The sequence below is a fragment of the Nycticebus coucang genome, chromosome 6 (genome assembly GCF_027406575.1).
Source record: "Nycticebus coucang isolate mNycCou1 chromosome 6, mNycCou1.pri, whole genome shotgun sequence".
In the NCBI taxonomy this organism is placed as follows: domain Eukaryota; kingdom Metazoa; phylum Chordata; class Mammalia; order Primates; family Lorisidae; genus Nycticebus; species Nycticebus coucang.
In genome coordinates this window covers 129343546-129448001 of record NC_069785.1, presented here as the reverse complement: position 1 = coordinate 129448001, position 104456 = coordinate 129343546, and the positions used below count along the sequence as shown (strand labels likewise).

Below are 104456 nucleotides of genomic sequence, written 5' to 3'. Positions count from 1 at the left end.
GGCTGAGAAAAGAGGATCCCTTGAGCCCAAAAGTTTGATGTTGCTGTGAGCTATGATGCCACAGCACTCTACCTAGAGCAATAAAGTGAGACTCTGTCTAAAAAAAAAAAAAAAAGAATGAAAAGGAGAAATGTAGATATGAAGAAAAAGGAAAAGAGAGGGAAATACATGAGATAGCAGCTAAAAGGAGCAGCAGCTGGGGCGGCGCCTGTGGCTCAAAGGAGTAGTGCACTGGCCCCATATACTGGAGGTGGCAGGTTCAAACCCAGCCCCGGCCAAAAACTGCAAAAAAAAAAAAAAAGGAGCCGCAGCTGGACCTGGATATGCAGAGAAAAACAAGAAACTACTTCCCACCAGTTAGGACTTTTTGACCTACCAGCCAGGTGTCACTAAAATCAACATTGCAGAGGGTGAAAAAAGCATAAAATCACCGTCTGTTCCTCCAGGAAACATGGGCATCCACCCTGGAGATGAGACATACATTCATGAAAAGTGTGCAGAAAAGTTATACCGTGAAAAGCACAAACAATAAAAGAAGCATCTGATAAATACGATCAGATTAAAATTTAAAACTTTCGTATATCAAAAAATACCATAAGCAAAGTAAAAAACACAGCACAGAATGTGAGGAGATATTTGCAATTCAAAATGCATAAAATTAACAAAGGATTAGTATCCAGAATATAAACTCCTACTCAGTATAAAATCTTTGCAGGGTAATGGTAAACACTAAATTCATGATGGTGATTACTGCAGGGGAGGAACAGAAGAGATTGGGATTGAGGATGGAAGCCAGAAGGATTGCAAGTGTATATACAATGTTTCATTTCTTTAAAAAAATAAAACAATGTTAAGATTTAGTGAGGCTGGGTGATGGGAACATGAATATTTCTTATATTATTCTCTATTCTTATATCTATGTTTCAAATATATTTTATCAAATTCTTTTGAAGAATTTCTACAAATCGGGCAGTGCCTGTGGCTCAGTGAGTAGGGCACCAGCCCCATATACCGAGGGTAGCGGGTTCAAACCCAGCCCAAGCCAAACTGCAAGAAAAAAAATAGCTAGGTGTTGTGGTGGGCACCTGTGGTTCCAGCTACTGGGGAGGCTGAGGCAGGAAAATCGCCTAAGCCCAAGAGCTGGAGGTTCCTGTGAGCTGTGATGTCACAGCACTCTACCGAGGGCGACAAAATAAGACTCTGTCTCTAAAAAAAAAAAAAGAACTTCTACAAATCAGCAAGAAGAAAAAGTTATGAAATTAAGCAAAAAAAGAAAGAAAGAAAGAAAGTTATAAGCAGAAGAGAAAACCCAAGTCCAATAAACATGTAGAAAAACGATCTTCAGCCTCCTTGAAAAAGCAATCGAGATTCCCAAATATCACCAAAGATTCTGACACACTGCTTTCAGAGGGATATCGGACCCCAGGTCGCCTCAACTCTAACCGAGCTTCTCCAAGACACATTGTGATGAACCTGTCCAAAGTCAAGACAAAAGAAAAGATTCTGCAAGCCGCCAGGAGTAAGCGCCAATTGACCTACAGGGGCAAATCCATCAGAGTGACCGCAGACTTCTCTAATGAAACTTTCCAAGCAAGAAGACAATGGTCATCTACCTTTAATCTACTTAAACAGAACAATTTCCAGCCCAGAATTCTGTACCCTGCTAAGCTAAGCTTCAAAATTGACGGAGAAATCAAATCATTTACGGATATACAAACATTGAGGAAATTCGCCACAAGACCAGCTCTAAAGGAAATACTTCAACCTGTTCTGCACACTGACCACCACAATGGATCAGCAGCAAAGTAAGAACTCAGAAATTAAAGGACAGAACTTAACCTCCACACTGATGCAAAAGATAAAACTAAGCAATGGGCTCTCACCAAATAAGACGAATAGAATACTACCACACTTATCAATTATCTCAATAAATGTTAATGGCTTGAATTCTCCACTGAAGAGACATTGATTGGCTGACTGGATTAAAAAACACAAGCCATCCATTTGCTATATGCAAGAAACACACCTGGCTTCAAAAGACAAATTCAAGCTCCGAGTCAAGGGTTGGAAGACAATTTTTCAGGCAAATGGAATTCAGAAGAAAAGAGGAGTTGCAATCTTATTTCCAGATACATGTGGATTTAAAGCAACTAAAGTCAAAAAAGACAAAGATGGTCACTTTATATTGGTCAAGGGAAAAATACAACAAGACATTTCAATTCTAAATATTTATGCACCCAATTTAAATGCTCCCAGATTCTTGAAACAGACCTAACTTAGTCTGAGCAATATGATATCTGATAATACCATCATAACAGGGGACTTTAACACTCCTTTTACAGAGCTGGACAGATCCTCTAAACAGAAATTAAACAAAGATATAAGAGATTTAAATGAGACCCTAGAACAACTGTGCTTGATAGACCCATATAGAACACTCCACCCCAAAGATAAAGAATATACATTCTTCTCATCACCCCATGGAACATTCTCTAAAATTGATCATATCCTGGGACACAAAACAAATATCAACAGAATCAAAAAAACTGAAATTTTACCTTGTATCTTCTCAGACCATAAGGCACTAAAGGTGGAACTCAACTCTAACAAAAACGCTCAACCCCACCCAAAGGCACGGAAATTAAACAATCTTCTGTTGAATAAGAGATGGGTGCAGGAAGAAATAAAACAGGAAATCATTAACTTCCTTGAGCATAACAACAATGAAGACACAAGCTACCAAAACCTGTGGGATATTGCAAAAGCAGTTTTGAAAGGAAAATTCATCGCTTTAGATGCCTACCTTCAAAAAACAGAAAGAGAGCGCATCAACAATCTCACAAGGAATCTTATGGAATTGGAAAAAGAAGAACAATCTAAGCCTAAACTCAGTAGAAGAAAAGAAATATCCAAAATCAAATCAGAGATCAATGAAATTGAAAACAAAAGAATCATTCAGAAAATTAATGAAACAAGGAGTTGGTTTTTGAAAAAATAAATAAAATAGATAAACCATTGGCCAGACTAACAAGGAACAGAAAAGTAAAATCTCTAGTAACCTCAATCAGAAATGATAAAGGGGAAATAACAACTGATCCCACAGAGATACAAGAGATTATCTCTGAATACTACCAGAAACTCTATGCCCAGAAATTTGACAATGTGAAGGAAATGGATAAATATTTGGAATCACACCCTCTCCCTAGACTCAGCCAGGAAGAAATAGAGCTCCTGAACAGACCAATTTCAAGCACTGAGATCAAAGAAACAATAAAAAATCTTCCAACCAAAAAATGCCCTGGTCCAGATGGCTTCACTCCAGAATTCTATCAAACCTTCAAGGAAGAGCTTATTCCTGTACTGCAGAAATTATTCCAAAAAATTGAGGAAGAAGGAATCTTCCCCAACACATTCTATGAAGCAAACATCACCCTGATACCAAAACCAGGAAAAGACCCAAACAAAAAGGAGAATTTCAGACCAATCTCACTCATGAATATAGATGCAAAAATCCTCAACAAAATCCTAGCCAATAGATTACAGCTTATCATCAAAAAAGTCATTCATCATGATCAAGTAGGCTTCATCCCAGGGATGCAAGGCTGGTTTAACATACGCAAGTCCATAAATGTTATCCACCATATTAACAGAGGCAAAAATAAAGATCACATGATCCTCTCAATAGATGCAGAAAAAGCATTTGATAAAATCCAGCATCCTTTTCTAATTAGAACACTGAAGAGTATAGGCATAGGTGGCACATTTCTAAAACTGACTGAAGCTATCTATGACAAACCCACAGCCAATATTTTACTGAATGGAGTAAAACTGAAAGCTTTTCCTCTTAGAACTGGAACCAGACAAGGTTGTCCTCTGTCACCTTTACTATTCAACATAGTGCTGGAAGTTCTAGCCAATACAATTAGGCAAGACAAGGAAATAAAGGGAATCCAAATGGGAGCAGAGGAGGTCAAACTCTCCCTCTTTGCTGACGACATGATCTTATACTTAGAGAACCCCAAAGACTCAACCACAAGACTCCTACAAGTCATCAAAAAATACAGTAATGTTTCAGGATATAAAATCAATGTCCACAAGTCAGTAGCCTTTGTATACACCAATAACAGTCAAGATGAGAAGCCAATTAAGGACACAACTCCCTTCACCATAGTTTCAAAGAAAATGAAATACCTAGGAATATACCTAATGAAGGAGGTGAAGGACCTCTATAAAGAAAACTATGAAATCCTCAGAAAGGAAATAGCAGAGGATATTAACAAATGGAAGAACACACCATGTTCATGGATGGGAAGAATCAACATTATTAAAATGTCTATACTTCCCAAAGCAATCTACCTATTCAATGCCATTCCTATCAAAATACCAACATCGTACTTTCAAGATTTGGAAAAAATGATTCTGCGTTTTGTATGGAACCGGAAAAAAACCCGGATAGCTACGGCAGTTCTTAGTAATAAAAATAAAGCTGGGGGCATCAGCATACCAAATCTTAGTCCGTACTACAAAGCCATAGTGGTCAAGACAGCATGGTACTGGCACAAAAACAGAGACATAGACACTTGGAATCAAATTGAAAACCAAGAAATGAAACTAACATCTTACAACCACCTAATCTTCGATAAACCAAACAAGAACGTATCTTGGGGGAAAGACTCCCTATTCAATAAATGGTGTTGGGAGAACTGGATGTCTACATGTAAAAGACTGAAACTGGACCCACACCTTTTCCCACTCACAAAAATTGACTCAAGATGGATAAAGGACTTAAATTTAAGGCATGAAACAATAAAAATCCTCCAAGAAAGCATAGGAAAAACACTATGAAAAAGACTGCCATGGCAATTGCAACAACAACAAAAATAAACAAATGGGACTTCATTAAACTGAAAAGCTTCTGTACAGCTAAGGACACAATAACCAAAGCAAAGAGACAACCTACACAATGGGAAAGGATATTTGCATATTTTCAATCAGACAAAAGCTTGATAACTAGGATCTATAGAGAACTCAAATTAATCCACAGGAAAAAAGCCAACAATCCCATATATCAATGGGCAAGAGACATGAATAGAACTTTCTCTAAAGATGACAGACGAATGGCTAACACATGAAAAAATGTTCATCATCTCTATATATTAGAGAAATGCAAATCAGAACAACCCTGAGATATCATCTAACCCCAGTGAGAATGGCCCACATCACAAAATCTCAAAACTACAGATACTGGCGTGGATGTGGAGAGAAGGGAACACTTTTACACTGCTGGTGGGACTGCAAACTAGTACAACCTTTCTGGAAGGATGTATGGAGAAACCTCAAAGCACTCAAGCTAGACCTCCCATTTGATCCTGCAATCCCATTCTGGGCATCTACCCAGAAGGAAAAAAAATCCTTTTATCATAAGGACACTTGTACTAGACTGTTTTTGCAGCTCAATTTTACAATCGCCAAAATGTGGAAACAGCCTAAATGCCCACCAACCCAGGAATGGATTAACAAGCTGTGGTATATGTATACCATGGAATACTATTCAGCCATTAAAAAAAATGGAGACTTTACATCCTTCGTATTAACCTGGATGGAAGTGGAAGATATTATTCTTAGTAAAGCATCACAAGAATGGAGAAGCATGAATCCTATGTACTCAATTTTGATATGAGGACAATTAATGACAATTATGGTTATGGGGGGGGAAACAGAAAGAGGGAAGGAGGGAGCAGGGTGGAGCCTTGGTGTGTGTCACACTTTATGGGAGCAAGACATGATTGCAAGAGGGACTTTACCTAACAATTGCAATCAGTGTAACCTGGCTTATTGTACCCTCAATGAATCCCCAACAATAAAAAAAGAAAAAGCAATCGTGAGATGCAATTTCTCATTCATAAATTGGCAAAATTAAAGTCTGACAAAACTAAGTGGGTATGTGAAACAATGGGAACCCACTTGCTCTTCTCTGAGGAGTGTGAATTGGCACAATGGCTAATAATGAAGCTAGGCATGCTTGTTGGGGTTTAAGAGGCTCGATATATATAACACTCCTTTCTTCCCATCCCAAATTCTGAATCAATTGAAGGAAATTAAGGAGGAAAATGGGATCGAATGGTTGCGCTTAGAAATAGAATACCCAGATAGGACTACAACTAAATTTGACTAGTAATTAATATAACCTAGAAATAGGTAGTGAATCTGTCTCCCCCATATGGATACAGTTGCTATTTGGATTTTTGCTTCTCATCTTCTCATTTTAGACAGAGAGTAAAAATGACTTTGGGTTTTGTTTTGTTTTGTTTTGTTTCTTGAGACAGAGGCTCACTCGGTCCCACTGGGTAGAGAGCGTTGTGGCGTCACAGCTCACAACAACCTCAAACTCTTGGGCTCAGGCAATCCTCTTGCCTCAACCTAGCAAGTAGCTGGGATTACTAGGGCCCACCCCAGTGCCTAGCTGAGTTGTTTTCTATTTTTATTTATTTATTTTTTTGAGACAGAGTCTCACTGTATCGCCCTCGGTGGAATGCTGTGGCGTCACAGCTCACAGCAACCTCTAACTCCTGGGCTTAAGCGATTCTCTTGCCTCAGCCTCCCAAGTAGCTGGGACTACAGGGTCCCGCCACAATGCCCTACTATTTTTTTTTTTTTTTTTTTTTTTTTGTGGCAGTTGTTTAGCTGGCCCAGGCTGGGTTCGAACCTGCCACCCTTGGTGTATGTGGCTGGCGCTGTATCCACTGTGCTACGGGCGCCGCTCCTGTTTTTTATTTTTAGTCGAGATGGGACCTTGGTCTTGCTCAGACTGCTGTCAAACTCCTGAGCTCAATGGGGGCGGCGCCTGTGGCTCAACGGGTAGGGCACCGGTCCCATATGCCGGAGGTGGCGGGTTCAAGCCCAGCCCCGGCCAAAAAAAAAAAAAAAAAAAAAAAACAAACTCCTGAGCTCAAGCAATCCACCCACCTCGGCCTCCCACAGTGCTGGGATTACAGGTGTGACACACCATGCCCAGTTGAAAATGACTTTGCAAGACGGTGGAAACAGTCAAACTTGTGGTTGTATGGAAGTTCAGATGTGTTTAGTACTGTGTCTATGGATCCTGAGTAGACGAAAAGGTACACTAGACCAATTCTTGACCTATCGCTTCTCAGCTTCAAGCCCACCTTCTAGCTGTCTCTGTGATGCTGGGGCTGGTTCTGCAAACCGCAGTTCTCCTTTTTCAGCCAAATCCCCCTTAGGCTCTGACAACAGGAGCCCTTAGAGGAAACTTCAGGCTGCAGGAGAAATGTGGCCATGCTCCTTCCTGTCTCCTTCCCATCAGCCTCCCAGGCCTTCCCGTCAGTGTCAGCCAACATTGCTTCTTCCTCATGCCAGAGCAACAATTCAGCCCAGAAGCAGCTGAATTGTGAAATTAAATAATTCAAACTTCAAGCTGTAAGAACTTAAACTTGTTATGAGCCTTGATAGCCAAGTGGCTATGTGGCCTGACTCACGAGGCATGAAGCTGTATCTTCTGCCTTTTTTTTCCCAAAAAATAATTAACATTAAACAATATCAGAGATAAAACCCCCTCAGATCACTACCCCTCCTTGTGGAGTAATAATCTTCCTTGGAACGTAGCAACCTGTAACCAATCAAATCACCATGGCGTGTGCCAGCATTCCCATTATACGCATATGTATGAAGAATGTCAGAATGGAGCTAAAATTTTTAAGAAAATGAAACCTTAACTTCTCCACTTTGGAACACTGACCCCATTCATTGGAGTTAGTATTTCTGGACAGCTATCCTCAAGCTTGGTGGTCCAATAAACTGTATGCTGAATCATGTTTTCTGAAATTTCTTATTTAAGGTTGACAGAATCCCCTTTCCCAACATTCATAGTTCGCCTCATCATACTTCCTTGGCAATACCAGCCCCAGCTGATCAGCATTCCTCCTCAGGGGACTGGACTTCAGCTCCCTACTGCTGAGTTTTAGTAATTCTAACTCCTATTTATTTATTTATTTTGAGACAGAGCCTCACCCTGTTGGTCCGGGTTAGAGAGTACCATGGCATCAGCCTAGCTCAGCAACCTCAAACTCGTGGGCTCAAACCATCCTTCTGCCTTAGCCTCCTTAGTAGCTGGGACTACAGGCGCCTATCACAACACCTGGCTAATTTTCTATTTTTAGTAGAGATGAGGTCTCACTCTTGCTTGGGCTAGTTTCGAAACCCTGAGTTCAGGTTCAGTTCAGACGGAGTTCATGCTTCTGTCTCCCAGAGTTCTAGGATTATAGACATGAGCCACCGCACCCAACCCCACTTCTTTCCCTGTTTTCCTTCAGACCTAGGGTTGGTGGCTGTTTCCCTACAGTTCCTATCTCCACAATTCTTTTTTTTTTTTTGAGACAGACTCTCAGTTTGTCACCCTCGGTATAGAGCCGTGGCGTCATAGCTCACAGCAACCTCAGACTCTTGGGCTCAAGCTATTCTCTTGCCTCAGCCTCCTGAGTAGCTAGGATTACAGGCACCTGCAACAACACCCAGCTAGTTTTAGAGGCGAGGTCTTGCTGTAGCTCAGGCTGGTCCACCTAGGAAATTATGAGGTATTCATCTTTACGTGCCTGGCTTACTTCACTCTACATTATGTCCTCAGGGAAGAAAGCAAAGAAGGGAGAAAGAAAGAGAAAAAGAAAGAGAGTGAGGGAGGGAGAGAGGGAAGAAGGAAGGAGGGAAGGAAGGGAGGGGAAGGGAGGGAGGGGAACGGAGGGAGGAGGGGATAGTATTCCATTATCTGTACACATTCCGTATAGGCCCTTATCTCTACTACATCCTCTTTATCCTTTCACCAATGATGGACACTTAGGTTTACCACATAGCTTGGCTATTGCGAATGATGCTGCAATACACATGGGAGTGCAGATATCCCTTTGACATACTGATTTCATTTCTTTTGGATTTTTACCTAAGCAGTGGGATTGTCTTCAAACTTCTGAAGGGAATCATTTCAAACCTAGAGTCCTATGCTCCACCAGACTCTTATACAAGTATGAGGGTAAAACAAAGATATCTCCAGACATGCAGTGTGTTGAGTGTTTTCTATTTTCCCTTCCAGACCTATTCCTCATGCTGTTGTATGCACTGGGAAGGTTTTTAAAATAATCTGCATCAAGGCGTTCTTACCTTCTGGTTTTGATAATGGGAGCCTCCAGGAGGAGACTACGAAGGTGGAAGGAGAGCAAGGTGATGTATTTATTCCCCTGACCTCCCTCCCTTGTTTCCAGGATTGTCTGATTCCCTCCAACAAAGGCCACAGCTCTTGTCAAACAATCCGTTCCTGTATCCACTCTCTCCAACCACATTAATAACTTCTCCCCCTCCCCTGACCCTTTGGGCTTACTATCAACATCTCTGAGATCTGTCCCATCTCTTACTGGTTTTTGTTTACTCCAGTTTATCAGTTTACTATTGCAGAACAGTGCTGCATAAGCACTGTTCTAAAGTCCAACATTTTAAAACAATTTTTTGCTTGTAGATCTGCAGATCAGCTAGAGCTTGGCTGACTTAGGCCGAGCTCAACTGAACATCTTTACTTCACACTTTGGCAGCTGGAACAGCTATGCTTCTCCCTGTGTGGGGGTCTCTGGGGTTGTTGGAGCAACTCTGTTCCCTGTGTCTCTCATCCTCATTAGACCAGCAGGCGTGTTTCTTGTGGTGGAGTAGAGGCACATAAGAGCAAGCAAAAATATGTGGTGCTTCTTACAAGCCTAAGCTTAGAATGAAAATGTTCTCACTCCCACCCACTTTCCATTGGCCAAAATGAGTCAAATAGCCAAGCCCAAAGGTGAGAGGCAGGAGTCTGTTCCATCTGAAACAAGGCCGTGAATGGGTGTGGATACAGACAGGAATGAGGAATTGAAGTCAATTATTTAACATGCCACCCTGCCTTCATCTTTATAAATATTACCATTATTAAATCCACCTCAATTACCTCCATTTGAGTGTGCTACACATTGCCTCCCAGGCTTTAGGTAAGTGTAGGAACAGAGGCTGGGTGCCATGGCTCACACCTATAATCCTAGTACTCTGGGAGATTGAGACAGGTGGATTACTTGAACTGAAGTGTTCCAGACCAGCCTGAGAAAGAACGAGACCCTATCTCTAAAAATAGCCGGGTGTTGTGACAGTTACCATTAGTCCCAGCTACTTGGGAGGCTGAGGCAAGAGAATCACTTGACCCCAAGAGTTTAAGGTGGTTGCCAGCTGTGACACCACCGCACTCTACCGAGGGTGACAAAGTGAGATTCTGTCTCAAAAAAAAGGTAGGAATAGGTAGCAGGAAAAGCCCAAGAAAACAGATCCCCCAAAATAGAATTCTGATATTCAATTGCTATTGTATTTAAGAAGCACACAACTAACCTCCCTACCAGAAAAAATGGGGTGCTGGTAATTCACAGCATTCAGTGGCTAACAGTGACTCAAATTATCATTGATAGCGGCAAGAAATGAATTCAGGTAGATGGCAAAAAAAATTAAGTGGCTGTGGCACTTAGTCACCATGGTGACAATACTGATTATAATATAAAGATTGTGGAGTCAGCTGACTGCCTCTGCTGGCTCTAAAGAGAGTAAACAGGAAAAAGCGTACTGAAAGCCTTGGATACCCCAGCTGGAATCTGTTGGGAAGTCAGAAAGTCTCTATGGTAGTCCTGACGGAGTATTTCTCCTGTAGTCACTGGACTGATAGAAATGAAACTCAAGTCTAGAAAATTAACTTTACAATTATAGAGTTGCAAACCCAATTAAATACCCAAATTCTTCAGTTTCAGTCTCTTACAATAAACAAAGAGTACCGATGAGCAATAAATGGGAGCCTGAGATATCAGATACAGACATTCCTGCAGATGTGGACGAGACTAAGAATGTGGATTTAAAGCCCTACTAAACCTCCCTGAGGGGGTTTATATCCTGCAACCCCATTTCCATTTAATAAAAACCTTGCAAAGGCTGTACCTTGAGCAGTTGCCTTCCAAGGAAACGTGACTTTCCTCAGGACCCACCTCAACTGCACTTCATTGCTTCTGGACCCACAAGGAGAGTTAGATGCCGTCGTGGTCCAGATCACAGAGTCCAAGACCTAGTCCTAGAGAAGATAGACTTTATGCCTAAAAAGTTGCACAGAACTTTATTAATTTGTATCAGCAGGAGTCTGTGGAGCATGTATTTAAGTGAATTCTAAGGTTGTTAGACCAAGAAGAATATAACTTAAGACTTGATTGACATGGTGGCTCAAGCCTGTAATCCTAGCACTCTGGGAAGCCGAGGTGGGTAGATCACCCGAGCTCAGGAGTTCAGAGCAAGAGCAAGACCCCATCTCTAAAAATAGCTGGGTATTGTGGCAGGTGCCGATAGTCCCAGCTACTCAGGAGGCTGAGGAAAGAGGATCACTTGAGCACAAGAGTTTGAGGTTGCTGTGAGTTCCACGGTAGATGACAAAGTAAGACTCCGTCTTCAAAAAAAAGGCAGATGACAAAGTAAGACTCTGTCTTCAAAAAAAAAAGACTTGACTAAGCCGAATTTATTGAAATGGTCATGTAGCTGGGAATTAGGATTTAATGCCATGGTATGTGAATGTGGGAAAGAGCATTCATAGTCAGCTAGGTTGGTCAGTTTCAACAGTAAGCTACACTTAGTAAAGGTGAAATACCAGAACTTGCCTAGCCCACTCCAGACTGAGGAAGAAGCCCAAATGCTAAAGAGCAGGAGAAAGCTAAAATGGACCTATTATATACAACCTTATCAATCACCCCCCTGGCCATGTACCCCAGTAGGGTCTAGAGGATAATCCCTTCTTAAGGCAATAAAAAAATAAATTGAACTGACTCTAATTGTAAAACTTGACATTTCACCTTAATTCACTAATCAGAATATGCTTGTGGAAGTCAGGTACAAAACACAGTTTTAGTCTAAGTCCCTTAGGATCATGGATCTATTCGGTGATTCCCAGTCTCAAAGGTACATTTCTAATAGGTATATTCAGTAACTGGAAGACTCTTAATATTAGTTCCCTGAGCCACAGAATGAGGGCTACTATACCCTGAAGGGAGTACCAAGTGGAAGCCCCTACAAGTGCCCTAATGCAACCCACTCCTTATCAAGCTAGTAACCCAAAAGCAAACCTCCACCCCAGAGGAATTGCAGAGTTAGTGCCACCATTAAAAACTCGATGGAGGCATGGGCGGCGCCTGTGGCTCAGTCGGTAAGGCACTGGCCCCATATACCGAGGGTGGCTGGTTCAAACCCAGCCCCGGCCAAACTGCAACCAAAAAATAGCCAGGCGTTGTGGCGGGCACCTGTAGTCCCAGCTACTTGGGAGGCTGAGGCAAGAGAATCGCTTAAGCCCAGGAGTTGGAGGTTGCTGTGAGCTGTGTGAGGCCACGGCTCTCTACCAAGGGCCATAAAGTGAGACTCTGTCTCTACAAAAAAAAAAAAAAAAACTCGATGGAGGCAGAGGTGAGATTCTAACCGCATCCTCATTTAGCTTCCTTCCTGGCTCTTGCAAAAGCCAGATGGTCTTGGAGAATGAGTACAGATTATCACACACTTAATCAGAGGTGCCATTCACAGCAGATTCTAGATGTGGTAACTTTGTGGAACCAAACAGTGCAGCCCTTGGACGCTGATATGCAGATAGGAGCCTAACAAATCCCTACCCCCCAAATCCAATCACCAAAGAGAATCAGAAGCAGCTGACTTCCTACAGCAGGGACTACAGTATATTTTTCATCTCTAACTTCATGCTGCCTCTGTGCTCCTGCTGTTTGTCATCATAGGGGCTGGAGAGACCTTGATGGGCTTTGAAATCCTAGAGAACACATATTAATCCATCTAAGGCTTGCCACATTGAGTGGAGTTCTTGAGGGTCTACTAGTGTTCTAACTCACATCAAGATTTTCTTTCTTTCTTTCTTTCTTTTTTTTTTTTTTTTTTTTTTTTTTTGTAGAGACAGAGTCTCACTTTATGGCCCTCGGTAGAGTGCCGTGGCATCACACAGCTCACAGCAACCTCCAACTCCTGGGCTTAGGCGATTCTCCTGCCTCAGCCTCCCGAGCAGCTGGGACCACAGGCGCCCGCCACAACGCCCGGCTATTTTTTGGTTGCAGTTTGGCCGGGGCCGGGTTTGAACCCGCCACCCTCGGCACATGGGGCCGGCGCCCTACCGACTGAGCCACAGGCGCCGCCCTCTTTCTTTCTTTCTTTCTTTCTTTCTTTCTTTCTTTCTTTCTTTCTTTCTTTCTTTCTTTCTTTCTTTCTTTCTTTCTTTCTTTCTTTCTTTTTGAGACAGAGTCTCACTATGTCACCTTCGGTAGAGTGCTGTGGCATCACAGCTCACAGCAACCTCAAACTCTTGTGCTTAAGCTATTCTCTTGCCTCGGTCTCCCAAGCAGCTGGGACGACAGCCACCATCACCATGCCCAGCTATTTTTTTGTTGTTTGGCAGGCCCAGGCTGGATTTGGATCTGCCAGCCCCGGTGTTTGTGGCTGGTGCCCTAGAAACTGAGCTACAGACACCAAACCAAGATATACTTTCTAAAGTTTAAAAAAAAAAAAAAAGGCACACTGCTTGGTAAGCCTCTTTGCATTTTAGAAGCAACAAACACCACCTAAGAATGTGTTGCTCCTACCCATTTATCAGGAAACTCATAATAAGGCTATCTGTTTTGAGTGGGGTCTAAATAAAAAATGACAGCAAAACATCTGGTCAAGCTTTCAATTGCACAGCACAACACCGACCAAGTGGTAAGTGAATAGGGCAGGAAGTACACTCTCCACAGGGATTATTTCCACAGCTACATCCAAGGAAAAGTTCTCAGGGCAAGAAGAGGTGTTGGATTATATGCAGGCAAGGAAGGGTGAATCCATTCCAATCAGGGAAAACAGCAAAAAATCTCACATGTTTTCATATATCTTTGTTGCAAAAACCCTAGTCTCAGGAAGAAGTATTATTCCTAAATTAAAGAGTGCATATTAAGCTCAGAGTTTCCTATCCTCTAGTGAAATACCCAGGATTAGGAACCGTGGCCTTGCTTCTACTCAAGTTCTTCCTAACTCCAATGTAACAGGCTGAATGTTTTAAAGCAAGTCTTTGCCAACAATGCCATCAGTGGCTGCCATGATATCAGCAGGTGACACGCAGTGGAAAAAGAATGTGATGTCCTCAGTAAAGTGTCCGCACCGTGTAGTGGCAATGAGCACTGTTAATTGATATATGCAAGGATGATTTTAAACACTGTTTTTCATTCTATAACAACCACATTCCCAGGAGCAGGCTGTGGCTGTCCTAGAGGTGATTTCTCTCTGGGACTCTTCCCTAACAGTCCCCAAATCAGCTAGAGAAAGGAGCAGGAAAGAATGCCCTGTCTGGCTCGGAGTCTGAGACTCAAGTAGCTAAAGCGCCAGCCACATACACCTGAGCTGGCAGGTTTGAATCCAGCCAGGGCGCCAAACAACAATGACGGCTACAAAAATGGTAAAATGCCTCCTAAGTAGCTGGCCTGTAGTCCCAGCTACTTAGGAGGCAGAGGCAGGAGAACCGCTTGAGTCCAGGAGTTGGAAGTTGCTGTGAGCTGTGACACCACAGCACTCTACCCAGGGCAACAGCTTGAGGCTCTGTCTCAAAATAAATAAATAAATAAATAATAATAAAGAGTGTCCTGTCTGGTTTTGTCTTACTTCTGGCTTTGGCAAGGTTGGAAATAAGTAGCCCCATTCACCTACTTCCCTGACAGCTGAGAAAAGATGGGAGCTGCTATGGACTATAAATCTGTGCCCCTTCCCCCATTCACATGTTGAAACACTAATCCTCGATGAGATGATATTAGAGATGAGGCCTTTGGGCAGGAGCTAGGTCATCAGGATAGCATGCTAGTGATGGGATTACAAGGAGAGCGCTCGTGTCTACGCTCTTTTTTTCTCTCTCTCTTCCCCCTGCCATGCCAGGATAGAGTGAGAAGCCTGTTGTCTGCAAACTAGACGCTAGATCTGACGGCACCTTTACCTGGGACCTCCCATCCTCCCAAACCGTGAGAAACAAATGTTGGTTTTAAGCCACCCAATCCATGGTCTACTTGTTACAGCAGCCCAAGCTGGCCAAGACAGGAGCCAGGGAGTCCCAGAAACTAACCAGGAAACCGTGGGCATCTCCCTGTCAGACCGGCAGAAAGGAACCTTGAGACGCAGGTTGCTCTGGACCGACGGGACGGTCCCCCGCACGGCTTCTGCCATTGCCTCCATCTCTCCAAGACAGAAATTCTAACAGAAGTGAGCGTCTGCCAGTCACAGTCCTGAGATGACTGAGGAGCCTGGGCGAAGAGGATAGTACACATTTGGCAAAGTTATCAGCCCTCGGAAGCTGAATGGAGCAAGGAGCTGTTCCGAGAGCAACATGGAGGCCCGGGCAGCCAGGGCAGGATTTTTGCTCTCCTTCTCCAGGTGGAAGGGAAGGCAGCTATTCCCCTTGCCTGTGGGGGCTTCCAGCCCTTCCCAGCAGATCCACGGCGCTTGTGAAGACAAGACAGGAGGGTGGGGACAGCCGGGGGCGGGAGTGGCTGCGGCCGCGTGTCAGCAGTCGGGCTGCGCGGTAGGAAGGTGGCAGCCGCGCCCACTCGTGCGCGGCGCCCTTTGTGCGCGGAGCTGTTCCCGGACCGAGATGTCGCTGCGGGAGCTTCAGGCGGCTTGATGGTTTGCTGCTCCCTAACCACACAGTTGCCAGCGCGGTGTTATTGTTGTGGCTTAGCGCTTGGCAGCGCTGCGCCTCCCCCTGCGCCTGGCTCCCCCGCGACGTCCCCGGTTCCCCGCAGCTCTCCCGCCGGCCCTCCCCGCGGCCTCCTCAGCACCGAGACCTCCGCAGGCCCCCTCTTCCGTCTGCCCTCCCTCCTCCCCGTCCCGGGGAGTGTGCAGCCAGGGAGGGGGCAGGCGAGATGCTAAGGTACTAATTGTATTAACGAAAATGGCAAACACACATCCTTTCCATCTGGCGGCACAAACCGGGAGGCTGTTGGAGATGCAATTACCCACTCCAGGAGCGAGTGAAATATTTGTCGCCTTTAGCAATAAAATTAATATCTGCAATTACTAGTGTCTTGCTAATGAGATAAATACAAATTGCCTTTCCTAGTTACAAGAGGAAGAACCTGTCACGTTAAACCCGAAGTGCCGCTTTTGGCTGAGCCCAGGAATCAGTGTCACGGAGACTGACATCTTTCGGGTCTGAGGATTCGGGGCAGTGAAGAGAACGGCGATGCTCCAGTGTTGGTAGCTGCGCACCCTGAGTTATACAGTGGGGCTGTTGGTGTGGGACTGTCCATCTGGAGCCTGTGCCCTCCCTCCCCACACCCCTTGACTCCAGAGAGTGCTGGATGGTCCTGAACACTCATGACAAGATGTCCAAGGACCCCACGCACAGGGCCCACCCGTCACACTTTTTCAACTCCATCTGTACAGCCCTCCAGGTCTCCTGCAGCAAGTGGTAGTAGCCCGCTTATGGTCAGATACTTCCACAATTTCCTACATTTTTTTTTTCCTTCATGAAATTTGTATATAGCAAAAGCTGAGTTAGCTTTAGGCAGAGCATATGCTTCATATTTATTGGAATAAGTTTTCTAGTTCCTTAGCATTCTGTTCACTGATATTCCGTATGTTAAAAATATCTCTGCTTTTCCCCCTGATACTCAGTAGTAGGCAGCCACAGTTTTCCTCTGTGGTTTTTCTGGGTAGAAACCAGAACATGCTCTCCATAGCCTGGGGAGTTTTCTATACCTTTGCAAAGGATGACCTGATTTCCCACCCATGAGGTGAAATATGATTTTCTTACTCTCCACCAGTTTCACAGGTAATGCTACCAGGCAGCCTGATTCCAAGAAGGACCCTTATTTTAGAAAGGAAAAAAACTAAGGCCAAGCAATTTGTCTCTGGCTGAGGGCATCTGGAATTCTGATGCCTGTTACAGGTCTATAATGCATTCAGTGGAGAAAGCAAAAAGAAAAAGATCTGAACCCTTTGGTGAGTCTAGGGCTCTGGGAGGTTACAAATAAGCCCTCCAGAATGACCATTCCCAGGAAGAGTGGCTTTAAGCCCCTGGGGAATTGGCATGCTTCCCCCACAGTTAAGACACCTCTGGGATTTCCCAGAGGTCCACAGTAGAGGTCATTGTCTCTGCTGAGCCACCCAGAGACACAGGAAACTTCTGTTTCAGCAACTTGGGACATTGATTTTTACAACTCCAGCAGCAAGCGAATAGTGAGTAAGCCAGCACTACCCACATCTGAGAAACAGAATTTGCAGTTAAAATGGCAGAATCAATATTCAAACTCATAGCTGTGGGGGGTGGTGAGAGAGAGACAGGAGGGAGAGGGGATGTTTACAACTAAGAAGGGGAAAAAAAAAAAACCCACTCCTTGGAGGAGACTTCAGTTGACTATGCCCTCCCTCCCTGCTGCAGAAGAGTAGAATTGAGGATAGAGTTGCCAAGGCCAGGGCTGACTGCCCACTTTACTGGCCCCAGCAGCCCCCAGATATCTTCTGAGAAGACTCCCTCTCCGCAAAACCCATTTGTAGGAATTCCTACAGCCTGTTGTCCTGTCCAAGCCAGGGAGCTGCTCAGCAGCTGGCCTATAGTAAGTTATGGTGTGAGAGACTCACTAGCATAGCAGGTAGCTTGTGTCTTCCTAGGCCTGTCCTCAAAGAGATTCCAGGAGCAGACCAAAGTTATGAATTCATTCTGTTTCAAATATTCTTTCCTCTTCTTTTTTTTAACACGGTCTCTCACTCAGTGCCATAGCGTCATGGCTCACAGCAACCTCAAACTCCTGGGCTCAAGCAATCCTCTTGCCTCAGCCTCCTGAGGAACTACTGGTGCCACCACAATGTCCAGCTATTTTTAGAGGCGGGGTCTCCCTCTAGCTCGGGCGATCAACCCACCTTGGCCTCCCAGAGTGCTGGAATCACAGGTGGGAGCTCTGAGCCTGGCCTTAGTTTTTCTATTTTTAGTAGCGAGAAGGTGTCACTCTTGCTCAAGCCAGTCTCAAATTCCTGAGCTTCAGCAATCCACCGCCTCAGCCTCTCAGAGTGCTAGGATTACAGGCATGAGCCACTGCACCCAACCTCAACTATTCTTTTGTAAATTGATTAACTATAATTTAAAATGCTTTTTCTCATATACATAACACTCAACGAATGTTTATTGAGTGTTTACTGTACCAAGAACTGGAGATACTGAAATATTGAAAAACAGATACACTCTCAGATCAACCCTTAACGAATCTATCCGATCAACAATAAGGCAAACTAATTTTTGTATGTGGAAGAATCGCGTTCTAAGCTCCATCTCGGGATACCTGGAAAATAGCATTCCCTGCCTTGGCAATAACAGTTGAAACTCCCACCTGGTCCCTGAGCAACTGCAACCACAAGAAGTGAAGAAACCAATATTCGTTGAGTGCCTACTGTATGTCTGGCTGTGCCAGCACTCTACATACACCTATGAGATAGACACAATTGCTCTCATTTTACAGCTAAAGAATCCATTACTCATGGGTGGCACCTGTGGCTCAAAGGAGTAGGGCGCTGGCCCCATATGCCGGAGGTGGCAGGTTCAAAACCCAGCCCCGGCCAAAAACAGCAAAAAAAAAAACAGAATCCATTAATCAGGAGCTGGGTAAGTTCCCCAAGGTCACATAGTTACTGGGCTAGAATTTAAGCCCAGGCTACAGATACCAAAGCCCTCATTCTTTCTTCTCTTCACCAACCGCCTCAGTTGGGGCTTTGGCCAGGAAGGATGGGGCGGCATAAGGAAGGTTGGGACTGAGGGCGCTCTCACAGTGCTCTGCCCGTGGAGGACCACAGGGTCATGGGGAAGTGAAGCATGCAGAGGATGGATAGACCATTTGCAGGCCAGTAGTTTCTGAATCCAGCTCTGAGCGTATCAGCTTCCACAGTGTGGCTCATAGCTGTCATCCACCCTACTAGCTACTCTGGAATCCTTAGGAATGACCAAGACTCAGCTGGAGCTAAAGGACCTGTTTCTTCTTCTGTGTTTTCTAGAGGAGATGATGTAGGAGTCTTGCAGGAGGAAGCCAGAGTGTGAGTAATAAAAGAGTTGCTTATGTAATAGGAAACCACACTGTCTAGGGCACGCAGGCTTTTCTGGGACCCAAGAAGCCAGGATTCCAATGGACTTTTCCAAGTTCAACCACACTTGGGTCTGTCCTCTTGAGCAGGTCACCTCACCTTCTCCAGTTTCCTGCCACGTAACCTTGACACCATGATGTCCTCCCCTCACCTTCCCTCAGAGAGACCCCAGGATATGCCCGTGCATAGCAACCACCAGGAGGTGTGTGGAGCCCCCACTTATCTCTCACTTGTCTGCAGCTTTCTTTGATGTGCCTAAGATGACTGCTTTTTTTCTTCCTCCAGGGGCCCAGTGAGGTTATCACGGCTTCTATATGTCTAACTGTGAGCAGAGGAGGGACCCCAGCAGCTTTTATTTCAAATGACGTATCTCAGCCTAGATGCCTGTTTCTAGCTCCACCTTGGCCACTAATTAAGTCTGCGCCCTGGGAATGTCACCAACCTCTCTGGACCTCAGTTTCTTCATAAGACTTAGAATTTCCTGACTTTGATCCCCGTAGGAATCTGAGCCACCTTATAGCACCTTTCTTTTCATCACTCTAGGATGGCAAGGCTCCATGGATTTACTGAAATGGGCACACAGAAAAATGCACACAAATCCAGACCTTGCCAATGATGTGTCTAGTTAGACCCCTAGTTAAATTCCAGACATTGCAGTCTGCGGGGGGCAGGGGGGTGTCATAAACCAGGGCTCCGCTCTCTCCTCCGCCGTTGTACCTTCTCCCTGGCACAGGTCCTCTGCCTCAGTCCAGCTGGTGGAAGGTTTCTTTTGCACAGCAGGTGGCTGTCCCCTGGCCGGGCCCTCTCAGAAGCTCAAGGGGTCAAGCTGCAAGAGGAGACTTGTTCCTTACCCCAACCATCCGCATCTCAGCCTCAGGACAGTTTTGCTCTGCTCCACACGCCCTGTGTGGGCTGGCTCCTGTTGCTAGGAGAACCTGACCATTTGCATTTCCTGCTGTTTTTATTTTAGATTAGCAGCCGCACTGCTGCAGGAACACAGGGTATTTTGAGAAAGACAGAAAAAAAAAAAAAAAAGAAGGGTGAGGGAGGACCTAGCATGGGCCCTCCTTCCTACAGGCCTCCAAAATACTCAGACCAAGGTGACAACCATCCCAGACCCTGTCTCCACCAAGGCCTCTTGCCTGCTTTGTATTCCCTGAGTGGTACCGTCACCTGGTCCTGACACCTTCACAGATACCTTCAAGCCATACAGAAAAAAACTGCACAGTCTTCTTCCAGGAAAAGCAGACAAAGGTCAAGACTTGAACTGAACCTGACACACAGTGCCAGATTCCATGTGTTAATACAAAAAAAAATAACAAACAGAAACACTCCAAGATTCCCCCTGTGGATTGTCAACCCCAAAACACCTGATCTCCAAAGACAGTGCTGCTTTCTCCTTTTTCCTTGCCCCCTCTCTACCCTAAAGATAGGGCTGTGACTTTTCCTTCGAGTTCTACCACAAATCAGTGTAGGCTTCTTAGGTCCCCCTCAGTTCTACCTTGTTCCAAAGATCCCTGAACCTTCTCAACATTATCTTTTTCTCAGATCCATAGTCCAGCCTGTGTCTTCCCTACTAGACTGTGAACTCCCCTAGAAGCCAGTGTCTGTGTCATTGTCAATGTTAATCTAGTGCACTTTGCTCACAGTGGATGCCCATTAACACTTTTTAAAATTTGTTCACCCCAGGCCCCGCACAGTAGCTCATGCCTGTAATCCTAGCACTCTGGGGAGGCCAAGGCGGGTAGATTGCCTGAGCTCACAGGTTTGAGAACAGCCTGAGCCAGAGCAAGACCTAATCTCTAAAAAATATCCAGGCATTCTGTGGGCACCTGTAGTCCCAGGTACTTGGGAGGCTGAGGCAAGAGGATCACTTGAACCCAAGAGTTTGAGTGGCTGGGAGCTAAGACGCCATGGCGTCTTGGTAGAGTGACCAAGTGAGACGGAGGAGGAAGCCAGAGTGTGGCAAGACTTGGTCACTCTACCAAGTGCAAAAAAAAAATATGTTTATCCCTGTCAAACACTGATTGAGCCCTACTAAGAGTTGTATGCCGCAGGTGGGCACAAAACATTCTCTACCCTTAAGGAGCTCTTAGCCCTATGGGCGAAGACAAGTAGGTAGTTTTTTGTTTTTTGTTTTTTGTAGAGACAGAGTCTCACTCTATCACCCTCAGTAGAGTGCCGTAGCGTCACACAGCTCACAGCAACCTCTAACTCCTGGGCTTAGGCAATTCTTTTGCCTCAGCCTCCCAAGAAGCTGGGACTACAGAGGCCTGCTTCTGTAGTTGGCCACAATACCCAACTTTTTTTTGTTGCAGTTTGGCCAGGGCCGGGTTTGAACCCACCACCCTCGGTAAATGGGGCCGGGGCCCCTACTCACTGAGCCACAGGCACTGCCCGAGAAGTAGATAGTTTTAAACCTTGTAAACACCGTGGTCAATGGTGTAATGAATATCAAAGAACATGTACAGAGGATTATAGAATCACAAGAAGATTCCTGCATAGTGGTGGGAGATAGAGAGGATGGGCAGGAGATATCAGTAACTGTTTCATGGAGCCGACTCTTGGAGACGGGTTAAGAGTTCACCAAGTGTCGACTATGTCAGTCAGAGGGAACAGTTTGCACAAAGGCACAAAGACCTAAGAGACGTGGGTTGAATTGAATGTACCACCCAGGTCCCAAACAAGTGGAAACTCAGATTGGCTCAGATTGACCCAGTTTGCCCCTCCCCAGCCCACGCCCAGACCCTTGCCCAGTGCAAATTTCCTCAAGATGTGAAAATCCCTTTCCTCAGCCACCTATGCCAGGTGTGGTGAGCACAGCGCTGCCAAGATGAAGGTAAGAATCAGGGACCAAGCAAAGCTGTCTCTAGACATACACTGCAAAGCCCCATGCAGGGAGCAAGGATCTCTGTTTCTGGCCTTTCTAATAACCAAGCCCTGGCCCAGAGGCTTACCCTGCCAACCTCACCCAGGAGAACCAGCTTCTGAAGACCTTGCGAGCCTAGGAGTGGCTGATTGGATCCAAACCAAAGTAAGCATTTCATTGGGAGCCTTTTTCCTTCAGTCAACTTTGGGGAGTGGGCATAAAGGTGATAACATCTCCCTCCTCCAAATCAGAAATTCTTGATCTTCTTCTGAGACAGAGACTGAAGCCAAAATTTCTAGTCATTTACCATTCTCTCCTTTTTATTCACTAACAGAAACACTGGTTTTGTATGGTGCTGCTAAAAGAGTGTATTCCCGGGCGGCACCTGTGGCTCAGTGAGTAGGGTGCCGGCCCCATATGCCGAGGGTGGCGGGTTCAAACCCAGCCCCGGCCAAACTGCAACAAAAAAATAGCCGGGCGTTGTGGCGGGCGCCTGTAGTCCCAGCTGCTGGGGAGGCTGAGGCAAGAGAATCGCATAAGCCCAAGAGTTAAGAGGTTGCTGTGAGCCGTGTGACACCACGGCACTCTACCCGAGGGCAGTACAGTGAGACTCTGTCTCTACAAAAAAAAAAAAAAAAAAAAATTCAAAAGAGTGTATTCCCCAGCCTGTCCTCCAGATAGTACGGAAAGTACAATGGAAATGGATTTCTTAGAAAGCTCATTGATATGGGAACAGAGATACTAAAGAACTTTTTTTGGCCACCCCTCTACCCCAATTTTTTCCTGCTTCCTGTCTGGATTACACATATTCAGGTAAATTTCTAGCAGTTATCTTAAACCATTAGCTGACCTCAAAGATGGGTAGCATATGCTAAGGATGATACCATGGTGACCCTGAGATCACACAAGCCCTGCTGGGCATCCATCTTGCTCTCAAAAAAACTGGCATGTGCACACAAATGGTTTTGCAAACAATTGCTGGGGTTTACCGGCCCTGGATCCAATGCACGGACCAGAAGTGAAAAACCCTGCCTTAGGGAAGTCGGGAGGGCTGACTCTACTGCAACTTCTTAGATTGCTGTTGTTAAAGTAGATAGAGCCTAGGATTGTGCTATGACCTCTTCCTCTGTAACCAGATGAGCCCTGTCTTCCCTCCAGGATCTTAGCTCTCAGTACTTTCCCTGCCTCGCCCCTCTTAGTAGTTCTGCCGCTGGGCCACCACCACCCATCTCTCCTGGATGCCTCTTCTTTCTCCTCCCCAGCTATTCTCCCGAGCTGCCAATCCAACTCCAAAGTCACTTTCTACAGGGAAGAAAATTAGCATTTGTGTTGGGACAGAAAGTGACACTGCTCAGCTCTCACTGTCATTCTGCTCTTAATTAATATTTAACCTCAGAGAGATTGTGTAGCAGACGGAAGTGGCTGATGGGAGAACAAAGCCCTGGCTGGCTCTCCTTTTCAACAGTGCCTCCCCCACTTGCAGCTCCTCCCCCATACCTGCAGGCCCTGGAGCGCCCTGAGGCTTGAGGGAAATGGGGAGGCCTGGCAGGGCCACCCCTGAAGACCCTCAACTGTACTGGATGGGTTTACTCCCTGGAACTTCTGGTTTGGACAACCCTCTTATAAGAAAATGACAGCAGCCAGTGTGGGAACCTGATTCTCAGTGCCCAGAGTGAGACCCAAGCCTGGCCTGCCCTGCCGGGAAGGGTGAAGAGACAGGAGAGGGGAAAAGAAAAGCAATGCAAATGTGCCCCTCAACAGATTATATTTAATGCACTATTTTTAGTTGCCTTCAATCCCTCGGGGCTGTCAGGGCGGTTGCAGCCCCACTCCCCCGGGAGAGGAAATGACAGGCATTATTACCCAGCCCAGGAACACTGGTGCAGTGCGTGGTGGGTGGGGGAGGTGCTGCCTTGCCAGCTCCAAAATTTGGGAACTTAACTTGCAACGGGAAATCGGGGACAGGGAGAAAGATGCAGCCTCAAGACCTCCTCCTCCCTTCCCAGCCAGCCAGCCAGATCAGCCCCACGTCCACGTCCACTGGGCCTAGACCAGGAGTGTGGGAGTCTCCTCAGTCCCCAAGTTGTCTCAAAAAGTAGGTTATACAACATCCTTCACTGCCAAGTTCTTCCTTCTCTCTAATCTTAGCCCTGCCTTCGGTCTCAGCCCATTTCCCCTTGCTCTGCATGCGGGGGCACAGGAGGACAGCTGGCCATCAGCCCCCAGCAAGACAGCCCTTCTTTGTCTTGAAAATGATTCAGTTTCCTCTTGACTTTCTCTTCTTCAACCTGAGTCATTCTCATTCCTTGAACCTTTCCACACAGTGTCTTTTTTTTTTTTTTAAGCTCATCTCCTTGTTGCTCTTCTAACCCTGCTCTCAATATATCCTTAAGTTTCTCCTTAGAACCCCCAACAAACACAAGACTTTCTCCAAGGAGCACCTGTGCATCTGTTTGGATGGGAAAACTTACTACATATTATCTTAGAGAGGTTCCTGAGTGTCCAGGCGATCTTGCCTCTGTCTCTGCAAGACCAGACACTCTTAGAGGCTGTACCCTCTGCTTGGCCAACTTCCTTCACCTCTACCTAGCCAAGTACAAGGCTTATAAGAAGTGGCACATAAAAGTTCATTGTGTTTAGGTTTAAATACATGCATACATGCAATTTTTTTGCAAAATACTTATAACTTACCTTGTACGTTATACAATGGCATCTAAGTGACTGATTTTGTCATTGTGGTGCATGCCAGACCTTTGGAGACTGCTTATATTCTTAGCTACAGTATTATATGATAATCGTTCATTCACTAAATACTTACTGAGTTCCTACCATATGTCAGGCACTATATACTAGATGCTGGGGTGGCAAAATGAAAGACCTGCTTCTACAGATCCTACAGGAATTGGCAGCCCAGTGGGAAGATAAGGCCTAAATGAGGACTAGGCCATGTGATAACTGCTAATAAGGGGATATGGCAGGGGCAAGAGAAGAACTGACCACAACTTTCTAGTCTCCAGTGATTCTGCCTTGTTGGCATCAATATGGACATTTCTGACTGCCAGTGTCCCTGCCTAGGGTTGGCCTCCCCCTCCCCCAGCCCATATGGTCCTGAAGTGTTTGTCAGTAACTTGAGTAAACACCCAAGGAGGGCTCTTCAGAGGCCTTCCATGAAATTCCATCTGTGGCTACATATATAGAGAGATGGTCTCTTGATCTTTTGAGGATTTGGGGCTGTCAGCAACCTTTCTTCCTCCAGCTTGCAGCAGGCCAATCTAGGGTGAATCTAGCACAGAGACTCTGCAGGAGGCACTGCTGAAAGATGGGGAGGGAGACAGAGACCCCATGGCATCATTCTAAGCCCTGGTTATAGCCATGCCAGCCCAGTTAAGGGGCTGATACATCCCCATTTTTGTTTAAGCTAATTACAGGAAGCAGGAAGCAGAAGCCTGAAAAAGACATCAATGCCAAGATCATCTATCCTGGAGAGAGAGAAGGTGGTTGCTTAAGGTACAGACTTAGTTTTCTTCTTCTTTTTTTCTTTTTTTGAGACTGAGTCTCACTATATCACTGTTGGTAGAGTGCCATGGCATCACAGCAACCTCCAACTCTTGGGCTTAAGTGACTCTCTTGCCTCAGCATCCCAAGTAGCACCCACCACAACACCTGGCTATTTTTTGTTGCAGTTGTCATTATTGTTGTTTAGCTGGCCCAGGCCTGGTTCAAACCCATCAGCCTCAGTGTCTGTGGCTGGTGCTGTAACCACTGTGCTATAGGCACTGAGCCATTAATCTTCTGTCTTAAAGGCTTCATGACTAAGACACGTAGAGTGGGGAGAAATTCATCATGGCAGGAGAGATGGCCAAATAGTAGGGTAACTTTAGAGTTAAATAGACTTGAGTGGAATCCAGCTTTGGTGCCTACCAGCTGTGTGATCTTCTTTGAGTAACTCAACCTTTCTTTTCCCTCACATTTTTCCTTCCCTATAAAATATCGGGAATAGTATTTGCTTCATCGGATTCCTGTGAGCTTGGCGTGCATAATGTAGGGATGAATAGGCATTTTTTAGTCATTTTGGTTCAAGATACCCCCTTTCTTCCTATCCCCCTGCTCTTCCCCACTCTATCTGAATGTGTCTGCAGGGCACCATTAGTCATATAATCTAGTTGGCCATGTGGCTGTGCCACAGGTTGGATTAATTATAATACTCATCCACCTAGTCAAGAGGATTGGTGCAAGGATGGGCACGTGGCTCAAATCTGGTTTATCAGAGAGAGACCTCCCCTAGGAATTTTTAAATTATTATCAATAAAGCTGGTATTGAATAATTATATTTCTTCTTTGGTCCCTTAAGTTCAGAGCCACTGCAGCATAGTTCCAGCATTATGGAAATAGCAGCATAATGCAGAAGGAAGCAGAGACAAGAGATAAAACAGGAAGGAGAGAATCTTAATAAGATTTTACATTCCTGGAGCTGGTTGCTTTAAAGCTCCACCTCTGCCCTGCTTATGCTAATGTAAGTTGGGTTTCTGTCCCTTTTCAGCCACAAGAGTCTTAACACAGTATGTAATGCACTTAGTATAAAGCAGATGGCATATAATAAATGCTCATAATAAATATTTGGCACGGAAAGTGTTTCCACGAAAATGGTTTGAGACCTTCCAAACTTATGGAATCTTTGCTTTAATTTAACACAAATTCTTTTTTTATTTTTATTTTATTTTATCTTTTTAGAGACAGAGTTTCACCTTGCTGCCCTCGGTAGAGTGCTGTGGCATCACAGCTCACAGCAATCTCCAGCTCTTGGGCTTAGGTGATTCTCTTGCCTCAGCCTTCCAAGTAGCTGGGACTACAGGTGCCCACCACAATGCCTGGCTATTTTTTGCTGCAGTTTGTCCAGTGCCGGGTTTGAACCCGCCACCCTTGGTATATGGGGCCGGCGCCCTAATCACTGAGCCACAGGCACTGCCCCAATTTAACATAAATTCTTATGCCTGTGTGTGTGTGTGTGTGTGCGTGTTGTACACATGCACACATACATACACAATGGTTTATCGTAATAATAAACAATGTACAATAAAAAGAAATGCTCTCCCAGCAGTATCCTAGACGTTTCTGCTTGTTGGTACAAGCTACTTCAATCCCATAGTCATGTGCATAAAAGTAATGACCATTTCAAAGGCGACGAGACCACATTAACTTAACCACAGGCCAAAAACCTGATAGAGAGTCTTTGTCCTGAGGGTATCTAATTAATCTTTCAGAATATCCAAATAACTAGATTGGCAACCGCAGGTGGCGTATCACATACTGGCTGCAGGAATGGTCAGGACAGGAGCCATCCTCTGACAGAGCTCCAAAGGTTATACACAAAAGGGATTCTGGGTGAACATCCACTCTGCCTTTAATTGATCTCCTCCAAGTTCAACCTTGGAGGGTTCTATTTTTATTAAAAGAAGTATGATGTTGGGCGGCGCCTGTGGCTCAGTCGGTAAGGCGCCGGCCCCATATACCAAGGGTGGCGGGTTCAAACCTGGCCCTGGCTGAACTGCAAACCAAAAAAAAAATAGCTGGGCATTGTGGCGGGCGCCTGTAGTCCCAGCTACTCGGGAGGCTGAGGCAAGAGAATCGCTTCAGCCCAGGAGTTGGAGGTTGTTGTGAACTGTGTGATGCCATGGCACTCTACTGAGGGCCATAAAGTGAGACTCTGTCTCTACAAAAAAAAAAAAAAAGAAGTATGATGTTTTGGGGGGGTTCTATTTTTTAATTGTTTGGGATTCATTGACGGTACAAAGAATTAGGTTACACTGATTGCATTTGTTAGACAAAGTCCCTCTTATAATTGTGCCTTGCCCCCAAGAGGTGTACAATACACTGTGACCCCCATCCCCTCCCTCTTCCCCTCTCTCCACTTGCTCATTCCCCTCCCCCCTTGTATTAGCTTATCTCCTGCCTTCATATCAGAATACAATACATTGGATTCTTGCTTCTCCATTCTTGTGATGCTTGTGTTCCACCTCCATCCAGGTTAACACAAAAGACGTAAAGTCCACATCTTTCTTTGTGGTTGAAGAGTATTCCATGGTATACATATATCACAGCTTGTTAATCCATTCCTGGGTTGGTGGGCATTTATGTTGTTTCCACATTTTGGCAACTGTAAATTGAGCTGTGATAAACAGTCCATTGCAAATGTCCTTATGATAAAAAGATTTTTTTCTTCTGGGTAGCTACCTAGTAATGGGATTGCAGGATCAAATGGGAGGTCTAATTTGAGTTCTTTGAGGAGTCTCCATAGTTCCTTCCAAAAAGGCTGTATTAGTTTGCAATCCCACCAGCAGTGAAAAAGTGTTCCCTTCTCTTCACATCCAAGTATGATGTTTTTTCATTGGTTGTCTGACATAATTGACCTCCATACCTTGAATAAGTCCATATGATGATGATTTCTGCTTACTAGGCAGAAAACCAGTGACCAGCCAGTGAAGGAAGAACAGCCTACCACTACCATTTATAAGGAAATAAGGATCTAACACCTATCACTTTTTGAAGACCAATACAGAGTGGCTCTGGTGGCTCACGCCCATAATCTCAACACTATGGGAGGTGGATGCAGGAGGATTGCTTGAGCTCTGGAGTTCAAGACCAACCTGACCAAGAGTGAGACCCCTATTTCTAAGAAAAATTATTCAGGTGTTCTGGTGGGGGCCTGTAGTCTCCACTACTTGGGAAGCTCAGGCAGGAAGATCCCTTGAACCCTGGAGTTCAAGATTGCTGAAAGCTGGGTTGGGGGCATGGCACTCTAACCCATGGACAGAGCAAGACTCTGTCAAAAAAAAAGAAGAAGAAGAAGAAAAGAAGGAGGAGAAGGAGGAGGAGGAAGAAAAGAAAAGAAAGAAGATAGAAAGAAAAACAAAAAATACAGATCCACCATCTGGCCACAGATAAAATGCCCAAACCCACCCAGTCCTCATCTATCTCTGGGTCCTCATTTTTGTCTTAAAGGAACTTTCCTTAATTGCCAGTAATTCCAATTATAGCAAGCCAATGCTTCAGACATGGGGCAACTGGGAGAGGTTAATGTGATAGAAATAGTGAGAGAGACCAGGGCACAAAGGCTTTGAGCATGACCACAGGAACTACAAATGGTCACTTCAAATCCTGCAATGATTCTTTCAGTTAAGCAAAGCCGATCTAGGACAACCAATTGGGGAATCAAGGTTGCACAGGATTGCATAAACTCGTGTCTGAATTACTAGCTATGCTAATTTAGACTTCTCAGGGTCTGTCATCAAAGAATCGCTGAGAACAAATTGCACACACACCCCTCATCTTGACAAAATGACAGAAGCACTGATCTCAGGCACCTGAACATCTCTTGTATTATGGTGGCACATTAGGGATTTACTCATGTAAATGTTATAGAATACTTAATAATGTCTTGTATCTATAGGGTTGGGGGGGGTTCCTCATGATTTTAGCATGTTGACATTTCACTTCATCCTTACAAAATAGCTGATGCAGCTCCAGATTTCAAGACAGAAAGAAAGGGGACTGATTGTACCAGGTGCACCTGCCCTCTCCTCTCCAGAAAGTTAAAGCTTTCCTAGAAAATTTCTCAACAGAGATCTGCTCATATTTCATTGACCATATTGACTTAGATAAGATCTTTTGTCATGTTTGGACCCATGACTGCCCCAATAAAATTGAGGTTGTTAACAAGATGGGGAATGTATGGACATTGCCTAGGTAAGCAACAATGTCTGCCATGATGATTTCATTAAAGTCTACACAATCCCACTTATTACCTCAAGTGGGGGACTTTCCTGTTGATCCAACATGTTTTTAGCAAATCATAAGGCAGTACTCTCCACCACCCCATTCCAGAGGAATAGGAAGTGTTCTCTTTTCTTTAAGGATCAAGCTTTATATTTCTCTTTTGAGAACATGTGCTAGACAGGATTGTGTCTATAGTACAGACCCTTGACTCTGTCTTTTAGGTGTATATGAACACTGACTACCTGTAGGAAGACTATTGAAATATGTAAAGGTCTTGGGGTCAAATGAAGTGTGGTTTTACCTTCACTTCCTTTTGTCTAAGTCATGTCTTCTCTCTAAATAGCACGAACATTTCCACTAACAACCCAATCCAAAACCAGCTCCTGTTCCAACTCTTCCCTCCCTCACCCCACTCCAATACATGATCCCATGAAGGCAAAGCAAAAAAATAAATACATAACCCAAATAACTATCAGTGCATACTTTATTTTTTTATTTTTTGTTCAGGGCCAGGTTTGAACCCACCACCTCCAGTATATGGGGCCGGCACCCTACTCCTTGAGCCACAGGTGCCACCCATCAGTTCATACTTTATTAAAGTTAAATGTTCCAGGGCGGCGCCTGTGGCTCAAGGAGTAGGGCGCCGGTCCCATATGCTGGAGGTGGTGGGTTCAAACCCAGGCCCAGCCCAAAAAAAGAAAAAAAAAAAAGTTAAATGTTCCACACAAACTACAGAATAACAAAAGCTTGTACTTAATAATTCTTGACTTTTCAGTGATTCAGTCTGATAAAAAAAAATAAAACTCAAAACAAATTTCACTTTATCACTTCCTAAGGTTACAGCTAGAGTTTATCCATGTAAAATTACTCTCATTTTTACACAGGAAAAGATATTTGCCCAAACAACCAAATTCCTGTATTATGATCCACTCTTGGGGTGTGTGGTATATCTTTTAAATATGATGGGTGGACAGGCGCAGTGGCTCACGCCTGTAATCCCAGCACTTGGGAGGCTGAGGCAGGTGGATTGCCTGGGTTCACAGGTTCAAGACCAACCTGAGCCAGAGAGAGACCATGCCTCTAAAAAATAGCCAGGCATCGTGGCAGGCACCTATAGTCCCAGCTACTTGGGAGGCTGAAGCAAGAGGATCATTTGAACCCAAGAGTTTGAGGTTGCTGTGAGCTAAGATGCCACAGCATTCTACCAAGGGTGACCAAGTGAGACTCTGTCTCAAAAAGAAAATAAAACAATAAATATGATGGGTGATGTTTTGAGGAAGCTTTCTCTTGCAGACGGCCTGCCTTCTGGGCGCTGCAATGGCTGACTTCTAATATATGTTCAACTATATCTTGGCCATTGTGGATGGCAGTCCACTATGACAATCCCATCAACATCTCCTTTCTTCTGAAGTCTAGAACTTCAGAACATACCAACATTTACTAAGAGAAATTCATATGAAAATTCAGTAGGAGGTGATTATTACAAACATCATCTTCAGCCAGATTGCTGATCTGGATTGGTTTAAAGAAAGTGATAGGTGTTGGGCACTTAATTCCCTATAAACAGCAGAAGCAAGCTGGTCTTCATCAACCCAACAGGACTAGTAGGCAGAAGTAATTAGCACATGAACTTACTCAAGGGAATTAGGGTCAATTGTGTCAGACAACTCAATGAAAGAAATGTCTGGCCAGGAGCAGTGGCTCACGCCTGTAATCCTAGCACTCTGAGAAGCCAAGGCGGATGAATAGCTTGAGCTCAAGAGTTTGAGACTAGCCCCAAGCAAAATTAGAAAAACTAGCTAGGCACAATGGCAGTTGCTTGTAGTCCTAGCTACTTGGGAGGCTAAGGCAGGAGGATCACTTGAGCCCAAGAGTTTAAGGTGACTATGAGCTACAATGATGCCATGGCACTCTACCCAGTGAAACTCTGACTCAAAAATAAGAAAAAAAGGCTCTGCGCCTGTAGCTCAGCGGCTAGGGTGCCAGCCATGCACACTGGAGCTGGTGGGTTCGAATCCAGCCTGGCTGCCAAACAGCAATGACAACTAGAACCAAAAAATAGCCAGACCTTGTGGTGGGCACCTATGGTCTCAGCTACTTGGGAGGCTAAGGCAAGAGGATCTCTTGAGCCCAAGAGTTTGAGATTGCTGTGAGCTATGATGTCACAGCACTCTACTGAGGGTGACAAAGTGAGACTCTGTCTCAAAAAAAAAAAGAAAAAATGGAACTAGAGGGAGAGTAAGATTGAACTAGATGAACTGGGACAGAGGTAGCTCCTTCCTGGCTTTAGGCCCTGTCATGCTTCATCTCCCAACATGCCCCAGGAAGGAGGTCACCTGGGGCTTCTGAGGAGCAGGCTTCTGTCTCAGCTTCTCAGAATGGAAGCCCTGAGACCAAATCTCACAGAAATGAAGAACTGCCCACCTATGGAAGGCCTACTTTCTAAGTCCTTGCTGAAGACCCACCTGGCCCTCTAACAGAATCATGGCCTGCTGCAAATGAGGTCATGCCTGGCCACAGCAATACGCACTTCCCTTACCCTTCCTTCCCCTTGACACATATTCATTCATTACCCCCCCCCTTATTCATGCGGTCATTCAAAAAACATTATTGAATATCCACTATGTCCCAGACATTGTGCTAAGTCTACAGTAGCAACGAAAAGATCTCTAATCACTTTCCTTATTTATTTTTTTTTACATTTCACATTTTTTAAGTTTTATGGAGGCATAATTGGCAAATAAAAATTGTATTTTTCAGGATGTACAATGTGATGATTTGATACATGCATATTCTGTGAAATGATCACACAATTAACACTTTCATTACCACACATAGCTACCATTGTTGGGGGGTGGGGTGTCAGTGTGTGGTTAGACACTTCAGATTTACTCTCAGTAAATTTCAGGTAAATATCATCATGCTATGTACCACGTATCCATTGTTTTCTCCCATGAACTCATAGGCTAATGAACATATGTTTGAAAACTAAGTATCAAATAGTCTTTATATTTCAGAAACAATACTTAGATATTTATGAATAAAATGATAATGAGAGAATCATAAGGAATATAAAAAAGTTTGGTAAAGAGTTGAGATTGTTGGGCGGCACCTGTGGCTCAGTGAGTAGGGCGCTGGCCCCATATGCCGAGGGTGGCGGGTTCAAACCCAGCCCCGGCCAAACTGCAACAAAAATAAAATAGCCGGGCGTTGTGGCAGGTGCCTGTAGTCCCAGCTGCTCGGGAGGCTGAGGCAAGAGAATCGTGTAAGCCCAGGAGTTAGAGGTTGCTGTGAGTCCTGCGACGCCACAGCACTCTACCGGAGGGCGGTACAGTGAGACTCTGTCTCTACAAAAAAAAAAGAGTTGAGATTGTTGGCTGAGTACCTGTAGGACAGTGGCTACAGCATCGGCTATATACACCCAGACTGGAGGTTTGAACTCGGCCTGGGCCAGCTAAACAACAATGACAACTGCAACCAAAAATAGGCATTGTGGTAGACGCCTGTTGTCCCACTTGGGAGGCTGAGGCAAGAGAATCGCTTAAGCCTAAGAGTTTGAGGTTGCTGTGAGCTGTGACACCACAGCACTCTACCCAGGGCAACACAGTGAGACTCTATCTCAAAAAAAAAAAAAAAAGAAAAGAGTTGAGATTGTTGAATGTGGATGATGAGTACAGTGACGTTCATTAACTACTACTTAATTTATGTATGCACATGTTTAAGTTTTTCTAAAATGAAAAGTTTTTTTTTTTAAGTATTAAGGCTAGACACAGTGGCTCACACCTGTAATACCAGCACTCTGGGAGGGAAGTGGAGGCAGTTGGATTGCTTGAGCTCAGGAGTTCGAGACCAGCCTGAGCAAGAGTGACACCCCAACACCCCGTCTCTAATAAAAATATAAAAACTAGCCAAGTGGGTGGCAGGGCAGGGGGGTGGGGGGTGCCTATAGTTCCAGGTTCTGGGGAGGCTAAGGCAAGAGGATCGCTTGAGCCCAGGAGTTTGAGGTTGCTGCGAGCTGTGATGCCACAGCATTCTAGCTTGGGGCAACAGAGTAAGACCCTGTCTCAAGAAAAAAAAATAAAATAAAAAAGTATTAACCTAAAGCAATAAATGCTAGATGCCAAATGAATGGCATAGCTGTGGTGCCTGCTCGAAGCTCTGAGATCAGAAAGTGAGTGGTAGCATGGAGAAGTGTGGGAAGCGTAAAAGTGTGATAGCAGCCACAGACATGCACACCAAGAGACACTCACTCAGGATGATTTTAAAAGGGTCTCCATCTCCTGGATAAGAGTTCCCCACTTTTGCCTTGGCGCCTATAGCTCATACACTAAAGCTGGAGGGTTCGAATCCAGCCTGGGCCCGCCAAACAACAATGACAACTACAACCAAAAAATAGCCCTGCGTTGTGGCGGGTGCCTATAGTCCCAGCTACTTGGGAGGCTGAGGCAAGAGAATCACTTAAGCCTAAGAGTTTGAGGTTGCTGTGATCTGTGATGCCACGGCACTCTACCCAGGGCAATAGCTTGAGACTCTATCCCCCCACCAAAAAAAGTCCTTCTGCCTTGGGTAGACAATGACAGGAAGAATGGCCTGAATATCACTTAGATCAACATGCTGCTGGTTGAACCAGGAATTTCTTCTATCTAACTATCCAGCTAAACCACAAAAGGAGATATCCTTAAATGGACTAAGGAATAAGGTAAAAATTCCACATGTGTTTTGTAAAATCAGTTACTGATTGCAGACTCTCTTTTGCTAACCATCTCCTCTTTTGCCTGCATTTTTCTGGACCCAAACCGAGGTGGTTACTATTAAGTTTGTTCTAGAGCTTGTTATTCAAATGTTAATAAAATGGTCATTGCCTTGTGATTAAAAGGTTGTGTTGGTGTCATGTTTACAGGCAGGACGTGTGGGCAGAACAAGTATCCACACTGCTTAGCCATCACTAGCTATTACTCATTAGGAAAAGTGGAGGAGGAGACTGGGGAAAGGGGAGCAGAGACTATGGAATAAGTAGATGTTTGCAGCAGTACCGGAACAAGGAGCAACCACTTCCAGAACTCTGAACTATACCAAGACCAAGAACAAAGTGGTGGAGGTGGAGGAAGCAGAGGTCTGCCACGTCACAGAAGCAAGGGGCAGATATATGCCAGAGCTCTGAGGATCAGCAGGACTGCTGAACACCCATGAGCACCCGCTGATGTGAACCTGGTAGCCCTGGTGGGCTTCAATATATCACCAGGGATGACTACAGGGCACAGAGCTTTAGACATAAAACCCTGTGTGCGAGGAAGGAGATTGGGACTGCTGTCCTCAGGACTCTTCTGGGCTGGGATGGCGTGATAGTTCACAGTGACACTAAATGCAGGGCATGGCTCACAACCTCAGACGTCCTCCTCCCCACTCCTGGTCCCCTTCCCTTATCGGAGTCCTGTTCTTACTTCAAAGCATCCTCAAGCAGGAAGGTTTCCTTGATTGTCCAAATTCTCAATCGTTTCTCTCAGACCTCCACTCCCATGACATTCACATCATGCACTTGGCATATATCCTTTATTAACTTATTTTACACAAACACATACACATGTACTTTTTTCATCAGACTATAAGATCCAAGAGAAAAAAATGAATTCTGATTTGTTTACCACATAACCCATTACAACGAGGTCCACACAAGTGCTGGGTGCATTTTAGAGAGGAAGCACGGAGTTCAAAGTTAAAACTCCTGTGTTTTAACACTAGCTCCACTATTCATTAGAAAGCTGATGCTGGACAAGTAACAAGCCACTTAACTTCTCCAGGCCTCAGTCTCCTCCTTAGAAAAAGAGGTTAAAAATACCAATACCTCCTCACACAGTTCTCAAGAGCACCACAATAAATAATAGATGTGGAAGCACTTTGTAAAAAGCACTGTTTAGATTCAGCCTGATAATCATGCAAGAGGGTTGGTTCTTCCCCATCTTACCAAGTATATCAACTTTTAATCTGTTGTGTCCCTAGCAGAACTCTGCATGTAGCAGAAGTTCAAGAAATATTTATCCTCTTTAATAATGCTGCTAATAATAGCAATGTTGATGATTATGCCTAGTGACTATTGATGAAGATAACTTAATGGTCACCTAATGCTCAGCAAATGTGATGTATACATTTGAATGCACCCCTTAAACCACAGGCTTCCCCCCCCTCCTTTATGACATGTCGGGTGAGGGTGGGAAGAGGCCTCCAGTCTGGCAGAGGCCCCTTTAAAAATGTACCCGGGCTCCTCCTCTGCCAACCAGGTTGCTAAAAATACGACAGCAAAAGCTGAAATATTTGCAGCGAAAACTGAATTTCCTGCTCCCTCCACCCCCTCCACTCAAATGGGTAAAATCCTGACCTAAGAAGCCCCCAGATCAGCTCCACCAAAGGCACAGGCCTCCTACTTTTCAGCCTCTTTCTTATTATGGAGTCCCTCTGTGGGCTCGAGCTGGGATGTTATGTTCAGAAAGTGCCCACTCCAAGGAGGGGAAGCCACAAGCATTGGCAAATAGATTGTCACATGTCTTGGCTTTTCTCCCTGCTTACTAGGACCAGCCCTCTCCAAATCCCCCTCCATCTGTCCCAAGAAGGATCTGTATTGGACCACAGAAGCTTCCCACTAATCCATCTTGCAGACTGTCTTTCGCTAACCATCTCCTCTTCTGCCTGCCATGGCTTTGACTCTTAACCCTCTACCTCGGGGCTCCCTGTTGGCATTATCCCACAGCACCCATATGCCCTAGCCCTTCATTTTGGGACCTCATCTCCCTTCCAGGCCTGCAGCCTTTTCCCTTCAGTAGCCATGGGGGTTGGCAACTGTACAGAAGAGTCAAGGACAACCACAGGGTCCAAACCCGGGTCGTTGGAAGCTAATAGGCCAAACATTGACTAGTAGCACTAGCCCTGGGCCAGGAAAGCTGCTGTGGGAAGTGTCACCTGCCATCATCATTTTGCCGAGGACCAAAGCCCTGCAGACCCAGACCTGGGCATCCCATATTGCACCTGCTCCTTTCCCAGCTCCTGTACTTGAGAATCACAGGCTCAGAGTTCCACCAGTCCACTTAGAGGTGCAGAAGAGGAACCTCTCACAAGGGTTGGTGTGTGAACTGGCCCTACAGTGGCTAAGGCCAAGGAATCCACCCTGAGCATGTCTTTGGATGTCAGTGTGTGACAACCTGTTCAGGACGTGTGGCTCTATGGATGTGTGAGCAGTGCGTGTGACCCCATCTTTGGGTCTATGAGTCTGTGTCATTTATATGAGGCCATAGGTGTTGCTGCTCCTGCCGCTGCTGTTCCAGTTTGTGTGAGTGTCTGTCTTCTCATTCCCATCTCTGCCTTCTCCTCACCTCAGAGCCAGCCCATCCCCCAGGGCCAGCACTGTGGCCAGTTCTGCGTGGGCGCCTCAAGTGGGCTGCTACTGAAACGCTTGTTTTGCAGATGGAATTGACAGTTGCTGTATCTGTTCTCCTGTGGACCCGCCAGTGTTCAGAGACACCCTTACCCCACACCAAGGTGTTTTTCAGGAAGAGGCAAAGGCTATGCTGCCTGTGTGGGAGTTTGGGGTGTGTGTGTAAAGATACCTCCCTTTCAGCTCTGACCAGCAGGAAGAAGGGCCCAGAGGCAGAGCAGCCTGCAGAGGGACGTTGCCTAGCAACTTAGGAGACTTTACTGCAAACTCACCAAATCCCGAATTCCTCAGCTCTAATTTGGGAAGAGAAAAGCACAGAGTCTAGGCCTGGTATCTCCTATGTCACCCCAATTTCCTTCTTTCTTCTCCCCTCTGAATTCTGGAGATGACGTCCAACAGGAGCTGGCAGACCCTAAGGCCCCAGATGTGCCCAACACATAGGCAAGGGCCTGAGTTACCAAGACATCTGGCCATTGGGTGGAGGTGGGGAGATGGAAGATGTGCCAGAGACAGCTTGGGGAACAGATTTTTAGTTACAAGGGTGGGTGGGTCCCAAACATGCTGAGAGAGACACCCCTACACCCTAAGCCCTGGAATCCCAGCCAGCATCCAGCTCAGCTCAGGGCCTCAGCTGGCTAAGCTACCCCCCTCCTGAGTGGACACTGGAATCTCCCCCGACTCATTTTCCCTTTGCCAAGGAAAGCCTGTGAGCCAAATGTTCAGGTGGGAAGGAAGCCTGTAATAGCCATCCTAGGACTGCCCAGTGGCTGGGGATTCCTTGTAGCAGTGCCTTAGGGTCCCCTGTCACACACAGAGCTTATTCCTCTACTTTAGGCAGCAGCCATCTTTCCTCTTTCTCTCCTTTAGAACCTTAGCGGAGAAAGACTCTTTATAGTTTTCTCGGAGAAGGCCTACTCTACCCAAATAACATGCCTCACTGCCAGCTCTGGCACCCCGACAAGTCAGGGGTGGTTGGTGACCACAAAAGTGACAGACTGTCCCTCCCAGATGCTCCTTCCATATCTCCCCTTCCCAGCCTCTCACAAAGCCCACATCCTTCCTCATCATAGACCCAGAGAGTCTATTCACTTCTAATGGCCTATACTTGGTAGGGTATTTTTCTTCTTCCCAGGAGCAAGTGTGAGGGTGGCCAGTTTTTGCTTTATTCTGCGGCAGTAGATCAAGATGTTAGGGAGAGTCTGGTGTGAGGAGGGGCGGGAGGGAAAGGTGTTTCTTCCAAGTCTGTACCCATATTATAAACATACACAAAGGGAGTTTTGTTGGTTTGGTGCAGGGTACACAGGCAGATAATAGATGATGGATCAATAATATATCCGTAATACAGACAGCTTGAGTAGGGCGATTGCCTGTGTAAATGTATGTAGGCCCACAACAGGGTATCTGCACCTACGTGAGACTGCATAGGCGTGCATACAAAGTCTATGTAATTATTTTTGCAGGTTGTGACTGTAGGGTCCGTGTTGGAAGAACACTTTTTTGTTTTTTTTTTTTTTGGCCGGGGCCGGGTTTGAACCCGCCACCAGCGTCCTACTCCTTGAGCCACAGGCGCAGCCAGGAAGAACACTTTTTAATGAGCCTGGGAGCGTCTGTCATATGTGGACAAGTGAGCCTTCTGAGCTTGTGTGTCCGCGCGTGCCCATCACCAGGCTGTCTACCAACAGCTTTCTCTGTTCTGCAGCGGGAGTGATGATGGGACTTTTTTTACCGCACGTCTTAAGGAGCTTTTCTTTGCGGACTGAGGGGGAGGGAAGTTAGAGGGAGCCATATTTGGGACTTCAGCTAGGTTGTGGAAATATGGAGAGGTGGGTGAGGGGTGCGTGGTTGTCTATCCATGGGCGGGAGAGGGTGCTTGGGCCCAGATGTGAGTGTGTTTGTGCCAGGGATGTCGGGGGCCTCCGTCTGGTCTGCCTACTCCAGCATGCATCTGCCTGGCAGTCTGCCGCGTAGCAAGCGAGGGGATTGAGTTGGGAGGATGGCGTGTAGGGGGAATAAATACAAGTGTGTAGGCGGAGGGGTTGGGGCAGGAGCGCAGCGCGGCGCAGCTAGGCGAGAGAGAGGGCGTGGTCCTCCCGCCACTTCTCCCCGCCCACTCTGCCGAAGGCTTCTGATTGGCTTCCCGGCCGCGGGGCTCAGGTTACATTCGCGAGCAGAGCCGAGCGCGGGAGACCGGACCCGAGAGGCGAGCTGCAGGTTCGGTGCGGGTCGGCTGGTGACCCGCCGCCCCTGAGCCCCGACCCAGCATCACACAGACCCCACCCCCGCCTTACGCCAGCCTCCACCCCAGGCAAGGACCCCCAACACCGGCATGGACTGCTGCACCGTAAGTTAGGGGGCCGGGGAGACCGGCGCCCAGCTGCGTTCGGGGCAAGGGGCAACCGAGAACCCCCTGGAGGGCGAATAAGGAATGGAAGTGGGTGCGGAAGACCTAGGAGCAAAAAGGGGTGCCTCCTGAGACGTGGGTGGTGGGTGGTGGAAGGCGCTCGCCGGAGTTGGAAGCCCCAGGAAAAATGCTCCCCAACTTGCGGGGGCGTCTGAGCGTCGATCAGACTGGCAGTCTAGGTTGGACTGGGCTCTGCAACAGGGATGCTGGAGGTTAGACGAGAGGAGAAACTTACCGCCCACCACACACACACACAGTCACCCCAGGGAGACACTGGAAACCGTCACCTAGGGAAGCTGTGGCGACTCCTTTCTCTGGGCTTTCGGCCTCCACCCTATTCCCCATCCCACTGCCGCCGCCTGGGTGGGCGGACTGGCTGATCCTCCAGAGCCTTCAACAACCGCCTAAGCGCCCTGTACAGCGCCGGCTGGGATAATCGATTCATATTGGTTAGCTTAGTAGTGATGATGAGCACCAGAGAGCCTAGTCAATGTGGTTCTTGGGGCGGAGGGGCGGGTGTTGGCCGGCCCCCAACGCCTTCTGCTCTGGTGGGGGGTGCTGGGTGAAGTGACCGCTGGAGAGCCCTGCTGGCGAGGGAAGGAAGTGTCTGCGTTTGTCGTTGCCCACACGGAAACCTGGATACAGCAATTGCCTAAAGCCGAAGTAGGTTGCTGTTAAGGTGGCTCGGTCTGAAAGCGCCTGGCACAGGACCTGCCTCCCTGGAAGAGTCCAGTGGTCATACGTACATAAAACGTGTATGTTCATTTATTTATTTTTAGCCCCTACATATGGAGAAAGACTACTCCAAAGTCTTTGTATTTTCATTCAGTCATCTCAGCTAATGATACAAGAGGTTACTGACTTTGCCTGCTCCCCACCGTCCATCCCGTGGCTATGAAGGAAAAAAAAAAAAGTGAGGTTTGGAAGGAAAGGATAGCCCAGTTCTGTAAGAGGTTAGATTTCCTTATGGCTGGGTCCTGAGACCCTGAGCAAATGTAGGGGCAAGTCGTGGTTGTTGTAATTGTAACTCTTATTAGTGTCAATAATGGTTGCCAGTTTGTGAATGCTTACCATGTACCTATCACTTTACATTTCATCATGGCAACAACCCTGTGTGAGATGGCGTTATTTCACAGATGTTCAGACTGAGGTTTAGAAAGATTAAATGATTTTCCCAAGGAGGCAGGATTTAAGCATAGCTCTGTCTGATTCAAATAGCTGTACTTTAACCCCTCCTCTGAACCTGTACTGTTTTTCTTCATTATAAAAGTAATATGCTCATAACAGAAAATGGAAAAACTAAAGAAAAGTATAAAAGCGAAACATCAATCAATCTTCTCCCCCTGGAGAACACCCTGATAACATATCTCTTTCCAGCCTTTTCCCTTTGCTTGTTATGCTCCAGGAAACAATTACTGTTGTGAAAGGGCTCCACTTTCCTGGGGTCCACTGAAGAAGAGCCCCTCACCCCCAGCAGTGTTTTATAAAGTAGAGAAAATAAATACATAATGGGTTCTGGGACATGAGTGGGAAAGGGGAGAAGAGCGTGGAGGCTGGGGAAGGGGAAGCAGAAGGCATGCTCAGTGAGTAAGCAAAGGACCCAAGAAGCCAGAGAAGGAATGTAGCTTGTGTCCTTTGGTGTCTGCAGAAGTAATTAGGGTAGGATGTGGAGTCCCTGCTTGCAGGCCCTGGTCTGCCCAGGACTGTGCTCATAAGTGCCCAGGAAGCCATACAGAGGGATTGGTAGATGTGTTGGAATCAATGTCCCCTACAAAGGGGAGGCTCCCCACCCCAAAGGTATAGATACACGGTTATCCCATTCCACCCAGTGCCCAGGAGCCTTCTCAATTCATGTCCTGTCCTAGGTCTGGAGAGACAAAGGCTGAGCAAAAGACACACATTATCACACTGTGCAGGGAGGGGTTCGGAAAGAAGAAAGGGTGATAAGGTGGAGAGTTGGGAAAGGCCAGAGGTGGGGCTGGGCATCTTCCTACCACCTTCTGGTGGGCTGGGCTCAATGCTGAAAAGTAGCAGGGACTTGTAGAGAGAACAGCCTGGTACCTCTTGGGGGCTAGAGGCAAGCCCTTCATCTTTCATTTTGGGGCTCTCCTAGATGACTGCCTTGCCTGATGTTTGGGAAGAGCCTAGTCCTGCCTTGTTCCCTCTTTCCCCTTGGCAAGAAAGCTCAAACAGAAATGAGGAAGAAGAGAACATTTTTTCATGTTTTTTTTCTGTCAACAGAGCTGTTGATTCAAATGTTGCAGTGGCTGATTTACAGAGCCATACACACACACACACACACACCATATATCACTTTTCTCACATTCACTTAATCTGAAAAAGCAAGGTAACATTTTTTTGGATCCTATTCCTTTCTTTTGATTCATCTAGTTGACTTCACCCTACTGAATTCAAAGAAATAATTACCTTCCCTAAGACAGTAGCTAACTGCAGAGGCTACTGAATCCAATCACTTCACTATTTGGCAGCTAAACAACCTTAGGTAGGTTACAAAACGTCTCTGAGGCTATATCCTGACTCCTAAAATGGGGATTAAATAGGGTAATTTGTGCAAAATGCTTAGCAGAGGCCACCTGACAAAGATAATCTTTAAAGCTATTAGAATTTGGGAATTGAAAGAGACGTTATTCTTTTAGACCAAGTTCTAGTTGTGGCTGAAAAAAAGGAAACTTGGAGGTGAAGTAATATGCCCAGCTGGGGTCAGTGCCTGTGGCTCAGTGAGTAGGGCACCGGCCCCATATACCGAGGGTGGTGGGTTCAAACCCGGCCCCAGCCAAACTGCAACAAATAGCCAGGTGCTGTGGTGAGCGCCTGTAGTCCCAGCTACTTGGGAGGCTGAGGCAAGAGAATCACCTAAGTCCAAGAGCTGGAGGTTGCTATGAGCTCTGATGCTACGGTACTCTACCAAGAGTGACAAAGTGATACTCAAAAAAAATATATATATATATGCCCAGCTGGTACTAGAGGCCATGGCTCTTATTTTGCCAACCAATGCACTTTCTACCTCCCCTACCACCACCCTTTCCAGATGTCCTTCAATCTACATGGATTTCTCAGGCACACACAGCAGTCTAGGTTATGGGAGGCACGGTCACCAGGCATCATGACCAATGCACCCCTTTCCAGACTCCTTTTACTGTCTTTTTAGTTTTGCCATTTAGCAGTTCTGTCCTGAGAATTGAGCTGGAAGGAAAGAGCTGATTCTAAAGAAGAGCAGAGGGTCAGAGGTGGCTTTGTCTGTTGTTCTAGGTTTCCATTCTGGATCCAGCTGTGGTGGGTTGGTAACAGCAGTCAGATCTTAGCACAGTTGAGGGAAGATACACCTTCTCAGAAGGGTTCCTCCTCCACTCAACCTCCTATAAGGTCATCAAGATGAGGTGGGTCAGGAATGGTTATTTAAGGTTGTTGCCCGCCCCCCCACCTTTTTTTTTTTTTTTGAGACAGAGCCTCAAGCTGTCACCCTGTGTAGAGTGCCATGGCATTACAGCTCACAGCAACCTCCAACTCCTGGGCTCAAGTGATTCTCCTGCCTCTGCCTCCCAAGTAGCTGGGATTACAGGTGCCTGCTGCAACACCCGGCTATTTTTTTTTTGGTTGTAGCCATCATTGTTGTTTGGCAGCCTGAGCTGTATTCGAACCCGCCAGCTCAGGTGTATGTGGCTGGTGCCTTAGCCGCTTGAGCCACAGGCGCCCAGCCATGTTGCTCCCTTTTGAGGAGGAGCCTCACTATTCCCTGAAAATATCCCAAGAAAGACTGAGTTCTGAGAATCAAAGAACTCAAAGGAGTTGTTTCTGATTTTAGGTGAGAAATAAGATGTCAGGGAAAGCTCTAGACCTGTGAAAGACAAGAATGTATTTGTCAGGCCCCTCCACACTTGCCTATTCCTAAAGCCTTTAGCCACATTTAAATGGATTGTGGGCTTCCCCAGCACAAATGAAAGAACTTTGAAGCCCAGGAAGTGAGGATAGCCTTAGGAAACATGGTAAGGGGGAGCCATTTGTAAACTAGGCTTGGGCAACTGGAATTTAAAGGTGCACTTCTGGGGCAGAACCTGGCTACAACAGTGATCACTGAAGCCACCTCACTCATATCCTATCCACTTCTGTGAACTGGACTGAGCAATGTGCAGAACTGAATTGCCATGCCTATGTGAGACCTTGGTTATCTCATGTCCTAGAAGAAACAGTTAAAAGCCGTGAAAGTCATCATGCAAAAGAAAAAAAAAAAAGAGCACAAATTCCTAGAAGCCAGTGTCAGATCAAAGAAGAAAGGCCCTTCCAATTTATAGTAACCATCCCTATCTGAACCTGCACTAATGGTAATATTAACCAACAAAGGGGCACAGGAGCTGCACGTCTCTCCAAACCAGAGCCTTGCCTCCAAAATCAATCCTATCAATTCTCTAACCCAGTGGTTCTCAACCTTCCTAAAGCCGCAGTCCTTTAATACAGTTCCTGTGGGTCGCGACCCACAGATTGAGAACCACTGCACCATCTAACCCTTTCTACTTTCAGCTAGGGCAGGGTGTCAGGGAAGCAGAAACCTACTTTGGGGTGCAGGGGCGGGTCTGATTATTATTAAGTTGAACCAGGTGAAATTGGTATTATATGACCACTTTGGGCCTGTGAAAACGACTGTTTCACATCCATTTATTACTGTTTAAGACAACCATAATAGCTACCACTTACTGAGCAACTAGATTGTGTCAGAAGCTTTATGCATATCATGCTATTCGTTCTTTCCCACAACCCATAGAAGTGGATATTATTATTCTGATTTATCAGATGAAGGAGCTGAGATAGGAAAAGATTAGATGATTTGCCCAAGACCTCACAGTTACAGCAAGCAGTGGTCAAGCTTTGGTTTGTTTCTAAGCTGCATTTGCTTATCCTGCAAAGTAGGGGTTAAAAATATATTCTGGCCTTGACATATGAGTGTTTGAATCTTAAGTCTACTAATAACTACTTGTATGACCCACGTAGGTTTTTAAACATTCCAGTCATTTTTGTTAAGAGGTAAACTGGGATGACAATAAAAATGTACGTCATAGCTTTATTTTTGAGGACTATATATAATGTCTGTAAAACACTATGTTATTGCACCTGGAACAGGTAAGGGATTAAATGGTAGCTATCACCGCACAGCTGTGTCCACCTGGTCCTGACCCTTCCTCTTCGCCTGCTGCTCCCTCTCCCCAACACACCCGCCCCAGTGGGAGCCTCTGCTTTACCCCTAACCCACCCTCACCTCTATCTCTGCACCTCCCACTCCGCGTGCCTTCCTCTCCATCCCCCAGGGCTGTGTTCCTATCCCACCCTCGCGGGATCACGATCCAGTCTCCCCATAAGAACCCCCCTGCCCCGCCCCCAGGAGAGCGCCTGCTCCAAGCCGGACGACGACATTCTCGACATCCCGCTGGACGATCCCGGCGCGAACGCGGCCGCAGCCAAAATCCAGGCGAGTTTCCGGGGCCACATGGCGCGGAAGAAGATAAAGAGCGGAGAGCGTGGCCGGAAGGGCCCGGGCCCTGGGGGGCCGGGCGGAGCAGGGAGCGCCCGGGGAGGCGCGGGCGGTGGCCCCAGCGGAGACTAGGCCAGGTGAGGCGGGCGGGCTGGACGCGTCCTTACCCGGCCCTGCTCCCTAGAACCCGGGCAGACTGTGGAGGGCGGGGGAGGGGGGTGTGGTGCAGGGAGCTGAAGGCGGGGTAAATCCGAGACCTGGGGTGAGTGGGACGGCGGGAGGAGGCCGGGGGTGCTGCGGGTTCCAAGGGCTCACTTTTCTCTCCCTTTTTACCCTCCCCTCTGCCCCACCCTGGACCAAAGAAGAACTGAGCATTTTCGAAGGTAATGAAAACGACCCCAAAGCGGCAGGGTGGTAGCCGTGAGTGGGAGAAAAGGACCAAATCCCCTACCCTTCCCTCTGCCCGCCCTCACCCCTCCCAATGCACCCTGCGCTTTCGGGTTTTCTGATACCTCAGGATGCCTGAGGCTACGCCCGGGACACCACGGGACCAATACGGACACGCAGCACCCCCATTTGGCTGCACAAGCCTGCCCGAGGGGCGTAAACACACCGGGGTGCACACACGTACCTGCAGCGGGGCTCATTTCAACACAGTGACTCAGGCGGGGGCTTCTGGGTGGCTGGCGTCCCCTGGGACTACCGGTCCAAGTGTCCTAGCTCAGAAATGGGGGGTGGAAATACCAGGAGAGGGCAAGTTCTCAGACCTTCTCTCTCCTCAGTTCCCGAGGAGAGATGGATGCCGCGTCCCCTTCGCAGTGACAAGACTTCCCTGCCGTGTTTGTGACCCCTCCTTACCACCAACCTGCCAGCTTCAGGAGCCCCCCTGCCTCCCAGAAACTCCCTCTCCCAGGCAGGCTCCGTCGCGGAGTCCGTGCCCTTTTAGTTAGTCTCCAGTCCAGTATGGCCCCTATTTGCCCTTCCTCCCCAACCTGCCCTAAACCCTGCGCTCCCAAATCTTCCTTCTTTTGCTTCTCGCCCACCTCTCTCCGCACCCAGCATGCAGCTCTGCCTCCGCAGCCTCGGTGCGCTTCCCTGCGCGCACTGCGGAGGGCGCCCTAAACGTCACCCAAGTACACTCCAAAAACAAGTCCTTTGGTTCTGTGCGCAGCTAAAAGGGGCGCCCTGCGTCTCTGTGCGGTTCCCGTCCCAGCCTAGCACTTGGGCCCGGGACAAAGAGAAAGGGGAAGAGGGTTTTCACGGTGTCAGATGCCCCTTGCTCCGAGCAGAAGGGAGGTCCCTACCCCGCACCTGCCTGTCGCGCCCCCTTCCCTCTCCCTAGCGCACTCTGAGAGCAGCCTCTCCAGCTCTCTTGTTTATGCAAACGCCGAGCGCCTGGGAGGCTCGGTAGGAGGAGTCTTCCGCGGCCCCGCCCCCGCCCCTGCCCGTGCCAGCCCCGTCCCTCACAGGGCTCCTGGGGCTGTGGCCGGAAGGTTTTTAATCTCAGTGTGTGCATGTGACCGTTCCGGGTTGGAATGTGAACAATAAAGAGGAATGTCCAAGTGTTCAAAGGGTGCCGGGGGAGGGAGTTTGGGTGCATAAGGCCACCCCTTGGTGCTTGACAAGACTCATATGCTCAAACCAAAGAGCTTGAGTGGGGACGGGAGTGGGTGGAGGGGGGAAGGGTAGGGCAGAGGTGGGGCGAGCAGTACCTATGTTGAAACCTGCTCCCTTAACCCAGCCAAACTTCCTGCCTATGGGCGTCGTCTCCGGACTTCAAGCTCGTTGTTCCTTCCCTTACTGGTAATACTCCTCGAACCACCTAGAGGAATTTGACATACCGCCAGGATGAAGAGGGAGTCAATATGGCACCCAGAGACTTTTAATTATTGGCATCCTCCTTCACCGCCCTCGGGGATCAGAAGTCAGACCACCATAGGGAGCTTGGACTTCGTGGTCGTCACAGTGCTGGCAGACGGGGGCCTCTCCAGCAGCCCAATGCTGGGATCAGCCCTCACAGAAGTTTGCTCAGAAATCCCAGGAGCAGTGGCATCCTCTCTGGTGGATTTAGGGAAATTCTTAGTGAAGGCTAGAAGCATCCTTCCGAGGACAGCCATCCTCGAACTGGGGGACTTTTTACATTTTACTGTTCATGAGAATCATCTGTGGAACTTTGGTTAAAATGAAGATTCCAAGAGTCATCAGTCCCTACCCCCCAAAACACACAAACACACCCCCTAAGAGGGCTGGAAAGTGGCCTGAGTCTGAATGTTGAGTAAGTTCTGGACCTGGACTAGCAGCTAAAGTAAATGGCAGAAGCAGCTTTCCCCCACTCCTTTCCTGATTGCCTCAAACAGAACTAAACTCAGCTGAGTGCTCAGGACAAAGCATCCAGCTACTCCCAGGCAGTTATAGTATATATGGAAATACCTTAAAAACAGAAAAGCCAATTGTGTTTTTTAAGTATGAAGACCCCTAAACACATTTTACAATGTCAGAGTTTGAGGGTTGCAGGCACCCGTTTTTAACCCAAGCCCTTTCTGACCCCTCTGCACCACCCCCAGCCCTCCTGCTCACCGAAGGTCACTACCCCCATAGGTCCCTTTGGGCTTCTTCTTCCGCTCTTTCTGGAACCTGATCAGGCAGAAGGTAGCAACTGATAGCAACAGCACACCCAGGAGCACCCCAATCAGAGCCCCAGCCACTCGGCCTTTGGAGGGATCTAAGGAGACACAGGACCCTCCGAGTTACAGACCTTCCTTGGCCCATCCTCAGACAGCTTCATGCAGCCTCCCCACCCCAAACCTGCCAGCCTGGCATCTTCCCAGCATACCCTACCAGTCACAGAGAGGGTCAGCTCACAGGATGCACTGCCCATCTGGTTGCTGGCCACACAGCGGTAGGTGCCGGAGGAGGTCAGAGAGAGGTTGGTGAGAATGAGCTGGCCAGACACCTCATCTAGAGGATGAAGAGGAAGTGTGCCACCACTCCTGCCACCCCATGAGCACCAGCTACCAAGAGAACTCTTTTCACTTCGTACATGACTGTCAGAAAGAGTCTAACTTCATTTTATTGGTTCAGAGAAAGGAAATAATTTGTCCCAAGGGACCCAGAAAGGCATTCCAAAGCCAGTGCAACTTTTGTGTTCTTTCCAGCCTACATAGCTGCTTTTTGAGGGAACTGTGTATACATAAAGGGATCAGAAGCTGGCAATGGAATTGGGGTGGGTACTTACTGGCTGATGTCAGGTTCCTAGTTGGGAGTAAGAGGTTAGGTTGCTAGAAACGGCATCTTCTAGGGTGGCTCTAAGCTGACCCAAATGTGTTCCTCAACTGCTTACCTTTGCTTTAAAAGAGCACACACCAGGAGGTTATCCTGGGGTTGAGGGGGTGGGTCTGGATTGATAAAGGACTTTGCTGGGACTGGGAAGAGAAAGGGTTACTGGAGGCTTCAAGAGAAAGCTGAGAAGCTAAGCCCATTAGATAAATGGTTCTTCCAGCTGGATGTGGTGGCTCACACCTGTAATCCTAGCACTTTGAGAGGCTGAGGTGGATGGATTGCTTGAGCTTATGAATTCGAGACCAGCCTGAGCAAAAGCAAGACCCCCGTCTCTTAAAAAAAAAAAAAAATAGCCAGGTGTTGTGAACCCCTGTAGTACCAGCTAATTGGGAGGCTGAGGCAAGAGTATCCCTTGAGCCTAAGCGTTTGAGGTTGCTGTGAGCTATGATGCGACAGTACTCTACCAAGCTTGACAAAGTGAGATTCTGTCTCAAAAAAAAGGGGGGGCCAGGGCTTGGTGCTTGTAGCTCAAGCGGCTAAGGCGCCAGCCACATACACCAGAGCTGGCAGGTTTGAATCCAGCTCGGGCCTGCCAAACAGCAATGACAACTACAACCAAAAAATAGCCAGGCGTTGTGGCGGGTGCTTGTAGTCCCAGCTACTTGGGAGGCTGAAGCAAAAGAATCACTTAAGCCCAGGAGTTGGAAGTTTCTGTGAGCTGTGACGCCACATCACTCTACCCAGGGTGGCTCTGTCTCAAAAAAAAAAAAAAAAAGATAAATGGTTCCTCCAAAGAAATTGGCTGAAAGATTGAAGCCAGTCCAGGCTACTCTGCCTCAGTTTCCTTTTTTGGAATTTTAGAAGTGATTCATGATTATTATTATTATTTTTTTTTTTTGTAGAGACAGAGTCTCACTTTATGGCCCTCGGTAGAGTGCCATGGCATCACACAGCTCACAGCAACCTCCAATTCCTGGGCTTAAGTGATTCTCTTGCCTCAGCCTCCCAAGTAGCTGGGACTACAGGTGCCCGCCACAACGCCCAGCTATTTTTTGGTTGCAGTTCAGCCGGGGCCGGGTTTGAACCCGCCGCCCTCGGTATATGGGGCCGGCGCCTTACCGACTGAGCCACAGGCACCGCCCGATTCATGATTCTTAAGAAACCTAAAAGGAGTTTCCAAAAGCAGACAAGTGGGGATCATCAGAATGCTCTCTACCTCCTCTCTTTCTGGATATCACAACATATTTACTTTGAGAAATGCTCCCAGGATCATCCCGACACAGACTGTGCAGGAAGACAGACAGGAGAGAACACCTCAAGGGAAAGGTGTAGTAGTGTTCCTCATCCTCCTAGCCATGGAACTAGTAATCTGGGTGTGGAGGGCTTAGAGAGCAGACTTGTCAGATCTCAGGTCCCCTCTTCCTGCTGCCTGGGGCCCTTACCTTGAACCATGCTGCCAGGGGAAGGTGTAGGAGAAGATCCAAGGCGCACCCAGTTGTACACGGGCTTGGGAGCTCCCTCAGAAGAGCGGCATCTCAGGGCAGCAGAGCCGCCCACGGAGGTCTGCCCACTCTGACCACATGAGGGGATACTGGGAGGCACTGCAGAAACCACAGAAAGTTCCTCAGCAAGCTTCCAACCTGACCCTCATTAAGCACTAGGCTTCCTGCTTTAATACCTCTACCAAATAGATGCCCGCTTTCCACACACCACTGTATCCTGAGGAAGGGATTTCCACTATTGGAAATTCTGATTGTTAGAAAATTCAGTCTCATGGTGAGCCAAAACCTGTGTTGACGTAATATGCACACATTATTTCCAGTTCCTGCCCTCTGGGCCTACAAGGAGAAACAAAAATCTCTCCCCTACATGTCTGTCCTTCAGCTGTTTGAATACAGCAGGAATATACCACATCCTAGGTCTTGTCTTTTCCATGTAAACATCCCCAGCCTCTTTAATAGTTTTTTCTAGTTGCTCACTTCTGAGCAGGCTCTAGTGGCTAGACGGAAGCTCAGAACACAAATGTGGTGCTCAGTGACAGAGCACTTGTTCCTTTAATGACCACTCCCCTTTTCTGCCATTGACTTTGAGAATAATAATCTAGCCACCTATGGAATGTTCCCTCACCATGGAGCTGGTGGGGGCATGACTCAGATCCCCATGTGTGAGAAAAGCTTTTTCTCTTACAGCCTTTGTCACCAGGCCCTGAAGGAAATGATTGTCTCCATGGAGGGTGGAGTCAGAATATGACCATCCAGATTAGAAGACTTGGGAAGGGGGTATTTTCCTTTAGGGTCCCCAGAGCAGTTGTGTGCTCAGGCTGACAATGAGGACATGAGGAGACTTAGCAGGGCCAGTGCAAACTTTCAGGTATGTGAGTGGCTGATTGGTCCCCAGCTTGCCTTACCCAGCACAGTCAAGTTGATTAGCCCCAACCCATTGGTGTAGAAATCTGGTGGGTTATTAACATGGCAGAGGTAGGTTCCAGTATCTGAGGGTTGGACATCAGTCAGTTTCAGCGTGGCCACCCCTCCTGTGGGTGGGTTCTGAAGCAAGATGGCCCGCTTTGCCTTAGAACCAGTTGGATACACATGGCCATTGGTGAAGTATAGGATCTGGAGAGAGGTAGAAAATACACACGAGTGCCTTTTTCTGCCTGGCATCAACTCTACGGTCCTTCCTCGTAAAAGTGGGAATAAGAGACCCCTTCACATTAGCCGGGGAGGCTGATACCCTGTAGCCAAAACCACAAAGGTCTATCCGCTCCAAACATCACCCCCTTCCAGGTGCTAAAGGAATTAGATTTGCTGCTTTCAGTTAAGCATGGCTCTCTGTAGCTGGGGTAGTGGAGACCAATGCAAATAGTCCTAGAAGAGGCAGCATATTATCCTAATGTTAACCACAATGCCTTAGCAGCAATAGTTTATTAACTGAAACTAGGACTGTGCTAACACAGGAGCTGGATGTAGGAGCTATGGGGGGGGGAGGGATGATACAGGGTCAAGCAGACCGCATCCCTGAAAAGCTCAGGGGAAAGCTCACTTACCTTTTCATCCAAGCACACTGATGCCCAGTGCACCCTCCCAACCCACCTGGGTTCCTGCCTCTCCCTGCCAACCCTACTGAGCACAGTTGCTCTCAGCTCACAGGATGGGACTCAGAGACAGGCTTCCCAGGCTGCACAAAGCTCCACTCCAGGGCGAAGTTGTCTCCCACTGAAGTGCTGTAGCTGCAGGTCAGCTCGGCAGTTGTGCCCACCGGTGCGCTCAGCGGCTCCGAGGGCACCTTCACTTCCACTGCTAGCCCTGGGGCTGGAGACCAGAGGAAGGTACAGGCCCAAATGGGGGTGGGGAGGATTTGGGCCCACACCCAGGAGATTACACCAGAAGCTGAGGATTCCCTCCGCAGAGAGCAACCCCTTCACCTCATCCCTATACCTCCCTTCCTGAAACTTGAGGTTTGGAGAGGGAGAAGCCCACAGCACAGCTGGGTTTTTCTGGGTAAAAGGGCTGAGACCCGGCCAGGTATCAGGGTGTGTTCAGCAGAGAAAGGAAAACAATGACCCTGCATGGTTAAACTCTGCCACAGAGAGGCTGAACTCACCTGCAGGCTTGGCTACCTCTCCCTTCTGCCCTCCCAGCCTCAATGCTGCCTCCCCAACTCCCGCAGCCCCTGCAACTCCCCAGGCCCTGAAGCCACAGAGGGACAGAGCAGGCAGGAGGAGGAGCCGGGAAGCCAGGCCTCTGCCCCCAGTTCTCACCCTCATCCCGCCTGTCCCCTCCTCACCACTCAGGCGCACCAAGCCCAACAGGGCCCCGCAGAGAAAAGGGCCAGGGAGCCTAGCCATGGCTGTCCTGCTGGGATGTCTGGGGGTAAGGGAGCACCCCAAGGGCAGCCGCCTAGTGCTGGGCAGGAGCGAGACTGCCTAACTCAGAGCAAACAAGGGGAGAGGCCGGCACCCTCAGGTAAAAAAAACATGCTCCTCCCTCCTCAGGGCCCGATTCTGGAATCACTTTAACCCTATTCCCTTCTTTCTTCCTCTTCCCACCAACCTCTGAAGCTATCTGTCAGGCACTGGAAAAATGGCTGGCCTTGGGGCAGACGCCCTGAGGGAAAGGGGTCAGAACTGGAGCTCTGGGGGGAAAGCCTGACTTTGGAAGAAGAAGGAGACATTCTGATCCTCCCAGAACTGGCAAAGGACATCACCACCACGGAGCCTCGCACAGTGAGCACCTGGCCACCCCAGATCCTTCTGGCCCCTTTAGAGTCTTGTCCTTACAAGCCCCTTTTCTTCTCACCACTTGCTGAAGTAGGAATCTCCATGGAAACTACAGCCTCCTCCCCATTCCCAGGGCCACTCCATTTTATGGGCAGAGAAACTGAGATCTAGAGGAGACCCCAGCCTTGACAGGAAAGAGCTTTACAGCATTCAGACAGGACTTGCATCACATCCCGCCCAGCTTTCCCTAACAACAATGGGGGTCACTTCCAGAGGAGCAAGCAGGTGTGCTCCTTAAGGATTCAGTGGTTTGGGAGAGGGCAGCGCTAGTCAGCTTCTTCTCGCCTGCCCCGCCCCGGAAGAGGAAGTGGGAGACCCAGGCCTTGAGCACAGAAAGTGCACAGTGGGAAGCACACCAAGCCTCCCATTACTGGTCAGAACCTTTGGAGTCTCCTCAGCCTCTGGTTCTTTGTGCTGCCCCTCTCCATGGGACACCAGATGCCTCTAGCTCTACAGCAGATTGGAAGAGCAACCCAGAACTAGTGAGCTCCAAGGCTCCATGAAGTAGCGCTCCACGGCCTGGTTAAGTGTCCACTTTGCATCGTTCTCGAGCTCCGCTTCTGGGAATTCTGCTTTTGAAAGAGCGATTTGACTCTTATTCCATACAAACACAGTGTATCTTTATTGAAATTGGCAAAATAAAAACAAAAACATACATTTCAAGTTAGTTCAAAAAATATCTTCCCTATTCCCTGCCCCAACAAAACCTAACCAAGCCAGCAAGGCTGGTTATATCAATGCAGGCAGCCAGAGTGGGAGCCAAGGATGGTGTTAGATAGGGGCAGGGTACAGATCCAGGAGGCCTGGGGGATTCAGTGACTGAAGTCTCTGCCTGGGCCCTGGGTGGGCAGCCGATCTCAGCAGCATTCAGCTGGCTTCATAGGGAGGAGTGGGGGGGATCGGTAGCGGTGCCTCCCAATCCCAGGTCTATTTCTTGTCCTTCTACCTTCTAGATATTTGGATTTTACTGAGACTCTGTTTTCTCGCAGTGAACAAAGGTGAGGGACAAAGGGTTGGAGGCCCGGAATGTGGCTACCCTCCCAAGACTTGAGCCTCTGTGCTAGAGGTGACCCCTATGGGAAGGAGAGACCCCAGACAGTATGGTACAGCCAATAAGTGGCTGGCCATCACACCAGAGACCCAGCCTGACTCTGGGCAGGCACCATCACGGGCACAGCACCCATGCGGCTCAGGGCTGAGGAAGAAACCCCACCAGGGTTGGGGGATACTGGCTTAGAGCGGGCCCCATCTGTCCTGGGCAGTCTTGGTGAAGACAAGGCCTGGCTAGAGAGACTGGGTGTGGGGGTTGATGCACCAGGCCTGGGATGGGGGTGCCGGAGGGCTCGTGCTGAGGTGACAGAGGAAAGGGTTCCATTCTTGGAGATTGTATCTGAGCCCTTGGGCCAGGGCAGAGTTGGGGGAGCAGTGGCATCCTCCCTGGTAATCAAAGAAGTAAGAAGAGGTCAGAAGTTGGTGGGGGAACCAGGAGAGTTCGCCCCCCATACTTCTACCCTCCCCTCACTCTCCCTTAAAATCTGCCCATAGGAATGTTTCAGCTACTGCTCACCTTTCCATTAGATGAGAGGGGACTCTGGAGAGCCCCCAGTGCAGCAGAGACCAGGGACACTTACTTGATATCATTGGCCAGCTCCTCCAGGGCCTTGCCCCGGCGTTGGCACAAGAGGACCAGCCCAGCCAGCAGCCCCAATCCAATCAGGATGCCCACAACAGCTCCAGCTACCACCTCAGCCCTAGGCCCTAGAAAAGGTTTGGTGTTAGAGGGGGACACCCAGCTGTTCCCCACCCCTCTCCAATCCCATTATCCCACGGCCATCGTACATATCCTCTCTTTTTCCCCGTAAAAAGAGGGGTCATTGTCAAGCAGAAAATGGCCAGTCATCAACCAAACATTAGTACAAACATTTGAGCAGTGCAAGTTCCCTGTCTTGTTACGAGGAGAGGCCTCAGCGGACAGGCTTCCTCCCATCTTACATCCCTACCATCACCACCATTGACCATTCTCCTTAAACACACTTACCCCTCACTGACCTGTGCTCACTTCCAGGGTCACATTGCACTGGGCACTGCCCACCATATTGTGGGCCTTGCAGATATAGACTCCAGACATGGAAGTGGAAAGGTTGGTGAGTCTTAAAGACCCACGGATGGCATCTGTGGACACAATTTAGCCATCAGTCCAGGTACCCTCCTGCCCATGGGAGGAAAATCCCTTCCCCTCCTCTAGACTGTGCCCCCTCTGATTCTCTAGAGTCACAGGTTGTCTGTTCCCTGATAAAGGAGAAGTGTGCCACGGCCAGCATGCTGGGCTCTGCTCAGTAACCCCCTCCATTTCCACCCCTGAGTGCCCCCAACTAATATCTGAAAAAAGAGGCCAAAGGGGAAGTTTTGTACCAGAAAACCAAAACACTGTTATTTGGTTATTGTATTTATGAAAGGCAGTGTGATGAGAGAGAAAGAGGCTACGAATTAAAAAACCTGGGTCCCAAAACAGGCTGTGTGACTTTAAGAAAATTATTTGAGGGCGGCGCCTGTGGCTCAATGGGCAGGGTGCCAGCCCCATATACCGAGGGTGGTGGGTTCAAACCTGGCCCCAACCAAACCGCAACAAAAAAATAGCCGGGCATTGTGGCAGATGCCTATAGTCCCATTTACTTGGAAGGTTGAGGCAAGAAAATCTCCTGAGCCCAGGAGTTGGAGGTTTCTGTGAGCTGTGACGCCACAGCACTCTACCGAGGGTGACAAAGTGAAACTCTGTCTCTACCAAAAAAAAAAAAAAATTATTTGAGCAGGCGCATGGCTCATGCCTATAATCCCAGCACTGTGGGAGGCTGAGGAGGAAGAATTGCTTGAGCTCAGGAGCTGGAGACTTGACTGAGTGAGAGTGAGACCCTGACTCATGAAAAAAATGGAAAAACCCAGCCAGGCACCACAGCGAGTGTCTGTAATCCCAGAGGCTGAGGCAGCAGGATGCCCACAGCCTGAGTCTGAGGTTGCAGTGAGCTATGACGCCACTGCACTCTGCTCAAGGGTGTAGGGTGGGACTCTGTCTCAACACAACAAGAACAACAAATAAGCAAAGAAATAAAAAATAAGCAAGGAAATAAAATAACCCCACCCCCAAAAGAAAATTATTTGATATCCCTGGGCCTCCATCTCTTCATCTGTGTAATGGGGACAATATAATCTACCTGCTGACATTGAAAAGATTGTATGGACTATTCATTGTAACAGTTAACATTTATTGGCTGCCTGGCTTGGCGCCTGTGGCTCAAGTGGCTAAGGTGCCAGCCACATACACCTGAGCTGGCAGGTTCGAATCCAGCCCGGCCCGCCAAACAACAATGACGGCTGCAACCAAAAACTAGCCAGGCATTGTGGTGGGTGCCTGTAGTCCCAGCTACTTGGGAGGCTGAGGCAAGAGAATTGCTTGAGCCCGGGAGTTGGAGGTTGCTGTGAGCTGTGATGCCACAGTACTCTACCAGGGGGACAGCTTGAGGTTCTGTCTTAAAATAAAATAAAATAAAATAAAAAACATTTATTAGCTGCCAATTCCACACTGAAGACTGCTCCAAGTTCTCTCCATGTACTACCTTACAAAAATGTCACAATGAACCTATGAGTAAATAAGCACTATTCTGAAAAAGAAAAAAGCTTCCTTGGAAAATTAAGGTAGAAGAAATGAAAAGTAGAAAAAAAGGCAAAATGAAAATCTCTATTCCTACCACTTAGGTCCAACAGTCACTAACATTTTGCTATATTTATTTGTTTTTTGGTGTTTTTTTTTTTTTTTTTGAGACAGAGCCTGGGTAGAGTGCTGTAGCATCACAGCTCACAGCAACCTCCAACTCCCAGGCTCAAGCGATTCTCTTGCCTCAGCTTCCCAAGTAGCTGGGACTACAGGCGCCTGCCACAATGCCTGGCTATTTTTTGGTTGCAGCCATCATTGTTGTTTGGTGGGCCCGGACTGGATCCGAACTCACCAGCTCAGGTGTATGTGGCTGGTGCCTTAGCCACTTGAGCCACAGGCAGTGAGCCATGTTTTTTTTTTTTGTTCTTTGGAGACAGAGTCTCACTTTATCTATCTCCCTTGGTAGAGTGCCTTGGCGTCAAAGCTCACAGCAACCTCCAACTCCTGGGCTTAGGGGATTCTCTTGCCTCAGCCTCCCAAGTAACTGGGACTACAAGCGCCCACCACAACACCTGGCTATTTTTTTGTTGCAGTTTGTCCAGGGCCAGGTTCGAACCTGCCACCCTCAGTATGTAGGGCTGGTGCCCTACCCACTGAGCCACAGGTGCCATATTTATTTGATTTCACTCTTTGACTGAGACAATTTAAAGTAAATATGCCAGCATAAATCTCCAAAAAATAAAAACATCATCCCTCATAACCAGGATACCATTGCCACACCTATTTCACAAACGCAGAAAGGGAAGCACAGGGTCATAGAGCTAGTGAATGCAAGGGCTGGAACTTGAACACAGACACTCTAGCTCCAGAGCCTCTTTGGTCACAGTATACAGCACTTGAACATACCTAACACCCCCGGTAGCCCATTTTCTCTGTCCTCCCCACATCTTCCTCCTTCCCTTCCCCCACCCCCCCCCACCCCTGCAGTACTTTTCAGCATGGCTTCCCCTGTCCAGCCCAGTGTCTCTAGTATCTCTCATCTTCCCCTTCCCAGCCACAGTCCAGCTGTTTCCAGATGTGCCCTTACCTAAAAGTGGTGCAAAGAAAACCTGGGGGGATGGGGGCGGCCGCTCCCACTGGTATTGGGCAGCAGGCTTACTCCTCGGGGACTGGCAATTCAGGGTCACGTTGGTCCCCACACGGGGCACACCCAGGAGACGGCAGGATGGAGGAGCTGGAGGAACTGAGCAAGGGGAGAAACGTGAAAACCCACACCCAAGGGACCCACAGCTCCTCCCCCTCCCCAGTCCCCCATACGCTTGTGTCACTCTGTTTGCCCCTGGCCAAACCCTCCACTCAGCCTCAAACCTCTGAGTATGGCTGGGGAGGGACCTGGAAGTTATGCTTCTCACTTACCCAGCACATTGAGTTCTAAAGTTTTGATGCCATGGCTTTTACTTATGTCTTGGCCGCCTTGCACATTCACGGAACAGCTGTAGGTGCCAGAGTCTTTCTCCCGGAGGCCCTGCAGGCGCAGGGACACGTTTCGGGAGGGCATGGGGTAGACTAAGGATGCTCCAGTTGTGTTTGACGTGATCCCATTGACGTAGGCCAACACCTGGTGTGGGCACAACACCACCCTGTTATTACTACACGTGAGCACTGTGTCCAAAGGCTCAGCCGGTAACCTCCCCCAGACTGGCATGCTTCAGAAGCCTCTCACCTGTGCCCATTCTTCTAATCTGCACCAGCTCCCATCTACCCCTTTCTCCCCAGGGCCTGTCTCTGGGTCCTCTTCCTGTCCCTGGGTCCTCTTCACTAGAGCAGTTCAATTCTAAATCCCTTAGGCATTATTTCTTCATCTCTCACTTGGGGTGTTTGGAAATGTGGCATTAATGAGGGAAGAGGTGTGGATAAAAGAAACTTAGATTGCAGGGGTAGATATGGGTTTTGTAGGGCCTGAAATTTATAAAATGAGGGGCATCTTCAAGTAGAAAAATCCTATGTGTGTGTATACAGAGTCCTGCTCTGTTGCCAGGGGTAGAGTGCAGTGGCATCATTACAGCTCACAGCAACCTCAGGGCTCAAGCAATCCTCCTGCCTCATCCTCCAGAGTCGTTGGGACCACAGGTGCGGGCCACCATACATGGCTACTTTTTAATATTTTTGTTAGACTGAGTCTCACTTTTGCTCAAGCTGGTCTCAAACTCCTGAGCTCAAGCGATCTTCCCACTTCAGCCTCCCAGAATGTTAGGATTACAAGAAAAAGAAGATAAAAATATCTTAAGAAAAAAAATTGACATGCTTGAACACATTTTCCAGGACCTTGAAGGAACCCATACAAATGAGCTCTGAAAATTACTCCCTTAGCTTCTTGGTAAATTGTCCTTTGAGTAGGCACGGTGGGGAGGAAAGGTGGGGGAGATTATGGGAGGAGGCTGCTTTTGCTTCTCAAGGTGGTATAAAGGGGCAGGGGGACAGGTGACAGTCATTTGGGAAGAGAAATGGCCTGCGACTTGACAGGGTCCAAAGTAGAGCATAGGAAGACAAAAACATGGCTTTTAAAAGTTGTGTTACTTGTCCTAAGCCCTGTCCTTTTTCCTGTACTTTGTCCCCCCACCCTGACCCCCCAGAACCGTGTAAAATGCCTTTTGTGTTCTCCATTTCTAGGGAAAGTTGGCGAAAGAGAATTCTTTGTGGGAAGCGTCCAATATCAAAACAAAAACTGAACCGGTGAGGATTCTTGCTTACCCCAGACACTCCTTCCTGGGCCCCATTCCCTGGTCGCCCTCCCGCCTACCTACGCCTCCTGCTGGGTGCGGTTTGCCACAGGCTGCGAGGTTTTCCTCCCTCACCTGCACAGGTTCCTTCCCTTCCTGCTTCAGGGACCAAATCACTACGAGCACCTCCCTGGGCTGGGCCGCAGACACCTCCCCGTGCAGGGTGTACCACGCCGGGAGCACCACCTCTGTTCCTTCCACCGCCTGCAACTTGGAGAGGCCGGCCGGCACGTGCAGCTCCAGCTGGGCCCGCGAGGGGGACGCTGGAGGCGAGAGCAAGGGGGCATGAGCGCCCGGGGCTGGCTCCCGGCTCTGTCCCCAGACCCTGTCCTACCAGGCTCGAGCGAACCGGAAAGATGCAGCTCGGCGAGGCCTCGAGCAGTGCCCAGCGCCCGCCAACCCAGTGTCCTGCCTTCAATGTCCCTGGACCTTCTTCTCTCCACCCCCAGCCGCTGGGTTTGCAGCGCGGATAGGGCCCCATTTATATGCATTTTATATGCACCCAGAAGAGGAGGCGGATCTCCGGCTAGGAGGAGAAGGACAGGTCTACTACCCCTCGTACCCATTTGCTCCCCCAGTTTCCGAGGGCGAGAGCTGAGGGAGAGCAGCGAGGCTGGTCGGGACAGCAAGGGTTCCTCGCTCCCCAGGTCTTAACCTCTTAGATGGAGGGGGTTAGGATGTCGCCGGGTTAAGGATCAACCCCGCGGCTCCTTCTGAACTGTCAAGAGCAGGGAGAGTGGAGAGGCCCAGACCCAAGCCCGGCCCAGTGGCTGCGGTGGTCCCCAGCCTCCCGCCCAGTCCGAACGCACTAGGCTTCCCTAGGAAAGCGGGGTGCGAAGACCCAGAAGGCTCCCCTGAAGCCTTCTGAGGTGCGGGCGAGCTGGGTGAATCCTCTCTGGTCGCAAGGACTTAGAGGTGGGGCGAACGATGATTTCCTGAGAAGTGCAAAGCTCCCCCTACGCGTGTCGGTAGCGCAGGAGGTGGACTGGTGTGCGTTTCAAGGAGCGCTATCATTTACTCTGTGGCATCCAGGAAGATTCGTGTTTTGACCTTCAGAGAGGCCAACGGAGCATCGAGTGCTAAGCCCTTTGGAGAATATCTTGGGCTTATGCCGGACCAGGCCTGAGGACGCTGGCCCTGTTCCTGAGCCCTGCTCTTTTCTTCCTGGGCCCTGCTCTTTTCTTCCTGGGCCTGGATATTCTGCGCCAGAGCACGCGAGAAGCACCATCGCGTGGCAAGCAGGCGGCAACTCGTGGGCAGAGGCCGCGAACAGGTCCAGCTCTCTGCCTTCGCCTTGGTAGGTCCAGCCTGAAGGCCTCTAAGGGCCAGGAGCCGATCCGGTCAGGATGCCCGCCACCAACCCCCCCCCCCCACCGCTTCCCCGCGGCGCTTCTTTATAAAGCCCCCACCCCTATTCCTCGGCCTTCGCAGCACCCCCCTTCCCATTTCCTGGAGGGTTCCGTCGGGCTGGGCAGGAAACTTGGACCCAGTGATAAGGCAGAACACAATGACGGGGGGGCCGCCGGACCGGAGGTGCTGTGGGCGAAAACAACTCCAGTCTCAAGGAACTCGACGCCCCCTGGGGACCCGGGCCCGGGGGCCACTGGGCCGAGGCTGGGCTGGCCGGGAGCCTGCGGACGGTGCGGCTCTCTCGGCTCTCTCCTATCGGCTCTCTCCTATCGTTTCCGCAGCACACACGGAGCGTCCAGAAACGGTTCCCGCCAGGAAACTGCCTGAGTCCCGGGTGGGCGGGGGGCGAGCTTCCTTGGCAGGGGTTCTCCCAGGGACCTCCCCCATTTATAATGGCACGTTGCAAAAGGTAGAGGAGGGTTACAATAGATAGTGATGGACACCCTAGGGTCTGGGCAAATACTCCCTGTCATAGCCCTTGGTCAAAAACTAGGAGTAGCAAAGGCTCCTCTGTCCCGGGTGCCTGCTGAAGCCCAAGCCCTCACGACTGGTCAGCCCTTTCTGCTCCCAGGGTCCAGGGTGCCTCTGGGAGAGAAAAGGAGGTTGGTTGGGTCTGAGAAGGACAAAGGGGAGGCCCAAGAAATGGACCCTGCCAGCTCACGCTCCACTAGGAGACCAGAGTGAGGGAGCAGGCAAGGGCCTAAGGAGAGCGAAATGGGCCGGCTCCCCAGGCCTACTATTTTTAGTCTCCCTCTTTCTCTGAGAAACTCCCCCCGCGGGCTTCTCACGCCCCAGGGGCAGCAGCGTTGAGCCTCTGGTGAGCGCGCAGGGCATGGGGGCCTCACTGAGAGTCCAATGTAGCTGAGCCGGGGCCTGCCCGGTGCGCCTCGGTCCTGAGCGGCATTTAACCCTCGAATGGCGGGCAGGGGCTCCCCCTCCCCGCCTCCGTGAACCCCGCAGAACTTTTGAGTCAGGGGCCTTCAGTATGACAAACTGAGTCTCAGAACTGGGATAGAAAAAAGAGAGTATGCAGATAAGCTTCAGGTGATACCCAGGATGCCCAGGCAGCAAATTTGGATTTTCCTCCCTTGCTTCAGAGCTGTTCCCCCTCCCCGCGCAGGAGGGGGGTTAGGAGAGTTGGGGATGGAACACCAAAGAAAAAGAAGAGCTGAGCTTGAAGTTGGGAGAGCCAGGCTGAGAAGTGGAGGGATCCTGGATCAAGTTTAGATGGGCTGGAAGCCGGCTTTGATGTGGCTAAGGGTGAGGGCTGCTCTTGAGACTCACTTTGTCTGGAATGGTCCCATTCTTGAGGACTCTAATACTTCATGCCTCAACACCTTTGGGGTACAGACCAGGTTAAAGGGGGCACAGGCAGGACCTAGGTTCCCCATTTCAGTCTCCATCATCGTAACTGAATTTCACTCTACACCCTTCCAGGCCTTACTTGCACTGGCATCCTCCAACCTGAGAGAGACAAGTTAAAGCAGACATGGCCATTAACCCCCATTCCAGATCCTTGACGGGAGAATGGCAATAAAACCTGGGAGGCAGCAAGCGAAACAGCTTATAACCGGCTTAATTCCTATTTGGTCCTTTTCTCCCCACATGGAGCCCTGAACCACCAGCTCCTACTGCAGCCCGGGCCTCCGGAGGCCTGGATACTTCCCAGCCACTTAATCCAAAGACCTTCCTCTCTGACCCTTTAGGACCCGCTTCCCTATTTCTCTCATCACTTTGGCTTTGGGAACCCATGGGGTGGTGGACCTGGGGTGGGGTGGGGGGTGTGTGTGTCACAATTCTACTCTGCGCATTTGAACCCCTCCCCCATTTCCTGTGTCCCAAATGACCTCACGGTCATCCTTTTGGGACACCTCCCTTCATTCCCAGGGCAGGAAGCAGGAAGAGGGGGCATGAGGGAGGATCTGGGCCAGGGAATTGACATGAAGTGCCTTTGTCAAACCTGAGGACCAGGGATTCCCTTGGGAGATCTTTCTCATCAGCCTGTGTGTGGGGTGGAGGGACCAGAGGGGGGCTGGGGTTAGGTCCTTAAGCTCTTTAGCCCGTGTCTCATCCTCATCCAGCGCTCAGCTCATCTGGCTCTGCTGAGTGGGAGGTGGGGGGGGGGGCAGGGGCTGAGGAATGGCTCTGATAACTCACCCCAGAGGTCTCCAGATCTTCCAGGCAATTCCCCTACTTTCCTCCCACACACAAACACAGCGCCCAAACTGGGAGCTATCGCTGCCCGAGCACGGAGAAAAGTTAGCACGGGTCACTGGTGCCCGGGATGGGGTGGTATGGGGGGCGGGGGTTAAAGAAGGGCAAGAGATGGAGGCGGGAGTCTTGTCGGACCCGGTTCCTCATCAGTGCTCAAAGTCCTCCCCCAGGGTCTGATTCGCCCCACCCCGCATTCCAGCCCCCTCCTGTACTCACCGAGGGTACTCAGCCCCAGAAACAAAAGGCGCAGCACGTTGGTCGCTGGGGGCCTGGGCAGGGAAATCATGGCCCTCCCTGGCCGCGACGGAGTCCAGAGCCCCAGGTCTGGGACACACCGTCCGACAGGTGTCACGGCTGCGCAACGGGCCGGAGCGGGTGCGGGAGCCGGGCCACTGACACCAAGGGCGTCCCCAGCCCAAGTCTGTGCTCATGTGTGCCTGTCCTGGGGTGGGGACCGACGGGGACAGGGGGGCGGGGCATTCGAGGGGGCGGAGAGGTCGCCGTCCTCCCGGGCGGAGCGCGCGGTGACTCTGCGGAGAGGGGGCGCTCCTAGCGCTCCAACAGGCGGATCCCACGGCCTTTACCCGGTCAGGACTCAGGGTGGGGTTGGTAAGTCGTGATGTCCCCACGAGCAGGTCCGGAGCTCAACGAGGAAAGAGGGGAGTCTTGAACTATCATTCTGCGCCATACTCACCCCTTCCGGCGGGGTTGGATAGAAAAGGTGACTAGGAAAAGAGCGGAAAGTTCGGAGACTATTCAAGTCTAAAGGCCACCCGGGTACCCCTGGCACCGCCAACGCGTTAGGGCTCTGGCTCGAATCACCGGCACCAAGCGTGGAGGTGCCGCGTGCTGGTCCTAACCCGCGCGGCCTTCCCGGAGGAGGAAGAGACTCCCCGGGACCCCGCAGTGTGGGGGGCGCAGTGGCAGGAAGAGGCCGGGGCGTCGGCCGTGCAGGCCCCGTTCTGCTGCCGGGAACCACTGCTCTCCCAGCGCCGGGGCCCGGCTCCTCCACCCCGCCGGAGTCGGGCAGGAAGGGTTACAGCCGCGCCCGCCACCGCCTACCTCGCCCGAGGGGCAGCTCTGAAGGGCCCTGGGCTGCCCCGGGACGCGCCAGCACCTGCGTGTCCGTGCGGGAAGAGAGGGCCTCTCGGCGAGTTCTCGCAAACCCCTAAAATCCACGCTGGGTGATTACCCTAGTCTTGAGCCTCACACCCCAAGCAGGGAAAAATGGCGCAAGGTAGGAGCTGGGCAGGAAACTGAGGCAATGTTCACCTCCAACCCCCAAATGAGCAGCTCACAGGCCTTATGCTGATCGAGGGCGGCTGTGGGTAGGGAGACAGGACAGAGTCCTCCGTTTCTTCTTTATTCCCCAAATCTTTAATGCCTCCCATCGCCGCAATGAAAGGCTCAGACTTGCTCTGATCCTTTAATTCCCGGGAGATCTTGTTCGCTGGGAATTTAATGTAACCGCCTCCTCCCCCCGCCACCTGTCAAAGGGCACCTCTGCGCCCTCTGGCGGCCGCGGCTCCCTTACAGAAGGGGACGCACCTGTTCTTGATTCTCGTCCAACAGCCAAAAAAAAAAAAAAAAAAAGGGACGCTTCTTCAAATGTCTGAGCACCGCTCAACCACTGAGCAAAGGCCACCAAGGGCAGAAAACATAACAAATTCCTGGCGCTGCCCGTTCTAGAAGCAGAGTTGTCTGAGGAGAAGAGCAGCCAGGCCTGCTGTATTCCATCGACTCCACACAGTTCTCTGCTGTTTGAACACCGCGTATGGTCCTTGTGCCTACACTGCACAAAGTCTTTCTCCACACAGTGCCCCATAGGCCCTCTCGGCTCCTCTTCCCAGTGTGACTTGCCTGGCTTCTCTTCAAATACCTGCCATGCAGTGGCTTTGAGAATGCCTGTGCAAACTCTAGTTTGCTCATGCAAACCCTGGAATCTAATACTTGCCAACCCGTGGCAGCAAAGGGAACAGGACTAGGTGACTGCCGGTCCCATACCTTTATGCAAACTACAGGCTTGGAACAGCCACGTAGACTGAGTGGACGGGGTGGGGGCTGCTGGATTGGTTTCCCTATCCTATCACACTCAAATGTTTCTTGGCTTTAGTCGAAGTTGCAAACCACCTCTTGTAAGCACCCCTCCTTTGTCTCCAGACCAGAGTTAAGTCACCCAAATAAGAAAATCCTTCCAAGAGAGGTAGAGTACAAAATCTTTTGGTTCTAACCCAGAACATCAAAGAATCTAATCACACATGCTGTGTTCAGCCCTATCAAGTGCTACATAAGGTACAGCCTCAATATTCATTTCCTGCAGCTAACTTTTCCTTCAGAATTCAGATTCCAAATAACGTGCCACATGGGAAGTAAAGCCGCAATCCAGGATCTGTAGGCAGTGAAATGTCTCCGCGTGACAGTTATGGTCTCTTCGGGACTTTTTCACCTCCCAAGAATTTTCCTCACTGTATCTTGTCTCCTTTTCCAATTACTCCTTTCTTCTGACCCTAAGGCAGTCAAGTAATAGCAGGAGTCAGCAGGGCAGCTCCATTACTGTCTGAAAATTTTCACCAAGATGCATTTTAGAACGGACACCACTCTCCTCCTTGGTGTAAAACAAGAACGTTGGCACAGATGTGTGTGTGACTTGGGAACTGCTTATATAAACATGTGTGCAAGAGCTAAGTTCATACGACTTCTTATGTTAGAAGCCTGAATAGCATTAGTGTTTCTTCCAATCATACCTCATTTTATATCTCCAAAGTATTTTCTAATACTGATTCTTACACCTGACTATAGTCTCTCTGTCTTTAAGGCTTCATTAAGGACTAGTCCTTTTCTTGTTTTTAGCAATGCTCATAATTATCTGACAACCTACTTTCTTGTTTTCTAGACTCTTCTAGCCAGAGACTGAATATTCAGCATTTGTTAAGCTGTTTCCTTTGCAAGCTACCAATTCCCAATGCTGGGCTTTTTCCTCTTCCCCCCTCATCCTCACCTATCCCAAGCCAAATGGTGAAAACATACTAGATCTAGTCTTGATGTCTTCTCCATGCCACCAATAGTGGTCCAGCAATGCCCCATTCTGGGTCTAAAACATCCTCATGAAATGTTTCCTAATTGTTCTGCCCCAGCTAAGCAACTAACATCAATGGAAAATGGCAAGCAGAGAAAAAATGCATGAAGCATAATCTTAGTTTTGGGATTGTTCATTGGCAAGCTTTGGGGGATTCTGTGTAGTAGTCCTATTAGTCTTTTCCTACAGCACTTAGCACTGAATACTCTGAGATTATTGTTACATGATGGTCAATGGTGCCTCAGCCTTGAGGACTATAACTCCAAGTTCCAAAGAAGAGAAAACTCACGAGGATTTCCTGAGGGCCCTGCCTACATAACAGGTGCTGCATCCAGACACTCTCAGGGTATTTATACTCTCCCTGAACTAGCACCCATTTTTAGCAGGCACATCAAAAAACAGCCAACTCCACAAATCCAGACTCAAATAACATAAACAAAAGTCATCCCATTGTTATTATAAGATCTCTAGTCATTAGAAAAAAAATATGCGTTAACCAACCAAGGGATTTCAGAATGAGAAAATCACTGATTCGAGACTATTCAGGTTGCAGGAAAAGGACAACTTTTGGTCCACATGCAAATTTATCTCCAGTCATATAGAAAAATGGGGAGAATGATAGCTCTTACCTGGATTTGCAGCCCATTTAGATACCTGAGAGATGCAGGGGAACCATTAAAGATAATCAATCTAACCAGCTCCTGCCACAAGACAAGTAATCCCTGACTACTCCATTAATGAGCTATTCTTAGCCAAGAGTACTAACTTCTAACCAGAGTGGTGGTTGACCTGTAAGAAATCTCTGAAAGATCCAAACACGATAGTTACCTTCCTAATATACTGACACGTTCCAATTTTCTCTCCTACGGATCACGTTTAAAAAACATTTTTTGGATGTTTATATTGGATCCTCATTTTCCTTTTTTAGAGATAGCAAGATGACATCAGTTTTCTACTTGTGCTCCTTGAGAGTGGCTCCTGAATACTAAGTGTAAACGATGAGGACCGTGTCTCTTACAAATTCATGCACTTAGGGTCAGAAGGATTATCCTTGCCATGTTTTACAAAGTGAGATGCCTAATGACCTTTGGTACTTGGCCAAGAAATTAGGACATTGGTCAAAGGGGTATAAAAGTGCAAGAAAGGGAAGCTATGCTGTTTCTTCGGTTCAGTCTGAGCAGTGAAGTCAGGGCACAGCTCCTACTGCTGGTGTGGCCACGCTCTGCTACAAAAAGCTCAACTAGTACGCCAAGAGGCCAGGAATTACTTTAATTTTTTTTTAAAAAGTTGAAACGGCAACACAACCGTAAAGTTGGTACATCACAGAAACAAAGGTCTTTGCAGGCAACACTGATTGGAAATAGCAAAACACTTGGTTGGTGAAAAAAAAATGAAACTCTAAATTATATACAATAGTAGTTAAGGGAGATATTGCAAAACAGTCTTATTTGCTGTGACTCAAGATTTAACTTGCCATTATCTATTGCTTATTTATTCAGGGTTGTAAATATTACTTATAGAGAGATGTGTAAAAACAAAACGTTGTGAAAAAAATACAATTTTCAATTTCATATGAAACTCAAAGTATAAGTTTTGTCCAATATGGAATGTACCTACAATTTGTTTATATTAGGGCTTTAAAATTCATTTAAAAATTGTTTTTTTGTCTTTAAAAAAGAAATAGCTGACCCACCATGCAAGTTCGCTATAAATCTTGCTCGCTCAAAATGAGCATTTTCAGGTAGGGTCTGTTTGTTCTGCCCAGAGTCTGCTACAATTCCTTAGAAGTTGTACTGGCCCCAGTTGTGGAAAGAATTTCCATGAAGAGTCTGATGGCAGCATCTCGATGAGGAACAGTCTGGGTAACGGGAAACAGTGGAGGAGGAGGAGGTAAAAGCCAAAATCCTTATGAAGGATGATATTCAGTTGTTAAATTTTAAGGGGTAGCCAATAGCTTTTTCCAGGCACTCAACTAAAGAGCCAGCAGAAAGAAAATCCCTCTCTACTTCCACAAATTTGATATAGATGGATTTGGGGGAAACACCGGGATCCACAATACAGTTCTGGGACAAAAACCCATTAATACCAACCCAATCTTTGCTGAAGGTTTTGGTATTTGCTTGGAAATGTAAAAATAAGCATTGCTGCAGAGTCCTGACCTCAGCAATCCCGAGGTAGCAATAGATAATTCGGGTGGGTTCTATTTCCACCTGTAATGAGGCTTGTGCTGAAAGGCTTTCCAGGTCAACTTGGCCCTCTTTTCCTGTATCCAGAGAATGCTGCTCCATATGGGGTGACAGGGGTCTCTCAATACATTCTTCATAGCCAATGGCATAAAGGCCGGGGCTTTTAGGAATGCCTCCAGGCAATAAATACTGAACAACATTCCCACCAGTTGGTTTGGAGTGGGCAATGGGTATCCAGTCAATTTCCATGTGTAGCTCCAAGCACCTAGCTTCACTAATAGTGATCTCTAAGAATTTGTAGTAAACGTTTTTCCAGTTCATTTTCTGCACTCGGGTCATAATGATCCGCCCCTCAGGCTTCTCAGAGTTGAAGTACTCCCGAAGTCGCTTGCCGAGAGGCACCTGGGAGCTGATTTCAGCATAATGGTACCGAATATCCTCTTTCCAACGGGTGTTGTAACCAATTCCAAAAATGGCCAGTTTATTAGAAAGATGGAGCCTTGAAAAGTCTGTCCAGCTCTGAAACAGTTCCCACTTCAACTGTACCGATTCCAAAATCTGTACAATATTCTGCATGATGTCTCTCTTCCTAGAAAGAGAAATAAAAGTCAAATTCCTCAGGTGTCTAGAATAGGACAGTCACATGCACTTTCTGTGATGATGGAAATATTCTATCCCTGTGCTATCTAATATGGTACCACTAGGACTTAAAAAGTGGCTAATGTGAGTAAACTGTTATATTTTTAATTGTATTTAATTCAAAATTACATTTAAGCAGCCACATGTAACTAGGGGTTACCATATTAGATGGTGCAGGTGTAGATAGTCATAGTATTAAAATGTGAGAAACATCCACCCCTGGGGAGTGTCTAGGAATTAATGATAAACTACTTTCCATTCCTTCTGTAGCCTTGCTGTATCACATTTAATCAATATTAATACCCCAAACTCCAGGATTTCAGAAATCCAAGAGTGACAGATTTTAAAGTGGCTATTATAATGGCTATCATGGCCTTCAGACCTAACTACCTACCAAAATAAGATGAAGGCGCAGAATTCATAAAAGCATCTGTTAAAAATTAACAGCTTAATTTCTAACCTGGAAACTCAACAAGTCCGATAATGTTGGCCTATAGATGCGTATGGTAGAAAAACACACATGATGACTAAGGGCCTGATACAAAAACAAAATGACATTTTTTATTTGTCTGAAATTTATTACTACTCCCACATTTAAAAGAGCTGTCAGGTTGGCACAGAATTAAGATCTAGAACTCAGATGGAAAAGGTCTACATTAGGCTTAAAGTTGTAAGACTGAAAGATTCAAGATAATGAGTTGAGACTCTTCTAGAAAACCCTTTATCAAGGGAAGCAAAAGTACACTTCAATTTTGACTTGGATTGTTAACAACACAGAAAATGATGGGAAATGCTTAGTCCCCAGGCTGCTTCCCTCATGTACTGTGTGTGTAACGAGGATAAGTAATGACAAGTTTGTTTCTCAACTATAGCAAAACTTTGATATTTGAAGATTGATTTGTTAAATATTAACTTGGCAACAAACGATGACACTCTCCATCAATTCCAGGTTTCACCTACAAAAATAGTCCACTACCACACTCACGCACAATCAAACACAGGCAAGAAAGGAGCATATACGTGCTGACTAGTCAATGGCTTCTTGAAAAGATTTGGAAGGAGCCAGATCCTTGAGGCTGTTCTTTCCCACTCTCATACTTTCTAGGGGGGGAAGAGCTTTTGGAATATTCTGGGGAGTCTTCACACAGCCATTCTCAGTATGTCCTCTTAACTCTCTTTGACCTTCTTTGCAAAATGACAAAGAGCTGATGTTTAGTTATCAGCTGCTTTTTGGAGCCTAAGATTGCCCTGGATTTACCCACTACCATTTAGTTTGTCTTGAAAGCTTCTCAAGCATCAGAGTGGCCATCTAGATGAAATCACTGCATCCTAGGGAGAGATTCTGCTTTCCAGAGGATTACTTTTATAATATGTGATTGTGGGACTTGTGAGGCTAAGATATAGTACTATGTTTCTGCATGGGTCAATACTTTTTTTTTTTTGAGACAGAGTCTCACTTTTAATTGTCTCGGTAGAGTGCTATGGCATCACAGCTCACAGCAACCTCAAATTCTTGAGTTCAAGTGATTCTCTTGCCTCAACCTAGCAAGTAGCTGGGATTACTGGCATCTGCCACAATGCTAAGCTATTTTTAAAGTCAGGGTCTCACTGTTGCTCAGGCTGGTCTCAAACTTGTGAGCCCAGGCAATCCACCCACCTCAGCCTCCCAGAGTGTAGGATTACAAGTCCGAACCACCGTGCCCAGCTCATGGGTCAATCCTTTAAAGGAAAACTTTTTCATAGCCACCATTCTTCCTCGTCCTTGAAATGTTTCCTTGATCTCAGGGAGGACTACACTACGGACCAGGGATAGAGGGCAGAGATTTTTGTGCATTACACTCACTGATGTACCCCGATGCCTGACATACCGTGGTATTGAAAAAATGAGCAGATTAGGTGACTCCTCTTCATGAATGAAGGATGGTGTATTTTACTACAAGTTACATCACCTAGCTCTACTAATCCTGCCTATACCCACAGAGAAGAAAGAAAAATCCCATGCCCAAATTAAGTTATTTTATTTGGTGCTATCATAGCATTGAATCATTAATAGTTCATGTAAAAACTATTGCACTGGAAAATAAATGGCCTATCCAGAACCTTTTCAGAGTCTCTTGCCTTGAGAGCTGAAACCTGAAGAGGCGGCATGGGCCAGACATTTCTGCAGAGCCTGTTGTTTTCTGCCCTGCTGACCTGAGCCTGCAGGCCACGTACTTTCAAGACTCATAGGAAAGTCTTAGAGATATGGAGCACAAGGAGCACAAGACCCAGTTACATAAAGAGCTCCTCCAAATTGTTATATGTCCTGGTTTCTGAAGTTCAAACCACCAGAAAGTTCAAGTGGTTTGAGATTAGTGACACCAATTCTGTGAAGTCTGAGTTCAACCCCAGTTATATCAACTGAAAGTTCTGAGTGGCTGTAAAGGAGAGACAGGACATGTTACTGAAAGAGCAAGTGGTGGTTTTTTTGTTTGTTTTTGTTTTTTTAGACAATAGGGGTTTGAAAGTATGTACTTGTAATAACTCATTTTTTAAAACAATAATCAGTTTCCCTTCCTTTGGTATAATGTCACAATCTTAAAAAGATAACTACTTCCTCCCAAAAAGTATGGGCTCTAACTTATTGACTTAGATCACATTTAACTTTTTTGAGGCACAGAATAGCAGCTACAGTTTGGGGTAACAACTCCTGATCCCTGAACTCTCACTCCCTCCAACAATGTATCCAGATAACATTCAAAATGAAACAAGCATTTGCAAGGGGAGCAGCTGCTGGTGGGGCTCCTGTTGGCCCCTGGTTCTGCTGGCTGTCTACCACAGTTCTATTCCTCCTGCCTCTTTGTCTCCTTTTCCATCATTTGTCAGACATCAAGATCACATGTGTGGAATGAAGCACCCAGGAACAAGTAGGTGCTATGAATGGTCCAAGGTTAACAGGTGAAAAACAAAATGTTCTTTACTCTCTCCGTACATTTGTTTATTTATTTTTTTTTTGAGATAAGAGTCTCACTTTGTCACCCTAGTAGAGTGCCACGGCGTCATAGCACATAGCAACCTGAAACTCTTGGGCTCAAGCAATTCTCTTGCTTCAGCCTCCCGAGTAGCTGGGACTACAGGCGTCTGCCACAATGCCTGGTTATTTTTAGAGACAGGATCTTGCTCTTGCTCAGGCTGGTCTCGAACCTGTGAACTCAGGCAATCCACTCACCTTGGCCTCCCAGAGTGCTAAGATTACAGGCGTGAACCATCATGCCAGGCCTTCTAAATTTACCTTTTAATATACTCTCAACAATTAGATTTAATCAGGGACTTATTTATTTAAAGCTATTAAAAAGAACTATATCAGCCTGGGCAACATAATAAGACCTTGTCTCTATAAATTTTTTTTTTTTTTTTAGACAGTCTCATGCTGTCGCCCCGGGTAAAGCGCTGTGGCATCATCATAACTCACAGCACCTCAATCTCTTGGGCTCAAGACTACAGGTACCCGCCATAATGCTGGCTAGTTTTCCTACTTTTAGTAGAAATGGGGTCTTGCTCTTGCTCAGACCAGTGTCGAATTCCTGAGCTCAGGCAATCTACCCTCCTTGACCTCCCAGAGTGTTAGGATTACATGTGCGAGCCATTGTGTTCAGCCTTACAAAACTTTTTTTAAAAAAAAATTGGCCAGGCACAGTAGGACACACCTGTAGGCCCAGCTACTTGAGAGGCTAAGGCAGAAGGATCACTAGAGCCCAGGAGTTCAGTGCTACAGTGAGCTATGGTCACACCACTGCAACCCAGTGTGGGCAACAAAGTGAGAGCCTTGTTGTCTCAAAAAACAAACAAATAAAAGAACAGCAAACATAATATCACTGGTAACTCCAAGAACTCCCAGGAACTGCGATGTTCTTTCTTTTTTTTTTTTTTTTTTTTGCAGTTTTTGGCCAGGGCCGGGTTTGAACCCACCACCTCCGGTATATGGGGCTTGCGCCCTACTCCTTGAGCCACAGGTGCCACCAGAACTGCGATGTTCTTACAGAAAAGATAATGCTAAACTCTTAGGAGGAAGATCAAGAGGTGTGGACCAGTGGGGAAGACTCTGACCCTGAACTTTCTTAAGACTTTCCTCTAGCAACAGCCTTCTTTTCCAAATGTATAAATAGGTCATCTAAGAGCTTGCTTTTTAATTCCCAAAATAAAGTACTATAAGGAATTTAAGCATCCCACTGGCCTCCTCCCGGTTCATCTAACCCCAGACTCAGCTCAGGTTCCCGTGACTCCTCCTTGTCTCTCACGTAAACATCCAGAAATCTACATCCACACAAGCAAACACCATAAACATGCTTATTTTCATATAACATATTTATTTCTTCTTGATGTATACAAAATTCTCAACATTTTAGATACCCACTGGAAAATGTAAGCTAAGAAAATACCAATAAGTGTCATGCTTCGTTGGTGGTCTGGCTGTCACCTCCATAGCACATCTAACAACCTCCTGACCCTCCCAGCGGTCATTAAACTAGGGCAGACACAGTTTCTGGAAAGGTGAAGCATCTACTTACTGTACTTCTTCAGAAGACTCTTGTTTTATTTTTAATGTTCTCTTTGTGACAGGTATTTCATCTGTAAAGCAAAGATTTTTAAACACATTATATTTTCCTAAGTGATGGCACATGTTTAAGTACCTATATTTACTGCCCATTCCAGCCTCTCCAATGCCAGGCCTCCATTCTGGTGTCAACCTGTCCAATGCCGGATTTATAAATGTAACTCTTACATAATGAGATGCATACATTTATATGCAAGAGCAGAAACCAGCTCCACAAGTATAAAATTCTTCAAGGTCACCAGCGGATTTCTAGCTAGGAGCTTAAAGCTTAATTTCACTGCAAACATGATTTCAAAAGAACAAGAATGAAAATCATTCTGTTCTGTTTAGATTTTTCTGTGTAGGTTTTACAGAGCAATTATTCCTCTAATATCAGGATCAACACATACTACATGGTATTTTTTCCCCCAAAGGTTTGAGTGACTTAACTCTGTATATGGCAAAAACCAATGTTGTAAGATGCCAAAATAATTTAGACTTTGTTACTGTTTTCAATTAAGAGGCAGTGATCACTTGGCATCTGCCCTTTTTATTCTGCTAATCTTTAAGTCCATTTCTCATATACTGTTACTCTTACAGTTTTAAGGCCTCTTTCTTTTCTTTCTCTCTTCCAATTATTAGATATTTTAAAAACAGCATTTGTAAGAAATAGATTAGCATTTAATCCTTTTTAAAAAAATTAACATTTCTCTCTCATCATGAATTGTGTACCAAAAAAAAAAAAAAAACAGTGCCCATGGAGTTTATCTTAAGCGAGGGGAGCACGTGTATACCGCCAATCTGAGCAGTTGCCTGAGTAACTCACTGGGAGATAGAGACATTTACTTATAAGAGAGTACTTGTTACATAACTTTTTTTTCCTTTTTTCTTTTTTAGAGATAGAGTCTCACTTTATGGCCCTCAGTAGAGTGCTGTGACATCACAGCTCACAGCAACCTCTAACTTCCTGGGCTTAGGTGATTCTCTTGCCTCAGCCTCCCAAGTAGCTGGGATTACAGGCGCCCGCCACAACACCGGCTATTTTTTGTTGCAGTTTGGTCGGGGCTGGGTTCAAACCTGCCACCCTCGGTATATGGGGCTGGTGCCCTACCCACTGAGCCACAGGCACTGCCCCGTTACACAACTTGCTGTTTATGTGCAATGGCTGCGGCAGTAACTTGATTAGTACTTCCAAATTATAAAAATCAAAATCAGAGCACTGAATGCAAAAAGAAACAACAACAATAACAACAAAAATCCCTACACATTTACTCTTACTTAGGCCATCCAAGTTCAGATTTGATGTCTAGGAGTTTTATTTTCCATTTTGAAGGACTATGACTGTGCATAAATCGTTCCAGCTAATGTTGGAATGGGATCTCTCAAGAACTTTGAAAGAGTATGATCACTGATACAGTTCAATGTCCTCTTTTCTTAAGATAAATGAACGATTCCTCTCATTTTTTGTTCAGACCAAAGTCTGGGAGGGGACCTTCTCCAAATCATAAATAAAAAAGAAAAGGTATTTGGGATAAATTAAGGAAAAGATAGTTACATCTATGGCAGTTGGGCCAAGAGTCAATACCGTTGGCAATCATCTTAGAACTTGGAGGTGCAGGATAGTTAGAATTGAATAGGATGTTCCCTGTCGCTGAGCTTCTGTGTGTAGCTCAGAATTAAGAATTCTGGGCTCAGCGCCTATAGCTCAGCGGCCAGGGCACCAGCCACATACACCAGAGCTGGTGGGTTCAAATCCAACCTGGGCCTGCCAAACAACAATGACAAATGCAACCAAAAAATAGCCAGGCACTGTGGCAGGCGCCTGTAGTCCCAGCTACTTGGGAGGTTGAGGCAAGAAATCAGTTAAGCCCAAGAGTCTGAGGTTGCTGTGAGCTGTGATGCCACCTCACTCTACCCAGGGCAACAAAGTGAGACTCTGTCTCAAAAAAAAAAAAAAAATGAAGAATTCTGTGTCTTTAGGAATCTTGTTGGTACCCCTATCACTAAACGACCAACACTAAGCACTAGCTGGCACTTTACGGCCAAACCAAGGATGCCTGTATTGTCCCAAATAAAAGGCTACATGTCTTGGAATGACCATTAGTGGGAACAGAACCGGAAGATATCTGCTGGTAGTTAAGTACCAGTGCTCGTATACAAAAGCATATAAATGCACACACACTTAAGTGTCATTTGCATTGGCTTCTTACCCAATTCCTGATCTGTTGGATAGCCATGGAGATCCCGACTGTGGTCTCCCCAGTCCTCCTGTGAATAGTCCTCCATAGTGCTGCCATCTGACTCCAGCTCCTGGTACAAGCCACTACTGTTAATAAGTACAGGCTGGCAGGGCTGAGCATCCCATCCTCCCTGACCAAACACCTGTTCCAACTGTTCAAATGTGTAACTGCTCTTTCTTTTCCCAACACCATGTTCTTTCACCCGACTGTAACACCTGCGAAGGGTCTAAGACACAAAGTCTTGTGTTATTCCTTTAAAGCTGTACTTCCTCTTCCAGGTACGGACCACAGATATTAATTACTATTAGACAGACACAGACAGACAAACAGAGACACATTGTTACAGGAATGCTAGATTTCAAATTCATTATTATATTAGAAAAAAAAATACTATTTAGCATTTATTCAAACATGTTATAATTCAAACAATTATTTTGCAATTAATTATCCATTAAACAACAAGAAACGTTACAACATTATTGCATGTACCCCATACACATACTTTTATACCCCCACCCCCATTTAAAAAGAATAAAGGGGGGGTGGGAAACAAGAAATACCAGCCAGCCAATAGGATGCACACCTGCCACAGAAGAGAGAGAGCTGCTATTGTGCCCAGAATTTGGAAAAAGTGAGGGAAGGGAGGAGAGAAAGAAGAATTTCCCAGAGTGAAGAATGACTTCCTTACTCTTGATTAAGAAGAAATTCAGGGCAAAAACGACTGCCTACACAAATTAGCTAGTAAAACATACTACTTATATAGTCTGTATTTTTTACTAACTTAATCTTTGTAGAAGCTGCTAAAATTTAAAACAGAGGTCAAGTAAATAATGCTACAAATTCCCAATCTCAAGTATCAATTATCAAGAAACAGTATGCTAATACCTCCATCTATAGACAATTTACTAGTCTATACTACCAACTCACATTGCCACAAACCAACAGATAAGGCCAATAATTTCTCCTGGGGGTGGGAAGAACAAGGTAGAGGGGAGTTAAAATTTTTCACTTCTTTTTCTGCCACATGGTACACAGCAATAACATGCAATCCACACATAAACCCTAATCACCTTCCACTACTCTTCCATTTTCTGCAAGGTTTCTATTTCTAAGACATATTTCTCATTATTAGCCCAGTTTCCTGAGTGTAATGGTATATCCTGTGCCTGCTTTTTTCTTTGTGGAGACAGAGTCTTACTTTGTCACCCTCAATAGAGTGCTGTGGAGCCATAACTCACAGCAACCTCAAATTCTGGGGCTCAAGCAATCCTCTTGCCTCAGCCTTCTATGTAGCTGGGACTACAGGAGTCTGCCACGATGCCCAGCTATTTTTTTTTTTTCTTTTTAGAGACCAGGTCTTGTTCTTGCTCAGACTGGTCTTGAACTCCTGAGCTCCGCCAATCTGGCCCGGTTCAGCCTCCCAAAGTGGTAAGATTATAGGCATGAGCCACCCATGCCCAGCCCTTGTGCTATTTTCTATTTCAAATGATAAACCAAGAATTTAAGTCCCAGCTTCCAAATTTAGTTTAGCTACATTCAGTCACTATATTATCTCTTTCTCCGTTTGTTATTTATACTTTCTCTTCTATTTTCCCGAGTTTCACTCTAAGAATTTTCTCCAGAGACAAGACCCCTTTTCCTTAGTGCCTCCCAAATACTTTCTAACTCAACTGTGCAAAGCCAGTTCAGCTCAGACTTAATATATACGCATTTCTCCTCATGTGAGATTACTTTCCATAAGCCAAAATATTAACCCTTCTCACCAAACTAAAACAACTCTTAACATCTTTATAGAGCCTCCATGAAAGTTCAGTATCTTTAAATCGCAGCTGACAATCTATAAGATACTCTATCAAATATTTTGTAAATCTGACCCTTGAGGCCAGAGATCCAGATGGGTAAAAAGAATAATAAAGCACACCATATGATGATCTTCCTCACACACAAACAGAGCCGTGATCAGAGCCTCCCACCCTAAAGCCAGCCTGCCTACCCCCTGCAGAAGCACCTGCTTCCTTCTCCCTTTCTCTAGATCTCTTCTGGGGGGGCTCAAATGAGGCCTCAGAGAACTGAGGTTTCCAATAATACAATCTCTTCAAAAGTGCTTCTTCCTTCTATTTATAAAGGACAGTCACAACTACATAAGACAAAACTTCCCAGAACAAACCAGAAACACGAACTTGGGAAACACGTGTCACGGGTAAACCTTCCAACAGAAGGAGACAAATCCTCACAGTAGGTCCCATTTAACTTCTACAGATTCCCTTTTCCCAGTGCCCTCTGCCCTCCTTGCAGGGATTGGAATTTAAATTGCAAACAACTCCTGACAATTTATTTTTATCTCACAATGTCTAGTTTCTGCCTCCAAGAACACCCCAACCACTCTTTTCAACTCCTCCAAGGACCGTAAATGGACAGTCCCAACCATGCCCCTTTCACCCTTCCAAGGCCATAAATGGAGAAGGAGACCAGGCCACTGCCCACTACTTACTGACGGCCTAGAGAAAAGCATCCAGCACACAAAACAGCCCATCAGCTTTTACCCCGAGTGTTATTACAAAACTCAGGGAATAAAACTAACGTTCCTTTGAAGAAAGGTACCACACTTACCAGGCATAAGCAAAGCCACTAGTCTTTGGTGAAATACATGGTGGGAAGCCACAGACTCTTATTCTCTTTGAAACCATAAAATTGAACTTATGTAATTGTGAATAAGGAAACTAGTAGTAGACATGGGAGAATACTGGTATATTTTATATTTCATCAAAGGAGGCTGACAGATCTTGCCGCCTCTTATTTTGTGTACTTTTGTAATACGCTTTTACAGTGCAATATGCTGATCTGTAAAATATCCACCAGGTTTCTAAAGATGTTTGGTAACTTATAAACCCGTGATAGGAATCTGATGTATTGAAATAATATTAGAAAGATTTCCAAATTGACTTTAACTCTCTCAAGATATAAATACGCTGAAGAGGTAACTTCTGGGTTCAGTAAAGACCATAGATCCAAGGAGAGGCTGTTTAAATAGGACACATCAACTAGGAAAAAAAAGTAAGAACTCAAACATCAGTTTGACTGCTACTATAACAAACAATGGGATTTAGTTAAACTCGATAGAATTTAGAGATGGATAGAAAGGACCCATAGAGACCATAATAAATCAAAAAAGGTTATGCTTTCCACACTCTAAATGCTTAACCAAGGCATATAATTAAAAGACTGCGTGTCTGTGTCAACAGCCCCGAATAAACCAACTTAAAAGCAAACTCTAAATCTGAGATTACAATAAAGCCCCTGAATCCAGGACAAACAGAAGTCTCACCTCCCATTTCAGACAGCTACCAAATCCAACAAGAGCCTTACTCTGGCCTTCACAGAGAGCCACAGCCCAGTCAACACAAAAACCTTGCTTCCCTTCCTTCTCCTCCTTCACTCATTTTGGAAATCTATAGTAACTTAAGCTAAAAATGAAGATCTTGGGGGGAAATTTGCTTAAAATTATTAAAAACTACTCACAAGTAAAAATAATCATTTGCCTTGCTGTCAGAAATTTCCCTGGTAAATGGATGTTAAGTTTCTGTGCCCTCCCTGGAATAAGAGCTGAGAGGTAATACTATTTCTTGAATGAAGCCGTAGGGACAGAGGCCAGGAGGAGCCAAGAAAATCTGGACAGGAGAACTGAAGCACAAGTGACACCTGGATCAGGCGGGCAAACCAGAGGAGTTCAGGAGTATTTGATTTGGAAGAAATGCCAGGTAAATGCTTCCTAAATCCACCAGGCCAGGTGCTTACTGACTACAAAAAGGAAAGAACCAGAGACAAGATCTGAAAGATGTCCCATTACCAAAGCGGGGGTGGGGGTGGGGTGGGGGGTGTGGGAGTAAGATGGCTGACAACTGATCATTTATAGGACAGAGGGGAAAGTTTTGCCAAGTTTAATATTAGAGTAAAAGGAAACGAGAGAATAAAAAGATGACATTCATTGTGGATGAATGCATGGGGAGTCTACGGGGGAGGGGGTCAGGTGAACAAAGGCAGGGGTTTTAGATTGGCAGGATTGGGGGTTTAACGGCAGCAATGCAGAGAAAGACCCGGGGTTACAGTACACGTAACATTAAATACAGTGCACAATGCAGCTATCTTGCCAAAGTAAGTAAATCCAGTATTGGGTTGTATAAGCAGAGGAATCACATGTAAGCTATGGAGGTGGCTCTTCCTCTCTATTCAGCACCGGTGAGGCCACAGCTGGAGCACAGCATTCAGTTCTGGGCATCGAACCAGCTACAAGAGAGGGAAATTGTAGAGTTCAGAAAAGGGCAAATAAAATAATGAAAGGCTTGGAAAATAAGGTCTATAAAGCAGGGCCAGTGGTTTCGTCAAAGCCCTTCCTGACATTATCTAAGGGACTTTTGGGGTGAGATTAAAGTTTCTTTTACTTCACTGTCCTCCAATCCCACCTCTGACCTTCAGGAAGTGGGAAGAATTACCTTCCTCCCTGGTACGGCCACGTAGGAAGCAAACTAAATAAATCACAAGGGCATGTGCCAACCAATCCCACTACTGGCTCAGTAATTTTCTCAAAATTTGCCCCATTTCATACAATCATAAAGTAATTACCACAAGAAAACCACTGTTGTAGCTAATGGACCGTAGGGAAAGGAAGGACAGAAATAAGGCGTAACAGCTGTATAAACGTGCTGTTTAGAAAACACGGGCTTGATCAGTCTAAGAAGTCAGATGAAACAGTCAATCTGCAGGGAGGACAGCTTAGTTATAATAGCAGGAAACAATGTTATCAGAAAAAACAAGCAGTGAAACAGATTTTCAAATATAGGTGTCAAACTGGCCATACTACAAATGCATTAACGTAGTTATTATCTTAATCCACTGCCAACTAATTGATAAATTTTGAGATTCCTTTCACCCAAATACACTTATTTGCAAAGAAAGCCTTAAAAATTATATATTATACTCCACAAAAGATGGGGAAATTACACTAGCAGTAACCCTTCAGTGACTTATTTTCTTATATGACTACTAATACCTCAGATTAAAGCAAGTATGTATTTTGAAGCAACAAAAGTCTGTGAAATAGATCTTTCTTCTTCCTGTGAAGTTAGAGCTTTTTTAACTGGCATAAATGATTGCTCTTGGTTAACTGAAGCAATAAGACAAAACCAAGTGTATTTTAATATCTTTAAGACTCAGGGCGGCACCTGTGGCTCAAGGAATAGGGCGCCGGCCCCATATACCAGGGGTGGCGGGCTCAAGCCTGGCCCCAGCCAAAACTGCAAAAAAAAAAAAAAAAAAAAAAAATCTTTAAGACTCAAAATTTCTCTAATTAGCTGTATTTCATTACTGTGAACATAAAAGAAAACAATCTTAAATAGCAAACATAAGCCAAAAAACACATTTCTGCACACAGTAATAGCAATGTTAAGAATGTAGTGTAAATTCCTATACATATCCTCGGACACAGAACTGCAATGATTAGGAAGTCACCTAAGGTAAAATCCATTTGGGGCTAGAACTTTTAGTACCTACTTCTTAGGTTATACATATAGTATCTAACAAACTGACTTGCCATTAACTTAAATTCCTTAAAACCAGCCAAATAAAAAAAATTCAACAAAAGAAAATCAGAAAGAAAAATGTATCAAACCTCTGTCAACTCCCCCAGTTCTTAGTACTACAGAGCCAAGTTTTGGCAAGTAAAACAATCTTTTTATACTTAAATCTTTTGCTTTTCCTTTTTTTCTCCAGGGCAGAGGTTCTTAACCTTTCTGGCTCCCATGTACAACCTGTTCCATACAGTTTCAAGGGGGCACATAAACTCACTACAGAGCCATGCAAGAACATCAGGTTAAAAGATTCTTGCTCTATATTATGTAGTTTTTTTCTTCCAAAAAAGACTATAATATATATTAGTCTGAAACTCTAAAACATGGAAGACTTAATAGGCCTTTACAAGAGATTCTGAAGACTGGAACAAGCAGGCTGAGTACAGTTAACCAGTCTGCTCAGTAGCCTGCTCATTTAAATGAAGCAGCATTAATATTTTCTTTTCTTTTCTTTTTAGAGACTGAGTCTCACTTTGTTGGCCTTGGTAGAGTGCTGTGGCGTCACAGCTCACAGCAACCTCCAACTCCTGGGCTTAAGCGATTCTCTTGCCTCAGCCTCCCAAGTAGGTGGGACTACAGGTGCCCACCATAACGCCTGACTATTTTTTGTTGCAGTTTGGCCGGGGCTGGGTTTGAACCTGCCACCCTCGGTATATGGGGATATTGCCCTACCCAGTGAGCCACAGGTGCCACCCCACTAATATTTTCTTTAAGAGGTAAATCCCCTGTTTCTTGAAGGAAATAATTTCTATCAGTAAAAAAGGATATGAAGATATCACATTACTCTTTACAAAAATATAGCACTCTTTTCCTTCTGCTGGGAAAGAAATCTTTTTTTTTTTTTTTTAGATAGGGTCTCACTTTGTCGCTCTGGGGTTGAGTAAAATGGAGTCATACTGCACAGCAATCTCAAACTCTTGGGCTCAAGTGATCCTCTTTGGCTCAGCCTCCCAAGTAGCTGGGACTACGGGCACCCACCACAACACCCTGCTAGTTTTTTTCAAAGACAGGGTCTCCCTCTTGCTAGACTGGTCTCCAACTCCTGAGCTTAAAAAATATACCTGCCTCACCTTCCCAGAGTGCTAGGATCACAGGCGTGGGCCACTACATCCGGCCAGGCAAGAAATCTTTTTTCTGAAGTGATAAATAATATTAAAACATTCATTAGTTATGCTGATTATCTGGTCTAATTGTACTACACAGTATTTAATCATTCCTTATCTGACTGACTTTATAAATATGGATGCTAGTTGCTACTAAGTTAACAACTTAAAACAGGGAGAGCCATTCGTCTAGAAACAAGTATAGGAAAGTGACTGACTGCCTTCCTTCCTTAGCAGTCTCTGTGACTAAGCTCTCCCATCTTCCAGTTTTAACACTGCCTAATGACTGGAGGGTCTCACAAGAATAGACAATGTCTACATTAATTCAGTACTTAACCCAATGGGATCACAGTCTGATCTGTTACTCTATTAGAACTGTTCACATTATATAACCAATGTCATCTTAATAACTAAGAATGGTCCTCAAACCCTGTCCTTGATTCATCTGACTTCCCTGCAACACTTGTTCTTTTTCAGCACCAATCCATATCACTATCCTTGCTAGGTTGTTTTTTGAGATGGAGTCTCACTTTGTCACCCTTGGTAGAGTGCCATGGCATCATAGCTCACAGCAACCTCAAACTCCTGGGCTCAAGTAATCCTCTTTCCCTCAGCCTCACGAGTAGCTGGGACGATGGGTGCCTACCACGACACCCAGCTATTTTGAGAGATGGGGGGTCTCACTCTTGCTCAGGCTAGTTTTAAACTCCTGAGCTCAAGCAATCCCCCTACCTCAGCCTCCCAGAGTGTGAAATTTCTCTTCATAAAAATTTCCGTAACATATTAGTCCATTGGGGATGAGTGGAGCTGGCCAATACTGTAACTGCAAACCAGGCTCCAACTTTTAAAACATTATGGACAGGCTGAGTACAAAAGAACCTTAAAGATCATCCAGTCCAACTTCCTTACTTAACAAATGAGGAACTAAGGTCCAAAGATAAGTAAGGATTACTTGCAAAGGGCTTTGGCATAGGAAAATTACAAAATCACACTCCCAAGATATTAATGTTTCCTAAGAAAGCTGTGAGGTAGCAATTCTGTCTACCTTGTTTGTCTCTATTCTCCTGAGCCTAGACTAGGGCCAATCACGTAAAAATTATTTCAATATGTATTTATTAAATAAATAAAGCTAGTTTTAAAATAGTAAATCACTAGCAAGAGGATCAACTTTTTTTTTTTTTAAGAGATAGGGCCTTTGCTCTGTTGGCTAGGTTGGAGTGCAGGGGTGTGATCACAGCTCACTGCAGCCTCAAACTCCTGGGCTCAAGTGACCCTTTTGCTCCAACTTCCCTAGTAGCTAGGTCTACAGGCATGCACCACCACACCCAGTGAATTTTCTGTTTTTATTTTTTATTTTTTGTAGAGACCAGATCTTGTTGGCTGTCCGAGGCTGTTCTTAAACTTCTGACCTCAAGCAACTCTCTGCCTCAGACTCCCAAAGTGCTGGGATGACCAGAGTGAGCCATCAGGCCTCGGTTAAATTTTTCTTATCAAAGAAAATCAGAAAGCTTGTCATTTAACCATATAGAATGTATTTATAAAATCAATAAGTCTTGGTAGGTAGGGCTCCTGTAACCTTTTGAAAAAAGCAGGAGCAGAAAAGGTATAAAATATAGAAACAGCTGTGATTAACAAAGCAGAAAAGCTATGTGTAAAATACCTATTATCCTTGTAATAGCTTTCGGGAGGAGGGGGTCACCTGCCAAAGGAAGAAGCTCTGCGGCCCCGTCCAAATTTTATTTCCACACCTTAAAATTAAACAAATAAAAAAATTGAAGAATATAAGGTAACTCTAAAGATAGAAAGGGAAAAAGACTCATTTCCTGACTCTGACAACATCAGACAGGATGACCACCGCAGACAAAGAGATCTTACCTCTCTGGAGCCTCAGGCTTTGTGGGGAACTGTCCAGGACTGAACGCTATCAGCTGGCACTTCATTCTGAATCTGGCTATCAATGACTCAGCCACTTTGGGTTTATAACTGATCAAAACTCTCTTCATGAGATGAGATTCTTGCATAGAATATAAAACTCAGGAAATTTTGATTCTCAACCAATACCAAGTTCTAAAGTTTTCTAGGTACCTTATCTTGCCCATACAGATTACTAAGGAAAAAAAAAAAAAACCTTCAAGGAGAACAATATTGTCAAAACCAAACATCTGTGATGACTCGAGGAACTAAATTCATGGAACCATAAAACTTTTAACCCTATGTTTCATGTACTCCACAAGGGCACTCGTACAATTAACTCGCATTAGCAGCACTCATGGTATCTATGTTCCTGTGTAAGAGCTTCTTTGGGACATAAAAATCCTTCTAGATGCGTAATTCTCAAGTGCTTCTCTATTTAGAACGAAGCAGACCAAAAACTTAGGGTATACTGAATTACTTATTTCAGATAGAAGCAACAATAGGTAGCTACCCTAGGCAGTAACACTATTTATCTAGAATTCCTCCTCACCCGAATGGGCGGAATCAGTTGTTGGCTGGGAACTGACTTGGATTAAAGGTTATTTTCATCTGACCTCCTATCTCATCTCTGAAGTTGCTATGTCAGTATCTCTTTGAATCATTTTCTCAGTTCTTCACACCTTGGGGCACCACTTCCAAGTGGTATTCAGATACATTAAAAATGTTATTAACTTCCATTAGTATGTGGTATCTAACCAACACATTCAAGAAAACTATCTAAAATTATTTCTGGCATGGCAGAAGAGAACTGATCATTTTTAAAGGCCTCCTAAACACCCTCCAATATGAACTTATTGTTCCACAAACAACCATATCTAAACATTAAGAACCTCTATCCCCCCCTGCACGCTCCCATCAGACACACACACACACAGAGGACCAAAAAAAAAGAAAAACCAAAAACCCACACAGCTTTATCATTACATCGTATTGCTTCCCAAATGCAAAAGTATGGGCATCTTTTATTCACAAGACCAATGTTTAAAAGGGAAACTGTCCAGAGCAGTTGTTTCCCCTTAAATAACAGACCACTTTATTCTTTTCATAAGCTGACCATGTGATTCTCTCAGTTTTATAGTTATTTTCTTACTAAAAACTACCATCTATAATGCAAAGACAACCTATAATAGAGATGTTTTCCATTAGTAAATGTTACACGGTTATAAAAAAAAGAATACTGACATCGAGATAAAATACAAAAACTAATATTAGAAATCTTTCATCAAGACATTTGGGTACAAACATTAAGTCAAGATAGAGTCAATTGTGAAAAATGGAAAGATTGAAAAAGAAATTTTTTTGCACTTACACAGTGTAAACTACAGGTCATAAATGCATGAAAAGAACACATCTTCATATTCCGACACATAACCATTTATATGAAAAACCTGAAAATAAGCATTTTAAAAGTTTATTATAAAGCAACTATCCTTGGGTGACCTGAACTTATTTAGGAAGGTTTTAGAAAGAAATATAGGTATTATAACATTATTTTTATAGCTTATTTGGTAAGATTTTTATGTTTCATTCTTAGCTTTATGAGGATTGCTAAGAAAGCCACATGAAAACATCTCCACCTTCTACAAATGCCAAACATTTTCCTTACATGGCTCAGCGTGCTGTGGAATGAAGGTGAAACATAACTACCATTTCCTGAGTGCGCTGAGATTTGGACCAAGTAATTTACATTGTCACATCTACTAATAATAATGTTAAAAGAGTGTGTCCTCAGAAACAGACACGGAGGAGACTGTCCATGACGTTTACTGGGAAGGTCTTGGGAACCACACTTAGGGAGACTTAGCAGCAGGGCTGGGCAGAGAAAGTTACAGAACAGCTGCAGCAGAGACCTCTGCTGATCCTACAGTGTGGTAGGGAACTGGGTGACCCTTCAGAGTTGCCCTCAATCGAGGCGATGAGGCTGGACCTTTGTATTTCAGCACTGACCAGGCATTAGTTTCAGCTGCCATCAGACAAGGGGCCTCACCTAGAGTGAGACTGTTCCCCTGAGCAAAGGGAAATTCATAAGAGGAATTCAACTAGAAGCCTCGGTCAAGGTTTCTAGCAGCTGGGGGAGTAGTATCTCATTCCTGGAGGATGGATCTGGGCACATCACGTGTATTTGGGAAGACATATGGTGCACCCCTATTTTGCAGATAAGAAAACTAAGACAGAGAAAGTAAGAGTTTATCCAAGGTCACGATGGCACTGTCTTTTAATGTAAATTCATCTTTGGTTTCAAACCTAGAACCTGGTTTCTCTTCAGGAAACACTGAAAATTATGGAAAGCCACTGTATTTACCTTTTTGCCATAGCTGCTGGGAAGCTCAGAGCTTATTTTAATCTTTAGCTTAAGTAACCACATTTACCCTGGTTACTGCTACACACCCTGCAATTCTGATTTATTCCTCATTCTATTTTTTAGCTTTCTCGGTTTGCTAACACATTTTTATATATTTAAATTATACATTAGAAAACAGTCCAACTCATCCCCATCATCTGTCTCTGAGAACCCAAACCAATTACATATTAGGAAACAATGGCAGGTACACAGTAAGGGACATTCCAGGGTCTCCTTCATCTTGACCTGCTTTTACTGTCAAAAAGTAATTCTACTTTGTAAATGTTTCCCCCTTCGTAATTCAAACTTACTTCTTGCAAGGAGTTGGTAGTCCAATAAATGCCACCATTTATATAGTCTCGAATGAATGGCTGAATGGATCTTCTACAATGTGTTTCCCACACTTATTTTAAATTCTTCCTTAGGACTTCCAAATCAATGTTTCTCCTTGTGTTTTGTAATCTTAGGAAACCCTGAATTATCTGCAAGAATTTTAAAAATCTGTTTTCATTTCAATGATAAGAAACATACATAAGCATAACGATATCCATCTGGGCGTTACTATATTATTTTAGTATTCCATTTATGACTTGATGATTATACTTTTGCCAAAAGCTATACTTCAACTGTCAAAATTTAATAAAGTGAGCTGATCGGGAGGCGATATATAACCAGTTGGTTAAGAAAAGCATGGGTTCCAGAGTATGACTGTGTGGTCTACGGAGCCACCATCTTGGGTAAGATTTTTATGTTTCATTGTGGTATTAGACAAATTAATCTCTGTGCCTTAATTTCTCCATCTGTAAGGTGGAGTAACGGTACCTCCATCACAGATTTGTTGGGAGCGTTAAATGAAATGGAGCATTTAAAAGTGTCTGCCTAATTGCTTGTGCTCAATAAATGTTAGCCATCGTTAATATTACAAAAATGATACAGTCACACCATATGGAAGCTAAGGGCCTTATGAAGAAAGGTTAGTTCAAATAGAAAAAAGTAGCGGCAAAGTGTTCTGTCACAAGGCACAACATGGATAGGAGTAACAGGTGAGAATAACATACTCAAAAGAACCTTAGAAGGCAATCAGTGTCACGGGCATGTTGGGAAAAGCAAGTAAGTTTCAGCTAAACCACACCATCCAAAATAGGAAAGGAATGCTAACTTGACTTTTAATTTTTCATTTTATTAGCACTTAAAACACTTCATAACACTGTGTTTGATAACAAGTGAGCTCTATAGGTAAAAGGAGTGCATTCCTAGATGTAAGTTTGTACATATTAAATAACATTGTTACACACTTTTGCCTCCACATTATTCAAGTTTCAGAAACATTAGGCCATATCATCACAGCTTCTTCAACTTTTCTGCTCAGATCTTCTATTCGTAAAAGCCAATTAGTTAATCATCTTCAAAGATTATAGTCTTGGCAAGAATTTGATGACCAACATACTGATATGTCAACCGACAGGGAAAAGGGGATCTTAACCACCCATCTACAGGGAGGAGGCCTCACTCACTGGACAACCAGTTTATCAGAAGCAGGAGGCAGGCAAAACTCAGCGTGAAGAGAAATTAATAGAAACAAGGAGTATATGAATGATACACACATTTTCTCAGAGTTTGACAGAACAAAAAGTGTATGGATCTCTAATTCCTTTTTTGCACAAAAATTTACTAGAATTAAATTCAAATCAGATTTACCATTACCACTTCTTGAAAAATAACATTTCATGGATATGTGGTTATACTGTAATAAATTAAAAATTTTTTCCCTTAATTTTGTAAAGTTATAAAAGGAAAAAAAAGCATTTTAATTGTTCTAAACTGGCAACTGATTTCTTTTTTTATTTTGCCTTTTTTTTTTTTTTTTTTTGCTACAGTTTGGCCAGGGCCGGGTTAGAACTCCCCGCCCTCGGCATATGAGGCCGGTGCCCTACTCGCTGAGCCACAGGCACCACCTGGCAACTGATTTCTGAAAGCCCAACTATGTTTCTCTGTATAAGAGGACATACCTGGTTTTGCTCAAGACTGTACCTTTAGGATCTGTATAGTATGTGGTTCAATAGCAGCGCTCATTAACTAATAAGTGAATGAATAATAAGAATGTAACACTTTGTTGCTTCATGGTGCAAACCTCAATGACAACCGAATAAATACAAAGGCATAATGTAAAATCATGTAAACCATTCTTTTTTTTTTTTTTCAGCTTTTGGCCAGGGCTGGGTTTGAACCCGCCACCTCCGGTATATGGGACTGGGTCCCTACTCCTTTGAGCCACAGGCGCCGCCCAATCATTCTTTTTTTTTGAGACAGAATCTGTTATCACCCTCAGTAGAGTGTTGCGGTGTCACAGCTCACAGCAACCTCAAACTCTTGGGCTTATGTGATTCTCTTGCCTCAGCCTCCCAAGTAGCTGGGACTACAGGCACCTCCTACAATGCCCAGCTATTTTTTTGTTGCAGTTGTCATCGTTTAGCTGGCCCAAGCCAGGTTCCAACCCGCCAGCCTTGGTGTATGTGGCCGGCACTGTAACCACCATGCTACGGGCGCCAAGCCATATAATATAAATCATTCTTTTTTTTTTTTTTTGTAGAGACAGAGTGTCACTTTATGGCCCTCGGTAGAGTGCCGTGGCCTCACACAGCTCACAGCAACCTCCAATTCCTGGGCTTAAGCGATTCTCTTGCCTCAGCCTCCTGAGTAGCTGGGACTACAGGCGCCCACCACAACGCCCGGCTATTTTTTGGTTGCAGTTTGGCCGGGGCCGGGTTTGAACCCGCCACCCTCAGTATATGGGGCCGGCGCCTTACCGACTGAGCCACAAGGCACCGCCCTAATATAAATCATTCTTAATAAAGCAAAAGCAAATGAATTTCTACTATGCATAATGAAGGGTATAGATTTCAAACTTTAAGATCAATAAAGTTTTATCAAGGACTATCATACTGCTTGGATGTGGTGGCTCACACCTATAATCCTAGCACTGGGAGGCCAATGCAGGTGGATCACTTGAGCTCAGGAGTTCGAGACCAGCCTGAGCAACAGTGAGACCTTATCTCTACTTAAAATAAAAAAAAATCAGATGGGCATTGTGGTGGGTACCTGTAGTCCCAGATACTCAGGAAGAAGCTGAGGCAAGAGGATCACTTGAGCCCAAGAGTTGATTAGGGCTGGCTGCTGTAAGCTTTGACAATGCCATGGCACTCAACCCCAGGACGACACAGGCAGACTCAAAAAGTTAAAAAAAATAAGGAATATCTTATTTGAAGTTTTTTTCCTAATTGTGTTAATTGCTTGAATTACATATTTTAAATATCATACTGTTTTCTACCAGAACATAGGCTCTTTGAAGGCAAGGGTTTTGTCAGTTTTGTTCACTGATGTACTCAGGACATAAAATCAATTCTCTGCATGTAGAAGGGCTCAATAAATTTTTGTTGAGATTATATATGGACAGTTGAGATTCCAAATGAGATTGAGATACTTTGTGACCTATCTTACTCTTTCTAAATCATAAAACCAACTCTTTCCCTTCAGAGAAAAGTATTTGCAAGTTAAAAAAAATAATAAAAGCAATTGTTGGTAGATATGAACTTTTATTCTAGTTTTATTAATATCAATTACAAACACAATTGGTTTATTCAAATAAATGAAGTAATGTGAAGATAGTAGAGAAACTGTAAGTTTCCAAGGCTATTACAACAAAGTAGTCTTACATAGGCTGAGAAAATGCAACTAAAAAACATATTGAAGTAAACAACTTCCACTCTAGTGTATCAGTTTATATTGAATGAAGTAATATGTGGTAGCTCAAAATATGAAATGTATGAATACAGCCAACAACACACAAATAAAAATTAAATGATGGCTGCTGTTCCTAAAATGCCTGAGAATAAATACAGGTTTGTAATTTACTAAGGAATAACAATACATCCTACTGAGTGAAAAGATAGCACTCGCTTGTTTAGTGCCAAGGAAAAAAGTACTTCCACTGGCTCTCAAGGACTCTCTCAACCAAAACCAGGGGAGAATTATACAGATTTAAACCCATGCCTTTTTCCATATGCAGACATCTTTCAATTATTTAGAACGGGGGTTAGGGGAGGCTCAGCATGGATTACGAACTCCAGATAATCTGTAACATATGCATAGGAGGGACCGATTCATTGAACATTCTTTTTAAACACTAAATGAAATTTCTGCAATGGTGAACAGCAGGCAAAAGACAGTGGAAGAACCCCACAACACCAAAAGATTTAAAGCACATCTAATCATCCCTGCAATCCTAACAATCATTTAAAATCTAAAATTCTGTATGGTACTAGTCTGTTGCTTTTGAAACTCAGAAAGTTTTCATCCTATTTTATTTCATTTTTTTCAGCATTACACAGATGTGACTTTCCACATGGGGGGAAAACCTGCTATTCTATCCTAACCTAGCAATAGGAACATATTTCTGGGTGTCGGTATGACAATTAACATTTGAAATCTTAGATCTCAATTTTAGTTCTTAACCTCTGGTTATGTTAAGAAAACAGAGAAGAAAAGACAGGATAATCACTTCTGAAGACTGGGGAGATCAAAATCCAGAGTCTGTACAAAGTATAATCCAGAGGCAACTCAGATAGGACTGTCCCAGCATGGTGCATAGGGTGGGTTTCATTAGGTTCTTAGAAATCAAGCCTAAGAACTGAAGCTATGAAGTATTGTGATGTCTTTGATGACTGCTGCAACGAATCCTCTGTAAGTTGGGAGAGAAGTAGATAGTGAGTTATCTCATAGGGTAAGAGCTAACAAATCCTAGAAATTAAAATGTTCAGACTCTCCCAATAGCCCCTTGATTTTGGCGTATCTGAAATCCATTCTCTTCCCTCGTCTTCACCGCCACTGCTTTATTTTCTTCCTCCTCATGCTCACTGAAAGAGCTTCTAAATGACCTTTGTGCTTCCAGTTTTCCTCTTTCCATTGTCCATGTTACAGCCAGTGACTATTCTAAAATTTAAGACTAACCATGTCACTGCCTCTTAAAAATTTAGGATAAAAGGTCTGGCACAGTGCTTCACAACTGTAATCCCAGCACTTGGGAGGCCAAGGCAGGTAGATTGCTTGGGCTCACAAGTTTGAGACCAGCCTGAGCAGGAGAAGACCCTGTCTCTAAAACACAGCCGAGCATTGTGGTGGGCGCTTGTAGTCCCAGCTGTTTGGGAGGCTGAGGCAAGAGGATTACTTGAGCCCAAGAGTCTGAGGTTGCTGTGAGCTATGACACCACAGCATTTTACCAGGGGCAAGAAAGTGAGACTCTTGTCTCAAAAAAAAATAAATAAATAAAGCATGTAGGATAAAGTCCATACTCCTTAACACATCGCCTGACCACCAGTCTCATTTGGTACTACTTTCCACCTCCCTTCACCCTTCATTCCCAAATTCTAGGCTCCAGCTATCTGAAACTACATCATACAAATTTGGTATCTTAAGTCTAAAAGAAAACAATGATTAAAAAAACTCTTGATCTCACCTCAAACTTTTAGTCTTTTTTGTTTTTTTATTTGAGATAGTCTCACTTTGTTGCCCTCCATAGAGTGCTGTGTCATCATAGCTCACAGCAACCTCAAACTCTTGGGCTCAAGTGATCCTCTTGCCTTAGCCTCCGGAGTAGCTGGGACTACAAGTGCCCATCACGACGCCCGGCTAATTTTTAGAGATGGGATCTTGTTCTTGCTCAGGCTGGTCTTGAACCCATGAGCTCAGGCAATCCGCCCACCTCAGCCTTCCCAGAACACTAGGATTGCAGGCGTGAGCCACCGTGCCCAGTCCAATCTTTAAGTCTTTTAAAATCTAACTGTAGGTTATAGTCATTAGAGGATTGCATAATCAATTTTAGTGGGCTGTGACTACCTTTCTTTTTTTTTTTTTTCTTTAACACTAACTCCTTTTATTCTCATAATGTGACTACCTTTCTAAATACCCAAAGTGGGAGATGAAGAAATAACACAGAGGGGATTTAGAACTGAACTGCTCTGATGAAGAGGACCCAGGGACAGGACCTAGGGGAACAGGACCTAGGGAGACAGGGTAGATGGATGCAGGGGAGAGGCATCTGAAGAATGCCGGTTTAGGGGAGAATGACTAGCTGGCCTGTGGGCATAGTGCACGCGTAATAATAACAGGGAGGTGTCATGCCCACACCAGGAGCGGGCCTTACGTCAATGGGGTCATGTCAAACAAACCTGGAGTGTGCCTGTTTTACTCCATGTTCTTCCCAAAACGTGTCCTGGCACCTGCGGGGCCTCCAGGAGAAAGACTCTGGCTCCCACAGCTGTTCGTGAATGTGCAAGATGGCCAAGACATAAGTAAAAGCCACAGCATCAAAACTTTAGAACAAGCCAGGTGCAGGGGCTCACACCTGTAATCCTAGCACTCTGAGAGGCCAAGGCTTGCTTGAGTTCAGGAGTTGGAGACCAGCCTGAGTAAGATTGAGACCCCATCTCCACTAAAAATAGAAAACCTAGCCAGGCATGGTGGCACAAGCCCATAGTCCTAGACACTTAGGGAAGCTGAGGCAAGAGAATTGCTCAAACCCAACAGTTTAGGTTGCTGTGAGCTATGACACCATGGCACTTCACCCAGGGTGCCACGAGCACTCTACCTAGGGTAACAGAGTGAGACTCTGAAAAAAAAAAAAATTAAAAACTTCAGAACTCGTGTGCTGAGTAAAGCAGCACACACTTCTGGGCCCTCCCCGCCCACACTCAGAGGTATGGCAGGTCTCTCCCAAAAGGCTGAACGGCTTCGACGGGGGCAAACAGAGGGACACAAGCAGATGGGGGACTGTGGAGGGGGAGGAGGTGTGGGTTTTCACGTTTCTCCCCTTGCTCAGTTCCTCCAGCTCCTCCATCCTGCCGTCTCCTGGGTGTGCCCCGTGTGGGGACCAACGTGACCCTGAATTGCCAGTCCCCGAGGAGTAAGCCTGCTGCCTAATACCCCCAGGTTTTCTCTGCACCAGTTTTAGGTGAGGGCACGTCTGGAAACAGCTGGACTGTGGCTGGGAAGGGGAAGCCATGCTGAAAAGTACTGCGGGGTGGGGAGGAGGAGAAAGACACAGGAAGGGGAATGAGAAAGACGGCTCACCAGGGCAGCTGTGGGCTTGGGCGCATTCACAGGCCGTGTAGAGCCTCTGGAGCTAGTGTCTCCATTCAAATAAAACAAACCAGAGTGTTACATCAAATAAGTTAACATTCAGAAAACACTTAGAACGGTGCATGGCACATAGTAAATGCTACACATATGTTGGCTATAAACATTATTATATGAAATGTGTTATACATATGTTAATGTTATATTATTTGAGTAGTAGGTCTCAGGGTAAAATATACTATTTTTTGAGGGCTGTGGTCAAAAAAGGATACACTACTTTGGTTTTTCTTTCCAGCATGTAACGTAAGGAATGAGATATCTGATGAGTATTCGACAACAGCATTTCAACGCTGTAAAAGAAGTTGTTCCTCATGAAAACATATAAATTACCGAGAACTGGTACGTCTATTCTGTCACCCCAAAACTACCAGCTTTACCTTTTACAAGGTTCTTTACAACACCACCAACCCATCATAGTTCCTAAATCACATCTTCACCACATGCCAGGCACTAGGGCAAATCGTTCTTCAATTAAAAGGCATGATTTTTTTTATAGTTTTATTTATTTATTATAATTACTATTATTATTTTGCAGTTTTTGGCGGGGGCTGGGTTTGAACCTGCCACCTCCGGCATATGGGGCCAGCACCCTACTCCTTTGAGCCACAGGAGCCGCCCCAAAAGGCATGACTTCTTAAATAGCTGATCACTTAAAAATTTCTGCAACAATTTCATTTGGTTTTCAATTGTATTTGGTTGCCCCTAGTTTGGGATTCTCAGATAAATGCATCTTGGCCTGTCTGCCGTCTGCACTGTTGTAGGTTATCTGCCTCTGAACTTTTACATCAACCACTCATTTATCTCTACTCCCTTCCCTCCAATTAAGTTCAACTTCACTTTCAGGATCCACCTTCTGAAAGCTTTAAATTGACATGTAATCCTTCCTGTAGCACCAGGAACCCAGGATTAACACCGACACACAAGACCTTACTGATAATGTTGTAATTGGTACTTCAGTAATCTGGCTCCTTTATTGGAAGGTCACGGACCTACTACAGTAGGTACTCACATATTTGTTGGCAAATAATGAAAATATCAAGTCCTTATTTCAGATCTTAGTATTTAAGGAAACCCTATGATGAATCTGTTAAGTTGAGTCTGATGAAACGGAATGTGCAAGGTATCTAACTTCCATCCTGCTACCTAGCAGATGCTAGAACTTTAGCCAAGAGTTAAGCCCCGCTCCTTTCTCCCATAACCCTCCCGTTGCCCTCTGGGCTTTCTAAGAGCAGTTGAATTCAAGGGCCCAGGCCCACTACCCCAGTAGTCTGTAACTGAAGTAGCCTCCTTTAACAACTGACCAAGGCACCTTTAAGCCTTAGAGATTCCTGTCATTCCCCATCTTATGTGTATTTCTTTAGGTGTGAAGCTTGTGCTCTGAATTTAGAATGACTAAAGCAATATAGCTTAGTAACATCCCCTCTTTTTCCCTTGAGACAGAGTCTTGCTCTGTCACTCAGGCTGGAGTATAGTGGCATCATACTTCACCTCAAACTCTTGGGCTCAAGCGATTTTCTTGCCTCAGCCTCCTGAGTAGTTGGGACTACAGGCATGCGCCACCACACCTGGCTAACTTTTCTACTTTTTAGTAGAGACAGGGTCTCATTCTTGCTCATGCTGGTCTCAAACTCCTGGTCTCAAGCAATCACTGGCCTCTCAGAGCCCTAAGTTTACAGGCATGAGCCACTGCACCACGCTCAACACTGTTTCTCTTAAATATAACCAGCATATTTCCTAATCACTAAAATTTTCAAGAGATATTTGGTAAAACCCACAGGTGGATTTTTCAGATTCATAGCACATTATTAAATACATTTTATAGCCGATCCTCATTCATCTTGCACTAGATTTAATATTTTTATGTCCTATTAACTTGCTATAGACTTTTATTTATTTATTTATTTATTTTGTAGAGACAGAGTCTCACTTTACTGCCCTCGGTAGAGTGCCGTGGCGTTACACGGCTCACAGCAACCTCCAGCTCTTGGGCTTATGTGATTCTCCTGCCTCCGCCTCCCAAGCAGCTGGGACTACAGGTGCCCGCCACAACGCCCAGCTATTTTTTTGTTGTTGCAGTTTGGCCGGGGCTGGGTTTGAACCCACCACCCTCGGCATATGGGGCCAGCGCCCTACTCACTGAGCCACAGGCGCCGCCCTGCTATAGACTTTTAAACACCTGGAAACTTTGGATGTCAGCTTTAAAATGTTGAAAAGGATAGGAGGATTTCAAAATTCTTTTGGGAATACATAAATAAAAAGTTTGAACATCCATTGTTCCAAAGCCGTCCTGGCCAACACAACAGCCACTAGCCACAGTTTCACAGTCACCATAGCCACATTTCAAATCCTTAATTGCCATCTGTGATGAATGGCTACCATACTAGACAGTGTGGATATAGAACACTGCCATTATCTCAGTAAGATGTATTGGACAGCACCATCCTAGTGTGCACTGTTTGCCTAAGCCAGCTGAGATAATAATACTCCTTGCATTAAAAGCTGTACCTTCTAGACTGACAGGGACATTTTTCTTGGCTTTTGGGTAGAGTGTCATGGCATCATAGCTCACAGCAACCTCTAACTCTTGGGCTCAAGTGATCCTCTTGCCTCAGTTTTTCTATTTTTAGTAGAGGTGGGGTCTTGCTTTTTGCTCAGGCTGCTCTCCAATCTATGAGCTCAAACTATCCACCCACCTCAGCCTCCCAGAGTGCTAGGATCACAGACGTGAACCACCACTCCTGGCCCCATTTTTCTTGAATTTTATCAGGGTTCCTTCTACACAGGGGTAAAGTGACAGGAGGACAAGAAGGAACTTCTAAGTTCCCCCTAAAGGTTTGAGTATGTGGCCAAGAGAATCCTTTTATAAAATAAAAACTACTTCAATACTCTCCATAACAACTTTTTACCTTATACTGTTCAATATGGTAGCCACTAGTCACATGTGGCTATGCATAATTTCAAGTTAATTAATTAAATATAGGGTGGCACCTGTGGCTCAAGGAGTAGGGTGCCAGTCCCATATGCTGGAGGTGGCGAGTTCAAACCCAGCCCTGGCCAAAAACCAAAAAAAAAAAAAAAATTAATTAAATATAATTAAAATTTTTGTTCTGCAGGCACACTAGCTACATTTCTTTTTTTTTTTTTGGCTGGGGCCGGGTTTGAACCCACCACCTTTGACCAAAAACCTACATGTAAGTGTAATAGTCCAAGATGGTCTATTCTTTTTTTTCCAATTTATTTATGTATTTATTTATTTATTCATTTATTTATTTTTTGCCATTGTTTTTTTAGCTGGCCCAGGTCCGGTTCGAACCTGCCAGCCGTGGTGTATGTGGCCAGTGCCCTACCTACTGAGCTATAGGTGCCGCCCATAAAGAGATGGTCTATTTTTTTAAGATACAGTTTAAGCCTCTTCACAAGGCTTATACTTCTTTTTTTCTTTTTGAGACAGAGTCTCACCTCTTACTATGTCTCTCTGGTAGAGTGCTGTGACATTACAGCTCACAGCAACCTCAAACTCTTGGGCTTAAGCAATTCTCTTGCCTCAGCCTCCCAAGTACCTGGGACTACAGGCACACGCCACATTGCCTGGCTATTTTTTGTTGCAGTTGTTATTGTTGTTTAGTTGGCCCAGGCTGGGTTCGAACCCTCCAGCCTCAGTATATGTGGCTGGTGCCATAACCACTGTGCTACGAGCGCTGCCCAAGGCTTACACTTCAAGTCACATTCACAAGCAGACAAGCAAACTGGAATGCACACACTTTCAGATGATAATGGGATGAGAATAACAGAAGTCGAATATGTAAAAAGTAGTGGAAAACAAGTATGTCTAAGTCTTTCTTATGAACTATTTGAGTGGCCTGTATTTCTTGGAAACCTTTCAACAATAATGGAGAAGGAAACCTGTGTGTGCAAACACCAAAACAGAAGTCCTCAGAGATGGGCAGTGCCTATTAAAATGTATACACAGGGACAAAGGTATCTTTGGGCTCCAAGTTATGTTTGTCCTCTTGATTCTCACAAACAAATAACTGCAAGGCTTGAGAGCTAAAATAAAAGACCAAAAATATCATATTGTGTTTTGACTGCTAAAGTACAAAATTTGTCCCAAAGATGATGGCAATTAGATAAATCTAAGCAACGCTCCTAAAAAATTGATCATCTTGTTTGCTGGGCAGAAGACTCCTTTCCACTTTTAAATTTGATGAGTAACCAGCACTGATCTAGCAAAGGCAAGTTTTTTAGGTCACATACAGTCACCTTGCATTTCATTTTAAGGCAGAGCTACAAGTACACATCTGTTTCCAAAGACATAAAGCCAACTCTCAAGAGGCAAATTTTTGGAGAACACCCAAAAATATGGGACTCGAGAATGAGTTTTGCAGGGCATCAAATTAACTGACTGAAGTGTGAATGCAGCATCTGGCTCAGAAGTGATGCTTTCATGAATTCCAAGTCAAGATATACCTTTCAACTACTACAGAATGGTGATGAGATCGTTCCCTCCTTTGAAGTCATCACACTTACAGACTGTATTAGTCATGTGACACTTCATCAACTACTGCCTAAGTACCATCACTTGTGTATTCTTAGACAGCTTTTTAACTCTTTGATGTATATATGCAAGCTTCAATTGGATTGTAAACTCTTGGAACTACAGAAACCGTGCATTACAATCCTTTTCTTTCTTTCTTTCATTAAAGATACAGTTTTTACCCATCCTAATATCTAGCATACAGGCTTATACATTGTAAGCATCCAGGTTATTTGGTGAATGGAAATTGTGAAGAAAAGGCCTATATAAAAGGAGAAAATCCATGTAGTCCCTAGACAAAGAACCACCTTGATTTGTTATTCTGACTCCAAAATCATGCTAGAATTGTTAGCAGTCAAGTTTTCTTCTGGCAAACATATAAAAAAGCAACAAAACTTCAGAATAAACAACACTCTGTGTAGTAAGGCAATCTTAAACATGTCTATTTTATCCAAATGATAGAACAAACACCTATAATATGACAGATATCAACATGAAATTCTTTGCATCAATAAAGAAATGTTTATACCTAAGTTAAAATCACGTGACAAACACATTCATTTGGATCATATTAAAAAGTAGAACATTAGTCTCAAAATCCATGACTTATTATTAATTCAATTTCAGTATTCACAGGTATAATACTTTCATTATACAAACAAGATGAGGCACAGTCCGGAGTAGGTTATGTGATGTGTTTTAAAGTTATTGAGGAAAGTAGTTAGAGGCTCGGCGCCTGTAACTCAAGTGTCTAGGGTGACAGCCAGATACACTGGAACTGGTGGGTTTGAATCCAGCCCAGGACTGCCACAAATGACAACTACAACCAAAAAAAAGGAAACAGGTTGAGATAGGACTCAGCTTTCTTTTGAGACAGTCTCACTATGTCACCCTCAGTAGAGTGTGTGGCATCACAGCTCACAGCAACCTCAAACTCTTGGGCTCAAGCCATTCTCTTGCCTCAGACGCCAAAGTAGCTGGGACTACAGGTGCCCACCACAACACCTGGCTATTTTTAGAGGCAAGGTCTCACTCTTGCTCAGGCTGGTCTCAAACCTGTGAGCTCAGGCAATCCACCTGCCTAGGCCTCTCAGAGTGCTAGGATTATAGGTGTGAGCCACCCTGCCCTGCCAAATTCCTCATTGTCTGCATCTTACTGAACTACTTTGTTTCTAGTTTGCAAAATCTAAAACAAAGTATCACCAAATTTCTTTAGCAGTTCTCAAACACAATGAAGTGAAGGAGATTTCTGAATTACTTGTTTTAAATCATTTCTGAGACTAGGATCTAAAGATATGTTTTCAGAAGTTTGGGATTCTCTGAGAATTTAAGGTTCTATCTTTATTTTCATAAGCATAATCTGGGTTACTTGAACATCCACCTCATAATTTCTACATGGCTGTGATTTCAGTGCCCACATTTGCTTCTGTGCTGAAGATTACATTCACGCTAAGTCTCCTAATGAGAGTTGTTAATGCGTTTTTTTGTTTGTTTTTTGAGACAGTCTCATTTGGTCACCCTCAGTAGAGTGCGGTGGCATCACAGCTCACAGCAACCTCAAACTCTTGGGTTCAAGCGATCCTCTTGTCTCAGCTTCCCAAGTAGCTGGGACTACAGGTGCCAGCCACAACGCCTGGCTATTTTTTAGAGACAGGGTCTTGCTCTTACTCAGGCTGGTCTCAAACCTCTGAGCTCAGGGCAATCCATCCACCTCCGCCTCCCAAGTGCTGGATTACAGATGTAAGCCACTGCGCCTAGCAATGCAGTCTTTTTTCAACCTGAGTTTCAAAGTCTGTTTCTGAGTTAAAGTTTGAATAATGCTGGTGTATATTTTCTACTTTCTGAAATTCTCTTTTCCAGACTTTATTTGATGACTTTAATAAATACATATTCACAGTCTATTATATGCTAGTACAGCAGTGAATAAGAGAGACCAGAACCTGTCCTTAAGAGCTTATCACTCTTGCAGGAAAGATCAACATTATTAATGAAAAGGCCTAGGATCGGGTGGCGCCTGTGGCTCAAGGAGTAGGGCGCTGGCCCCATATATGGGAGGTGGTGGGTTCAAATCCAGCCCCAGGCCAAAAACTGCAAAAAAATAATAATAATTAAATAAAATCCCCCCCCCCCAAAAAAGAAAGAAAAGGCCTAGGATCCTTGATTGACATCACATAAAGAGTAAAGTACTCTGAAAAACAAAATGGTTATCTGACCTCCTTGCTAACTGCTATTATGGATCAGAAAACCCACTGGTCATCTGCATATTCTCAAAATATTCTAAGACCTTGAGGTCAATTTGGTCGTACCTGTCTAGAGACAGGTAAACTGATCTTTTTAGAATCTTCAAAGAAGCACAGTCTTTGTTGGTTGCTTTATGTCATCCCTCTCATAAATGGATAATGAAGCAATCCAACTAGTTATTCCCTGGTCACCAGAGAAATGATTTTATGGAGAGATTTATATTCAGTGAGGTTTTGATAGCACACTTTGTGTGATTGGGAAATTTCTAAGGACAGAAATCAATAAAGCTAAAAAAGTTACAAATGGCTAACTTGGATAGATGGCTAAAGTAGGACATTGCAAACACGCTCCCCAAAATTTAACCCAATGACTTGAAAAGAGCAATGAATTGTGGGGAGAGAATCCTTACAATCCTAACAAAAGTACAACCATTTTGGGAGGAGAGCAAGTCAGAGGAAACAGGTCAGAACCAAACTGCATAACCACAGCAGACCCCCCAACACACACTCCTCACACTCCTGGAATGTTTCAAGACCAGTATTCCCAGGAAACAACAGAACAGTAACTTTCCACCCTAGCTCGGGCTGGCGCCAAAGATTAGGCCCTATTTGGAACATCAGCCCCTCTGCAGAACCGAGTGACTCCAAGATTAGCCCCTGGTGCAAAAGATCAGTCCTTTGCAAAAGAGAATGCCTCTCCTGGTATCCCCCTCCCACATTCCAAACACACTAATAAGGTTAATTAAAGCCTCTTGGAGCTGTGTGACAGGAAGTTGACTTATGGTTAGGTTCCTTTCTGCTCTTTTCCTCCTAATAAAACTTCTCCTTGATCCCTGGACTGGCCTCCTGTCCTTCTTGTAGACCATCATCATAACTCTACCCTTGAACTGCTCCAAATGAGATTCAAAGAAAAGTAGCTTTTTTCCCATTAGCTACTACTTCAATTACGTCGTTGTTTAAAAAAAAAAGTCCCAAAGGTATGTTATTAAATAAACTAATTTAATTCTGTAATTGGGTAATGGATGCCAAATTCCTTGAACAATAGTTAGTAGGTTTGAAATATCTTAGTTTTTGGACCAAATTTTCTTAGCAACAATATCCTTAATGAACACTCCTGGAGCCAAGAGCTCATAAACGTTGGTGTAATTTCCCTGTTAGTGTGGTTACTCTTTAGCCTGACTGTTCTCACTGGGTTTCATGGTTGCTCTTTAGTACCATTATGGTTACTTATGACTGTTCTTAGTGGTTTTTACCACTAAGGAGTACCCAGAAAAAAATGCCAGCCTTACCAGAAAAATAAGTACACAGACACTATGACTAAGTAGTAGAGTCAGTTCAGCGAAAATTGGGAAAATCCTACCTAAATCTCTTAGCAGACAATATGATGAGGGAAGGAGTTTAACCAAAACACAACTCTGTCAATGATACAAATATGAAGACTACTAGGTAAAAGGCAGCAGAAACAGCAAAATGATAACCTGGCTGGTGGTTAAGATTCCTAGCCCAAGTCAAGCCTCTACATTTAAACACGCAGGTACACAAGGATGGCCAGATGCACACCAGAGTTCTACTTGTCACCACATCCAGCACAGTAGCTAACAGGGGAAAACTGGTTTTCATGAATGAGCTTCATCAGAAACAGCAGGGCCTCAAGCCAAACTCTGGAGACATCCACAATCCAAATTCCAGACCAACTCTTGGCCAAGCTAACTTTCGTGGTGCCCGCTAACTTCACGATAACCATAGACAGTCTGGCTACAATTCAAGCCTTTCCAGTTTTCCAAAACATCTCAAGTATCACTCGTCCTTCGTTGCTCAAGTTAGAAGCAAAGCGGCTGACACAAAGGCCGGTCGCCCCACAGCGCTTTTTGTATGGCTTTGCCACAGCCACTTCTGAAAATTCCTAACCTTGGGGGGCTCAACGCACTCCCCCCTTCTGCCCTGCCACGATTCTGCCCCGGCTGGTAAGCCTCTGCCTGGGAGCCCCTCCGCCTGGAACAAAGCGAAGGGCCCCGGCAGTGGGGGCGCCAGGCGCCGGCGGCACAGAGACTGCGGCACCGCGCACAATGAGAAACTACAACTTCAGAGCGCAGGAACATCCTCAATTGGCAAGAAAGAGGGGCGGCGGCAGACACGCCCAACTTCAAACTCAGGAAACCTACGGGCTGGCGGCCATCTGGAAAAAAGCCCCTTTCCCAGGGAGAGAAGAAGAAGGCGGATGAGATGCGAATCGCCCACCGGGCCCCGGAGGGGAGCCCTGCCTCAGACCGGCCCCCGCCCCCGAGGCCCGCTTCCTCGCTCTTTCTCTGCCTCTGGAGCGCTGCCCCAGGCCGGGCGGCCGGTTACCTTGATGCGCTCCCGGCACTGAGACGGGGTCCGCTCGTAGCCCAGCTCGGCCAGGGCCCGGGACACGCGCTCGTACATGGCCGGCCCGGGGGCCTTGCTGCCGAACACCGTGCCGGCTCCCTCCAGCTGCTGGTACCGCACCTCCACCAGCCGCTCGTTGCCCCACACTGCGATGAGCGCGTTCGTCTCGGCTGGCGTCCACGACATGCCCCGGCAGGCGGCGGCGGCAGCTGCCGCAGCCCCGCCACCGCCGCCACCAGGGGAGAAGGAGACCGAGGACGAGGCGGCGCTGCGGCCCCCCAGCCCCAGCCCGAGACCCCCGGACGCCGCTGCCCCCGAGCACGTCGCACTGCCTGGCCCGAGCGGGGAGGCACCCCGAGGCGTGGAAGGGTCGGACAACGATGGATTTCCGTCGCTCAGGCCTCCAGGAGAAGCCGGGGAGAGCACCTCCATCTTCGGGATTTTTAGCGGCGAGTTGGCGGGCAGCTCCGAGCCACAGGGCGCAGCCATCTTCCAAGCGGCCGCCGCTGCACCGCCCGGAAGTGACGCGCCCGCGCATCCGGCCGCCGCGGTCTCCGGGGCTGCCCTGGGGCCTGGCTCGGTTGCGGGCTGGCGGCTGCGGACCGCTGCGGCAGAGGCGGCGGTGGGCGGGCGGAGGCCGTCTGCGCCTCCCGCTCTTTCTCCGCGAGCTTTCCCGCGCCGCCCGCTCCTCTCCCGGGGCGAGGGGCGGGGACGAGGCGCGCAGAAGCCCCGAGCCGAGGAAAAGGGTGGGGGCATGAGGGCGCAGAAGTGAGGAACAGATCGGAGCCTTCCCACTTCCTCTCCAATCTCAGCCCCGGGGAGGAGGGGTGAGGCTCGCGAGGGGGCCCCAAGTTAAGGAGGAATTGACCATTTCACTCTCTCCTGCCTCCCTCGCCCCTGCCCGTCTTCTTTCTAAACTGGCCTCTAGGTGCAGAGGCTGACGTACAGGGTGGGGACTAGGGAAGACTAGGGAGGGTACTGGGGGAAAGGCGCCGAGGACGAAGGAGGAGCGGTTCTGGGGGAGGCTTTTAGAAAGCAGATGTGGACCAGAGTAGGGTTTCTGCACTGTAGCTTTTCAAGAAACCCAAGCCCGTTGTTTGAAGAACAGCACCTCTTTAAGTTATGATCTATTGTTCTCCAGTTAGGGTAGGTGTGACCATTTTATGGAAGAATTAGATTACTTCATTGCGTCTTTAGTTGTCTATAGTTTGAGCATGTAAAACCTCCTGGGCCCGGCAGAAAAGTCATTTTATGATACTATAGTCCATCCTTCCTGCTTTGGAAGTTTCATGGTTTTCCCAGGTTTTCCAGATTAAAAAGAAAAGTGTCGATTATGACAGGTCTTGTGACCTCTGGAAATAAATTAGTGCATTAGTCACTCCCGAACTTTCCTTTAAGTGCTGGAACTTGAACAGTAGTACACCAAATCTGGTACTTGGCAGTTAGATATTTCCATATTCTTCAAAGATGAAAAATCATTTTTTTTTTTTTTTGAGACAGCCTCAATCTGTCGCCCTGGGTAGAGTGCTGTGACATCACAGCTCACAGCAACTTCCAACTCCTGGGCTTAAGCGATTCTCTTGCTTCAGCCTCCCAAGTAGCTAGGACTATAGGCGCCCACCACAACGCCCAGCCA

General features: G+C 46.0%; 4 protein-coding genes across 16 annotated transcripts; 1 reads left to right on the top strand and 3 right to left on the bottom strand.

Annotated features, from left to right (window-relative positions):
• The first annotated feature begins 39395 nt into the window (after window positions 1–39395).
• NRGN (neurogranin) lies at window positions 39396–46683 on the top strand. Of its 2 annotated transcripts, none has more exons than XM_053593120.1 (4): window positions 39396–39579; window positions 45032–45258; window positions 45487–45504; window positions 45904–46683. In XM_053593120.1, exons 1-2 carry the CDS (start codon window positions 39565–39567, stop codon window positions 45251–45253), a joined length of 237 nt encoding a protein of 78 aa, XP_053449095.1. In that variant the 5' UTR covers window positions 39396–39564; the 3' UTR covers window positions 45254–45258; window positions 45487–45504; window positions 45904–46683. The 2 variants fall into 2 exon arrangements, with proteins under 2 accessions (XP_053449095.1, XP_053449096.1); XM_053593121.1 differs by having other exon boundaries at window positions 45484–45504.
• A 302-nt stretch (window positions 46684–46985) lies between these two features.
• VSIG2 (V-set and immunoglobulin domain containing 2) lies at window positions 46986–53140 on the bottom strand. Of its 4 annotated transcripts, none has more exons than XM_053593108.1 (7): window positions 52187–53140; window positions 51548–51711; window positions 50808–51015; window positions 49843–50001; window positions 47960–48079; window positions 47699–47755; window positions 46986–47292 (listed from the first exon to the last, which is right to left on the bottom strand). In XM_053593108.1, the coding sequence occupies exons 1-7, from the start codon at window positions 52245–52247 to the stop codon at window positions 47258–47260; spliced, it is 804 nt and encodes a 267-aa protein (XP_053449083.1). In that variant the 5' UTR covers window positions 52248–53140; the 3' UTR covers window positions 46986–47257. The 4 variants fall into 4 exon arrangements, with proteins under 4 accessions (XP_053449083.1, XP_053449082.1, XP_053449081.1 ...); XM_053593107.1 differs by having other exon boundaries at window positions 46986–47179; window positions 52187–53000; XM_053593106.1 differs by having other exon boundaries at window positions 47699–47843; window positions 52187–52999.
• Window positions 53141–53286: 146 nt separating this feature from the next.
• ESAM (endothelial cell adhesion molecule) lies at window positions 53287–63308 on the bottom strand. Its single transcript, XM_053593102.1, has 7 exons — window positions 62949–63308; window positions 59184–59371; window positions 57745–57946; window positions 57416–57571; window positions 54729–54851; window positions 54311–54437; window positions 53287–54116 (listed from the first exon to the last, which is right to left on the bottom strand). The coding sequence occupies exons 1-7, from the start codon at window positions 63016–63018 to the stop codon at window positions 53807–53809; spliced, it is 1176 nt and encodes a 391-aa protein (XP_053449077.1). The 5' UTR covers window positions 63019–63308; the 3' UTR covers window positions 53287–53806.
• A 3754-nt stretch (window positions 63309–67062) lies between these two features.
• Window positions 67063–104094, bottom strand: MSANTD2 (Myb/SANT DNA binding domain containing 2). Of its 9 annotated transcripts, XM_053594659.1 has the most exons (6): window positions 83834–84243; window positions 82141–82204; window positions 79641–79730; window positions 75417–75516; window positions 73181–73241; window positions 67063–68583 (listed from the first exon to the last, which is right to left on the bottom strand). In XM_053594659.1, exons 4-6 carry the CDS (start codon window positions 75490–75492, stop codon window positions 67731–67733), a joined length of 990 nt encoding a protein of 329 aa, XP_053450634.1. In that variant the 5' UTR covers window positions 75493–75516; window positions 79641–79730; window positions 82141–82204; window positions 83834–84243; the 3' UTR covers window positions 67063–67730. The 9 variants fall into 9 exon arrangements, 8 of the variants coding, with proteins under 8 accessions (XP_053450634.1, XP_053450631.1, XP_053450632.1 ...); XM_053594656.1 differs by lacking the exons at window positions 79641–79730; window positions 82141–82204; window positions 83834–84243 and adding an exon at window positions 102800–104082 and having other exon boundaries at window positions 75417–75672; XM_053594657.1 differs by lacking the exons at window positions 79641–79730; window positions 82141–82204; window positions 83834–84243 and adding an exon at window positions 102800–104082.
• Between the last annotated feature and the right edge of the window lie 362 nt (window positions 104095–104456).

Bases quoted from the DNA above. Each gene is read 5' to 3' on its own strand.
- VSIG2 (XM_053593104.1), bottom strand. From the start codon at position 52,247: ATGGCTAGGCTCCCTGGCCCTTTTCTCTGCGGGGCCCTGTTGGGCTTG. The intron at 48,080-49,842 runs GTAAGGGCCCCA...TTCATCCTCTAG, and splicing joins CCCTGGCAGCATGGTTCAAG to ATGAGGTGTCTGGCCAGCTC. The intron at 47,844-47,959 runs GTAGGGTATGCT...GTGTCTCCTTAG, and splicing joins GCTGACCCTCTCTGTGACTG to ATCCCTCCAAAGGCCGAGTG.
- ESAM (XM_053593102.1), bottom strand. From the start codon at position 63,018: ATGATTTCCCTGCCCAGGCCCCCAGCGACCAACGTGCTGCGCCTTTTG. The intron at 54,852-57,415 runs GTAAGGGCACAT...TTGTGTCCACAG, and splicing joins TTTCTTTGCACCACTTTTAG to ATGCCATCCGTGGGTCTTTA. The intron at 54,438-54,728 runs GTCAGTGAGGGG...AACCTTTTCTAG, and splicing joins GACCCTGGAAGTGAGCACAG to GGCCTAGGGCTGAGGTGGTA.
- MSANTD2 (XM_053594656.1), bottom strand. From the start codon at position 103,576: ATGCCCCCACCCTTTTCCTCGGCTCGGGGCTTCTGCGCGCCTCGTCCC. The intron at 75,673-102,799 runs GTAACCGGCCGC...TTTGTGTCTTAG, and splicing joins AGTGCCGGGAGCGCATCAAG to ACCCTTCGCAGGTGTTACAG. The intron at 73,242-75,416 runs GTAAGAAGCCAA...TTTGCTTTACAG, and splicing joins TCCAACAGATCAGGAATTGG to ATGAAATACCTGTCACAAAG.